The sequence below is a fragment of the Hyperolius riggenbachi genome, chromosome 7, assembly GCF_040937935.1.
Source record: "Hyperolius riggenbachi isolate aHypRig1 chromosome 7, aHypRig1.pri, whole genome shotgun sequence".
Taxonomy (NCBI): Eukaryota; Metazoa; Chordata; class Amphibia; order Anura; family Hyperoliidae; genus Hyperolius; species Hyperolius riggenbachi.
This window is the reverse complement of record NC_090652.1, coordinates 23,044,105-23,188,283: the sequence shown is the minus strand read 5'-3', so window position 1 is coordinate 23,188,283 and position 144,179 is coordinate 23,044,105. Positions and strand designations below refer to the sequence as shown.

The 144,179-nt window shown below is 47.9% G+C and overlaps 4 protein-coding genes across 8 annotated transcripts in view; all 4 read right to left on the bottom strand.

The window, feature by feature from the left end:
• Positions 1-6,886, bottom strand: part of LOC137524134 (zinc finger protein 585A-like) — a 122,888-nt gene extending 116,002 nt beyond the window's left edge. For 2 of the 4 annotated variants that reach the window (XM_068243688.1, XM_068243685.1), the window contains exons 1-2: positions 6,676-6,886; positions 2,772-2,872 (exon numbers count right to left, since the gene is read on the bottom strand). In XM_068243688.1, coding sequence (XP_068099789.1) covers positions 2,772-2,867 — 96 coding nt within the window. In that variant the 5' untranslated portion in view covers positions 2,868-2,872; positions 6,676-6,886. The remainder of the gene's footprint in view (positions 1-2,771; positions 2,873-6,675) is intronic. The other 2 variants (XM_068243686.1, XM_068243687.1) reach the window with 1 other exon arrangement.
• A 24,882-nt stretch (positions 6,887-31,768) lies between these two features.
• On the bottom strand, positions 31,769-53,168 carry LOC137524142 (zinc finger protein 436-like). Its single transcript, XM_068243702.1, has 6 exons — positions 52,912-53,168; positions 50,984-51,173; positions 49,576-49,673; positions 49,075-49,483; positions 41,977-42,165; positions 31,769-36,503 (listed from the first exon to the last, which is right to left on the bottom strand). The coding sequence occupies exons 2-6, from the start codon at positions 51,015-51,017 to the stop codon at positions 35,416-35,418; spliced, it is 1,818 nt and encodes a 605-aa protein (XP_068099803.1). The 5' UTR covers positions 51,018-51,173; positions 52,912-53,168; the 3' UTR covers positions 31,769-35,415.
• An 8,003-nt stretch (positions 53,169-61,171) lies between these two features.
• Positions 61,172-93,341, bottom strand: LOC137524150 (zinc finger protein 547-like). Its single transcript, XM_068243720.1, has 7 exons — positions 93,148-93,341; positions 88,257-88,357; positions 86,390-86,554; positions 86,183-86,306; positions 66,696-66,793; positions 66,460-66,586; positions 61,172-62,108 (listed from the first exon to the last, which is right to left on the bottom strand). The coding sequence occupies exons 2-7, from the start codon at positions 88,350-88,352 to the stop codon at positions 61,282-61,284; spliced, it is 1,437 nt and encodes a 478-aa protein (XP_068099821.1). The 5' UTR covers positions 88,353-88,357; positions 93,148-93,341; the 3' UTR covers positions 61,172-61,281.
• Positions 93,342-115,786: 22,445 nt separating this feature from the next.
• Positions 115,787-144,179, bottom strand: part of LOC137524138 (zinc finger protein 436-like) — a 33,807-nt gene continuing 5,414 nt past the window's right edge. Inside the window, exons 5-8 of one of the 2 annotated variants that reach the window (XM_068243695.1) lie at positions 132,197-132,297; positions 130,661-130,825; positions 130,454-130,577; positions 115,787-118,871 (exon numbers count right to left, since the gene is read on the bottom strand). In XM_068243695.1, coding sequence (XP_068099796.1) covers positions 117,601-118,871; positions 130,454-130,577; positions 130,661-130,825; positions 132,197-132,297 — 1,661 coding nt within the window. In that variant the 3' untranslated portion in view covers positions 115,787-117,600. Of the gene's footprint in view, positions 118,872-130,453; positions 130,578-130,660; positions 130,826-132,196; positions 132,298-140,741; positions 143,095-144,179 lie in introns of those variants that run through there. The other variant, XM_068243696.1, reaches the window with a different exon arrangement.

The following is a 144,179-nucleotide window of genomic DNA, read 5'->3' as shown; positions in this document are numbered from 1 at the left end:
AACAATCACCATGTACATTCCCAGAATCCTCAACTAGCACAGGCCTGACATGTTGTGGTGATGATGGAATATTCCCAGAATCCTCCTCACCTCTCCAGTCAGCCCTCCCAGAATCCTCCTCACCTCTCCAGCCAGCCCTCCCCAAATCCTCCTCGCCTCTCCAGCCAGCCGTCCCCGAATCCTCCTCACCTCTCCAGTCAGCCCTCCCAGAATGCTCCTCACCTCTCCAGCCAGCCCTCCCAGAATGCTCCTCACCTCTCCAGCCAGCCGTCCCCAAATCCTCCTCACCTCTCCAGTCAACCCTCCCAGAAACCTCCTCACCTTTCCAGTCAGCCCTCCCAGAATCCTCCTCACCTCTCCAGTCAGCCCTCCCAGAACCCTCCTCACCTCTCCAGTCAGCCCTCCCAGAATCCTCCTCACCTCTCCAGCCAGCCCTCCACAAATCCTCCTCACCTATCCAGCCAGCCCTCCCAGAATCCTCCTCACCTTTCCAATCAGCCCTCCCAGAATCCTCCTCACCTTTCCAACCAGCCCTCCCAGAAGCCTCCTCGCCTCACCAGTCAGCCCTCCCAGAATCCTCCTCACCTTTCCAATCAGCCCTCCCAGAATCACCCTCACCTCTCCAGTCAGCCCTCCCAGAACCCTCCTCACCTCTCCAGTCATCCCTCACAGAATCCTCCTCACCTCTCCAGCCAGCCCTCCACAAATCCTCCTCACCTCTCCAGCCAGCCCTCCACAAATCCTCCTCACCTTTCCAATCAGCCCTCCCAGAAGCCTACTCGCCTCTCCAGTCAGCCCTTCCAGAATCCTCCTCACCTCTCCAGTCAGCCCTCCCAGAATCTTCCTCACCTTTCCAATCAGCCCTCCCAGAATCCTCCTCACCTCTCCAGCCTGCCCTCCCAGAATCCTCCTCACCTCTCCAGCCTGCCCTCCCAGAATCCTCCTCACCTCTCCAGTCAGCCTTCCCCAGAACCCTCCTCACCTCTCCAGTCAGCCCTCCCCAGAACCCTCCTCACCTCTCCAGTCAGCCCTCCCCAGAACCCTCCTCACCTCTCCAGCCAGCCCTACCAGAATCCTCCTCACCTCTCCAGCCAGCCCTTCCCAAATCCTCCTCACCTCTCCAGCCAGCCCTCCCAGAATCCTCCTCACCTCTCCAGCCAGCCCTCCCAGAATCCTCCTCACCTTTCCAGTCAGCCCTCCCAGAACCCTCCTCACCTCTCCAGTCAGCCCTCCCAGAACCCTCCTCACCTCTCCAGTCAGCCCTCCCAGAATCCTCCTCACCTCTCCAGCCAGCCCTCCCAGAATCCTCCTCACCTCTCCAGCCAGCCCTCCCAGAATCCTCCTCACCTTTCCAGTCAGCCCTCCCAGAACCCTCCTCACCTCTCCAGTCAGCCCTCCCAGAACCCTCCTCACCTCTCCAGTCAGCCCTCCCAGAATCCTCCTCACCTCTCCAGCCAGCCCTCCCAGAATCCTCCTCACCTTTCCAGTCAGCCCTCCCAGAACCCTCCTCACCTCTCCAGTCAGCCCTCCCAGAACCCTCCTCACCTCTCCAGTCAGCCCTCCCAGAATCCTCCTCACCTCTCCAGCCTGCCCTCCCAGAATCCTCCTCACCTTTCCAAATCAGCCCTCCCCGAATCCTCCTCACCTCTCCAGTCAGCCCTCCCAGAATCCTCCTCACCTTTCCAATCAGCCCTCCCAGAATCCTCCTCACCTTTCCAATCAGCCCTCCCAGAATCCTCCTCACCTCTCCAGTCAGCCCTCCCCAGAACCCTCCTCACTTCTCCGGCCAGCCATCCCAGAATCCTCCCCACCTCTCCAGCCAGCCCTTCCCAAATCCTCCTCACCTCTCCAGCCAGCCCTTCCCAAATCCTCCTCACCTCTCCAGCCTGCCCTCCCAGAATCCTCCTCAACTTTCCAATCAGCCCTCCCAGAAGCCTCCTCGCCTCTTCAGTCAGCCCTTCCAGAATCCTCCTCACCTCTCCAGTCAGCCCTCCCAGAATTCTCATCACCTTTCCAATCAGCCCTCCCAGAATCTTCCTCACCTCTCCAGCCAGCCCTCCCAGAATCCTCCTCACCTCTCCAGTCAGCCCTCCCAGAATCCTCCTCACCTCTCCAGTCAGCCCTCCCCAGAACCCTCCTCACCTCTCCAGCCAGCCCTCCCCAGAACCCTCCTCACCTCTCCAGCCAGCCCTCCCAGAATCCTCCTCACCTCTCCAGCCAGCCCTTCCCAAATCCTCCTCACCTCTCCAGCCAGCCCTCCCAGAATCCTCCTCACCTCTCCAGCCAGCCCTCCCAGAACCCTCCTCACCTCTCCAGTCAGCCCTCCCAGAATCCTCCTCACCTCTCCAGCCAGCCCTCCACAAATCCTCCTCACCTATCCAGCCAGCCCTCCCAGAATCCTCCTCACCTTTCCAATCAGCCCTCCCAGAATCCTCCTCACCTTTCCAACCAGCCCTCCCAGAAGCCTCCTCGCCTCTCCAGTCAGCCCTCCCAGAATCCTCCTCACCTTTCCAATCAGCCCTCCCAGAATCACCCTCACCTCTCCAGTCAGCCCTCCCAGAACCCTCCTCACCTCTCCAGCCAGCCCTCCACGAATCCTCCTCACCTCTCCAGCAAGCCCTCCACAAATCCTCCTCACCTTTCCAATCAGCCCTCCCAGAAGCCTACTCGCCTCTCCAGTCAGCCCTTCCAGAATCCTCCTCACCTCTCCAGTCAGCCCTCCCAGAATCCTCCCCCCCCTCTCCAGTCGGCCCTCCCAGAATCCTCCTCACCTCTCCAGTCAGCAGGAAGATGATCTCCAGGCTGAGCATTACTATCCTCTCAGTCATGTGACTCTGGTCCTCATCCATCGTCATTGATATGGTCATGTGACCTACACGGGGGGGAAAATAGACCGAGGATTATCTGGCCTGTAGGACTATATAAGGATGGAGATGTATGACATGCGCTGCACACCCAGCAGGTCACAGACGGCTCATTGTACTGGATGATAATATTAAAGAGTAACTGTTAGCCAAAAAAATCAAATTTAAATCTCTATTGTAATGTGTTAAATTGTTTGCAAGGGAGCCAAAAAGGCAATGCTGAAGTTAAAAAGCAATCTAATTTTTTTGTTGTCTGAATATCATTCAGCCTTTTTCCCAAGCTCCTAAGGAGGCCGCAAGGCCGCATAACAGATACTGCAGAGCATGCCCATGTCTGCCCGACCCCCTCTCCCCCCCAGGACTAGGTGCCGATGTCTGTCTACACACTTCCAGCGCCTACGTATAAGTGTCTTATACCGCCTACAACTGATACAGAATACTGCTGCCAGACTTCTAACCAACCAATTACCGTCACTGCCACTTAATGCCAGTCCTGCACTCCCTTCATTGGCTACCTATAGAATGGAGGGGAGGGTCCTATTCAAGTTCGGCCTACTGACATTTAAATCACTAAATAATCTGGGCCCTGGTTACATGAAAGAAATGTTACAGCTGCGTAGCAATCCCTGCAATCTCAGATCCGCAGGTTCTAATAATCTAGTCATACCCAGAGTCCACTTGGAAACTTTTGGTCCCAGAGCCTTCTGTCATGCTGCCCCTACGTTTTAGACGAAATGGGAGGTTGGAGGTGCCCTGGTGGGTACTTGTGAATTGGTTTAAGGTAATGACATATACATGTATATCACTATATGATTATATATGTGTAAAGGTAAGGCGAGATCCTACCTTAGTGAGTAGTCATTCACGAATTCAGAAGGTAAATACTTTATTGGGGCACTTAAAATGACAATGTGTTTCGCAGTGAAAACCACTGCCTGCCTCCATGGCTGATCAGCGCGGCAACATTTCATATTTAAACTGGTGCAGGGCAGCGGCGGCGTTACAGGCGCTCGAGTTTGGAGAACATTCTGATTTCGGTAGATGGATCTTCCGACTGTATTTATCTTTTATTACTAGTGTCGCACACTGAAGGATCCCTCCATGCTCTAACAGGCTCGGCAACTGTTCGTTTCCCGCATTTCCCCTACAGCTCTCCTCTCCCCTTCCTAGTTCTCCGCCCTCCCCCCGCCCCGTCCTTACAGCATAGCGAGTAGCTCAATTAACAAGCCAGATCCCTCCACCTAGATCCCAAGGGTGGGTGGTTTGGCTTTGCCACCTCACCAGTGGACACCCAGGTCTAACGCTTTTAGTTTTGTTTTTTGGGACTATTTTTTTTTTTTTTTTATTATTATTGTCAGGTCCACTTCTCTCCGGTAGTTTTTCACCTCCTATACATGTACCCTCATTATATATATATATATATATATATATATATATATATATATATATATATATATATATATATATATATATATATATATATATATATATATATATATATATATATTTTAATGTTTCTGATTGAGGCCACTGTACCCAGGCTCCTAAAGGACTTACATGTTTGATATATATATGTATATGCTTTTTATTGTATTAATACATCCTTTGTCATTTTTAATTGTACATAGCGTGATCTATACACCATTGATGTTATTTAATCAGAAATGTTGCCATGTTCTTAGTGCCATGTCAGTTCTTCTCTCTCAAGGCACATTACTCGACCTGCGAACGCATTATCATTTTAAGTGCCCCAATAAAGTATTTACCTTCTGAATTCGTGAATGACTACTCACTAAGGTAGGATCTCTCCTTACCTTTATACATATATAATCATATAGAGATATACATGTATATGTCAATACCAATTCACAAGTACCCACCCACCAGGGCGCCTCCAACCTCCCATTTCGTGTTGATCTTCCCCAAGGATTAGGGGACACCACCTTGGCAGGTGGCTTTTTCCTAAGGAGCTGCGACCACCCAAGCTACATCACAAAGCCAAGTGGGACGGTACTTTCCCACATGCTACATGAAGTGGTTGCCTGACGTGCAACCCGGCTTTGTGAGTATATCTGATTACTCTGTTCTTCAATCCATCACGCGTGAGATAACACACCATTTCGGGCTCCCTGTGTCTTCCCGTTCCCCCTTTTTTCTACCTGTCCAGCATACTTCGTTTTGTAACTCCTTACCTCAGCAGATCAGGACAGCTCCATCCCTGGACATGTTTAAATCCAGACTGAAAACTCACCTGTTCAGTTTGGCATTTGCAGAAATATAACTTTTGTTGTGTGTATACTTCATCCTACTACCAATTACTGAATCTGAGAGAGCCTAAGCGCTTTGAGTCCTATAGGAGAAAAGCGCTAGAGAAATGTTAATGTATTGTATTACTGTATTTACATCTCGATTCAAAGTAGCTATGATTACGTAGCTACTCCGTAAAATCAACACTCATAATATGGATTTATTTAAAGGACCGCTGTCACGAATGCTTTAGTGCTGTTGCATTACATGCAGAAGTTACCAGCAAAGTGTTTTGTTTTTTTCACTGTTCCACCTAAAACCTACTTTCTACTCTGAGGCAGGGGTCACACTTGTCGGCTTTTGTGCGCGTTTTCTGCACAGAAAAACTGTTTTCAACTGAGAACTCATGTTAATCAATGAGCTAGGTCACACTTGAATGCAGATTTCGCTCGCAGAAAAAAAACTGACATCTTGCGCAATTTGTCAGTTTTCTCTATAAATTACATTAGCTGCTGTAAGGCAGGGGACACACTTGTCTTTCAGTTTTCTGAAAAGTGTAGAAACTGAAAGACAAGTGTGACCCCTGCCTCAATCTGTCCCTGCGTTCGCGTCTGGGACATGGGACGCACTGACGCAGTGGAGGGGTGCATAATCTGTATTACTTCAGAGGTACAGTGCCTCTCTTCCCCCTGCCTGCATTGACCGTTGCTAACGAACAGTGTGACAGCCGCTCAGGGACATAGCGGGAGCGCCTGTCAGGGTGACGTCACTGCTGTTGTACAGGAAGCCTGTGGAGAGGTTTTGTCCAGGCACTGCCGGGGGCACCTATTGAGTCTCTGTGACTCATGCATGTGCTGTGTGTGCTGCTCTGTTTGCAGACAGCTAGAGTATTGTAACATAACAATATGTTATGCATGCAGGGAAACGTTACGTATTCCCTTGTAGTAGAAACAGGCCCTTAGGGAAGCCATACATTACTCAATTTTGTAAGACGATCGACTTTCAGAGGATTGGCCACAACATGGCCACCCAATCAATCTTTTAATCAATATTCAGCTGAAGATCTATCAAAAATTCTGGAAAATTTGTCACGAGTACAGGTGCTCGCTGTGATGCCGGACACCGTAGGAAGCCAGGAGTTGCGCCAGCGGACTGGTGAGCTTTCAACACTGTGCAGGCAGGGAACAGATCCTCCTCTGATCAGATTTTATCAGAGAGGAATCTGCCTAATGGTCAATCTGGTGGCAGCTGCATCTCCTCCCCATACTATAGGCAGTAGTAACGCTGCTGAGCCCTGTATGTACATCTGAGCTGAGGATAGCTGCCCACTAGCCGTTACATGCAGCAGTTTCCTACAGTAACTGCACTGCCAAACACTAACTGACACCGGTGTGGTTACCAATACTGCTATTCAACTGCATTACCAATAGCTAAAGGGGGCTGTGCCACATCATACAAAAGTTCTGTTTATTGTTGGGTTCTGATGTAATAACACACACTAGTAAACTGTATACAATGTGCACATAAGAACACACACAAAGAGTAATATAAATGTGACACTTACTGGGGTGATAATGGCAGCTTGCAGCAGACACAGGCAGCCCCTCCAACAGAGAGGGGACACAGGCAGAGCTGCTGCAAAGTCTGGAGGAACAGCTGATTCACAAAGTGGGTCTCTACACCATGTGAGGGTCCCCCAAACACACAGCTCATTCCTCTTCCCACTCAGCATTCACACACCTGGCTGCAGGGGGGCTTCTCACATGGCTGGGGGGATACACATTAGTGTTGTCCGGATCATGAACGATTCGGATCTTTGATCCGAATCTTTTTTATGAGTCGATCATCCGAATCATCAAAATGAACGATTCGGATCGCAAAAGGGGCGGGGCCAGGAGCGACACGCCCCCTCTCAGCGGGCAGCGGGGTCCTGGAAGCAGGGATCGCTCTGTTGGATGGGAGCCAGCCTTGCAGGGAGACAGGTAGATGAGAGAGAGGGGACATGGGTGCCACTGCCAGATATGTGTAGAGCCCACATACTGGCTGAAATGTGCTGCCCATTATAGGCTGTCTGTTCCGTAGTGGTGCACAGTGAACACATTGGAAGCTTTTGGCTCAGCACAGCTCAGTAACTTGCAGACAGTGTGATTGAAAGGCAATATAATCCTCCTGCACTGGGCACTAAACAGCTGCACTTATCTTCTGGGAATGCTTTCTTTCACTGTGCGACCTTTTCTTTCAAAGTGTACAGATGAGCATATAGGTGAAATATATGTAAAGCATATGACTTCAGCATGTGGGGATTGTGTTCAAACATTTCTGCTCTCTGCTCGTCCCTCCTCCCTTCTCTGTCCACTCCCTGCCCTCTGTCCATCTTCTCCCCTTCTCTGTGTGTCCACCCCCCTCCCCTTCTCCTGTCCACAGACCTGTCCTGCTGTTCATTTCACCCCCGAATGCTTCCGGTAGTAAAATGATCCGAGATTCGGATCAAAGATCCGGATCTCTTCAATGATCCGATTCGAATCATCCGGATCATTGAAAAGATCCGAACTTCCCATCTCTAATACACATTGTCCAGAGCAAGAGCAAGCTGGGGGTGTGGCCTCCTCTCTATGGCTGGGAATGCTGGGCTTCATCAAAATGGCCGCCACTGCTGAATTGTTCAGCTCGTGCTCTAGTGCTGGATCTTGCCTGTAGCAGCATTATGGGTATTTCTCTAGCGATCCTAGAGACGTTGTAATGTCTGATTGCGCTGCCCGGAAGCTCCCTTGTACAATGAGTAGCACGCATGCTCAGTGTGAAGTTAATTATGCTGTTGGTGGCAAAATACTAAATATCTCCGCTTTCTTACATCCTACACTCCTCAAATTTTCGGGGTAGGGAGGAGACCCCTCGAACGACCTCTATGCCGAATTGCAGCCCCTGAGCCCCGCTGGTTAAGGAGATAGATTACAGAAACCTATATCGGTAACCAGCGGGGCTAGGGGGATGGAATTTGGCATAGGGGTAGATCGGGGGGTCTCCTGCCTACCCTGAAAATGTAAAGAGTGTAGGATGTAAGGAAGCTGAGATATTTAGTATTTTACCATCAGCAGCATAATTAAAGGGGAACTGAAGAGAGGTATATGGAGGCTGCCATGTTTATTTCCTTTTAAGCAATACCAGTTGCCTGGCAGCCCTGCTGATCCTCTGCCTCTAATACTATTAGCCATAGCCCCTGCACAAGCATGCAGCAGATCAGGTGTTTCAGACTTTAAAGTCAGGTATGACAAGACTAGCTGCATGCTTGTTTCTGGTGTTTTTCAGATACTACTGCAGAGAAATAGACCAGCAGGGCTGCCAGGCAACTGGTATCGATTAAAAGGAAATCAATATGGCAGCCTCCGTATACCTCTTACTACAGTTCCCCTTTAAATAGGAACTGTGGCCGCACAGTCTCCTACTGCGCATGCGGGGCAGCGCAAATGAACAGGCAGCGTAATCAGACACAACAACGTCACTTAACCACGTGACCACCGTCCGTTCGCTACAGCGCCCACAGTCTCTCTGAGCATGCGCAGTATTTCTGTCCCTTAGTTTTGCTTCAACTGAATCCTGGCTCCGCCCATGTCACTGTTTCATCCGCCCATTTAAAGCAATTTCGCATTATCTCTCAAGACAAGCAAGCTTTATCTCCCTGTTCGAGTTTATTAAAATACATAGACAATATCTGTATTTGAGTGAAATTATTTGCACATTTCCCTGTCTGCAGCAATTTAGTTTTAGAGAGCGCTCTGAGCACCTCAAATTATTATTTTGTTTAAAGCAGAACTGAAATAATAATAATAAAAAAAAGTGTTTCACTTACCTGGGGCTTCTGCCTTCCAGCCTTCCTGTCCCGCCTGGTCCTGCACAATCTTTTGATATTTCTCTACTAAAAATGTGTTTGATTAACTCTAAACTTTATTCCCAACCTTTAAATTGATATATTACTAATTGTAAAATGTTACTATGAAGGAAAATGAACCAGGATAGAAAGGACCAGTGTGGTTTGAATTATAAAACATTTGTTTCTTATGAAATCTTTATGGTATGCGTGACTAGAGGCGTGGTGAGGGCATGGCCAGGGGTGTGGCAGGGGCATGGCTTAAGTGTCCCTTTTTCTCATCTCAAAAATTTGGGAGGTATGCTTTTGGTACTGACATACTGGTAACTGCTCCGGTGCGCCTCCAAGCCACGCATATCTTTCAAGTGTCCTGCGCTAATAGTGCAGGATGCTACTGCGGAGAAAGATTCGCCTGGCTCTGGGCGCTCAGGCTCAGTTGCCGAGTCCACCGAACCAAAAGTAGCTGGCAGCAGGAGAACAGAGGATCGCAGAGGACCGGCACGGGACAGGAAGATTGCAAGGGGCTGGCAGAAGCCCCAGCGAAGTGAAACACTTAGTTTTTTTTATTATTATTATTTCCGTTCCACTTTAAGGGAGGTTTGTAATACAGCGGGTGGGGAGAGAGGCGATACTTACCTACAGGGGCTGCTCCAACAGCCTCTCGTCAGTATAGTAGTCACCATCTGCTCCGCACAGTGCCGCATTTTTCCCTGAGTCGTGGTTTTGCGTTCGGCCGCTGCATTGCTTGCTGAGATCTTTGTACTCGTATCCACAGACTACATCTCCCAGCATGCATTGCAGAAGGCATGCACACACTTCTATCAATCCTAGGAAAATGAAAATGTGGCACTGTGTGGAGGAGATAGCAAACACTGTATGGACGAGAAGCCACAGCCCCCATAGGCAGAGCCAGTTCTAGCTACAGTGGGGCTCTGGGGCAAAAGTAACTTTGGGGGTCCCCCTGACGCCCTCCTTCAAACCAAATCGGCCCCAAGGCCACTGAGCCTGCTGCTAGGTCCTATCCAATCCCTCCCCGTCACACAATATTATTAGGTGTCCATCATGTATCCCCTATAAAAGCATCTTTGGGGTTTCCATTATTCACCTCCTTCTTTTCCTATACAAAGTAAACACACAGCATTCCCACTGGCATTGTTCACCATAGCTGGAGGGGAGGAGGGGCACCTTTGGGGGCCTTACAGGCTCTGGGGCAATTGTCCCCTGCGCCTCTATGGAAGTGTCGGCCGTGCCTGTAGGTAAGTAATGCTACTCCCCCCAACAGCACACTATTACAAACATCCATTGCTCCATATATAAAATAATAATTTAAGTTGGGTCAGTTATAGATTGCTGATGAGCTATTTACATGGAAGGAGCCAGAGGTGAAGGCTATGAGGGCAGTGGTGGCGGGCGGTACAAAAAGTGAGGGTGGCATTAAAAGAAACACAGACTGAGGCATGCACAGTTCAGACTGTTAATCGGGGTGAGGAATAAATACACTGTACTTGAGCGTTTCGGCACAGGGAAGAGTGCACATGCACAGCAGCAAAAAGTTATGTGCAGCAGAGAATTACACTGCACTGGAAGGAGACACCGGATCTCTGCTGGCCAGAGGAGGAGAGGTTTTTCTCCAGTGCAGGCAGCAGACGCTGGGGATCGCTGCTGGTATGACGTGCTGGCACAAGGGCAGGGTGCAGCTTGTGGTGGAGGCTTAAGATACCAGGATCCCTAGGCTGTACTAGGAGCGTAACAATAAACCCTGCAAGGGATGCAGCCGCAGTGGGGCCCAGAAGCTGCAAGGAGCCTGTCCTGGGAGACTGACAACTAAGGGCATGGAGAGAAAAAGCTTTCTGCTCTCTGCACAATTGTTCTAATGACTGCATCTGCTCAGCTACTGATAATGAATCATGCAAAGTTTTTGCAGACAAAGATTTGTAGACAGTCTCTATTCAGTGTGCAGCAGGCTCTTCTGTACAGCACCCTGCCCCCAGCCTCTCCACTCCCCTCCCAAAGTGTTCTGTACTGTAGTGATGCTGGAGAAATCTGCAGAGCCAGTACTGCTCCATCAGAGGTGGACAGAGTGAGTGTAATAAGCCGACTAACCAGCTGAATAAAATTGTTTCTCAGTTCACCTGTGCAGAAAGCGGGGATGAGGGGGGACATTCAAAGTTTCACAGGGGGGCCCAGTGATTTCTAGTTATGCCCCTACTAGGCAGGTTAATTACCCAGAAATCTGCTGCTGATCTCTGTATGAGGAAGAGGGAGACCCACTAGACCCCCAGGGAGAGCAATGGAAGGGGGACGCCCCAGGAAGCACAATGGAAGGCGAAAGGGAACCACCAGAGAGAGCAAAAGGAATGGCATGGGGTACTCCCACGGTGGTGTAATGGATAGCACTCTTGCCTTGCAGCGCTGGGTCCCACCTTCGAATCCCAGCCAAGGCACTGTTTGTAATAAATATTTGTTAGTTGCTATGGGCAACAACACTACACCTTTGTCCGGCACCAATCACAGAAAGTGTGATAACTTGACACTCATCACAGCAACAGCACAGGAGATAGAACTGCTTAGTCGTCTTCTTCAAATGTTAAGGTGTTTATTCAGAAAACAGATATACAGAGGTGATCAGCAATCTTCGTTACAGGTTACCTCAGCAAAGCAATCGGCCTGTAGAATCTTATGCATTCCATGCAGACTTTGTCTATCCCTAGAAGACTAGACCAGGCGTGATCTTATATAACCTATGATAAGTTGCACTTAGCATATATAAAGCATATAGATAATGTAAGTTACAAGAAGGAAAGTAGAAAGGGGGAAGTCAGCAGTAAAGTCATAAGTGGCCCTCTAGAGCCCATGTCGGCTATTCTTATACTAGCCTCGAAACGTTAAATGTGACATCATCCAGCAGGGATGGTCCATAACCCATCGCACGCAATTGGCTGATAATAGCATGTGATGGATGACCCTATCTGCGCCTGCTCAGATGGGGAAAGCCAAATATGGCGCTTCCTCTCTTATTACCCAGAAATTAGGCAATGTGTACCTAAACTATTGTTTAATGTACTTGTGAGCATGTTTTCATAACATTGGCTGATGTTTATGTTATTGGCAGCCAGCTGGTCTGGCTTTTGCACTGGCTATCTCTGATATAGCCTTGGGAATCCCAATACAATGTTCTACTGAAACTCAGAACTGTCTTTATTTTGCTGTCAGAGAAATTCTCCTTAAAGATACCCTCTGCCGAGCAAGGCCTTTTACTAAACCTAGTTAGGTAAAGTAACTGAGGCCTACGAATTCAAGCATGACATACTTAAATTCTAACACTGGCCCTAGACTACAATGGACATATTATATAACAAACCACTCAGGGATCAATTATGATCATAGTTCAATGATTACAATGGACATATGACTATGATAGGGTTTAGCTTGTGAGCGGTGGGGTCACTTAGAGCGCTGCAGAAGATGTTGGGGCGCTAGTCTACTATAGGGAACCCGGCAGGAAACCTCATAGGGAAATTCCAGTAATGTGATTGGGTGGACGGCACTCTCTTGAACTGCCAGGTTTCCAATAGGTTGTGGTAAACTACGCTGACACTATTTGGCCAAGGGTACTGTGATTGGAGAACTGTTCCCAATGAGGTTTCCTACAGGGTCACTTAAAGTAGACTGCCGCCGATGTCAGTGATATATAAATAATAATAACATCCAGGCAGATCAATAAAAGGGTAAAGGATGGGGGACTACAAGACCACCAGGGAAAGCTATCCTCCCCCTACACCATACTATGCCTGCTACCCTCCCCTGCACTGCACTGTGCCACCTGCCCTCCACCTGATGTGCCTGCTACCCTCCCCTACACTGTACTGTGCCACCTGCCCTCCACCTGATGTGCCTGCTACCCACTGTGCCTGCTACCCTACCCTTCCTACACTGTACTGTGCCACCTGCTCTCCACCTGATGTGCCTGCTACCCTCCCCTGCACTGTACTGTGCCACCTGCCCTCCACCTGATGTGCCTGCTACCCTCCCCTGCACTGTACTGTGCCACCTGCCCTCCACCTGATGTGCCTGCTACCCTCTCCTACACTGTACTGTGCAACCTGCCCTCAACCTGATGTGCCTGCTACCCTCCCCTGCACTGTACTGTGCCACCTGCCCTCCACCTGATGTGCCTGCTACCCTCCCCTGCACTGTACTGTGCCACCTGCCCTCCACCTGATGTGCCTGCTACCCTCCCTACACGGTACTGTGCCACCTGCCCTCCACCTGATGTGCCTGCTACCCTCCCCTGCACTGCGCCACCTGCCCTCCACCTGATGTGCCTGCTACCCTCCCCTGCACTGTGCCACCTGCCCACTACCTGATGTGCCTGCTACCCTCCCCTACACTGTACTGTGCCACCTGCCCTCCACCTGATGTGCCTGCTACCCTCCCCTACACTGCGCCACCTGCCCTCCACCTGATGTGCCTGCTACCCTCCCCTGCACTGTACTGTGCCACCTGCCCTCCACCTGATGTGCCTGCTAACCTCCCCTGCACTGTACTGTGCCACCTGCCCTCCACCTGATGTGCCTGCTACCCTCCCTACACTGTACTGTGCCACCTGCCCTCCATCTGATGTGCCTGCTACCCTCCCCTGCACTGCGCCACCTGCCCTCCACCTGATGTGCCTGCTACCCTCCCCTACACTGTACTGTGCCACCTGCCCTCCACCTGATGTGCCTGCTACCCTCCCCTACACTGTACTGTGCCACCTGACCTCCACCTGATGGGCCTGCTAACCTCCCTACACTGTACTGTGGCACCTGCCCTCCACCTAATGTGCCTGCTAACCTCCCTACACTGTACTGTGCCACCTGACCTCCACCTAATGTGCCTGCTAACCTCCCTACACTGTACTGTGCCACCTACCCTCCACCTGATGTGCCTGCTACCCTTCCCTATACTGTACTGTGCCACCTGCCCTCCACCTGATGTGCCTGCTACCCTCCCCTACACTGTACTGTGCCACCTGACCTCCACCTGATGGGCCTGCTAACCTCCCTACACTGTACTGTGGCACCTGCCCTCCACCTGATGTGCCTGCTACCCTCCCCTGCACTGCGCCACCTGCCCTCCACCTGATGTGCCTGCTACCCTTCCCTATACTGTACTGTGCCACCTGACCTCCACCTGATGGGCCTGCTACCCTCCCCTACACTGTACTGTGCCACCTGACCTCCACCTGATGGGCCTGCTACCCTCCCCTACACTGTACTGTGCCACCTGCCCTCCACCTGATGTGCCTGCTACCCACTGTGCCTGCTACCCTACCCTTCCTACACTGTACTGTGCCACCTGCTCTCCACCTGATGTGCCTGCTACCCTCCCCTGCACTGTACTGTGCCACCTGCCCTCCACCTGATGTGCCTGCTACCCTCCCCTGCACTGTACTGTGCCACCTGCCCTCCACCTGATGTGCCTGCTACCCTCTCCTACACTGTACTGTGCAACCTGCCCTCAACCTGATGTGCCTGCTACCCTCCCCTGCACTGTACTGTGCCACCTGCCCTCCACCTGATGTGCCTGCTACCCTCCCCTGCACTGTACTGTGCCACCTGCCCTCCACCTGATGTGCCTGCTACCCTCCCTACACGGTACTGTGCCACCTGCCCTCCACCTGATGTGCCTGCTACCCTCCCCTGCACTGCGCCACCTGCCCTCCACCTGATGTGCCTGCTACCCTCCCCTGCACTGTGCCACCTGCCCACTACCTGATGTGCCTGCTACCCTCCCCTACACTGTACTGTGCCACCTGCCCTCCACCTGATGTGCCTGCTACCCTCCCCTACACTGCGCCACCTGCCCTCCACCTGATGTGCCTGCTACCCTCCCCTGCACTGTACTGTGCCACCTGCCCTCCACCTGATGTGCCTGCTAACCTCCCCTGCACTGTACTGTGCCACCTGCCCTCCACCTGATGTGCCTGCTACCCTCCCTACACTGTACTGTGCCACCTGCCCTCCATCTGATGTGCCTGCTACCCTCCCCTGCACTGCGCCACCTGCCCTCCACCTGATGTGCCTGCTACCCTCCCCTACACTGTACTGTGCCACCTGCCCTCCACCTGATGTGCCTGCTACCCTCCCCTACACTGTACTGTGCCACCTGACCTCCACCTGATGGGCCTGCTAACCTCCCTACACTGTACTGTGGCACCTGCCCTCCACCTAATGTGCCTGCTAACCTCCCTACACTGTACTGTGCCACCTGACCTCCACCTAATGTGCCTGCTAACCTCCCTACACTGTACTGTGCCACCTACCCTCCACCTGATGTGCCTGCTACCCTTCCCTATACTGTACTGTGCCACCTGCCCTCCACCTGATGTGCCTGCTACCCTCCCCTACACTGTACTGTGCCACCTGACCTCCACCTGATGGGCCTGCTAACCTCCCTACACTGTACTGTGGCACCTGCCCTCCACCTGATGTGCCTGCTACCCTCCCCTGCACTGCGCCACCTGCCCTCCACCTGATGTGCCTGCTACCCTTCCCTATACTGTACTGTGCCACCTGACCTCCACCTGATGGGCCTGCTACCCTCCCCTACACTGTACTGTGCCACCTGACCTCCACCTGATGGGCCTGCTAACCTCCCTACACTGTACTGTGGCACCTGCCCTCCACCTAATGTGCCTGCTAACCTCCCTACACTGTACTGTGCCACCTACCCTCCACCTGATGTGCCTGCTACCCTTCCCTATACTGTACTGTGCCACCTGCCCTCCACCTGATGGGCCTGCTAACCTCCCTACACTGTACTGTGCCACCTGCCCTCCACCTGATGTGCCTGCTACCCTCCCCTACACTGTACTGTGCCACCTGCCCCACCTAATGTGCCTGCTACCCTCCCCTACACTGTACTGTGCCACCTGACCTCCACCTGATGGGCCTGCTAACCTCCCCTACACTCTACTGTGCCACCTGCCCTCCACCTGATGTGCCTGCTACCCTCCCTACACTGTACTGTGCCACCTGCCCTCCACCTGATGTGCCTGCTGCTCTCCCCTGCACTGCGCCACCTGCCCTCCACCTGATGTGCCTGCTACCCTCCCCTGCACTGCGCCACCTGCCCACTACCTGATGTGCCTGCTACCCTCCCCTACACTGTACTGTGCCACCTGCCCCACCTGATGTGCCTGCTACCCTCCCCTACACTGTACTGTGCTACCTGACCTCCACCTGATGGGCCTGCTAACCTCCCTACACTGTACTGTGCCACCTGCCCTCCACCTGATGTGCCTGCTACCCTTCCCTATACTGTACTGTGCCACCTGCCCTCCACCTGATGTGCCTGCTACCCTCCCCTGCAGTGTACTGTGCCACCCGCCCTCCACCTGATGTGCTTGCTACCCTCCCCTGCACTGTGCCACCTGCCCTCCACCTGATGTGCCTGCTACCCTCCCCTGCACTGCGCCACCTGCCCACTACCTGATGTGCCTGCTACCCTCCCCTACACTGTACTGTGCCACCTGCCCTCCACCTGATGGGCCTGCTAACCTCTCTACACTGTACTGTGCCACCTGCCCTCCTCCTGATGTGCCTGCTACCCTCCCTTCACTGTACTGCGCCACCTGCCCTCCACCTGATGGGCCTGCTAACCTCTCTACACTGTACTGTGCCACCTGCCCTCCACCTGATGTGCCTGCTACCCTCCCCTACACTGTACTGTGCCACCTGCCCTCCACCTGATGTGCCTGCTACCCTCCCCTACACTGTACTGTGCCACCTGCCCTCCACCTGATGTGCCTGCTACTCTCCCCTGCACTGTACTGTGCCACCTACCCTCCACCTGATGTGCCTGCTACCCTCCCCTACACTGTACTGTGCCACCTGACCTCCACCTGATGGGCCTGCTACCCTCCCTACACTGTACTGTGCCACCTGCCCTCCACCTGATGTGCCTGCTACCCTCCCTACACTGTACTGTGCCACCTGCCCTCCACCTGATGGGCCTGCTACCCTCCCTACACTGTACTGTGCCACCTGCCCTCCACCTGATGTGCCTGCTACTCTCCCCTGCACTGTACTGTGCCACCTACCCTCCACCTGATGTGCCTGCTACCCTCCCCTGCACTGCGCCACCTGCCCTTCACCTGATGTTCCTGCTACCCTCCCCTACACTGTACTGTGCCACCTGACCTCCACCTGATGGGCCTGCTAACCTCCCTACACTGTACTGTGCCACCTGCCCTCCACCTGATGTGCCTGCTACCCTCCCCTACACTGTACTGTGCCACCTGCCCTCCACCTGATGTGCCTGCTACCCTCCCCTACACTCTACTGTGCCACCTGCCCTCCACCTGATGTGCCTGCTACCCTCCCTACACGGTACTGTGCCACCTGCCCTCCACCTGATGTGCCTGCTACCCTCCCCTGCACTGCGCCACCTGCCCTCCACCTGATGTGCCTGCTACCCTCCCCTGCACTGTGCCACCTGCCCACTACCTGATGTGCCTGCTACCCTCCCCTACACTGTACTGTGCCACCTGCCCTCCACCTGATGTGCCTGCTACCCTCCCCTACACTGCGCCACCTGCCCTCCACCTGATGTGCCTGCTACCCTCCCCTGCACTGTACTGTGCCACCTGCCCTCCACCTGATGTGCCTGCTAACCTCCCCTGCACTGTACTGTGCCACCTGCCCTCCACCTGATGTGCCTGCTACCCTCCCTACACTGTACTGTGCCACCTGCCCTCCATCTGATGTGCCTGCTACCCTCCCCTGCACTGCGCCACCTGCCCTCCACCTGATGTGCCTGCTACCCTCCCCTACACTGTACTGTGCCACCTGCCCTCCACCTGATGTGCCTGCTACCCTCCCCTACACTGTACTGTGCCACCTGACCTCCACCTGATGGGCCTGCTAACCTCCCTACACTGTACTGTGGCACCTGCCCTCCACCTAATGTGCCTGCTAACCTCCCTACACTGTACTGTGCCACCTGACCTCCACCTAATGTGCCTGCTAACCTCCCTACACTGTACTGTGCCACCTACCCTCCACCTGATGTGCCTGCTACCCTTCCCTATACTGTACTGTGCCACCTGCCCTCCACCTGATGTGCCTGCTACCCTCCCCTACACTGTACTGTGCCACCTGACCTCCACCTGATGGGCCTGCTAACCTCCCTACACTGTACTGTGGCACCTGCCCTCCACCTGATGTGCCTGCTACCCTCCCCTGCACTGCGCCACCTGCCCTCCACCTGATGTGCCTGCTACCCTTCCCTATACTGTACTGTGCCACCTGACCTCCACCTGATGGGCCTGCTACCCTCCCCTACACTGTACTGTGCCACCTGACCTCCACCTGATGGGCCTGCTAACCTCCCTACACTGTACTGTGGCACCTGCCCTCCACCTAATGTGCCTGCTAACCTCCCTACACTGTACTGTGCCACCTACCCTCCACCTGATGTGCCTGCTACCCTTCCCTATACTGTACTGTGCCACCTGCCCTCCACCTGATGGGCCTGCTAACCTCCCTACACTGTACTGTGCCACCTGCCCTCCACCTGATGTGCCTGCTACCCTCCCCTACACTGTACTGTGCCACCTGCCCCACCTGATGTGCCTGCTACCCTCCCCTACACTGTACTGTGCCACCTGACCTCCACCTGATGGGCCTGCTAACCTCCCCTACACTCTACTGTGCCACCTGCCCTCCACCTGATGTGCCTGCTACCCTCCCTACACTGTACTGTGCCACCTGCCCTCCACCTGATGTGCCTGCTGCTCTCCCCTGCACTGCGCCACCTGCCCTCCACCTGATGTGCCTGCTACCCTCCCCTGCACTGCGCCACCTGCCCACTACCTGATGTGCCTGCTACCCTCCCCTACACTGTACTGTGCCACCTGCCCCACCTGATGTGCCTGCTACCCTCCCCTACACTGTACTGTGCTACCTGACCTCCACCTGATGGGCCTGCTAACCTCCCTACACTGTACTGTGCCACCTGCCCTCCACCTGATGTGCCTGCTACCCTTCCCTATACTGTACTGTGCCACCTGCCCTCCACCTGATGTGCCTGCTACCCTCCCCTGCAGTGTACTGTGCCACCCGCCCTCCACCTGATGTGCTTGCTACCCTCCCCTGCACTGTGCCACCTGCCCTCCACCTGATGTGCCTGCTACCCTCCCCTGCACTGCGCCACCTGCCCACTACCTGATGTGCCTGCTACCCTCCCCTACACTGTACTGTGCCACCTGCCCTCCACCTGATGGGCCTGCTAACCTCTCTACACTGTACTGTGCCACCTGCCCTCCTCCTGATGTGCCTGCTACCCTCCCTTCACTGTACTGCGCCACCTGCCCTCCACCTGATGGGCCTGCTAACCTCTCTACACTGTACTGTGCCACCTGCCCTCCACCTGATGTGCCTGCTACCCTCCCCTACACTGTACTGTGCCACCTGCCCTCCACCTGATGTGCCTGCTACCCTCCCCTACACTGTACTGTGCCACCTGCCCTCCACCTGATGTGCCTGCTACTCTCCCCTGCACTGTACTGTGCCACCTACCCTCCACCTGATGTGCCTGCTACCCTCCCCTACACTGTACTGTGCCACCTGACCTCCACCTGATGGGCCTGCTACCCTCCCTACACTGTACTGTGCCACCTGCCCTCCACCTGATGTGCCTGCTACCCTCCCTACACTGTACTGTGCCACCTGCCCTCCACCTGATGGGCCTGCTACCCTCCCTACACTGTACTGTGCCACCTGCCCTCCACCTGATGTGCCTGCTACTCTCCCCTGCACTGTACTGTGCCACCTACCCTCCACCTGATGTGCCTGCTACCCTCCCCTGCACTGCGCCACCTGCCCTTCACCTGATGTTCCTGCTACCCTCCCCTACACTGTACTGTGCCACCTGACCTCCACCTGATGGGCCTGCTAACCTCCCTACACTGTACTGTGCCACCTGCCCTCCACCTGATGTGCCTGCTACCCTCCCCTACACTGTACTGTGCCACCTGCCCTCCACCTGATGTGCCTGCTACCCTCCCCTACACTCTACTGTGCCACCTGCCCTCCACCTGATGTGCCTGCTACCCTCCCTACACTGTACTGTGCCACCTGCCCTCCACCTGATGTGCCTGCTAACCTCCCTACACTGTACTGTGCCACCTGCCCTCCACCTGATGTTCCTGCTACCCTCCCTACACTGTACTGTGCCACCTGCCCTCCACCTGATGTGCCTGCTACTCTCCCCTGCACTGCGCCACCTGCCCTCCACCTGATGTGCCTGCTACCCTCCCCTGCACTGCGCCACCTGCCCACTACCTGATGTGCCTGCTACCCTCCCCTACACTGTACTGTGCCACCTGCCCCACCTGATGTGCCTGCTACCCTCCCCTACACTGTACTGTGCCACCTGACCTCCACCTGATGGGCCTGCTAACCTCCCTACACTGTACTGTGCCACCTGCCCTCCACCTGATGTGCCTGCTACCCTTCCCTATACTGTACTGTGCCACCTGCCCTCCACCTGATGTGCCTGCTACCCTCCCCTGCAGTGTACTGTGCCACCCGCCCTCCACCTGATGTGCTTGCTACCCTCCCCTGCACTGTGCCACCTGCCCTCCACCTGATGTGCCTGCTACCCTCCCCTGCACTGCGCCACCTGCCCACTACCTGATGTGCCTGCTACCCTCCCCTACACTGTACTGTGCCACCTGCCCTCCACCTGATGGGCCTGCTAACCTCTCTACACTGTACTGTGCCACCTGCCCTCCTCCTGATGTGCCTGCTACCCTCCCTTCACTGTACTGCGCCACCTGCCCTCCACCTGATGGGCCTGCTAACCTCTCTACACTGTACTGTGCCACCTGCCCTCCACCTGATGTGCCTGCTACCCTCCCCTACACTGTACTGTGCCACCTGCCCTCCACCTGATGTGCCTGCTACCCTCCCCTACACTGTACTGTGCCACCTGCCCTCCACCTGATGTGCCTGCTACTCTCCCCTGCACTGTACTGTGCCACCTACCCTCCACCTGATGTGCCTGCTACCCTCCCCTACACTGTACTGTGCCACCTGACCTCCACCTGATGGGCCTGCTACCCTCCCTACACTGTACTGTGCCACCTGCCCTCCACCTGATGTGCCTGCTACCCTCCCTACACTGTACTGTACCACCTGCCCTCCACCTGATGGGCCTGCTACCCTCCCTACACTGTACTGTGCCACCTGCCCTCCACCTGATGTGCCTGCTACTCTCCCCTGCACTGTACTGTGCCACCTACCCTCCACCTGATGTGCCTGCTACCCTCCCCTGCACTGCGCCACCTACCCTCCACCTGATGTGCCTGCTACCCTCCCCTGCACTGCGCCACCTGCCCTTCACCTGATGTTCCTGCTACCCTCCCCTACACTGTACTGTGCCACCTGACCTCCACCTGATGGGCCTGCTAACCTCCCTACACTGTACTGTGCCACCTGCCCTCCACCTGATGTGCCTGCTACCCTCCCCTACACTGTACTGTGCCACCTGCCCTCCACCTGATGTGCCTGCTACCCTCCCTACACTGTACTGTGCCACCTGCCCTCCACCTGATGTGCCTGCTAACCTCCCTACACTGTACTGTGCCACCTGCCCTCCACCTGATGTGCCTGCTACCCTCCCCTGCACTGCGCCACCTGCCCTCCACCTGATGTGCCTGCTACCCTCCCCTGCACTGTACTGTGCCACCTGCCCTCCACCTGATGGGCCTGCTACCCTCCCCTACACTGTACTGTGCCACCTGCCCTCCACCTGATGTGCCTGCTACCCTCCCCTGCACTGTACTGTGCCACCTGCCCTCCACCTGATGGGCCTGCTACCCTCCCCTACACTGTACTGTGCCACCTGCCCTCCACCTGATGTGCCTGCTACTCTAACTCTTTTTTTAAGTTTGCTCCAGGTTTACTTTACCAAGTACGGTGCCAAGGGCCCTGATGCACAAAACAGCAAATTTACCGGTACTAACGGCAAGGGGGACAGTGTGCATTACCGGGGTTACATGTGTGTCACCCCAGAAACATGCGCTGCTCCTCTGTCGTTAGTAATGGTAAAATTGCCGTGCCCATGCAATGTTGCTGCTAACTTATTCATAACAAGCAACCTAAGTCCTGAGCCCTGGTGGGTCCAGGTTCCCTAGCCCACTAGGATCTAGCTTATCAAAGCCAATGTCCGGTGCTATGGAGGCAGTGGGTCCCCTGACCAACAAGGGTCTTGCCTATTCATACCAAGCAAGCTAAGTCCTGTGACAGGACAATATAGTCGGCCCCTATAGGCCTGCTACGTGTCTGTACAGCACTCAGCACCAAACTGTCACCTGTGTGTGTGTACGTGTGTGCCCCTTAAAGGACAATTGCTGCAAGAGGGATATGGAGGCTGCCATATTTATTTCCTTTTAAGCAATACCAGTTGCCCGGCTATCCTGTTGATCCTCTGCCTCTAATAGATTTAGCCATAGCCCCTGAACAAGCATGCGGCAGATCAGGTGTTTTTAACATTATTGTCAAATCTGGCAAGATTAGCTGCATGCTTGTTCCTGGTGCGATTCAGACTCTACAGCAGCTAAATAGATTAGCAGGACTGCCAGGTAACTGGTTTTGTTTAACCTCTTGAGGACCACAGTGCTAAACCCCCCTAAAGACCAGGCCATTTTTCTTGAAATGGGCCACTGCAGCTTTAAGGCCAAGCTGCCTGGCCGCACTCAGCACACTAGTGATTCCCCCCCCCCCCCCCCCGCTTTCTCCCCACCAACAGACCTTTCTATTAGTGGGGTCTGAAATAGGCATACAGACTTGCTGAGATGGCTACATTCGCCTATAGAAACAAAACAAAAACAAAAAACAAAACAACACATACATAAAAAAACAAAAACAGAACGAAAATAATAATAATAAAACACTTAGGCCTTTTCTGGCAAATCAACTAACGGTAAACGTTTTGGCTAAGTCAACAATCATATCTTTACATTGCCAGAGACCTAAACATTGCAATGTGCTTTTCAACATGCGTGTTACTCATCATAGACCTCCGACACTCGCCATCAATGTAAGGAGAGTGCAGGCGCACGATCATGCCCATTACTTCGTGTTCGTGCGCACATGCTCCCAATGACGCCTAAGGTAGCACTGATTGGTGCAAGGGAACATGTACTCCCTGAACCAATATGTGCCTGTGTTTTTGTGGTTGATTGCTGTTACAGCCAGTAAGATAAGTGAGATTTTATGTATGGGGACTCGCGGTGCAAAAATTCACAATCAACTTGTGTATTACCATTGAAAATCATTACATGTGATGCCAACCTTTATGCAAGCCTGTGGGGGGAAAAAAATAATAACAGCTAAAAACTTACTTCAGTAGATGGAAGTCTATCGATGATCCAGAGACTCTCCCCCTCCAACCCACCACTGCTTGCTGGAACCCTCTTCTTCGCAGCCGCCCTCCTGTCTGTGTACGAGTGCGGACTTACTATGCAGGCCCAAATATGTCCTGTGCCAGTGCAAAGCACAAATCCGTGCACAAGCTACAATGCTATGTATATGGATGGGAACATGGCCACTGGAGCATACTGAACAAGCTCTTATTGAATATGGTCAGAGGGTCCCTGCACTGGAACGGCTATGCAAAGAATGGTGTAATAGTAAGTGCAAATAAATGTACTTCAAAAAGCCATAGGTGCACTAATAGATTGCTGTGAATCCAGTTTGTTATCAAATGAGGTAGATGTGGCCTCATTTTAATTGAAATAAGTTGTAGAATACATTTTGATGTGTCTTTCAACTTGGACCCATGTCACATAAAAATTAGGTAGGGTCAAAAAAACAAAAGAAAAACACACCAAAGGGCTTAATTCACTAACATAAATAGCAAAGTAACCTGGCTGCTGTAAAGGCTCATACACACATCAGACTATAGTCTTTGGAAAATGAAAGAATACAGACCAATCTTACCACCCTTCATGTAGTATGAGAGCCATACCTTCACAGTCTTTTCTATGGAGCTGAACTCCCCATCAGACAGAAATCTTTGCAAGATGCTGCACACAAAGATGCTGTAGACATTAAAAAGATCAGTAGCTGCAAAAGATCTGTTCCTGCCAAAGATCCGTTCCTGCAAATTGCATTCATAGTCTGAGATCTGCAGATCATCATACACACCTTGTTTAACTGACATTCCTCTGCAGATCGGACAATCATCTGCAGATCTGAAAATCCATCCTGGTGGATCTGATCTGCAGATGAATGTCTGTTAAACAAGGTGTGTATGATGATCTGCAGATATCATAGACTATGAATGCATTTTGCAGGAACGAATCTTTGGCAGGAACAGATCTTTTGCAGATACTGATCTTTTGAATGTCTACAGCATCTTTGTGTGCAGCATCTTGCAAAGATTTCTGTCTGATGGGGAGTTCAGCTCAATAGACTAGACTGTGTAGGTATGGCTCTAATACTACATGGAAGGGGGTAAAATTGGTCTGTGATCTTTCATTTTCCCAAGACTATGGTCTGATGTGTGTATGAGCCTTAACTCTTGCTATTTAACACTGCGCACCTTAATGCACGGTAAGCGCGCTATTGGCAACATAGCATGCATTATTCCCTCTTATCAGAATAACGCTCACTATACCCAGCATAGAGAGCGCTTGTAGCTAAGGCTGTGTATTACCTGCAATGGGCGCTCTGATCATCCCGCCGAGGACCCCTTCGGGTCCAGTAACTTTAAAGTAAGTGATCCTGGCACTCTGATTGGCCCAACAGACTGCCTGTCAAGTGATGTCACAGCCTTAGCTACAAGTGCTCTCTATGCTGGGCATAGGAAGCGTTATTCTGACAAGAGGGAATAATAAACGCTATGCTGCCAATATCATGCTTAGCATGCATTAAGGTGTGCAGAGTTAAATAGCGAGTGTAACAGCAGGTTACTCCCACTATTTATGTTAGTGAATCAAGCCCAAAGTCATTTACAAACTAATGATCAGACTTGGGAAAATGTTAGGAAACCGTCACAAGCCGGAAGTATCCATATTTGAACAGCCCTGGATGTTATCTTTACATAATTCTGTTTTCTGACGTCCATAAATTGTTGTTACCTTGGGGACTCAGCTCTTTAATTACGTATGCCATAAGGGTGTATTACAGTCATTTTTGCAAATAGGGGTTTGTAATTATTGATAGGGTACAATGAGAAAACAAAAATACAAAACTCAGAAAAAAAATGCACCTTTATTTCTAAATAAAATATTGTTGCCATACATTGTCTAGTAACATAATTTAAATGTTGTGATAATCAGGGCAAATAACATGTGTGGGTTTCATCTATAATAGCACTGTTTAATTGAGAAAGTGTGTATTTTTTTTCATTTTTTCTTGTTGCTCCCCTTTAAAATGTATACAAAATAAAGTTTTAAAAAAAAACACCCACAAAAAGCCTAATTTAAAAAAAAAAAAGACAGATCATTTATGTGTGATAAGAAGCAATAATGTCATTGGTGAATTAACAGAAGCAGTGCTGAAAAGTGAAAATTAAATATGTAATGTTTACAAAGGAGATTATTTACAGGAACATGCCCCAGCGCTGTGCCAACACATAGGCTGGGGAGGCTCCAGCCTCTGAGCGCAGTCAGGATTGGCGCTGTTCGCCTCAGCACTGTACATTTTGTGGCAGTCCAGGAGAAAAAAAGTGTATTCTCCCTGTCCTGTGAGACTGACAACTAAGGGTGCGGAGAGAAAAAGCATTCTCCTTTCTGCACAATTGTTACACACTTTAATCTGAATTATTGCAAATACCTTCTGTTTTGAAGGGAACCTCAACTGAGAAGGATATGGATTTTTCCTTTTAAAATAATACCAGTTGCCTGACTTTCCTGCTGATCCTGTGTCTCTAATACTTTAGGCCACAGCCCCTCAACAAGCATGCAGATCAGGTGCTCTGACTGAAGTCAGACTGGATTAGCTGCAAGCTTGTTTCAGGTGTGTGAGTCAGCCACTACTGCAGCCAAAGAGAGCAGCAGGATGCCAAACAACTGGTATTGTTTAAAGGGAAACATCCATATCCCTCTCAGTTAAGGTTCCCTTTAAAGAGACACTGACGCGAAAAAAATTTTATGATATTATGATTTGTATGTGTAGTACAGCTAAGAAATAAAACATTAAGTTCAGATACATCAGTCTAATTGTTTCCAGTACAGGAAGAGTTAAGAAACTCCAGTTGTTATCTCTATGCAGAAAAGCCATTAAGCTCTACGACTTTCAAAGTCGTGGAGAGGGCTGTTATCTGACTTTTATTATCTCAACTGTTTACTTTTTCTCTGCCAGAGGAGAGATCATTAGTTCACAGACTGCTCTGAAAGAATCATTTTAAATGCTGAGTGTTGTGTAATCTGCACATATTATAGAATGATGCAATGTTAGAAAAAACACTATATACCTGAAAATAAAACTATGAGAATATTTTCTTTGCTGCTAATCTTCTAGTAATTATTCATAGTACACAACCAATTCATTATATCATATATATTTTTTCGCTTCAGTGTCTCTTTAAGAATGTAAAAAACACTATACACATTTGTTCTAATGACTGCCTCTGCTCAGCCACTGACAAGGAATCATACAAAGATTTGTAGACAGTCCCTATTCAGTTTGCAGCAGCAGGGTCGTGTGTACAGTGTCCTGCCCCCAGCGTCTGCACCCCCTCCCAGTAGCCAATTGATTAACATTGGTTCTCAGTTTTCCTGTGCAGAAAACACAGGCCAGCATAGTGTGATCAGGAGCCAGGAGTAGCAGCTGGGACAGGCAGCACATGTGCCCCAGTGAGTCTCTGTTGTCTGCATAGTGACTTGCTGTGAGAGTAGCAGCAGGTCTAACTTCTTATGAGGGCCTCTATCACTTGTGGAAGTCATCTTCTAAAGCTCTTTAAGTAAAATTTGAGAATTATGTATATTCTTTATATTATCAAATATTTTGGGGCCCCTTCTTGTCTCTGGCCTTCCAGCCCTGTTGCCACTGTAGCACCCATTCTTTCCACTGCACATGCCCTTTTTCTGCACACTCCCGCTTGGCTGTGTGTAGAAACAACCACCACCAGGAGCATATTGGGCATACGTGGTTATGACTGTTACCCAACTGCACATGACTAGTCCGCTCTCAGCCATGTCTAAAGTGTGACAGTGCATACATCCTGCTCTGTGGTGGGGGGAGGGGGGGGGGGGGTTTGGGGGAGGAGTTAATGACAAGTCATCAACTATCTGATGATGCAAAGAAGAAACATTTATCCAAAGATTGTTTTTGTTCCCCTATGGTATATTTTAGTAGGCAGTGCATGTATATAATCATGTAAGTCCATCTCTATGTAGGATTCGGAACTGCCCGAGTGAGCAGGAGATAGCGTTATGGTAGTTCCTTCCACCCTAGCTGCATCATGTACTGGGGAGGTTTCCTGGGGTGAGTCTCCCTCTTTGCGCTTCAGTGTCTGGGTAGTTATCAGATGTAGATTTTAGCCTCTATTAGATGCAGGATCAAGGATTATAGCAGTCTAGGTAGCGGGAGCTCTCACCACACATGTCTTGTCCACGCCATACGTCCTTATGGTATATTTTAAGCAGAATTTGTGGCCATCTCTGCCCAGAATCTAGCATAGCTGATGACAATCTCCGCCCCCTTCTCCTGAATCTCCCTCTCAACCTCTCCTGCTCTACCAGAGGGAGTCAAGACTTGACTGGCACCTACGGCCATACTTTAAAACAGTGAGTAGGCACTGCTGTTAACCTCCTTGCCGGTCCAATTCCCGCCGGCAAGGAGGCAGCGCAGCACTGTTTTTTAATTTTTATTTTTTTCAAATCATGTAGCGAGCCCAGGGCTCGCTACATGATAGCCGCTGAGCAGCGGCATCCCCCCCCCCCCCCACTCCGATCGCCTCCGGCGATCAGGGTAAGCAGGAAAACCCGTTCAGAACGGGATTTCCTGCAGGTCTTCCCCGGTCGCCATGGCGACGGGTCGGGATGACGTCACCGACGTCGGGACGTCAGAGGGAATCCCGATTCACCCCTCAGCGCTGCCTGGCACTGATTGGCCATGCTGGGCAGGGGTCTGGGGGGGGGCGGCTTGGCGCGGCGGGTAGCGGCGAATCGGTGGGTAGCGGCGGCGATCGCGTACCACACGCAGCTAGCAAAGTGCTAGCTGCGTGTAGGGGAAAAAAACTGTCTACAGCATCTTTGTGTGCAGCATCTTGCAAAGATTTCTGTCTGATGGGGAGTTCAGCTCAATAGACTAGACTGTGTAGGTATGGCTCTAATACTACATGGAAGGGGGTAAAATTGGTCTGTGATCTTTCATTTTCCCAAGACTATGGTCTGATGTGTGTATGAGCCTTAACTCTTGCTATTTAACACTGCGCACCTTAATGCACGGTAAGCGCGCTATTGGCAACATAGCATGCATTATTCCCTCTTATCAGAATAACGCTCACTATACCCAGCATAGAGAGCGCTTGTAGCTAAGGCTGTGTATTACCTGCAATGGGCGCTCTGATCATCCCGCCGAGGACCCCTTCGGGTCCAGTAACTTTAAAGTAAGTGATCCTGGCACTCTGATTGGCCCAACAGACTGCCTGTCAAGTGATGTCACAGCCTTAGCTACAAGTGCTCTCTATGCTGGGCATAGGAAGCGTTATTCTGACAAGAGGGAATAATAAACGCTATGCTACGCTATGCGTCAGAGGGAATCCCGATTCACCCCTCAGCGCTGCCTGGCACTGATTGGCCATGCTGGGCAGGGGTCTGGGGGGGGGCGGCTTGGCGCGGCGGGTAGCGGCGAATCGGTGGGTAGCGGCGGCGATCGCGTACCACACGCAGCTAGCAAAGTGCTAGCTGCGTGTAGGGGAAAAAAATTATGCAAATCGGCCCAGCGGGGCCTAAGAAATCCTCCTGCGCAGGTTACCCCGAGCTGAGCTCGGGATAACCAGCAAGGAGGTTAAGGAGTCATGCATGTTCATGCTGCTGCTCAATCATATAGACATTGTCTGGCTGTGGCTCAGGAAAGGAAGGTGGAGGTCGCAATTGGGCAGCTTAGTCTCTGTACATAATTTCTGTTTGGATGAGACACCCCCCCCCCCCCCCCCCCACCTCGTGTTTAGCTACACTGCCCTTCTGGAGGAATTTATAAGTGCCCCGGCTTTAGCTGCTGATCTCACTGACTCTGTGGCAGAATCAGCTAGAAAGGCTACAGATTTGGAAATGACCAGAAGAGCTTCTAGGCTCTTTTCATGTGGGGTACCTGCTGCTAAGTGCCTCTGCCGGCCTTTCATCCATTTGACCAAGTTCCTTGCAAGACAGTCCACAACAATTACAGGTTTAAATGAAAATGCCACAGCATCCCATGCTTGCGTTAGGAGGATCTCTGCCTTTTTATCCATGAGATCTTTGAGCGAGGCCATGTCCTCGAAGGACAAATCGGAGTCCTTTGAATACTGGAATAAATGGGCGTAACGTTTAAGACATTTTGACCGGATCTCCTGATTAATGCAGATCTGCACTCAGAACGTCGTTAGATACAGATACACAACAACATAATAACCTTCAAACAAAAAACATTTCTATATTACAGCCGACACAAATCCTAAAATAAATCTGCACTGTTTCTACTTCCTAATTCTTGGAAGCAGACATATTGTTGACATCCTGTGGCTTCAAATGAGCTTATCTGCCATCTCTACCATGGCAGTCATGTCACACAGGATGAGATCAAATTACAAATTTGTGATTAGACACAAATGAGGGGGAATTAGACAGGCTAAACTCTCTAAATACATACAGGGTGCATTTATCTCTGTTTTCCTTCTGTCCTGTGCAAGAGTTCAGGTCCACTTTAAATGGGAATCTTCATTTGAAAGACCTAGGTATGAATAATTCTCGCTATGGATCTTTCCACTGATTTGAGATTATATTCTTGATTGATCTGTAAACTGAAAAGACTCTGGAGCTCTGCCCTGGCAACCCTCTGTAAATATCACCCTGAGCTGAGGCCATCACCTGGGTTTCCTGGATCTGCTCAGAATCATATACGGCTTTCAGCTGCTCTGAAGTATCCTCAGCACTAAAAAGATAGTGAGGAGTTTTAATCCATGACGGGGGTAGGGAGGAATCTGAGTCTAAAGCTTCCCCTTCTTCCCAGGAACCCTCAGAAACCTCCTCTACCGATAATAGAGGACTATTAACTGGATCTATAGTCAGTGCTTCTGTACTAACTCTCCCTGAGGGTGGTAACAGAGGGAGTGAGACTCCTTTAGGAGAATCCTGAATCCCCTCCACCTGAGTCTGATCAGTCTGGCCCATCTGACCAATGATGTTAGTGGATGTATGGGCAACTGGCTGGTGATAGACTTGTGGCTGTAAAGCAAATTGCTGCTGTTGCAATAACCCAGTCTGAAGAGATACTGGAGGTAAAACAGCCCGGAAAGCTGAAAAAGTAGTAGTAAGCTCTTCCTTCATAGACGTCATTAAGTTCAACAAAGCCCGTAGTCTATAGATGTAATAAAGGGCCTGTTTCCACTTCACGCAGATTCAGGATGCAGAAAAACTGACTCCAATGAATGCCTGTGGGCCTGTTTCCACTAAACATGATTTTTCTGATGCAGATTTCCCATAGGCATTCATTGGAGACAGTTTTCTGCATCCAGAATCTGCATGTAGTGGAAACAGGCTCTAATGGTTGCCCCCCTTCATGCAGCAACTCACAGGCCAACACAGCCCATCAGCGCCTCTGAGGTATATGGCCACCCCACTGCCTCCTCTGGCAACCTGTTTGTATTTCAGCATTCTGGCGTGGACACACAGGGCCAGATTTATCGACGCATTACCGAAAGTTTTTTTTTCTTAAATTGTTCTAACCAGCAGGAGGAACAGTTCTGCACAATAATAAAAACATTCCCTAATTTTTTCTTAATAGCGGAAGTTTAGTGTGAATTTCTAGAACTGCACTACAGTTAAGAAAAGTGCAAATCCATTCCTAAACTGCTGCAGATTACAGGGAACCAGAGATGAAGCACCCTCATGTATTATACCATATATATCAGTGGAAACATTAGAGAAAACACCTACCCTGCCCTCTGTTTCATTCTTCACTGTTCAGCTTGCTTCTCATCAGCCCTGATAAAATCCCGACTGAGCATTCAGTCTGGCTTTGCTCAGGAATCATTATAGCTGAGTCATTATAGCAGAGCCAGAAGGGGGCAGGCTTGGGCTTGAAAATACATCAGAGAAGACAGACTCAGCTATAAAGATTCCTGAGCAAAGCCAGACTGAATGCTCAGTTGGGGATTTTATCAGGGCTGATGAGAAGCAAGCTGAACAGTGAAGAATGAAACAGAGCAGGGTAGGTGTTTTCTCTAATGTTCCCACTGCTATATATGGTAAAATACATGAGGGTGCTTCATCTCTGGTTCACATTAAGAAGTGCTTATTGGCACTTCTACACAGCTTGTGCAGTGCAGGCTAGATGTGATTTGTGCTGTTTAAAATTAATCCACTGCGCGCTTATGATCTGAAAAGAAAAACCTCTAATAGTATAATACTGTTTCAGATATACAACAAGTTTTCACTCATCAATCGTGTTCATGCCAAAAAGAGTGTCCCCTCGTGACCCCACCACCTCTAGTATCAGAGCAGCTCACCAAATTGAAGCCACCTATGCACAGGTGGGAGCCTCGCTTAATATGTGGTGCACTGGGAACATCAGTATTCCACATCCATTAGTCAGGTAAAAAAGGCCTCTCTTTTATTCTTCAATAAAACACAAATAAAACTCATTGCGCAGCATTCAGGTTTCAATTAAAACAATCCTGCGCTTCTCGCGCCCGTATCAAACTTACAAGATCCAAATGTTGAGTTCAGCTTATCACAGCGGCAAGGCTAAGGTTTCCGTGCGTTTCCTTCCACCGGACCATTCGCGGCGTCCCGCTCTGTCCCTCTCCCAAAACTCCTACAGCACTTCCGCGTTGTGCGTCAGGCGTACTGGCTCCACCCTACGCGTTTCGTCACAATGACTCATCAGGGGCTAGCGTTGCCAGTACGCCGGCCACACTTGTAGTCCTTCCTATTGACGTCACCCACCCTCTCCGCTTTAGCCCATCCCCTCCCAGTCTCGCCGCTGTCACAAGCCGTTACAATACACAATATTACCCATTCTGACTAACCTAATACAGGACCCACTCCTAATCTATCTAACATCCCTTCCCACATCAGTTGGTATGTGAATAAATCCCCCTTGTATTCCGCCCATCAATACAGTAGCTCCTAACATAAACACAGTTGTCTGCCATCTAGTGGTGTAGGTCTATACAGCTCTATTCCATTTACCATCAAATAGTACAAACCCATACACTTCAATTCGGTTTTCCTTCTTTCCATAACAAATAACCATCTATTTTTCCACATCCCCGTACTACCCTTAATCATTGCTAATAAAACAGTTCAGATCGAACTCTATGTTTAACCCTGTAGGGGCAAATGAATTAAGGTGGTATATCCACCTCCCCTCTGCCCTGGATATGTCCCTCTGCTTACTTGATCCCCTCCATTTTGGGACCCACTTTTCAATTCCCATGAACTTCAATTTAGTCGCATCTTTTCCATGGCTCTCTTTGAAATGTCTAGAAACACTATGTGTGTCAAGCCCCTTTTGAATATTATAGATGTGCTCCCCTATTCGTTTATGTAGTGCTCTGGTGGTGCGGCCCACATACTCTAGGCCACATGGGCACCAGAGAATGTAGACAACCCCCACCGACGTGCAGGTGATGCATTGCCTTAACTTGTGTTCATACCCCGTATTTCTTGCTGTAAAGTGATCACCCTTCACTGGACCTGCCTCCCGACACCCCCTGCACTTCCGGCAGGGAAAAAATCCACTTTGCCCCAATAAATTGGTTCCCTGATGCATTGGTGGATCTATACAGCTCGCCACCAGTCTATATTTGAGATTGGGTGCCCTTCTGTAAACAAAGGATGGTCTTTCCGGGACATACTTACCCAGGACCTCATCAATCCTTATGATGTTCCAATGTTTGCTAACCACCCTTTCAAGCTGCCTATGCTGATCATTGTATGCCAGCTGTAATGCAAATTCCTGATTACATGGTGGGGGTTTGGTGGCATTACCAACAAGGGGCGCTCTCTCCATTTCCCCTACCTCTCTAGCCATCTGCTCCACTGCCTTTTTCTCATACCCCTTCTCCACAAAACGATTAATCAGAAGTTGGCTTTGTGTCACATAATCCTCAAGGTTCGTGCAGTTTCTTCTAATTCTTATCAACTGGCCCTTTGGGATGTTACTTAACCACCTATCATGGTGGCAACTGGATCTAGGAATGTAGCCATTCCTGTCGGTTGGTTTGAAATATGTTTTCGAGACCAATCTCCCCCCCTCCTTCCATATCTCCAGATCCAGAAATTGTACTCTTTTCTGGCTCACCGTGAATGTGAGCTCTATTTCCCCCCACAATTGATTTATTTCTGCACAGAAATGCTCTAATTCCTCCCTAGACCCCCTCCAAATGAACATAAGGTCATCAATAAACCTAGTCCACATGACAACCTTTGAACTGGATGTTCCCTTACTTATCAATTTTTCCCATTTCCCCATATACGGATTTGCTACACTGGGGGCATATTTTGCCCCCATAGCGCAGCCTTGGGTCTGGAGGAAGTAGTCCCCATCGTACCAGAAGTAGTTGTGCTCCATAGAGAACTTCAACAACTCCAGTACGAAGTCGACCTGTCTTCTATCCAGATCTGATCCATTTAAAAGAGCTTCAGGAGAAAAATGAGGCAAACTGGCTCTCGTACCGCTGACTGTGTACTGGTCTGCTCCGTGAGAGCCTGTGCATGGACCCTGCAGGCAAGCCTCTGCTCTGCATCATGCTTCTTTACCAGCTTGCCCGCCCTCTAATTGCTCTGTAATTGAGCATTTATTTCCCTCAGCCAGCTAGCCTAGTGGTTCACATTGCTTTATACTAAAACCTGAATGCACCAGGCACTGTACCAGCCCTAAATCATTAAATGAGAGGCAGCCTGAGGGGGAATCTCCCCCCTTCCCCCCTGGCCAGTCCTCCCCTGCCGCTGGCTTTGCATTGGTCTGCTCTGTGGCAGCCTCTGTGGGTGTCTCCTGCGGTGGTGTGGTGGACTCTGCTGACTGCTCTATAGTCCCCTTATAGAATGCCGAGCATTGCAGCAAGTGCACACCTTAACCTCCCTGGCGTTCTGGCAGTGCTACGGCCGCGGGAAGGTATTTTTTTTTTTATCATGTAGCTAGCCAAGCACTAGCTACATGATGCCCCCCTCCCTGCAGTGTCCCCCCCACCCCATTGATCGCCGCCGGCGCCTATGCCCGTCAGAAAATCCCGTTCTGAACGGGATTTCCTTCAGGGCTTCCCCTGTCGCCATGGCGACAAACGGAGTGACATCGACGTCGTGACGTAACAGGCAGTCCCGATCCGCCCCTCAGCGCTGCCTGGCACTGATCGGCCAGGCTGCGCAGGGGTCCCGGAGGGCGCCGTGTTACGCGTCGGGTAGCGCCAGATCGGCAGCGATCGAAAATAACACGCAGCTAGCAAAGTGCTTGCTGCGTGTTTACAAAAAAAAAATAATTCTAATCGGCCCACCAGGGCCTGAGCGGTGACCTCCGGCGTCTCTGGACAAGCTCAGCTCGTCCAGAACGCTAGGGAGGTTAAAAGGTGCGCTTCCTGCTTCCAGCCCTCCCTCCCCTCGACAGTCAGACAGGCCACCAGCCAATCATGCGCCAATAGGTGTGATCAAACCACCGCTCCGTCCCGCCCACTCCACAACGGAGGTACGCACGGCAAGAACTCATCCTCTACACGAGGAAATACAGCCATGGTGGTGCTCTATCAGACTCCATGAGGCCAGTAACAGCGCAGTACACAGCTGAAGGTAACCTGTTACCTCCACGCACCAGGCCGCCCAGCACAGCTGACCTCACCGCCATCACTTTACACAAATACTACCTAACGCAGGGTAGGTGCCCTCAGGCTTCCCTACTAATAATAATAATAAGCAGGTGCTTCCCTGGGTGATGCAGAAACAGAAAAAGAACTAATGGGGGGGGGGGATTATTTTATGCTGATTGGTTTGTATTTTAATTACTTCTGGCAAGTGTTTCCGGCTTGGGGGCGGACACAGTGTGAGGGGGGGGGGCCGTCCTGGAGGACGTAGGGAAGAAGTCCTGAATGTACAGCAGGCGACATCCGTAGTGTAGTTCCAGCACTGTGAGGCCGCGTCATTGCTGCTGCTCTAATAATATGTGCTTCCAGGAGACTTGTGCTTGTATCCCCGTAGCTTCATAAGCTGCCTGACTGTAACTTTCCCCCACATTCCTGACGTGACTAAGGATGCTTTCCTGTGTGACTTCTCTGATGTTTATTAAGACCAGATTTCTGACGGAAACATCTCCCACACTCTGGACATGAATAAGGACGCTCTCCTGTGTGACTTCTCTGATGTGCTAGGAGAGGAGCTTTCATACTGAAACGTTTCCCACACTCTGAACATGAATAAGGACACTCTCCTGTGTGATTTCTCTGATGTCTTAGAAGATCAGATTTCTGAAAAAAACGTTTCCCACACTCAGGACACAAATAAGGACGCTCTCCTGTGTGACTTCTCTGATGTCTAAGAAGATGAGCTTTCTGAATGAAACTTTTCCCACACTCTGGACATGAATAAGGATGGTCTCCTGTGTGACCTCTCTGATGTCTAAGAAGATGAATTTTCAGACTGAAACTTTTCCCACACTCTGGACATGAATAAGGATGCTCTCCTGTGTGACTTCTCTGATGTCTAAGAAGAGGAGCTTTCAGACTGAAACTTTTCCCACACTCTGGACATGAATAAGGACGCTCTCCTGTGTGATTTCTCTGATGTCCTATAAGATCAGATTTCTGAAAAAAACGTTTCCCACACTCAGGACACAAATAAGGACGCACTCCTGTGTGACTTCTCTGATGTCTAAGAAGATTAGATTTCTGAATGAAACTTTTCCCACACTCTGAACATGAATAAGGACGCTCTCCTGTGTGACTTCTCTGATGTGTAAGAAGATTAGTCTTAAGACTGAAACATTTCCCACATTCAGGACATGAATAAGGACGCTCTCCTGTGTGACTTTTCTGATCTCTAACAAGATCAGCTTTCCGATTGTAATATTTCCCACACTCTGGGCATGAGTAGGAACGCTCTCCTGTGTGAATTCTGTGATGTGTAAGAAGACCAGATTTCAAACGAAAACATTTCCCATAATCAGAACATAAAGGATGGGTATCTGAGGTAACAAGATGGGATCTATCAGAGGGTTCCTCAGGATTGGATAGATCTGGTGATTTGTCCTCATGGTGACATCTGCTGGGTATATTATCAGCAATGGAGTTTCCTGCTGGTAAATGTAGTGCGGCACCATTATCTTCTGCACCATAATCTGTTGGAGAAATAATAACAGTCAGAGAACAGTCATTGTCTGGTCAGCAGTCATGTGTGTTGCCGTAGCAGTGACAGATAATGACAAGAGAATATACAGGGTGGTGCAGGAAAGACGCCCGTGCTGCTCTTACTCTATCCCCGCTGTGTGGGGTCTCCGGCATTATGAAGCCTGTGTCGCCTCCATTTGCTGCGGTATGAGAGCGTTACCTATACGGCAGCAAATGCAGGTGACACAGGCTTCAGGTAAGTCAGAGAACACACAGCAGTGATAGAGTAAGAGGCACATGGGGACCGGCTGGCTGGGGGCTGCCTGTATACTCACCCTCCTGCCAGGCAGCCAGGCCGGTCTCTCATACACCCCCTGTATATACTCACACTCCTGCCAGGCAGCCAGGCCGGTCTCTCATGCACCCCCTGTATATACTCACACTCCTGCCAGGCAGCCGGGCCGGTCTCTCATGTGTCCCCTGTACATACTCACACTCCTGCCAGGCAGCCAGGCCGAACTCTCATGCACCCCCTGTATATAATCACACTCCTACCAGGCAGCCGGGCCGGTCACTCGTGTCCCCTCTATATACTCACACTCCTGCCAGGCAGCTGGGCCGAACTCTCATGCATCCCCCTGTATATACTCACACTCCTGCCAGGCAGCCGGGCCAGTCTCTCATGCACCCCCTGTATATACTCACACTCCTGCCAGGCAGCCGGGCCAAACTCTCATGCACCCCCTGTATATACTCACACTCCTGCCAGGCAGCCAGGCCGGTCTCTCATGCACCCCCCGTATATACTCACGCTCTTGCCAGGCAGTCAGGTTAGTCTCTCATGTGCCCCCCTGTATATACTCACACTCCTGCCAGGCAGCCGGGTCGGTTTCTCATGCACCCCCCGTATATACTCACGCTCTTGCCAGGCAGTCAGGTTAGTCTCTCATGTGCCCCCCCCCCCCCCCTGTATATACTCACACTCCTTTCAGGCAGCCAGGCTGGTCTCTGATGCGCCCCCTTGTATATACTCATGCTCCTGCCAGGCCCCTGGGCCAGTCTCTAATGCACCCCCCATATATACACACCACTACAGCTAATGTGCAGTCATTCAGTCATTCAGTATTATCCACATTTATCAAAATAGAGCAAGAAAGAATTCAATAGCACCCATAGCTCAGATAAATGCAATATTTATTTGGCCTTAATAAAGACCAGGTCAAAATCAAACATAATAGATACAATTATAAAATCAAAACTACAGTGACCCACCCATAAGATTGAATGTCATAGAAACAATTACATGCCAATCAATCTAGTCCAACAATAGAGCAGAGGCCTCCTCCCTTACAGCACATGTAATGTACATATATAGATGGCCAGAATGATAGGATGCATTGCAGGTGCATATGTATAATTTTCATAATGTACGGGAACGTATACATAATGTCATATAAGGTTAACTAATATGGGTTCAGCTATGGATTATTACAATGTAGTAGGAATGGTATCATGTGTATTTATGAGGGTATAATAATAAGTGGGGAGGGTACTATCTATGAGGTGAAGGTTGTTGGGTAATGTAGTTTTCATTGGGGTGAGTAGGGCATGTCTTTGTTTGATATGTGGTGGGAGGGGAGGGATATGGTTAAGCATACGATTTGGAGATTTCTGGGTAATGTAGTCTGTGGATTCAGTAGTGAACACGTGTATGTATAGGAAGGGATGCTCATGAGGTGGAGCATTCTGGGTAGTGTAGTTTCCGCACACACCATTTATGTGGAAAGTGAGGCAATCTGGGTAATGTAGTTCCTAGGTGTTCGTGAATATATATGGTAATAGTCTGCAGCGAGGAAGATTTATAGACACTAGAGGGATTGGAGAGGTTCAGTTTGAGGCATATTGTGGATTTTATGTGTTTTTTATTTTTAGGTTAAGTATGTAAACGGCGCCGACCCGACCTCCCATGATGTCCCGCCAAGCTCTCTGACACCCTAGAGGCTTGCCGGGGAGGGAGGGGAGGAGGCGGGGTTAAGCATACATAGTGCTACAGGGAACGTGCGTACTCCAGCCCCTGATGAGTCCCAACTTACCACGTGACGAAACGCATAGGGCGGAGCTTGGAGGACGCACGCTGTACTACCACTGACCAGAGGAGACGCGGCCTGGGCATGTGAGAGGTGACCGGAGCTGGCGGCGATGTGGTATTGTGATATGCTATGATGCAAGAAATTTTTATGTACGCAGTTTTAACTTGGGGGCCATTGGGAGCCTATTAAAGCGGTTTTATGCTATGAGAGATCTCTTGATGTTTTTAAGTTTTAACAGCACGGATGTTTTATGATATGCAATACTGCCAAGAATTCCTCTGGCGAGCAGGGAAAGAAAGGGGGCATGTGATCCCCATTTAACCCTGGTGATAGTACTTTATTTCCTCACGCAGTGTGTGTTTATGCACAACGGTGTTACTGATGAGGCAATACTCACTATGAGAAGGACCGGTCTGCTGTGTTCTTATTTTTAAGGGCCTTTGGATTGCAAGTGCTGTTACGGATAGCTGGCGTGACTATTGTGTACATTCCATGTAATGTACAGACTGGCTGCCCCAATACACAGCAAGGTGCCACATAGCACCACAAATATACCGCCCAGCACATCATATCAGTATAGATACATAAATGTAAGTGCTCAAGGGTTACAGCACCGTGTGCCAAAATCTATCTAACGGTTGCCACACACCATCAGATGTTCCCTTCAGATTTTTTAACCACCCGAGGATGCAGTCTACTGCTAAATCCCGGAGAAGGGGGGCACTTGTCCTGGAAGATTACTGGAAACAATGTTGTCAGGTAACTAATAACTCGCGCGAACATCTTCTATAGCCTGGTGCATAGTACAAAACGTATACTGTATGTACATGAGAAGTTCAGGTCACAGTACAATCATAACATCCAGCAATACAAGTACAAATGCATTCATAGGTAATGTGTAGTTTAACTGCTTTTGGATAGTGGTGATTGAAATCTACGCTGTTTGGAGGCTGATATTCCTGCTAAGGCGTAGATTTCATTACACTGCCACCGCACGCTCTCATTGCTCCTGACGGTCGCGTCGTTCTCTGCCCGCCGCTGCTCACTCACACTGCTGTCGGTATGACAGCAGAGCTCCGTGAGCCGGTAAGGAGCCGTTTCATTGGCACGTGACCCCGTCATCAAATCTCATTGGCTCACATTAATCACAGGGTCAGGAGCCAATGAAATCGGTTCTTGACTGGCTCACGGGGCTCTGTGGGATTGTCACCATAAAAATAAAATTTCAACAGCAACTGGTCTGAGTGTATTAAGTGATAAAGATGCTTATCCTGCATTCAAAACTTTGAAAAATGTGTCTGCTGTTATGGTTTGGAGTTATCACATACCTTAGGAGCACTGGCCCTTTAATTGCCATTGCCAAACAGTTGCATGCTGGGGGTTCTTTTTATTTATAATATATCCCTCCTCTTCCCTTTATTTCCCCTCCTTCTAATGACATAAGACAGTGCACTTCCTAGTATAGACCTCAGTGGGAGTGTCTCAAGACTCTGGGAGGAGGGCGGGTACACGAATACACAATTAGCAAGAGGAGAAATAAAAAGTGAGGGAGAAAATGTCAGGATTAGCTTCCTTCAAAGGTAACCAAGATGGAAACTGTGTAGAATAGGATTCTCTGCTTTTCCTTTATAAAATTCACAATAATCATAACGTGTACAGTGCAATACATCTGTTATGTAAATAGAACTAGTTTATTTATCTACTTATATATGTGTTTTTTATTTCTATGTTAGCATGGGTGTCACTTGTTCTTCGAGGGGCCAGAGACCGCTTGTACTGATGGGGTTAAGACACCACTAAAATCAGTACATGTTTACATGATAAATTACAAAATAAGAAACAATAGGAGTAGGTCTGTGCCCTTGCGAGCTTACAATCTAGAGGAGGGTAGTGGGATAGTGAAAACAATAGAGAACAAGGAACCTCCATTGCGACCTACAACAAATTGTAGGCTTGACTGAAAAGGTGTATTTTGAGAGCAGGTTTGTACAGTTATCTTCCAGCATATGTCCTCTGAGATGATCAGCAAGAAATGAGAGGTTAGGATGAGTCCCCAGCTTGGAGAAAGTCCTGAATGTAGAGCAGGTGACATCTGTAGTGTAGTTCCAGCACTGTGAGGCCACGTCATTGCTGCTGCTCTAATAATATGCGCTTCCAGGAGACTTGTGCTTGTATCCCCATAGCTTCATAAGCTGCCTGACTGTAACTTTCCTCCACATTCCTGACCTTACTAAGGACGCTTTCTGTTGTGAATTTTCTTATGTTCAGTAAGAATGGAATTCTGATTGAAAGATTTCTGAACACACATAAGGGGATGCTCTCCTGCGTGACATCTCAGATGTGTACGAAGATGACATTTCCGACTGAAACCTTTCCCCCACTCTGGACATGAATGTTTGCATGTCTGCACTATGCATGTTACAGGGCCAGAGTTAGGACACCTATGTTTACCTGGGTACTTCTGCGCAGTATAGGTGACTAAGCATAAGAATGCATTCTTCTGTGAACTAAAGCCCTGGCTTTTAACTTAGCTGTAGGGATAACAGTTGTGCCTGGATGAGTGAATCTGTGAATGCATTTGTTTGAACATTTGCATGTGAGAGTGCGAAGGGTTAATAGATTTTTGCTGTTTTCTAGCCACACCCCCTTCAGCACCTCCCTTTCCTTAATAACTTATATAATGTCCTAACTAGAGGCGATGTGCCTGGATATATGTATTTTTTACTGGACATGAATGAGTACGCTCTCCTGTGTGAGCTCTCTGATGTCTAAGAAGATAAGGTTTCTGACTGAAATATTTCCCACACTCTGGACATGAATAGGGGCACTCACCTGTGTTACTTTTCTGATGTGCAATAAGATTACTGTTCCGACTGAAACATTTTCCACACTCTGGACATGAATGAGGATGCTCTCCTGTGTGACTTTTCTGACGTTTAAGAACATAAGCTTTCTGGCGGGAAAAATTTCCCACATTCAGGACATGGGTAAAGGTTCTCACCAGTGTGAGTTCTCTGATGTGAAAGCAGATCAGCTTTCTGAATGAAACCTTTCCCACACTCGGCACACAAATAAGGACGCTCTCCTGTGTGAGTTCTCTGATGTCTAAGAAGAACAGTTTTGTGACTAAAACACTTCCAACACTCAGGACATGAATATGGACGCTCTCCTGTGTGAGTTCTCTGGTGTCCACGACAATAACTTTTCTTACAAAAACATTTCCCACACTCAGAACATGGACATTGCTTTTCCCTGGTATGTACTCTCATGCATGCAGCAAGATTTGATTTGTTTCTACAAGATTTCCCACATTCTGAGCACTGATAATTCTTCCCACTTCCCTCTCTATAAGTAAAAAAGTTAATGGAATATTCACCAGAATGAGATCAATCACCTGATAAATCGGCACTGTGACACTTTGGATGGGTATTTGAGGTAACAGGATGGGATCTATCAGAAGGTTCCTCAGGACTGGAGAGATCTGGTGATTTGTCCTCATGGTGATGTCTGCTGGGTATATTATCAGCAATGAAGTTTCCTGCTGGTAAATGTAGTGCGGCACCATTATCTTCTGCACCATAATCTGTGGGAGAAATAATAACAGTCAGAGAACAGTCATTGTCCTGTCAGCAGTCATGTGTGTTGCCATAGCAGTGACTGATCGAGGCAGTTTGTACAGTCCTGCCTAAAATTTTTGAGAATGACACAAATAATGGTTTTAAAGAGACACTAAAGTCTTTTTTTTTACCTGATTTTATGCTTAGAGAGCAACTGTCGCGAAAATCTTAAAATTTTAAACACATACAAACAAAGTTCAGTTCCTTCTGAGTAAAATGAGCCATAAATGATTTTTCTCCTATGTTGCTGTCACTTACAGTAAGTAGTAGAAATCTGACATTACCGACAGGTTTTGGGCTAGTCCATCTCTCCATAGGGGATTCTCAGTATGACCTTTATTCTTTATAAAGACGCTCCATGAAAAAGATTTATACAAAGATGCTGGCCGGCTTCCCTGCTCGCCATGCACTTTTTGAGCAGACGGACGGAGCAACTGTCATTCACTAAGTGCTTTTAAAAATACAGAAAACCCTAAGAACCCCCCATGAGAAGATGGGCTAGGCCAAAATCTGTCTGTAATGTCAGATTTCTACTACTTACTGTTAGTGACAGCAACATAGGAGAAAAGTAATTTATGGCTCATTTTACTCTGGAAGAAACTTACTTCTTATCTGTATATGTTTACATGTATTTTAAATGTTAGGATTTTTGTGACAGAGGTCCTTTAAGTCCGCTTTAGCAATTAATTCTAAGTGGATTTGCCGCATTCCCGCAGCAGAACAAGTGAGCGAGCGAGTTAAAGCAGAGAAATAGCCCAGCAAAGTTCCTGGGCTCGCAGAGTGCTTTCTTCCTGGAAGAGGCAGAGCAGCACACAGTAGCTCTGCCTCCTCTCAAGTCAATCTCAGCCAATCTCCGCCCCTCCTCACCACCCCTCTCAGTCTTCTTTCACTGAGAGGGGCAGGGAGTGGCAGAGGTTGACTGGCTAGGAGGCAGAGCTACAGCGCAAACTCTGCAACCTGCAAAGCTGCAACCTGCAAAGTCGTGGAAATGTGCAGGTCTATTTCTCTGCTCTAAATCACTCATTCTGTCATGGGAGTGCGGCAAATCCTCGTCAGCATTACATTCTAAGTGGGCTTAAAGGGAATGTCCAAGCAAAATAAAAAAATGAGTTTCACTTACCTGGGGTTTCTACCAGCCCCATGCAGCCATCCTGTGCCCTCGCAGTCACTCACTGCTGCTCCAGTCCCCCGCTGCCAGCTAGCCCTGCTTCTACCAGCCCCATGCAGCCATCCTGTGCCCTCGTAGTCACTCACTGCTGCTCCAGTCCCCCGCTGGCAGCTAGTTCTGCTTCTACCAGCCCCATGCAGCCATCCTGTGCCCTCGTAGTCACTCACTGCTGCTCCAGTCCCCCGCTGGCAGCTAGTTCTGCTTCTACCAGCCCCATGCAGCCATCCTGTGCCCTCGTAGTCACTCATTGCTGCTCCAGTCCCCCGCTGGCAGCTTGCCGACCTCGGAGGTTGGCAGGACGCATTGCGTACATTTTTACGCATTCCCGCTAGTGCAGGAACATTAACACATACGTTTTTACGCATTATTGGTTCAATGCGTAAAAATGTACGTATTGAACCAGTAACGCGTAAAAAATGTATGTGTTAATGTTCCTGCTGGACCTTTGCTTGGACCGTCCCTTTAAGCATATAAGTAGGTAAAAAAAAAAAAAAAAAAAAAAAAAAGGGACTTCAGTTTCTCTTTAACGTTTGCTGTTGATTTTATACCGGTTTCAGTTGTTTCTGTAATGCATTGGAGTACAGTATATACCCGTGTATAAGCCGATGCACGTATAAGCCGAGGTACCCACTTTTTCCCTCCAACAAAACAGAAAAAGTGATTGGCTCATGTATAATCTCCCTCCCCAGTATAAATAAATAGTCAGATGTGCCCCCAGTATGAGGCATCCTCCTATAAAGTATAAACAGCAAGATTTGGCCCCAGTTCTAGTCAGCCCCCATAGCCATATGTGGCCCCAGTTCCTGGCAGCCCACCCCCCGATAGCCATATGTGCTTCCAGTTCTAGACAGAACCCCTCCCCATAGCCAGATGTGCCCCCAGTTCTAGTCCGCCCCCCTCCACATAAGCAGAGGTGCCCCAAGGTGTTAAAAAAGCCCCCCCTCCTCATAGCCAGATGTGCTCCAAGTGTGTTTAGTAATGACTTGTAGTCACTACTGGTTCAGTAAACTGGTGTGCAGGTTGCAGCAATTGGGCTGACCTGTCCCCTGGTCAGCTATGGTGAAGAAGAGCTGTGATTTCTTGCATTCCTGCACTGTGACCACTGATGTGTCCGGTCCCCACTATGTCCATCCTCTGACCCTCCCAGCAACATGGTGTGCAGCAATAGTGTTCCCCAGCAATGATCGCTACGGAGGAGTAGAGAGAACAGCAGCATCATGAGCAGTGCCAGGGATACCTCCTTAGCTCCCGTCTCTGCCGCTATGCCTCAAGACGCCACTAGATAACGTCATCATTATGAGACACAGCCAGTGCAAGGGGATCCCGGACAGTGCACGTGACCTCCTGCTCGCTCCACTCCACCATTGCGATAATTGTCGTGGGACACTATTGCAGCACACCATGTTGTCTGGAGGGTCAGAGGCTGGAGACAGCAGGGACCGGACACATCGGGGGTCACAGCACAGGACTGCACAATGCAGGATCACTGCTCTGCACAGCATAGCCAGGCAGGGGTCATGGGTCAGACCTATTGATGCACATTAAGGGAGGGGGGGGGCGCGGACGCTGCACATCACTCGCGTATAAGCCGAGGGGGTAACTTTTCAGCACATTTTTTGTGCTGAAAAATTTGGCTTATGTGCGAGTATATACGGTAAAATTACAAGCATTTTAGAAATCTGAAAGGCTTTTACTGACAAATTTAAGCAAAGAGTCAATATTTTCAGTGCTGTCCCTTCTTATTCAGGACCTCTGCAATTCACCCTGGCGTGTTGTCAATCAGCATCTTTGACATCAACATGTCATCATAACGACAGACGGCGATCTCACCAGAAGGATCGAGGGGGACATTTATCAATAGTGATGCTCATCTGGATTCCGGGTACCCGAACTACCCGGATTATCCGAACTTTTTCAGCTATCCGACCTCTAATCCAGATTCCGGATAGCGGGCCAAATCCGGAATTCGGATCCGAATACGCATGCGATATCCGGAAAGGAATATATATATATATATATATATATATATATATATATATATATATATATATATATATATATATATATATATATATATATATATATATATATATATATATATATATCTGGTTCGGATATTCAAATCCGGGTAGCATTACACAGATGACGTTATTGAACCAATCAGAGGGCTCCATGACCTCATTGAGCCAATCAGAGGGCTCCCAGCCGAAGCCCTAGCAACCAATCACAGAGGGGAACCCTGGCCAGCCCCTCCTGTATATAAGGCAGGAGCCATGATGAGAAAATCGTCCTTGCTGTGACTGCTGCTCACTGAGAGACATCTCCAGTGGTGTTGGCTCAGCAAGTGCTGTATACTGTAGCGTTTTTGCACATAAACACATGTACTATACCTCTATTTTATTGGTTTTTAGTTAGCTAGCTTGTATTTTGATTTTAGTTAGTGTGACAGTCAGACTCTGTGCTGCAGCAGCTGCTAGTTAGGTCCTGTGTGTGTGCAGGCCACTGAGGCCAGACCTGCTGCTGCTGGCCTGCTATTAGCCTTAGCTAGTACTGCAGTGCTAGTTAGTTGTTAGAGTAGTACTGTGTTAGCTTACTACAGATTTCTGCAGTGCTGCTGTGGTGAGCAGCAGTGTCAGCGTGACAGATAGACAGTTAGTGTGCTCTGTCTTCTACTCTGCTGTCTGTCACTCTGTGCTGATTTTCTTGAAAGTCCAACCCCGATTTTAATAAGGTACAAGTACCCCACATCATCTGGTGAAATCATCATCTGACCACGCTTCTGCCTAATATGCTGCTACCTACCTCTGCTCCGTCTGACCACGCTTCTGCCTGATACCTGCTGCTGACCTCTGCTCCGTCTGACCATGCTTCTGCCTGATACCTGCTGCTGACCTCTGCTCCGTCTGACCATGCTTCTGCCTGATACCTGCTGCTGACCTCTGCTCCGTCTGACCATGCTTCTGACTGATACCTGCTGCTGACCTCTGCTCCGTCTGATTACCCGGAGTTGACCCTCGGCTTGAACTGGACTTCGCAAGAACGCCGCCTGCCCTGACCTGGCTTGAACGACCATGCTTATACTCTCAAACATCTGAGCCCATCCTGTCACAGTCATCTGGACTATCTTGCTATTAGGCCTCAGGTGACTACAAGTTATTTCCTATCTGTGCCCATTAAAATGACCTGTCTGTTATATTTGTGAGTGGCTGTTTGTCAGTTGTATGTCACATCTGCCTGCAGGATGGTTAGTGTGTATGCTAGGTAGGAGATTTCTAGCAGGTGTTAGGGCTGGGTTATAGGTCAGTCATATGGGAATACGGTCTGACCTATAGCCATTGACGAGACAAGCCTGACACATCTGATCTTATCAGATCTGACAATAATGTCAGAAACACCTGATCTGCTGCATGCTTGTTCAGGGACTATGGCTAAAAGTATTAGAGACAGAGGATTAGCAGGATAGCCAGGCAACTGGTATTGCTTAAAAGGAAATAAGTATGGCAGCCTCCATATCTCTCTCGCTTCAGTTGCCCTTTAAAGGGCATCTGAAGTGAGAGGGATATGGAGGCTGCCATATTTCCATTTAAACAATACCAGTTGCCCGGCTGTCCTGCTGATTTTAAAGGCATCAGTAGTGTCTGAATCACACACCTTAGACAAGCATGCAGCTAATCCAGCCACACTTCAGTCAGTAACATTTGATCCACATGCTTGTTCAGAGTCTATGGCTAAAAGCATTGGAGGCAGAGGATCAGCAGGACAGCCAGGCTACCTGCATTGCTAAGCCACTTGTTGCCACAGTTCGCATGCATATCAGAATGGAGGTTTATTAAACTTCCTGTTTGCATTAAGTGGTTAAAAGGAAATAAACATATCCCTCTAGCTTCAGGTGTGCTGTAACTATCAGTCACTATACAGGGTAGAAATCCTTTAAATGAAATACAGCAGATGAGTCTGCTGTACAGTCCTGGCCAGAAGTTTTGAGAATGGCACAAATACAGGATTTCACAAAGTTTGCTGCCTCAGTTTTTATGATGGCAATTTGCATATACTCTGGAATGTTATAAAGAGTGATCAGATGAATTGCAAAGTCCTTCTTTGCCATTAAAATGAACTTAATCCCTCTTTAAATGAAAACCAAAAGTTTGAAGGGACTGAGAGGGGACAGGGAAGGTTCTATAGGATTCAGGGCCATTCCTTTCCACAGGTGAGTATCTGCCTTTATAAACACTTATCTTTCCTGAGATGTCATATCTATGTCCTACAGGACATCAGTTCCTGCCCAAGGAAGCAGATATTCTTCTATTGCGGTGAAAAATTACATAAATTATTACTTTAGGGAGTGAACTTTTTTCTTTTAATATGTACTGTATGTCGTGGGGGTATTTTACTGTTATTTTTGCAATTATGGGCTTGTAATTAGTAATGGATGCAAAACAGAAAAAAATACACTTTTATTTCCTAATAAAATATTATCACCATACTTTGGACTCAGGAAATATTTTAATATTTCCAATAACTGCGACAAATAAAATGTGTGGGTTTTATCCACAGTAGAATGTTTTATTTTTAAACTATAATGGCAGCAAATGGAGAAATACTGATTTTTTCCCCCATTTTTCTCTTAAAGGGGAACTAAAGAGAGAGGTATATGGAGGCTGTCATGTTTATTTCCTTTTAATCAATACCAGTTACCTGGCGGCCCTGCTGGTCTATTTCTCTGCAGTAGTATCTGATTAAAACCAGAAACAAGCATGCAGCTAGTCTTGTCAGATCAGACTTATAAGTCTGAACCACTGAAACACCTGATCTGCTGCATGCTTGTTCAGGGGCTATGGCTAATAGTATTAGAGGCAGAGGATCAGCAGGGCTGCCAGGCAACTGGTATTGTCTAAAAGGAAATAAACATGACAGCCTCCATACACCTCTCTCTTCAGTTCCCCTTTAATATTGCCGTTAAAATGCATTTAGAATAAAATAATTCTAAGCAAAATTTACAACCCCAACAAAGTCTAATTGGTGGCAAAATAAACTATAGATCATTTCTTTGCGATAAGTAGCTATAAAGTTATTGGTGAATGAATGGGAGGAGTGCCAACAGGTGAAAATTGAGGGGAAAACCCCCTCAGTTGGGAAGTGGTAAAAAAAAAAAAAAAAACTAACAACAGGTTTGCTTTGAAACAAAAAGTAAAAGCGATATTGGCAGAGGGATCCTCCAGAGGCTTCGTACATCCTCATCTCTACCATCCATCCAGCGCTGGACCCTCTGGAAATTTGTGACCGCACTTCCATCCTTGCTGGAGCACAGCCGCACTGCGCAGGTGTAGGACGCCTCGCATTTGTGCAGCAGCATGGAGCCCGGTCAGGCTCGGGGAAAGCTGAGCCCGATCTGAGCTGCACAGGTGGGAGGAGTCTCTTGCATCTGCTCTCAGCTGCTGCACAGGTGGGAGGAGTCCTGCAGCTGCACTCACTCACAGACAAGAGCACCATGCGCACTGTTCCTCCAGAGCTGGTAGAGGAGGTTTCGGGGGTCCCAGCGCTGAACGAGTGGAGGAGAGGGGGATGGGGAAGCCCCTGCATTATCCAGAGGCCTCCCTCTACTGAGGTCACCACCCATATGGGGCACTTTATTCCACTACAGGGTCACTTTACACTCCTACATGAAACACAAATCTCCACAATTTCTGCTTGTGTGATCATTACTTACCTGGGCTGATATGCAGGAAACACGCCTCCTGTTCTACTGTCATTCCTCCCTCCTCCGCAGGCGTCTGATCACTCCTCACATACGTCTCTTCCTCTGTTGTCTTCATCATTCCACCCTCCTCCATAGACTGCTGATCACTCTTCACATATTTCTCTTCTTCTTTCATTGTCCCCATCATGTCACCCCCCTCTGTATATTGCTGATCACTCCTCACATATGTATCTTCTTCTTTAAATGTCTCTATCATGTCACCCTCCTTCATAGAGAGCTGATCACTTCTCAAATGGGTCTCTCCTTCCTCTTTAATTGTCCCTATTATGTCACCCTCCACCGTAGACCTCTGATCACTCCTTACATACGTCTCTTCTTCCTCTTTAACTGCAGTTTTCACATCAATTTGCTCTTTACCCTAAATATATATATAACGTAAACAAAAAAAAATATGTATTTAGCGCACTGGTAATAATAACCTCAGTATGACCTTATTTGAGTTCCACCTACCTGATAATGGTGAGGGATAGGGCGACCATCCTGTGTACAATCCTTGGAATAAAGAGGACCTGTATATCTCTTTGGTGGGTTTCTGTTTCCAGGCCCATCTGTAGGAAACATACAGACTGAGAGATTACATTATACACGTTTTACAGACCGGGTGCGGGGGGGGGGGGTCTGTAGGTGGTCCTTCCATATGACTCTTTCCATTACAGAAAGTCTTCCCTTACCTGGTGATATGGGGGGGGGGGGGGGTGTAAGTGGTCCCTCCGTGTGACTCCTCCCTTACCTGGTGATATGGGGGGGGGGGGATGTAAGCGGACCCTCCATGTGACTCTTCCCTTACCTGGTGATATGGGGGGAGGGGATGTAAGCGGACCCTCCGTGTGACTCTTCCCTTACCTGGTGATATGGGGGAGGGGATGTAGGCAGTCCCTCTGTGCGACTCCTCCCTTACCTGGTGATATGAGGGGGGAGGGCATGTAGGCGGACCCTCCGTGTGACTCTTCCCTTACCTGGTGATATGAGGGAGGGTATTTAGGCGGTTCCTCAGTGTGACTCTTCCCTTACCTGGTGATATGGGGGAGGGTATTTAGGCCGTTCCTCAGTGTGACTCTTCCCTTACCTGGTGATATGAGGGGGGGGGGGGGAAGTAGGCGGACCCTCAGTGTGACTCTTCCCTTACCTGGTGATATGAGGGAGGGGGAAGTCGGCGGTCCCTCCATGTCACTCCTCCCTTACCTGGTGATATGGGGGAGGGGATGTAGGCGGTCCCTTCGTATGACTCTTCCCTTACCTGGTGATATGGGGGAGGGGAAGTAGGCAGACCCTCCATGTGACTCCTCCCTTACCTGGTGATATGGGGGGGAGGGGATTTAGGCCAATCCTCAGTGCGACTCCTCCCTTACCTGGTGATATGGGGGGGAGGGGATGTAGGCGGTCCCTCCATATGACTCTTCCCTTACCTGGTAATATGGGGGGAGGGGATGTAGGCGGTCCCTCCATATGACTCTTCCCTTACCTGGTGATATGGGGGGAGGGGATGTAGGCGGTCCCTCCATATGACTCTTCCCTTACCTGGTGATATGGGGAAGGGGATGTAGGTGGTTCCTCCGTGTGACTCTTCCCTTACCTGGTGATATGGGGGGGAGGGGATGTAGGCGGACCCTCCGTGTGACTCTTTCCTTACCTGGTGATATGGGGGGGAGGGGATTTAGGCCAATCCTCCGTGCGACTCCTCCCTTACCTGGTGATATGAGGGGGGGGGAGGGATGTAGGTGGTCCCTCCGTGTGACTCCTCCCTTACCTGGTGATATGGGGAGGGGATGTAGGTGGTTCCTCCGCATGACTCTCCCCTTACCTGGTGATATGAGGGGGAGGGGATGTAGGCAGTTCCTCCATGCGACTCCTCCCTTACCTGGTGATATGAGGGGCAGCTGATTCTCCATCATTATGTCCTCCCAGAGTCTTGTGTCCTTCAGGATAAACTCGCTCCTCTATGGAGAAACAGACGGGGACATCCTGACACCTTATAGGAACCGGAGTCACACACAACCAGGAGAGGACTGGGAAAGCTCTGCAGCTCATTACATGACGTCTTCACAAGCCTGCATACAAACATACAACTCCAATTAATGGATGGGACTGAATCAGGAGAGGTGTGGCTCATCAAGCAGAGCCCAGTTCTCTGTCCATCCTGAACACTGGCATGGATCTGTCCCTCCAGGACTGGAGTTCAACTTCCCAGCCCTGGCGTGAACCTGAGCCAAAGCTAGGGACAAAAAGGAAATACTTATCTAAGGCAGGGGACACACTTGTCTTTCAGTTTTCTGCATGCATTTTCTGCAGGCCATGTGTGTTTGTATACAGAAAAACGTGCATTTTTTTCATATCAGCTAATGCAATTGATAGAGAAAACTGACAAAATGTGCAGAATTATCCTGCAGGCTGTCAGGTTTTTTCTGCACACCAAAAATGTATTAAAAGGGCACTACAGTGAAATTTAGGGTACTGGGATAACTCTAGTAGCATGTTTCTAATAGTAAGAAAAACACAACTTAGGTAGTGTATCTGGTTACAAATGCCGGCTGGATAGGATAATTTATAGCACCTCTTACAGATCCTGGCTGTCATTTAGAGAGAAGCAACGTCCTATGTTCAGTTGCCTGTTAGGGCCCATGAACAATAGGGCGTAAAGCGGGTGATTCCAGATAATCGCCAAAGCGCTAGTACTTTTTAAAGTGCTATTCTAACCTATGGCAGCGTTCTCACTGCTGCAATTGGCACCGATCGCAGGTGTTTTGCGATTAGCGCCAATCAAAAACGCATTAGGCCCTGTTCACATCTAAAAGTGCAAAACACTAGCACTTAGCGCTAGCGTTTTGTACGGGTGATTTTACCGCAATTAGCGCTTTTAAAAAAATCACTGGACACTTCCGCGATTCAGAGCAATCACTATCAGTACTTTACTAATCGCGGTAAAATCACTCGTGCAAAATACTTTTAGATGTAAACGGGGCCTAAAGCCCCCTTAACACCATGCAATTCCACATGCGATCGATCAAATTCGATTGGATCAATTTAATCAGACATGTCCGATCCGGATTCGACCGATCGTGTGATCAATTATGGTTAGTTTTCAATGCAAAATCGATCACACAATTGATTTAATCCCGAACAGACATTTAATCGATCCAATCGAATTCGATCAATCGCACGTGGAATTGCATGGTGTAGAGGGGGCTTAACAGCTGATTTCTTTCCTCTCCATGTGTGTAAAAGCCTGTTCTGGGTAGCAGAGCCAGCCTTACAGATATTTTAGGTAAGTAAACAAGCAGCTTCCTGTTTATTTACCTAAGATATTTACACTAATTGCTGCTGAGGAGGCAGCCTTCAGTCCAGGCTCACACACGCAGAGGATAGAAACAGCTTACAGCTGAACACAGGAGGAGGTCGCATTCTAGTGACGCTAGGATCTGTAAGCCCATGTTCACATTACAAATCGCAAGCGATGTAGATTTGGTGATCGCTTTTGTAAGCGATTTTACTCAGCGATTAAGTTTCTCACTAGCTGCTAGCTGGATGTAGCATGGAAACAGGCCAATAAGGTGCAGGAATCCACTTCCAGCTGACTTTGATTGCAAAATCTGGAGGCAAGCCAGTATTATTAGCCTCTAACTGACATATATCATATATTTACACTGAGCACACACTGTACACACACACACACACATATTATTTATATATATATATATATATATATATATATATATATATATATATATATATATATATATATATATATATATATATATATATATACACTAGTATAAATGTGACACTTACTGGGGTGATAATGGCAGCTTGCAGCAGACACGGGCAGCACCTCCAGCAGAGAGGGGGCACAGGCAGAGCTGCTGCAAAGTCTGGAGGAACAGCTGATTCACAAAGGGGGTCTCTACACCATGTGAGGGTCCCCCAAACACACAGCTCATTCCTCTCCTCCTCTTCCCACTCAGCATTCACACACCTGGCTGCAGGGGGGCTTCTCACATCCAGAGCAAGAGCAAGCTCGGGGTGTGGCCTCCTCTCTATGGCTGGAATGCTGGGCTTCAGCAAAATGGCCGCCACTGCTGAGGAGTGCAGCTCGTGCTCTAGTGCTGGAGATTGCCAGCAGCAGCATTGTGGGTAAATCTGTAATGACGTCACGTATCCACATTTTTCCGCAAGTTCTCTGCTGCCCCAGGTCATAGCCTCTCTGAGCATGCGCATTATTTCTGTCACTCTGCTTCATGCAAAGACAGCCCTATGAATCCTGGCTCCGCCCATGTCATTGTTTCATCCGCCCACTTAAAGCAATAGCACATAATATGATGAAAGCTACTTGTGCACTGTATCTCCCTGTTTTAAGTTTATTAAATATGGAAGCAGGAAATTTGGGCGCAAGAGGCAAGTGGACAAAGAGCGCTGCCATTCACTCCCATAACAAATATCGTTTGACGGGCCCAAACAGGAAAAAAGCACGCCCGGAGATTATAAACCAGGGGTCTCAAAGTCAATTTACCTGGGGGCCGCAGGAGGCAAAGTTAGGATTTCACAATCGGCAGCTAAAGGCCCCCCCCCCCCCCCCACCACCACCGGGACGGTTGATTTTTATTTCAAAATCAAATTCACACTGAAGCGAACTATTTTAACAATAACAATAACAATAATATTTATATAGCGCTTTTCTCCCTGGGGACTCAAAGCGCTGTGACCCTGCATTATGCAGTCTCAAAGGCTAGGGAAAAGAGGTGAGTTTTTAGCCTTTTTTTAAAGCTGTCCAGAGAAGGAGCCTCTCGTACTGATTGTGGAAGTGAGTTCCATAGAGTAGGGGCTGCATAGGAAAAGGCCCGAGCACCAAATGTTAAGTGTATCCTGGGAATAACCAGCTTCATCTTGTTGGCAGAGCGGAGGGTGCGTGGAGGGGCATAAAGTTCCAATAGATCCGCTATGTATTTGGGTCCCATGTGGTGTAGAGCCTTGAATGTCAGCAGGCAGATCTTAAAATTGATTCTCCATTTTACTGGCAACCAGTGAAGAGTTTGCAGTACTGGGGTGATGTGTGAGCTGCGGGGGGCATTGGCTAGGAGTCTGGCTGCAGCATTCTGTACTAGCTGTAAGGGGCGCAGAACCTTATCTGTAGATCCGATTAACAGGGCGTTGCAGTAGTCTAGGTGGGAGGATACAAATGCGTGAACCAGGGCAGGTAGGTCTTCAGCTGGGATAAGGTGTTTTATTTTCGCTATATTTCTTAGATGGAAGAAGGAAGACTTGACGACAGCTGATACCTGCTGTCTGAGTTTTAATTTCCATCCAGGATCACCCCAAGGTTTCGCACAGAGTCTTTATACTGTACAGTATCTCCCCCAATTGCTAGTTTGAGGTGGTGAGCGTTTTGAACTTTATCCATCATGTGTGGACCACCTACCACCAACACCTCTGTTTTGTCAGAGTTCAGCCTCAGCCAGCTGGTGTTCATCCAATTTTGTAAATCCACTAGACACGCATTTATGGATGCTGATGCCTATATTACCTTATAGTTTGCTTCAGTGCTCCCATTACAAGTAATCCGTCGTGTCCCCGCCGCAAAACGAGGGCTGCAGAGCCCCCAAATCGCCCAAGGGGCAATCCGCCGGCATTTCCTTTTTCAGCTTTAGCTCTGCCCCTCCTGACGTCAATCGTGGCGCATGGCCCCCTTTGCCCGCCCCTCTCACTCTTCCTTCACAGAGAGCGGCGGGGAGAGGCGGCGATCCGTGCGGCGGCTGACGTCAGGAGGGGCAGAGCTGAAGCTGAAAGCTCTGCCCCTTCCAGGAAATGCCTGCGGATTGCCCCCCGGGCGATTTGGGAGCTCTGCAGCCCTCGTTTAGCGGCGGGGATGCGGCTGATTACTTGGAAGCACTGAAGGTTTGGTTGTAATCAAATGTTAGTAATAATTATTAACCTCTCTCGAACCGCCTCACGCCAATGGGCGTGGCCATGGCAGCAACCCCAGGACCGCCTAACGCCAATTGGCGTATAGTCCTTGGGCTGCAGCTTGCAGTAGATCGCGCGCATCTCCTGCTCGGGGGGCGGAGCTCCGCCCCGTCTTCAGTCTCCAAGCGGCGATCGCCGCTCAGGAGACTGTTAAACGGCAAAACCGCCTTGTTTACAGTAAGTACATCGCTGCGGGACAGCCGATCGCATGATTGGCTGGCTGGGGGGCGAGAGAGAGGGACGGGAATTGTAGAAATAAAAAAAAAAAAAATAAATTTAATTAAAAATAAATAACAAATATTTATTAAAAAAAATAAACAATGTGGAGGCGATCAGACCCCACCAACAGAGAGCTCTGTTGGTGGGGGGAGGGGTCACTTGTGTGCCGTGTTGTGCAGCCCTGCAGCTTTGCCTTAAAGCTGCAGTGGCCATTTTAGAAAAAATGTGCCTGGTCTTTAGGGGGGTTTACTACTGTGGTCCTCAAGTGGTTAACGTTTTACTACAGTTATTACAAAGACAAAAAGACAAACACTTATATAGCGCTTTTCTCCTGGCGGACTCAAAGCACAAGAGCTGCAGCCACTAGGACGCGCTCTATAGGCAGTAGCAGTGTTAGGGAGACTTGCCTAAGGTCTCCTGCTGAATAGGTGCTGGCTTACTAAACAGGCAGAGTCGAGATTCAAACCCAGGTCTCCTGTGTCAGAGGCAGAGCCCTTAACCATTACACCATCCAGCCACACATTACGAATGTACTTATATATTTTTTCATTGTTCTAAACAATATTTTCAGATTTTATTATATGAAGAAACGATAAATAAAGGTTATACACAATATTATACAATTATAACGATTATACATATATTAGCGTTTTTTAACAAATGTTATTATAAGTTTTACTTTCAAAACAGGGAAGATTATTGTTTTCACAATTTGCTATTTCATAGACATTATTAAATGTTTTTTTAATTTTTAAAATATTGTAAACGAAATACAACACAATATTGTTATAAACGCTATTACCGGTTATCGTTTACACCACGCACCCTTTTTTCCTGACTCCCTTTTTGCATGGACGCTTAAATATATTCAGTATCGAGAGGCGCATGCGTGACGCCGGTGTGACTGACCGGGAATATAACGGCAAACTACTGCACTTTTAGCCGTGCTAAGCTAACCCCTGGTAGTCTAGAGCCTCTGGGATATGTCAGAGCCAAAGAACAAGAAAAAGAACTAAATTACGCATTCAGAGGGCCCTCTTCCAAAGCTCCTCGCACGCCAGCAGAAGGACAAGGTCCCAAAGATGGCCGCCGCCTCTTCCTCACAAGCAAGTAACGCTCCTCTGGAGGAACCACCCTCCCAGCCCAGCACCTCACAAGGTGGGCAAAAGACTGATAAGTTGATAACTCAGCCCTGCTCAATTCAATCCAAAAGCTGCTTAAAAAGGAGCTGAATGCGTCTGTCTTCGCCATCAACGCACATATCCAGGAGCTCGGTGACAGAGTCCATGAGGTGGAGCAGAGGCTGGATTCCTACGCTGATGCCCTGAAGGAAGACAAAAGCAGGCTGGATGCTCATGACACTCGTCTCGATCAACTCGAATCCAGGCAAGAGGACCAAGAAAATCGGGCACGCCGCTCTAACATTCGTATCAGAGGGCTGCCCGAAACCTTCACAGATCTGCATGCCGTAGCTCTCAATTTATTCAGAGCCATGCTCCCGCAAGTGGACCAGACTTTTTTTCGGCTGGACAGGATACCCCGCGCCCTCGGCAAACCGCGCAACCCAACCTACCCAGAGATGTGGTGCTCCGGTTCCACTATCACGAAACGAAGGAACAGGTCATGGCAGTCACTCGAAACCTAGCTCCACTCCCCGGGGTTCCGGACACAGTTCAGCTGTACGCAGACCTCTCCCCGCTGGCATTGCAAAAAAGAAGGTCCCTACGCCCGATATCGCAAGCTCTGATCTCTGAAGGTATCCGCTATTCTTGGGGCTTCCCTTGTGCCCTGCTCTTTACCCTGCAAGGAACGAGCCATCGAGTAACCAACCTAGAAGATGGAAAACATATCCTACAAGCTGCCAATATCAGGGTGCATAGCGAGACCCCCGCGGAGGCACCTCGAGTCCAGTGCCCGGAGAGAGTTTGGCAAACCACCGGCAGCGGGCGGGGATCGGCTCCCAGCACCCTGTCAGCTTCCTCGAGATAAGTACTCAGAGAGCCCCTCTCTTCATAACACTTTATTGATTACTATGCTGATCTGCCTGTACTGATCTGTAACTGAGTCTCATCATTTATCCTCATCACTAGCAAAAATCAGGCCCCGGGGATTAACTTGTAACCGAATCTGTAGTTAATAGGTGTGTTCGACAAACAAATATTAGTTCAATATTAACTAGGTCTTATTTTTTTTTCTTTTATTTCTGAACGTGTAGCATTCTTCAGCAGGTGGCACCATTGACTTATCAATGATTTATATGGACATGTCAATTTTTCCAGCAGGTGGCGCTATCGTGTCATGTTCAAAATAAGAGGTGATCTTTGCCCTATGAGTTTGGTCTTGCACAAACTGTTGACACTTGCTTCAACGTAGACAATGGTGGCTACACTGACTATTCAACACATAATCCTTTAGTACAAGGGTCAGGAACCTTTATGCCTGAGAGAGCCATAAACGCCACATTTTAAATTGTAATTCCGTGAGAGCCATACAACAGGTTTCAAACTGGCACAGTGCACATGCGCAGCAGAGGGCTCACATTCCTGTTGCCATGGTGATGTGTATACAGTCGATCTGCCGGGCAGCGGAAGTGTCAGACACATCTTCAGCTTCTCTTGGGTTTCAGCAACATCAGCAATTTCCCCGAGACCCAGAGAGGAGAAATACCGACTAACAGCTTGTACAATTAGCTAGCTGACTTGGGGGTTAATTCACGTTGTAGGACGAGATCCCCTCGTGTGACAGGCAGCCTATTGGGCCAATCAAAGTGTGGGGATCTCAGTCTACAAAGTCACTGGACCTGACAGGGTCCAGAGTGGGACAATTGGAGCAGCTGTTCGTTTTGGGGAAGCACAAGTAAGTTAGTAGTGCATGTTACAGCAGTAGAATGCAGTACTTTGAAAATGTTACTTGCGCTGCCACACTGAGCTGTGCTGCTTGAGCAGTGTAGCTTAGTGAATCAACCCCTACTGATTCGTATGTTATCCAGATGTAGCCATCAAAAGAGCCACATCTGGCTCCCGAGCCATAGGTTCCCTACCCCTGTTTAAGTATATAAAACAAACAAAAAACTGGTTGAAACTAGCCACTTCTAGCCGATTCAGTTCTTATTGTTCTTGGGTCTAGTCAACACACAGCCATGTTAAACATTCAGTTAAAATAATGGCTAAAGGGTTTCCGTCAGCAGAGAAGACATAGAATCTCTTCTATGGCCTAGTGCACACCGGAGCGTTTCCGCTGCGGTTTGCGATCCACTTGCGGCTGTGGATACGCTTGGGTAATGTATTTCAATGGGCTGGTGCACACCAGAGCGGGAGGCGTTTTGCAGAAACGCATACTCCCGGGCTGCTGCAGATTTTGGATTGCGAATGCGTTTCTGCCTCAATGTTAAGTATAGGAAAAAACGCAAACCGCTCTGAAAAACGGCACTTAAGAGCGGTTTGCCAGGCGTTTTTTGTTACAGTAGCTGTTCAGTAACAGCTTTACTGTAACAATACATGAAATCTACTATACCAAAACCGCTACACAAAACCGCAAAACGCTAGCTGAAACGCTGCAGAAAAATAAGAAAAAGCGTTTCAAATTCTGCTAGCATTTTGCGGATCTGCTAGCGGTTTTTGGTGTGCACTAGGCCTATATGTGTTGTTGATGATACATTTCACATACGATCTATCGAACTATGAGAAGAAAATATATGAAAATGTTTATTCTTAATGCTACCTATATGAGACATTCTATGAATGGGGATATGTATATTCTTAATAATGAGATTCCTATCGGCCTCTCTCCATTCAATCTGCACATTCTTTAACTTCTAACTATCATTACTCATCAGCCTTCAAACTAAAACATTGCTTTAAAGGGGAACTATTGTGAAAATCTGAAAATTTAAAACACATACAAATAAGAAGTACATTTCTCCCAGAGTAAAATGAGCCATAAATTACTTTTCTCCTATGTTGTTGTCACTTACAGTAAGTAGTAGAAATCTGACATGACCGATTTTGGACTAGCCCATCTTCTCATAGGGTGGTTCTCAGAGTTTTCTTTATTTTTAAAAGCACTTAGTGAATGGCAGATGCACCGTCCAACCGCCAGAATAGTGAGCAGTGAGCAGGGAGGCTGGCCAGCATCTTTGCATTAATCATTTTCAGGGAATGTCTTTATAAAGAATAAAGGCCATGCTGAGAATCCCACTTGAAGAGATGGACTAATCCAAAACCTGTCGGTAATGTAAAAGTTCTACTACCTACTGTAAGTGACGGCAACATAGGAGAAAAGTCATTTACGGTTCATTTTAATCTGGGAGAAATGTACTTCTTATTTGTATGGGTTTTAAAATTTTAAGATTTTCGCCACACTTCCTCTTCAAAGAGAACCCAAGGTGGCATATTATAATCCTAACAGGATCCAGAGGCATGTCGTGTGCACAATGGCATGCCTCTGGGTCACTGTACCGCCGCTGCCAGCCCCTCTTGCATCGCTCTGTCTCCCCTTAAAAGATCAACAGCCTAGCAACAATCTGGGTCGCGGCTTGGCTTCCTATTGGAGGAATCTAGAAGAGGTGGAGAGCGGTAGGTGGAGGCACGTTATCAAGGAGGCAATGCTACGAGGTTGACTGACAGCCTCATATAAATAAAGCCAGGTAGAGACAATCAGATTGTCGCTAGGCTGGCGATCTTTTAAGGGGAGACAGAGCGGCGCAGGGGGGGGGGGGGGTGTCAGCGGCGGCACAGTGACCCAGAGGTATGTCATTGTGCACATGACATGCCTCTGGGTCCTGTTAGGATTATAATATGCCACCTCGGGTTCTCTTTAAGAGTATCCAAAGCTGTAAAAACATCTAAGATTTGTTTAAAGTTAAGACTATTGCTACACTCCAAACAAACGAAACTGTCTTTCTCTGTTTCACTGACTCAGCATTAGGTTTTATAATAGAATAAAATATCTATTATTCATAGCTATATGATAATCATGTTGCATAATATTTAAAACAGAACACACTTATTAATGACTATGATGAATCATACAATCCTAGAAGCTTCATGTTTTATATATAAGGGGAAGAAAGAAATATATATGGTATTTGTTTTATTCAATCTATAAATTAATTATTTAATCTGTAATATTGGAGAATCCAACAGACTCCATGAGGCCAGTAACAGCGCAGTACGCAACTCCAGGTAACCCATTACCTCCACGCACCAGGCCGCCCAGAGCAGAGCTGACCTCACCGCCATCACTTTACACAAATACTACCTAACGCAGGGGAGGTGCTCTCAGGCTTCCCTACTAATAATAATAAGCATGTGCTTCCCTGGGTGATACAGAAACAGAAGAACAACTGATAGGGGGGGGGGGGGGGGTTGTAATGCTTTTATGCTGATTGGTTTGTATTTTGATTACTTCTGGTAGGTGTTTCCGGTTTGGGGAGGGAGGAACAGTCTCAGGAGGGGCCGTCCTGGAGGACGTAGGGAGGAAGTCCTGAATGTAGAGCAGGTGACATCTGTAGTGTAGTTCCAGCACTGTGAGGCCACGTCATTGCTGCTGCTCTAATAATATGTGCTTCCAGGAGACTTGTGCTTGTATCCCCGTAGCTTCATAAGCTGCCTGACTGTAACTTTCCTCCACATTCCTGACGTGACTAGGGACTCTTTGTGTGACTTCTCTGATGTTTAATAAGATTTGATTTGTCACTAAAACATTTTGCACACTCTGTACATGAATAAGAATGCTCTCCTGTGTGACTTCTCTGATGTGCTAGGAGATGAACTTTCTGACTGAAACATTCCCACACTCTGAACATGAATAAGGACGCTCTCCTGTGTGATTTCTCTGATGTATAAGATCAGCTTTCTGAATGAAACATTTCCCCCACTCCAGACAAGACTGAAGCTCACCTGTGTGAGTTTTCTGATGTGTAAAAAGACTACCTTTCTGACTGAAACATTTCCCACACTCTGGACATAAATAAGGACGATCTCATGTGTGACTTCTCTGATGTGTAAGAAGTTCAGTTTTCTGAAGGAAACATTTCCCACTCTCTGGACATGAATAAGGACGCTCTCCTGTGTGACATCTCTGGTGTACAATAAGAGTAGATTTCCGACTGAAACATTTCCCACATTCTGCACATGAATAAGGTTGCTCTCCTCTGTGACTTCTCTGATGTCTAAGAAGATCACATTTCTGAATGTAACGTTTCCCACAATCAGGACACAAATAAGGACGCTCTCCAGTGTGACATCTCTGATGTGTAAGAAGATTAGCCTTGAGACTGAAATATTTCCCACACTCAGGACATGGATAAGGACGCTCTCCTGTGTGAAGTCTCTTGTGTCTAATGAAATTCGCTTTATGACTGAAACATTTCCCACACTCAGGACACAAATAAGGACGCTCTCCTGTGTGAATTCTCTGATGTGAAAGAAGATGACCTTTCTGACTAAAATATTTCCCACACTCTGAACATGAGTAGGGACTCTCTCCTGTGTGACTTTTCTGATGTCTAACAAGATAAGATTTCTGCCTGAAACATTTCCCACACTCTGGACATGGGTAGGGACACTCTGCTGTGTGACTTCTCTGATGTGTAAGAACACCAGAATTTAAACAAAAGCAATTCCCATAATGAGAACATAAAAAATGATGGGTATTTGAGGCAACAGGATGGAATCTATCAGAAAGTTCCTCAGGATTGGAGAGATCTGGTGATTTGTCCTCATGGTGACGTCTGCTGGGTATATTTTCAGCAATGGAGTTTCCTGCTGGTAAATGTAGTGCGGCACCATTATCTTCTGCACCATAATCTGTTGGAGAAATAATAACAGTCAGAGAACAGTCATTGTCCTGTCAGCAGTCATGTGTGTTGCCGTAGCAGTGACAGATAATGACAAGAGAATATACAGGGTGATGCAGGAAAGACCCCCGTGCTCCTCTTACTCTATCCCCCCGCTGTGTGGGGTCTCCGGCATTATGAAGCCTGTGTCACCTCCATTTGCTGCGGTATGAGAGCGTTACCTATACGGCAGCACATGCAGGTGACACAGGCTTCAAGTAAGCCGGAGAGGACACACAGCAGTGATAGAGTCAGAGGCACATGGGGACCGGCTGGCCGGAGGCTGCCTGTATACTCACGCTCCTGCCAGGCAGCCGGGCAGGTCTCTCATGCGCCCCCCTGTATATACTCACACTCCTGCCAGGCAGCCGGGCCGGTCTCTCATGTACCCCCCTGTATATACTCACGATCCTGCCAGGCAGTCGGGCCGGTCTCTCATGCACCCCCCTGTATATAGTCACACTCCTGCCAGGCAGCCGGGCCGGTCTCTCATGTACCCCCCTGTATATACTCACGATCCTGCCAGGCAGTCGGGCCGGTCTCTCATGCACCCCCCTGTATATAGTCACACTCCTGCCAGGCAGCCGGGCCGGTCTCTCATGTACCCCCCTGTATATACTCACGATCCTGCCAGGCAGCCGGGCCGGTCTATCATACGCCCGTTGTATATACTCACGCTCCTGCCAGGCAGCCGGGCCGGTCTATCATACGCCCCCTGTATATACTCACACTCCTGCCAGGCAGCCGGGCCAGTCTCTCATGCACCCCCCCTGTATATACTCACGCTCCTGCCAGGCAGCCGGGCCGGTCTATCATACGCCCCCTGTATATACTCACACTCCTGCCAGGCAGCCGGGCCAGTCTCTCATGCACCCCCCTGTATATACTCACACTCCTGCCAGGCAGCCGGGCCGGTCTCTCATGCACCCCCCTGTATATACTCACACTCCTGCCAGGCAGTCGGGCCGGTCTCTCATGCGTCCCCCTGTATATACTCATGCTCCTGCCAGGCAGCCGGGCTGGTCTCTCATGCACCCCCCCTGTATATACTCACGCTCCTGCCAGGCAGCCGGGCTGGTCTCTCATGCGCCCCCCTGTATATAGTCACACTCCTGCCAGGCAGTCGGGCCGGTCTCTCATGCACCCCCCTGTATATAGTCACACTCCTGCCAGGCAGCCGGGCCGGTCTCTCATGCACCATCCTGTATATACTCACGCTCCTGCCAGGCAGCCGGGCCAGTCTCTCATGCACCCCCCTGTATATACTCACACTCCTGCCAGGCAGCCGGGCCGGTCTCTCATGCACCCCCTGTATATACTTACACTCCTGCCAGGCAGCTGGGCCAGTCTCTCATGCGTCCCCCTGTATATACTCACGCTCCTGCCAGGCAGCCGGGCCGGTCTCTCATGCGTCCCCCTGTATATGCTCACGCTCCTGCCAGGCAGTCGGGCTGGTCTCTCATGCACCCCCCCTGTATATACTCACACTCCTGCCAGGCAGCCGGGCCGGTCTCTCATGTGCCCCCTGTATATACTCACACTCCTGCCAGGCAGCCGGGCCAGTCTCTCATGCACCCCCTGTATATACTCACACTCCTGCCAGGCAGCCAGTCTCTCATGCACCCCCCTGTATAGACTCACACTCCTGCCAGGCAGCCGGGCCGGTCTCTCAAGCATTCCCCTGTATATACTCACGCTCCTGCCAGGCAGCCGGGCCTGTCTCTCATGCACCCCCTGTATATACTCACGCTCCTGCCAGGCAGCCGTGCCGGTCTCTCATGCACCCCCTATATATACTCACACTCCTGCCAGGCAGCCGGGCCAGTCTCTCATGCACCCCCCTGTATATACTCACACTCCTGCCAGGCAGCCGGGCCGGTCTCTCATGCACCCCCCTGTATATACTCACGCTCCTGCCAGGCAGCCGGGCCGGTCTCTCATGCAGCCCCTGTATATAGTCACGCTCCTGCCAGGCAGCTGGGCCGGTCTCTCATGCGCCCCCCTGTATATACTCACGCTCCTGCCAGGCAGCCGGGCCGGTCTCTCATGCACCACCCCCTGTATATACTCACACTCCTACCTGGCAGCCGGGCCGGTCTCTCATGCACCCCCCTGTATATACTCACACTCCTGCCAGGCAGCCGGGCCAGTCTCTCATGCACCCCCTGTATATACTCACACTCCTGCCAGGCAGCCGGGCCAGTCTCTCATGCACCCCCTGTATATACTCACACTCCTGCCAGGCAGCCGGGCCGGTCTCTCATGCACCCCCTGTATATACTCACGCTCCTGCCAGGCAGCCAGGCTGGTCTCTAATGCACCCCCCCCGTATATACTCATGCTTCTGCCAGGCGTCTCCCTCTGTCCTCCTCCATGCCCCTTGTGTCCTCTAAAGTGCCCCACGTGTGCACTTAGTTGCCCCTTATGTCCTCTAGAGGATCGCAGTGTTAAACCCCCCTAAAGACCAGGCCATTTTTTGGTTAATTGGCCACTGCAGCATTAAGGGCTCGCTGCAAGGCCGCACAACTCAGCACACAAGTGATCCCCCCCCCCTTCTCCCCACCAACAGAGCTTCCTGTTTGGTGGGTTCTGATCCCCTCCCCGTGTTTATTTTTTTGTAAATATTAATTTTTTTTGATTATTTTTTTTTTTTTGTATTACATTTTCCTATTTATTTCCCAATTTTTTTTCCCTAACTCCCTCCCTCCCCCCAGCCAATCAATCATGGATTGGCTGTCATAGGCTTCAGCCTATGAGAGCCGAGCACTCTCCTGTGTTCCAGGGGGACAGCCATGTCACACGGCTGTCCCCAGTACAGCGCTGCTGTAGATCGCAGTGCTGTACTATGCTTATAGACGGCATTTTCACCATGTAACAGTCTCGGAGCGGTGATTGCCGCTGGGAGACTGAAAGCGGAGGGAGCGTCGCCTACCAAGCGCAGACGCATTCACAGTAGCGCGAGATCTCTTGCAAGAGCCAGCCCCAGGACTTTACGCCAATCAGCGTTCGGCGGTTAAGCTGTTAAAATGCCCTGTTTGCTCTTTAGTGCCCCCTGTACTTGTCTTAAATAGAAGGGGTAAGAAGACAAGTGTCACAGAGGGACAGTAGCGCGACAGCCCGCTGTTTCAGGTGTTAGCCCTTTCTCAAGCCGTTACAACCATGGTTGTAACGGCTTGAGAAAGTGCTAACACCTGAAACAGCGGGCTGTCGCCGCATAGCCATTTTTAATTGATGTCACAATAAAGAGCTTTATACTTTTGGAAGTGCCAGCCTCCATCGTGTTTGCTGCAACTGTGATCTGGAGGTGTGAGGATCCATTGAGGCTTGGGCACCCGCATTCCCTTCCTGGAGTGAGTGCCTTAGATGGACCTTAGATGGACGGGAGGTCAGGACAGCAGCGGGAACTCTGGATTTCACGGGGGTGGGGGGTTAACAACTAGCGCCAGGCAAAAATTGCAGCATTCGGACCATAAGATGCAACCCCCCCCCCCCCACCCAATGTTTGGGGGAGGAAAAAAAAAAGTGTGTCTTATTGTCCAAAAAATACGGTACATTTTTTTCCTTAGGCTAGTTAACATTTTTTTTTTCAAAAGTACCCTGTATGGCCACAATGCAATGTACCATCAGTCACCAGCCCACTCAATGCAGCCAATCCAGGCTGAATAGCGCACACTATCCCACAATGGCTGCAATTCAGCAAGCATTACCCCATTCAGCAATGCAGAAAACAGCTGATTTTACCCAACATTCAATCAAATGTCAATTCACTAAGTCTGTTGCCGCATGGGTAAGTAAAATTAACGACTATTAAGGCAAATTACCAAATATTGCTGTAAATACCTCAATAAGTGTCAATTCACTAAGATTAGAGCATTCAGTAAAACAAGAGAGATGTTCGGTATTTTAAGAGCAGCCTGGAGCGGTCGGTAACTAAAAAACAAACATTCAGTAAAACATACAGCCAATAAGAGGAGACACCCCATCCTGCTACTCACCCCATTGGTACTAATATACTGCGGGGCGGGACATCCGAAAGTAAACAATACATGAAATGCAGGAGCAGGACACATTCATAGAGCTTTCCCCTGTAACCCTTTAGACGTGGACAAAGAAAGACTGATACACAAATATACATGATATACCAAATGTAGTATTTTACCAAAATTATTATTTTTTACCAAACAGGTCTTAGTGAATTGAAGCCAATGTAAAAGCCGGATAGATGGTGCACATGGTCTTGTCTGGGGCAGCAAATAGGTGGGAAATGGCCCTGGGTGTAAGCACACTGTTATATGTGGCAATGGGCAAGGCTGCTTGTTCACCTGGAAGTGGCATCCCTAAGTCACTGGTCCCCATCATGTCACTCTCCTCTGCAGACTGCTGCTCCTCCTTCACATGTGTCTCTTCATCATCTCCATTCTCCAGCTTCACATCCGTCACTTCTTCACCCTAAACACAGAAAATAACAGGAAATAACACTGTTACAATGCAAGCACTGATGATGTGAGGTCATTCCATATGGAGTCAGTGTTGTGTTTACAGCCTCAGTTCCATCTACCTGATGAGGGTGGGGGATGGTGGGATCTTCCTGTGTATAATCCTGGGAATAAAGAGGACCTGTATATCTCTCCGGTGAGGTTCTGTTACTGTATCCACCTGTAGGGAACACACACAGGGGTGGAAAAGGCAGAAATATAGGCCCAGCACCATCTGTTGCTACTGAATCACCACTGGCACACAAGTATACGCAGCCTGCACTGCCAGCTCGCTCCAAGATTTAAATATATACTAGCTGATGACCCGGCGTTGCCCGGGTATGTATTTGGCTGGTGTTGGCTCTGCCCACTTTTTCTAACCCCAACACACAAACACTCAATGACTAAGTTTGTGAGCTTTGGGGTCCTTGGCATCAAAAATGTGTATTTTCCCATTGAAATGAAACAAATCTGATTGGCTGTTTTTGCCTCCACCCCCTTTTCTGAATTTGAACCCCAGTCACCCAATGACTAACTGTACCAGGTTTGAGACTTGTGCCATTAACAGCGCAAGAATGGCAGCAATTTAAAATATTCCACTTGAAAATCAAAAGTTGAATTCAGATGTCTGATTTTGTAGGCTCCACCCACTTTCATGAAGTCACCCAGTGACTAACTGTGCAAAGTTTGAGAACCCTGCCATTAACAGTAGAAGAATGGCTGCAGTTTACATTTTCCCCATGTAAACAATTTGTTGTTTTTGCTCCGCCCACTGATTCTAACAGGGTAACAGGGATACTCAAATAATGAATTCAGAATTCATCCAGGTAATTAAATCACCTGTGCGGGAAGGGATGGTTAATCATACCCATCAGGCGTCTTCTTAGATCCGTCCTTCGGCGGCTCCCACGATGCGTTCCAAGCGGCGGTCACGTGATTACAAACATTTCCTTGCCAAGGGACGGATCTAAGAAGACGCCTGATGGGTAGGATTAAACCACCCCCCTCGGGATTTAATTATGTTCCTGGATGAAATCCGACCACCACCTATTCGAATTTCATCAGATTTCGTTATGAGCATGCCTGGCTTCTAACCGTAACCCTCCTGGCGGTTTATAACAATCCGCCAGGGGGCAGCAAAGCCGTTTTTTTTTTATTTATTTATTTATTTTTTTCATGTAGCGAGACAAGGTCTCGCTACATGATAGCTGCTGCTCGGCGGCATCCCCCCAGCCCCTCCGATCAGGAGAACTCGTTCAAAGAACGGGATCTTCTGGAGGGCTTCCCCCGTCGCCATCAAAGGGGACTCCGATCCACCCCTCAGCGCTGCCTTGCACTGATTGGCCAGGCAGCGCACGGGGTCGGGGGGGGGGGGGGGGGGGGCTGCGGCTAGCGGCGGATCAGCGGGTAGCGGCGGCGATCGGATTGCACACGCAGCTAGCAAAGTGCTAGCTGCGTGTAGCAAAAACAAAATTATGCAAATCGGCCCAGCGGGGCCTGAGCGGTGCCTTCCGGCGGCATAGCCCGAGCTCAGCTCGGGCTTACCGCCAGGAAGGTTAATGTGGATCCGAGATAAACTTTTACTCATTGCATAATTGTATTCCTTTCATATAGTTTATAGGGCATTCCTTAAGCCAAATACTTTTTTTGTTTTGATTTAATACTCTAATTCCCTATTAACTAAACAAGCCTCGCCCACAGCTTTTTAGAGCGCCTTGGCACTGTAGCAAGGGCTTATGGGAACTCAGTCTGGGCAGGAGGAAGAGGAGGTTACTAGCCAGAGATTTCAGAGGCAGAGGGGAGGAGGGAGGAGGAGAGGGGACTGAATTTGTCACATTACACACAGGTAAGCTGATAGCATCTCCAGCCCTCAGCCTGTGACAAACAGAACATGGCTGTTCTCATTGTATCACAGGAACAAATAAACTATTGAAGCTGTTTGCAGCTAGATTTGCTGTGTAAACTATCTAAACTTTAGATAAAATATATAGACAAGTTACTTGTTATAATTAGTTTTTCATCTCAGATCCGATTTAAAGGACCACTATCGTGAAAAAGTGTAAAATTTAAAATAAATGTAAACACATACAAATAAGAAGTACATTTTTTTTTGAAGAGTAAAATGAGCCATAAATTACCTTTCTCCTATGTTGCTGCCACTTACAGCAAGTAGTAGAAATCTGACATTAGCGACAGATTTTGGGCTAGTCCATCTCTCCATAGGGGATTCTCAGTATAGCCTTTATTCTTTATAAAGACACTCCCTGAAAAAGATTTATACAAAGATGCTGGCCAGCCTCCCTGATCACTGTACACTTTTTGGTAGCTGGATGGAGCAACTGCCATTTACTAAGTACTTTTGAAGATAAAGAAAACCCTAAGAATCACCTATGAGGAGATGAGCTGGTCTTAAACCTGTCACTTTTGATTTTTATTACCTACTATAAGTGACTACTATAAGTGATGCGCATGCACGGGGCCCCGGTGGCGTGCGATAACATCTGCAATTGTGGCACCCTATAAAAGTTGCATGGGTGCCACACCTGTAGACCTCATGTGGGTCCCACCATATTTATAGATCTTTTAAATCAAACGTTACTTATATATAACTGTATTTACGTTGTATTTTTAAACAATATATTTTCTAGATATACGTTTATTGAAATATGATAGTATGTATTGTGTCCTGGTTTCTGAGTTCCTGTCAAAAAAATTGTTTTTAAAGGCACTTGAATTTGACCTGATGGAGCGGATTGCATCCGCGAAACACGTTGTCTGATGTGCATAATAAAATCTGTCATTTTAAAGAAAATATTTGCATCTTTGAAGCTAGACTTCATTAAGGTAAGATTTCTTACCTATTTATAGTTTGAATACTGATATCTTGGGCGCCTCCTACTCTCCCTATAGGGGTTTAAATATTCCCCTTGAAAATTAATAGATTCATTTTGATTGGCTGTTGTAGGCTCCACCCACCAAGTGACCAACTGTGCCAAGTGTGGGGACTGTGGCTTGATTACTGTGAGAATGGCAGCATTTTACATTTTTTCCATTGACTTGAATGAGTGAAATCTGATTTGCTGTTTGTAGCTCCGCCCAGGTGTGCAGGGGGGACGCGAGACCCCCAGAATCTATCATCTCAGGTAGTAAGGGATCTGTGTACAAAGTTTCGTTCAAATCGGTCAAGGCGTCTTCACGTGATCGCGACACATACACACATACATACACACACACACACACACACACACACACACACACACACACACACACACACACACACACACACACACACACACACACACACACACACACACACACACACACACACACACACACACACACACACACACACACACACACACACACACACACACACACACACACACACACACACACACACACACACACACACACACACACACACTTTTATATACTGTATATAGATATAGATTTTGCTGACAATCAGTTTTCGAAATACTGTGAATGCAGCTTGTGGAACTATGAAAGACTGCGAGTAAGCGGTGTCAGGTTTTTACCTATAGTGTGCCTGCCTGGTTTTTCCTCTTCATCATCTCCATCCTCCAGCTTCACATCCATCACTCCTTCACCCTAAACACAGAAAATAACAGGAAATAACACTGTTACAATGCAAGCACTGATGAAGGGAGGTCATTCCATATGGAGTCAGTGTTGTGTTTACAGCCTCAGTTCCATCTACCTGATGAGGGTGGGGGATGGTGGGATCTTCCTGTGTGCAATCCTGGGAATAAAGAGGACCTGTATATCTCTCCGGTGAGGTTCTGTTACTGGATCCACCTGTAGGGAACACACACAGGGTTGGAAAAGGCAGAAATATAAGATTCCTCTATTACAGCATAAAAGTGATCTCTGCCATGTAGTCCCAGTGACTGCTGTATAGAAGCAGCATTAAAGGGAACCTGAACTGAGAAAAATTATTTAAAATAAACACGTGAGGTAACTTCAAGTGAACATTACATAGTTACCTTGCCATCAGTTCCTCTCAGAAGCTCACCATTTTCTTTTGGCAATGATGCCTTCCAATTCTGACAACATTTTGTCAGAACTGAAATATATCAGTTGCTGTCAGTTACATATATCAGTTGCTGTCAGTTATAGCTGAAAGGACAACTGATGTGCCAGGTAATGTCCATGTTTCCCTATGGCTCAAGTGAGCAATGTTATAGTTTAATAGTGTGCTTACCAGAAAGCTGTTATGGGGTAATGTCAATTTTCAAAATGGAGGACGGAGAATTCACTTAACCTTCCTGGCGGTAAGCCCGAGCTGAGCTCGGGCTATGCCGCACAGGAGGATATCTCAGCCCCTGGTGGGGCGATTCGCCCCATTTAAAGTGCTGTATGCGCAGCTAGCACTTTGCTAGCCGCGCGCACAGCTTGATCACCGACGCTCTGCGGCGGAAGAGGGCTCCCCCCACCTGAGCCCTGCGATGCCCGGACCAATGAGTTCCAGGCAGCACTATGGGCTGGATCGTAGGCGTCTGACGTCAGGACGTCGGCTGACGTCCATGAAGTCATTCCGATCGTCGCCATGGCGAGAGGCGAAGCCAAACAGGGGAACGCGTTATATACGCGTTCACCTGTTTGCTATTGATGCCGGCGACGATCGTACTAGAGAGACACATGCACCCTCTAGTGGTGTTTCATGTAGCTACCACTCTGGTAGCTTTACATGAAACAAAAAAAAAAAATAACGGATTTCTGCCTATTTGGCAGAAAAAAAAATCAACCGCCAGGAGGGTTAATCACAGTGGACAAACAGGACGCAGGAGAGGAGAAAGAGATTGAGGAGTAGACTACATGGGAGGCAAGTATGACTTGTGTATGTTTATTTTGACTTCTAATTTTTTGTTCAGGTTTTCTTTAACCTCCTTGCCGGTCTAAAAAATCCGGCAAGGAGGCAGCGCCGCACATTTTTTTATTTTTTAAATCATGTAGCGAGCCCAGGGCTCGCTACATGATAGCCGCTAAGCGGCGGCATCCCCCCACCCACTCCGATCGTCTTCGGCGATCAGAGTATGCAGGGAATCCCGTTGAGAACGGGATTTCCTGCAGGGCTTCCCCGGTCGCCATGGCGATGGGGCATGATGACGTCATGGACGTCGGGACGTCATAGGGAATCCCGATCCGCCCCTCAACGCTGCCTAGCACTAATTGGCCAGGCAGCGCAGGGCTCTGGGGCGGGGGGGAGCGACTCGGCGCGGCGGATTGCGGCGGATCGGCGGCGATCGGAAGTTACAAGCAGCTAGCAAAGTGCTAGCTGCTTGTAACAAAAAAAAATTATGCAAATCGGCCCAGCGGGGCCTGAGATATCCTCCTGCGCAGGTTACCCCGAGCTGAGCTCGGGATAACCGGCAAGGAGGTTAAGTGTGGCTGGGGGAGTGTGACGCCTTCAATACACTGCATATGGAATGCATCCTAACCTCACACAGTCATATTTCAATAACAGGATCACAACAGAGCCACAGCAGCAAAAGAAAGACTTTTCCAGAACAAAATTAATTAGCTTAGCTTTTAGAGTAACATCAAAAAGGGGGCCTTTCCCAAGTGAAATTAACACTTGTCCCAGCCCCAGCTGATTAACAACGCATCCATCTTCCTTTAATGTTGACAAAAGTAATTTAGGCATACACATACCATAATAAACATAAGATATCCCTGACTGGGACTAAAATTTAACTTTTATTAATCCATTAAAACGTAAATGCTACAAGGATAAAACGATGTCTGAAGTAGGAAATGCTGGAGGGAACTGTTGTGAAGATAAATTATTACAGAGAAATCTGATTTGGAAATCTCAGGTCCTCCTAGCAAAACTGACAGTACATAAAACACTACCCCCACCAAAAACCCGACATGTTTCACTTCCCGAGGGAAGCTTTTTCAAGGGACATATACATAAGTGCTGAGTGCAAAACGTGCTAAGGTGCAAATATATACAATCATATCATATCATTTCAAGACATCAAAAATAGCAGCATGGCTATATGATAGCAGCCAAACGCCAGACTGCTCACACTGGTCCTTTTATACCATCACTAGGACCTAGGGGAGGAGTCAAGTTACCTATCAGGTATGCCCACCTTTTCGGATACACCCATTGGTCCACAGGACCATCAATCACCATTCCCTCCAATGGGGAAGAAGCGCTATACCTATCAGGCAAAATCATTCCTACACCTGAGAAACCTTTTTGTGCTTCAAAGAAGAGCTTACCGGGAAGCGTGTAACACCCTCAATTCTCCCATCTCCTCCGCGCTGAAATTACATCAGCGCTAAGGGTATTTTCAACAAAGATCGTATTTTGACCTCTCTGATTGGTCCAGAGAGGTCACATGGTCTCGCCTCAGACTACAGCCAATGGGGAGCAGGCGGAGTGACGTCAGATATAGTCGGCCTTCAGTGCGCTGGCCGAGAATACGTCAGTCCACAAGACTTCAACCCCATAGGTGCAGGCTGGCTCAGGGGGGCGTATACTATACTCCATACCTACGTGTATCAACAAACGATACACGGAAGTCACCACTGATGCGTGGAGGGGGCCGTTTGTTTACACGTTGCCAGGCAACCCTCTAAAAGGAAATCTTTTTACCCCTTCAATCCAGCGCCGGGGAGGCGCCGCAAATCAAAGCTAGAAGCCCCCCCAGAGTGAATAAACAGGGAAACCACCGAGCTTCATAGATAGATGTCAGCAAACAATAAAATAATAAAGTGGAAAAATGAGGATTAAGGAGTACATTATACATAAATGCATAAATGCAGAAGATGGTGAACCCAGCATAAAAGATATTAGATATTCAAACTCTCAGTGGTAGTAACCCCAGGTATATAGTAGGTAAATATCGAAAGCGTTACAGGACCCCAGTTCAGGGAACAGGCAATGAGCAGGTAAGTATCCGTTGGGCATTGCCTAAGAGGATCTCCGACCGAGATACCTATTATTAAAAACATAGAAAGCAGGTACCCTAAGGTAAGTATCACCCATAAAACAGGAGGCAGAAGCCTAATATACGATCATAGAGGACTTATCAATTTTAGGGGATAGGGTGAGGAATCAAGAACGCACGAGGAAAAATGGGGTAATGATCACATACACCCACCATGGGGATACATTTGCAGACAAAGGCGACACCATGTGACAAAACATAAAGGGGTAACAACAGGGGGCCCTCAGATATAGGGGGCATAAGTAAAACCCTCATTTAAACCATCTGGGTTTAGAGTGCCCAGTCTATAGATCCACTGGGCCTCCAATTGTCTCAATTTGAGGTCTAAGTTTCCGCCGCGTGGGCCCAACACCCACTGCTGGATAACCCAGAATCTTAAGGTAGAGGGGTCCCCATCATGTTTGTCTAAAAAATGTCTCGCTACTGACGTATTCCTCTTATGCTTTATATCACCTAGGTGTTCCATAATACGTGTTTTGACAGCACGAGTAGTCTCCCCGATATACAGTAGTGGGCATGAACACTTGATGGCATATATTACACCCTCCGTTTCACAATTAAAAAAATCAAAGAGGTCATAAATTCTCCCATTTTTAGGTGATTGAAAGTTCTTACATTTTTCAACATGTGCGCATGCCTTGCATCTGGCGCATCTGTGCATGCCTTTAAGTCTAGAATCTAACCAGGTCTTTTTAAAACCTCCTGTTACACCCTTCCTAACTGGAAGGTAGGAGTGCGTTAAAGTGTCCCCCAAATTTCTTCCTCTGCGATAAGTCACCCCTGGGTTCATAGGGAGATATTCTCTCAACTGTGGATCAAGCTGTAAAATCCCCCAATGTCGTTTAAGGATTTGTCTTATCCTATTTGACTGGTTTGTGAAGGTATTTATTACTCTGGTCTTAATCATAGTCTTATTTCTTTCCCTGTTTTTTGGTTTCAGAAGATCACCTCTAGGGGTAGCCTCAGCCTTATATTTGGCTTGATCAATGATTTTTTGAGGGTAGCCTCTTGCTTTAAATCTCTTTTCCAACGTGCCACATTCTTTTTCAAATTCTATAGTATTAGAGCAGTTTCTTCTTGCTCGCAAGAACTGTCCTTTTGGGATGCCTCTCTTTAGAGGTTCCGGATGATAGCTTTCCCAGCTTAACAGGGAGTTAGTAGCCGTTGGTTTTCTATATATTCTCGTATCAAGGCCACCCTCACTATTCTTCTTAATCTGGACATCAAGAAAATTCAAAGAGTCTTCACCAATCTCGTAGGTAAACAACATACCTATCTCATTGTGGTTCAGCTGATCCACAAAATCCTCAAAGAGCTCCCTGGGGCCGTCCCACAGTATGAAGACATCGTCTATGAAACGGCCCCAGAAGAGAATGTGGGAAGCGTAAACAGCCAATTCCTCTCCAAAGACTATTGTGTCCTCCCACCACCCCAAAAACAAATTTGCAAAAGAGGGCGCACAGGCTGTCCCCATCGCGCATCCCTTTAGCTGTAAATAGTATTGATTCTGGAATAAAAAATAATTCCTAGTCAAGATAAATTCCAATAGTTGTAAAAGGAACTCCGAGTGTCCTCTAACGTATGTACTACGAGTTTTCAAAAAGTAGTCAACTGCATTTAGGCCTAAATCATGACGTATGTTATTATACAGGGCCTCTACGTCCAAACTTGCCATCATGACATTCTTTGTGATCCTAATGTCCTGGATTTTATTAAGCAGGTCCATAGTATCTCGTAAGTATGATGGTAGACTCTCTACAAAAGGTCTTAGGAAGTAATCAATATATTTACTCGCGCCCTCAGATAAACAGTTATTGCCAGATACTATCGGGCGTCCAGGTGGTTGGATAATGTTTTTATGCACCTTAGGTAAAGCATAAAACGCAGGGGTGGTGGGAGACTTTTGGAGTATACAGTCATGATCTTTTTTATCCAGGATGTTCCTATCTAGTGCATTCTTAAACATGTTTAAATTCTTAAACAATGTTTAAATTCTTAAACATTCTCAGTTTGTATATTGTCAGGAGGTGGGTTTTTATTAGGTGGTTTCTTTCAGTCATAAACCTTTCCAGTCTTAAAGTCTCTACAGTCACGGGTGTATTTTTTGTGTTTCTTTGTCTTAATTGATTCTTTATGGTTATGAACCTTTTTCTGGAGTTTTTCTTCGAACTCCCCAAAAGCTGGATGTGTTTTAAAACGCATAACCTTTTTATGTTCATCTGAGAGTTTCTGATTAATCCCTTCTAGGATCTTCAATTCAAAATCTCTCAGATAAGCCATTAGCTCTAAAGACTGTTTAGTTTTTAAGTTATTCCATCCTGACATAAAATCAATGTTCTCAGTATGTTTGTGTGGGACCACTAGATTTCTCAGGCCCCGCACCGTTATTTTTTCTCTAAGATAAGTATTAAAACTGGAAATTTCCCACCAACTTTTATTATGTTCTTTGTATACATCAAAAATTTTTTTGAAAGCCTCATTGATTTCTGAGTGCTCAGGTATAACAGTAGGGGTGATCGAAGATACCTCCTCCTCACATGTGAAAACCTCCTTTGCCTCTGCTATTAGACTATTTACATCCGGTATAGAGTCCAAAAAACCTGCCATGGCTCAACAATAGGTAATAAGGAGGGAATAGTCCCACCAAAAAGGGATAGAGGCGTCAGGAAACGCCAAACAATATCAAATTAACAATCACAGAACCTGACTAGAGGAATAATAAACATAAGATATCCCTGACTGGGACTAAAATTTAACTTTTATTAATCCATTAAAACGTAAATGCTACAAGGATAAAACGATGTCTGAAGTAGGAAATGCTGGAGGGAACTGTTGTGAAGAAGGGAACTGTTGTGAAGATAAATTATTACAGAGAAATCTGATTTGGAAATCTCAGGTCCTCCTAGCAAAACTGACAGTACATAAAACACTACCCCCATTGTTTGCTGACATCTATCTATGCAGCTCGGTGGTTTCCCTGTTTATTCACTCTGGGGGGGGCTTCTAGCTTTGATTTGCGGCGCCTCCCCGGCGCTGGATTGAAGGGGTAAAAAGATTTCCTTTTAGAGGGTTGCCTGGCAACGTGTAAACAAACGGCCCCCTCCACGCATCAGTGGTGACTTCCGTGTATCGTTTGTTGATACACGTAGGTATGGAGTATAGTATACGCCCCCCTGAGCCAGCCTGCACCTATGGGGTTGAAGTCTTGTGGACTGACGTATTCTCGGCCAGCGCACTGAAGGCCGACTATATCTGACGTCACTCCGCCTGCTCCCCATTGGCTGTAGTCTGAGGCGAGACCATGTGACCTCTCTGGACCAATCAGAGAGGTCAAAATACGATCTTTGTTGAAAATACCCTTAGCGCTGATGTAATTTCAGCGCGGAGGAGATGGGAGAATTGAGGGTGTTACACGCTTCCCGGTAAGCTCTTCTTTGAAGCACAAAAAGGTTTCTCAGGTGTAGGAATGATTTTGCCTGATAGGTATAGCGCTTCTTCCCCACTGGAGGGAATGGTGATTGATGGTCCTGTGGACCAATGGGTGTATCCGAAAAGGTGGGCATACCTGATAGGTAACTTGACTCCTCCCCTAGGTCCTAGTGATGGTATAAAAGGACCAGTGTGAGCAGTCTGGCGTTTGGCTGCTATCATATAGCCATGCTGCTATTTTTGATGTCTTGAAATGATATGATATGATTGTATATATTTGCACCTTAGCACGTTTTGCACTCAGCACTTATGTATATGTCCCTTGAAAAAGCTTCCCTCGGGAAGTGAAACATGTCGGGTTTTTTGGTGGGGGTAGTGTTTTATGTACTGTCAGTTTTGCTAGGAGGACCTGAGATTTCCAAATCGGTTTTCTCTGTAATAATTTATCTTCACAGCAGTTCCCTCCAGCATTTCCTACTTCAGACATCGTTTTATCCTTGTAGCATTTACGTTTTAATGGATTAATAAAAGTTAAATTTTAGTCCCAGTCAGGGATATCTTATGTTTATTATTCCTCTAGTCAGGTTCTGTGATTGTTAATTTGATATTGTTTGGCGTTTCCTGACGCCTCTATCCCTTTTTGGTGGGACTATTCCCTCCTTATTACCTATTGTTGAGCCATGGCAGGTTTTTTGGACTCTATACCGGATGTAAATAGTCTAATAGCAGAGGCAAAGGAGGTTTTCACATGTGAGGAGGAGGTATCTTCGATCACCCCTACTGTTATACCTGAGCACTCAGAAATCAATGAGGCTTTCAAAAAATTTTTTGATGTATACAAAGAACATAATAAAAGTTGGTGGGAAATTTCCAGTTTTAATACTTATCTTAGAGAAAAAATAACGGTGCGGGGCCTGAGAAATCTAGTGGTCCCACACAAACATACTGAGAACATTGATTTTATGTCAGGATGGAATAACTTAAAAACTAAACAGTCTTTAGAGCTAATGGCTTATCTGAGAGATTTTGAATTGAAGATCCTAGAAGGGATTAATCAGAAACTCTCAGATGAACATAAAAAGGTTATGCGTTTTAAAACACATCCAGCTTTTGGGGAGTTCGAAGAAAAACTCCAGAAAAAGGTTCATAACCATAAAGAATCAATTAAGACAAAGAAACACAAAAAATACACCCGTGACTGTAGAGACTTTAAGACTGGAAAGGTTTATGACTGGAAGAAACCACCTAATAAAAACCCACCTCCTGACAATATACAAACTGAAACTGATACTGAAACTGGTACTGAATCAGAGGGTGATTCGAATACTCCATCTAAGTCAGGGGAGGATGGAAAACCAAAAAGACCAAAAGAAAGACCCAAAAAGCCCCCTCCCCAAGGCTCTGGAAACCCTCGCAAAATGAGGAACCGAGAAAAGTGGGGATACAAACCCTACCAAAAGAAACAGAGGGAGGAGGATTGGTAGAGATGGATGTCTCTATAGAAAATATGAAGGTTATTAACCTCACTGATTATATTCTGAATAAAGATGAGATTTCAGTACTATCGAAAGGTCTTTCTTTTGTTCCTACCCCTGATTTTGATTTATTCGAAACTATAAAAGATATAAACCTCTTTGCGAGGAAATTGGCAATCTACAAGTATATGAATACCCCCAGGGTTCAAGGCAGGAGGGAGGAAGAAAGGGATGTGGAGGCGTTAGCAATTCTAAATAATCTTTTGGAGGAAAACACTACAGGAATGATACAGACAGGTGCACCCTCTAGTAATCTTTGCACCAAGAGTAAGTTCTGTCCACCTATTAGTGGGTACCCATCCATACAATGTTTTGTGGATGTGGTAACAAGAGATTTGGAGGATTTGGCAAAGAATACAAGAAAGGAAACTTTGAGAATAGAATCAAATCTTACCAGAGAGGAACATTTTGCCCTGACTAACCTGATGAAAAACGACGAATTAGTCATTAAAAAATCGGATAAAGGGGGCAATATTGTCGTCATGACCAGGGAGGGTTACATTGTTATGTGTAAAAAACTCCTGGACGATAAATGTATATATAGAAAGTTACCTGGTAACCCCACTATGGTCTTCTATGGTGAATTAGAAAACCTCCTTAAGAATGCACTAGATAGGAACATCCTGGATAAAAAAGATCATGACTGTATACTCCAAAAGTCTCCCACCACCCCCGCGTTTTATGCTTTACCTAAGGTGCATAAAAACATTATCCAACCACCTGGACGCCCGATAGTATCTGGCAATAACTGTTTATCTGAGGGCGCGAGTACATATATTGATTACTTCCTAAGACCTTTTGTAGAGAGTCTACCATCATACTTACGAGATACTATGGACCTGCTTAATAAAATCCAGGACATTAGGATCACAAAGAATGTCATGATGGCAAGTTTGGACGTAGAGGCCCTGTATAATAACATACGTCATGATTTAGGCCTAAATGCAGTTGACTACTTTTTGAAAACTCGTAGTACATACGTTAGAGGACACTCGGAGTTCCTTTTACAACTATTGGAATTTATCTTGACTAGGAATTATTTTTTATTCCAGAATCAATACTATTTACAGCTAAAGGGATGCGCGATGGGGACAGCCTGTGCACCCTCTTTTGCAAATTTGTTTTTGGGGTGGTGGGAGGACACAATAGTCTTTGGAGAGGAATTGGCTGTTTACGCTTCCCACATTCTCTTCTGGGGCCGTTTCATAGACGATGTCTTCATACTGTGGGACGGCCCCAGGGAGCTCTTTGAGGATTTTGTGGATCAGCTGAACCACAATGAGATAGGTATGTTGTTTACCTACGAGATTGGTGAAGACTCTTTGAATTTTCTTGATGTCCAGATTAAGAAGAATAGTGAGGGTGGCCTTGATACGAGAATATATAGAAAACCAACGGCTACTAACTCCCTGTTAAGCTGGGAAAGCTATCATCCGGAACCTCTAAAGAGAGGCATCCCAAAAGGACAGTTCTTGCGAGCAAGAAGAAACTGCTCTAATACTATAGAATTTGAAAAAGAATGTGGCACGTTGGAAAAGAGATTTAAAGCAAGAGGCTACCCTCAAAAAATCATTGATCAAGCCAAATATAAGGCTGAGGCTACCCCTAGAGGTGATCTTCTGAAACCAAAAAACAGGGAAAGAAATAAGACTATGATTAAGACCAGAGTAATAAATACCTTCACAAACCAGTCAAATAGGATAAGACAAATCCTTAAACGACATTGGGGGATTTTACAGCTTGATCCACAGTTGAGAGAATATCTCCCTATGAACCCAGGGGTGACTTATCGCAGAGGAAGAAATTTGGGGGACACTTGAACGCACTCCTACCTTCCAGTTAGGAAGGGTGTAACAGGAGGTTTTAAAAAGACCTGGTTAGATTCTAGACTTAAAGGCATGCACAGATGCGCCAGATGCAAGGCATGCGCACATGTTGAAAAATGTAAGAACTTTCAATCACCTAAAAATGGGAGAATTTATGACCTCTGATTTTTTTAATTGTGAAACGGAGGGTGTAATATTTGCCATCAAGTGTTCATGCCCACTACTGTATATCGGGGAGACTACTCGTGCTGTCAAAACACGTATTATGGAACACCTAGGTGATATAAAGCATAAGAGGAATACGTCAGTAGCGAGACATTTTTTAGACAAACATGATGGGGACCCCTCTACCTTAAGATTCTGGGTTATCCAGCAGTGGGTGTTGGGCCCACGCGGCGGAAACTTAGACCTCAAATTGAGACAATTGGAGGCCCAGTGGATCTATAGACTGGGCACTCTAAACCCAGATGGTTTAAATGAGGGTTTTACTTATGCCCCCTATATCTGAGGGCCCCCTGTTGTTACCCCTTTATGTTTTGTCACATGGTGTCGCCTTTGTCTGCAAATGTATCCCCATGGTGGGTGTATGTGATCATTACCCCATTTTTCCTCGTGCGTTCTTGATTCCTCACCCTATCCCCTAAAATTGATAAGTCCTCTATGATCGTATATTAGGCTTCTGCCTCCTGTTTTATGGGTGATACTTACCTTAGGGTACCTGCTTTCTATGTTTTTAATAATAGGTATCTCGGTCGGAGATCCTCTTAGGCAATGCCCAACGGATACTTACCTGCTCATTGCCTGTTCCCTGAACTGGGGTCCTGTAACGCTTTCGATATTTACCTACTATATACCTGGGGTTACTACCACTGAGAGTTTGAATATCTAATATCTTTTATGCTGGGTTCACCATCTTCTGCATTTATGCATTTATGTATAATGTACTCCTTAATCCTCATTTTTCCACTTTATTATTTTATTGTTTGCTGACATCTATCTATGCAGCTCGGTGGTTTCCCTGTTTATTCACTCTGGGGGGGCTTCTAGCTTTGATTTGCGGCGCCTCCCCGGCGCTGGATTGAAGGGGTAAAAAGATTTCCTTTTAGAGGGTTGCCTGGCAACGTGTAAACAAACGGCCCCCTCCACGCATCAGTGGTGACTTCCGTGTATCGTTTGTTGATACACGTAGGTATGGAGTATAGTATACGCCCCCCTGAGCCAGCCTGCACCTATGGGGTTGAAGTCTTGTGGACTGACGTATTCTCGGCCAGCGCACTGAAGGCCGACTATATCTGACGTCACTCCGCCTGCTTCCCATTGGCTGTAGTCTGAGGCGAGACCATGTGACCTCTCTGGACCAATCAGAGAGGTCAAAATACGATCTTTGTTGAAAATACCCTTAGCGCTGATGTAATTTCAGCGCGGAGGAGATGGGAGAATTGAGGGTGTTACACGCTTCCCGGTAAGCTCTTCTTTGAAGCACAAAAAGGTTTCTCAGGTGTAGGAATGATTTTGCCTGATAGGTATAGCGCTTCTTCCCCATTGGAGGGAATGGTGATTGATGGTCCTGTGGACCAATGGGTGTATCCGAAAAGGTGGGCATACCTGATAGGTAACTTGACTCCTCCCCTAGGTCCTAGTGATGGTATAAAAGGACCAGTGTGAGCAGTCTGGCGTTTGGCTGCTATCATATAGCCATGCTGCTATTTTTGATGTCTTGAAATGATATGATATGATTGTATATATTTGCACCTTAGCACGTTTTGCACTCAGCACTTATGTATATGTCCCTTGAAAAAGCTTCCCTCGGGAAGTGAAACATGTCGGGTTTTTGGTGGGGGTAGTGTTTTATGTACTGTCAGTTTTGCTAGGAGGACCTGAGATTTCCAAATCAGATTTCTCTGTAATAATTTATCTTCACAACAGTTCCCTCCAGCATTTCCTACTTCAGACATCGTTTTATCCTTGTAGCATTTACGTTTTAATGGATTAATAAAAGTTAAATTTTAGTCTCAGTCAGGGATATCTTATGTTTATTATTCCTCTAGTCAGGTTCTGTGATTGTGCATACACATACCAGCCTGACAGGCTCCAAAACACAAGGGGTGCCAACACCTCTAGAAGCTCTACCAGCTTCAAAAATATTCCTAACTACTGCCACACACAGATGTTCACTAGCATGTCAGGTAACCTGCAAGTAATAACCTCAAATTAATATTTTCTCCATATTTTATGGGTTTTATAGCCTTCAGGAAAATGCTAGCAGAATGATTTTTACAGAAGTTAGGAAGGTCAGCTTGATGCACACCCTGACCGATTTCAACACAAATCGCACACACAGCGGCTGAACAATACAAGCGGTCATCCGTATTTTCCAGTTTGATACTCATGTTTCATATATATGAATTTGTGTCGCCTTACTGATTGCAAATATGCAATTAGTTTTTTTATATGACTGATATTGGGCATGAAGAGATCAGCTTACCAGGAATTCCGCCAAGATCTCTCTCCCTGAAGGGATGACTGCCCCAAGCTCCAGTTGCTGCAGGAATGTACTACGCTTCTCATAGCTCCTCACAGGTACAGAGTGGGTTAATGCGGGTTTGTTAGCCACAAAATCAAATTCCATTTAAACACTGCACTGTGTATATAGTGCTGCCAAGAATCTCACCATGCATTGGGCAGCACGGTGGTGTAGTGATTAGCGCTCTCGACTTGCAACGCTGGGTCCCCGGTCCGAATCCCAGCCAGGTCAGCATCTGCAAGTAGCTTGTATGTTCTCCCCGTGTCTGTGTGGGTTTCCTCTGGGCACTCGGGTTTCCTCCCACATCCCAAAAATATACAGATAAGTTAATTTGCTTCTCCCTAAATTGGTCCTAAAATATAATACATGCACTACACGATACATATATAGACATACTAGCTGATGGTCCGGCGTTACCCGGGAATGTATTTGGCTGGTAAAGTCTCTGCCCACTTTCTCTAACCCTAAAGGTGGCCATACACTTACAGATATGCAGCAGATTCGACCATCAGATAGGTTTTCTGTCAGATGCCTGTCAAGTAGAATCTGATAGGAATCTATCTGATGTGTGCCACACACTAGGAACAGATTTCTGATAGATTTTAGAATGAAATCTATTGGAAATCGATCTAAATGCATTATTCGACCATTAGAGCCAATGCAACTCTATGGGCCATGGATCTGCTGCCAGCAACAGATTGACCTAGATTTTCCATCCTGTCAGATAGATCAAATCCATCGAAATTGGCTACAAATCGATCAAATGGGGAATTTGATAGAATAGATTTCTGATCAATCGATTCTATAGAATCGATCGATGGCTAAAATCGACCAGTGTATGTGCCCTTTAACACACAATTACTCAATGACCTAGTTTGTGAGCTTTGCGGTCTCTTGTTTCATTTCAATGCAAATTATTGATGCCAATCTGATTGGCTGTGGCTCCACCCCCTTTTCTGAATCTGAACCCCAGTCACCCTGTGACCAAATGTGCCAGGTTTGAGGCTTGTGCCATTAACGGTGCAATAACGGCAACAATTACATTTTCCTCTTGAAAATCAATAGGTGAATTTTGATTGGCTTTTGTAGGCTCCACCCACTTTCCTGAATATTAATCCCAGTCACCAACTGTGCAAAGTTTGAGAACCGTACCATTAGCAGTGTAAGAATGGCTGCAGTTTACATTTTCCCAGTGAAATTTGTATTTGTCTCCACCCACTTTTTGGTTAAGGGGATAAAAAGTATCCTATATGTTATTCCAAGTAATGTACTATGTGTGTGCCAAATGTCATTCAAATCCGTTCAGCCGTTGTTGCGTGATTAAGTAACAAACTTCCAACGTTCGTATTTATAATATTAGTGAGAGGACAATGGTAGGGACTAGATTGTGAGCCCCTCTGAGGGACAGTTATACTCTGCACAGCGCTGCACAATATGTGGGCACTATGTGAATAAGTAAAAATTGCAAGCATTTTAATCTATTCAGAAATGTCTCTGCTGTAAATATCTTATCTCAGTCAGCCAGGCTCTATTCTCTCACCATCGCCAACGACAGTGAGAAAGGGAGGCTTGTCATCACCCCTCCCATGTCCCTGCTCCTCAGTGATTGGTTGAGAGCAGTTCAGTGTGACAGGCAGAGCTGAAACCTGATGCAGTGCTCACACATGTGTAATATCACAAACATTGGTTCGCATGACAGCCGGGGGCCCCAGTCTCTCTCACTGGCTGGAGCCTTCAAACCACCATGCGATACCCAGAGGAAAGTGCGGGCGAGCCCTGGACCTCTCACCCCCAGGGAATTCACCCCCACTGCCTCTGCACTGAATGCTATCTGCAACACACACAATTTGCTCACTCCCAGCTAAAGCAGTATCCTACCTTTATTTGGTCAGCAGGCGCCAGTCAGTTGTACTGTCATACACCCTTTGCCTGCCGTACCAAATCTAGCAGGAATTGCATAAATTAGGTAGCATTCAGGAGGGAGGCTTCGGTTGGACGTAATTGTGTGTGTTGCAGTTAGCATTCAGTTCAGAGGCAGTGGGGGTGAATTCCCTGGGGGTGAGAGGTCCAGGGCCCGCCCGCCCCAGCCAGTGAGAGAGACTGGGGCCCCCGGCTGTCATGTGAACCAAAGTTTGTGATTTTAAATTTCTTTTTTGCAGCTTCCAGGATGCGGTTGACAGGTGAGTAGTTAGGGAGGGGACCGTGTGGGAGAGGTGCCTACACGGGGCGTCCCTGAAAAAGATGTAATCCACGATTATGTCCAACCGAAGCCTCCCACCTGAATGCTACCTAATTTATGCAATTCGTGATAGATTTGGTATGGCAGGCAAAGGGTGTATGACAGTACACTTGATTGGCTGACTAGAGCCTGCGGATCAGATAAAGGTAGGAAATTGCTTTAGCTGGGGGTGAGCAAATTGTGTGTGTTGCAGCTCACACAGGTTTAGAAAGCAAGCTAGAGATGACAGTGCAGATTGGAGGAGAAAAGAAAGGGAGGAAATGACATCAGGATTTGGCTTCAGTATGCAGGAAAAAGAGATGGAGACTGCCAGGAACAGAATTCTCTTCATTTACTATATAAGATTCACTGAAATCAAAACATGGACAGTACAATACATGTGTTATGTAAGTAGATCAAGTATTTATCTACTTCTGTTTTTTTTCTTCCTGGCATAGTATGGCTGATCCTGCTGCTTTAAAGGATTTCTGATGTGAGAGGGATATGGAGGCTGCCGTATTTATTTCCTTTTAAGCAATACCAGTTGCCTGGCTGTCCTGCTGATCCTCTGCCTTTAATACTTTTAGCCATAGTCCCTGAACAAACATGCAGCAGATCAGGTGTTCCTGACATTATTGTCAGATCTGATAAGATTAGCTGCATGCTTGTTGTGGTGTTATTCAGACACTACTGCAGCCAAATAGACCAGCAGGGCTGCCAGGCAACTGGTATTGTTTAAAAGGAAATAAAGATGGCAGCCTCCATATCCCTCTCACTTCAGTTGTCCTTTATAATGGGATAATATTCCATTTTAACTGGAAATAAAATAACCCAAAAAGAAATTACTTACTTAGCTTACCTATCTCTTTGTTTTTAGTGGTCACTGTCAGATTTAGGAGAAATGCGATAAGAAAAAGTAAAGAACATTCTGCTGGTTTCCATCTTCACTGTTTTCATGATCAGTTTCTGAACACTTTCTGTCTAGCAGAAGCACAAGGCTTATGTGCTTATGAGATAATTGGGGAAACTAAAGGGATCCTCTAAACTGCTCTTACCTGGTGATGTGAGGGGCGGCTGATTCTCCATCATGAAGTCCTTGTAGAGGTCCTTGTGTCCTTCTAGATACTGCCACTCCTCCATGGAGAAACAGACTGTGCCATCCTGACACCTCATAGGGACCTGGCACACACAACAATAGTCACTATCCACACACATCCTTTGCTGATGCTGCATAATGTCCCATAATCCTCAGCACTGCTCACCTGTCCCGTCAGCAGCTCAATCATCTTGGTTATGACTTCTAGAATCTTCTTCACATTGTTTCTCTCAGGTGTCAGGGAGTGAAGTGGAGGCATTGAGATGGTGGATGGGCCATGAAGACGGCTCCTGGGTGACTTACCAGATGTCTTCTTCACTACTTCATACTCCTGTGTAACAACACACAGTAACAACAATCACCATGTACATTCCCAGAATCCTCCTCACCTAGCACAGGCCTGACATGTTGTGGTCATGATGGTATAGGAAAGCAATGAATCCTCCACACCTCTCCAGTCGGCCCTCCCAGAATCCTCCTCCCTCTCCAGTCGGCCCTCCCAGAATCCTCTACACCTCTCCAGTCGGCCCTCCCAGAATCCTCCTCACCTCTCCAGTCGGCCCTCCCAGAATCCGCCTCACCTCTCCAGTTAGCCCTCCCAGAATCCTCCTCACCTCTCCAGTTAGCCCTCCCAGAATCCTCCTCACCTCTCCAGTTAGCCCTCCCAGAATCCTCCTCACCTCTCCAGTTAGCCCTCCCAGAATCCTCCTCACCTCTCCAGTTAGCCCTCCCAGAATCCTCCTCACCTCTCCAGCCAACCCTCCCAGAACCCTCCTCACTTTTCCAGTCAGCCCTCCCAGAGTCCTCCTCCCCTCTCCAGTCAGTCCTCCCAGAACCCTCCTCACCTCTCCAGTCAGCCCTCCCAGAACCTTCCTCACCTTTCCAGTCAACCCTCCCAGAATCCTCCTCCCCTCTCCAGTCAGCCCTCCCGGAATCCTCCTCACCTCTCCAGTCTTCCCTCCCAGAATCCTCCTCACCTCTGCAGTCAGCCCTCCCAGAATCCGCCTCAGCTCTCCAGTCATCCCTCCCAGAATCCTCCTCACCTCTGCAGCTAGCCCTCCTAGAATCCTCCTCACCTCTCCAATCAGACCTCCCAGAATTCTCCTCACCTCTCCATTCAGCCCTCCCAGAATCCTCCTCACCTCTCCAGTCAGCCCTCCCAGAATCCTCCTCACCTCTCCAGTCAGCCCTCCCAGAACCCTCCTCACCTTTCCAGTCAGCCCTCCCGGAATCCTCCTCACCTCTCCAGCCAGCCCTCCCAGAATCCTCCTCACCTCTCCAGTCATCCCTCCCAGAATCCTCCTCACCTCTGCACCTAACCCTCCTAGAATCCTCCTCACCTCTCCAATCAGACCTCCCAGAATTCTCCTCACCTCTCCATTCAGCCCTCCCAGAATCCTCCTCCCCTTTCCAGTCAGCCCTTCCAGAACCTTCCTCACCTCTCCAGTCAGCCCTCCCAGAACCTTCCTCACCTTTCCAGTCAACCCTCCCAGAATCCTCCTCCCCTCTCCAGTCAGCCCTCCCAGAACCCTCCTCACCTTTCCAGTCAGCCCTCCCAGAATCCTCCTCCCCTTTCCAGTCAGCCCTTCCAGAACCTTCCTCACCTCTCCAGTCAGCCCTCCCAGAACCTTCCTCACCTTTCCAGTCAACCCTCCCAGAATCCTCCTCCCCTCTCCAGTCAGCCCTCCCAGAACCCTCCTCACCTTTCCAGTCAGCCCTCCCGGAATCCTCCTCACCTCTCCAGTCAGCCCTCCCAGAATCCTCCTCACTTCTGCAGTCAGCCCTCCCAGAATCCTCCTCACCTCTCCATTCAGCCCTCCCAGAATCCTCCTCACCTCTGCAGTCAGCCCTCCCAGAATCCTCCTCACCTCTCCAGTCAGCCCTCCTAGAATCCTCCTCACCTCTCCAGTCAGCCCTCCCAGAATCCTCCTCACCTCTCCATTCAGCCCTCCCAGAATCCTCCTCACCTCTCCAGTCAGCCCTCCCAGAATCCTCCTCACCTCTCCAGTCAGCCCTCCCAGAATCCTCCTCACCTCTCCAGTCAGCAGGCAGATGATCTCCAGGCTGAGCATTACTATCCTCTCACTCATGTGACTCTGGTCCTCATCCATCCTCATTGATATGGTCATGTGACCTACACAGGGGGAGAATAGACTGAGGATTATCTGGCCTGTAGGACTATATAAGGACGGAGAGTAGATTCACTCCTTACAATGCACATCAAGCTCTGACTTTGGGGCTCTGGGTGTTTGAGGGTATCCTTTGTTGTTATTCTGTCTTTCCAGCTACAATAAACACCCCATTACAATTATAGACTGGTCATTTCATAGTCAGAGGGTAACAGAGCAAAATCAGCAGGGGATCAAATACTTCTTCCCCGCACTGTATGTACATCTGAGCTGAGGACAGCTGCCCACTAGCCGTTACATGCAGCAGTATCCTACACTACAAAAAAAAGAGGAACGGAGAGCCCAATATGGTGTAGTATGTATTGGAATGAGGTGAGAAATAGGTGTAAGTAATAAATATACTCACAAACCAAGGATACTACCACTCAGGCAACCACTGTAGATGCAGGTGGGGAGATTAAGGCCTGTCCCCACTCAGGGCTAAGATGTCGCTCTCTGTAGATCAGGATGAAAAAGGGGGTCTATCGCCCTTCCACCACGGGTGGACACTGATATTCTCAAAAGAGAACAAAGGCGCCAAAAGGATAAGATTCGCTAAAATTGTTAAACCCCCCCCCAGCAGATATACAGCTGTCAATTTTTCAGCACAATAAGTTTAATCACATACTCCAAAACAGTACAGCAACGCGTTTCGCAGTTGTATTCCTGCTTCCTCAGGCAATGACAAGTAGGAGTATCACACAGCACGGAGTCCAGTATACACCTGACACCTCTGTTAATTTTGGGATTTTAACAATTTTAGCGAATTTTATCCTTTTGGCGCCTTTGTTCTCCTATAGTAACTGCACTGCCTAACACTAACTGACACCTGTGTGGTTACCAACACTGCTATTCAGCTGCATTAACAAATAGATAAGGGGGCGGGGCCACAATGTCATGATGAAGTTATTTTTATTGTTGGGTCATAACCACTTACTTACTCACACACAGTATATTTACGTCGTTGCTGACTTCTTCTAAAGCACAATGACATGAATATGAGTTTTGATGAGCACATTGTGCGTTCTAGCATGCATCTGTGATCATCACTTGTTAAGAATGTGTGTCAGGCACCAGGGTCTAACACCCTGGTAACCGATTTCCTGTCTGACCTTTCCTCCCCACTGCATAATATCCCCCACCAGCACGGTAGCTGGATGCAGTGCCTGCATAACTTACCCTCCTGGCTCAGCACGAACCGTCTCGCTCTCCTCAAACCACTCTTGTATCTGCCTTTACCAGGTAACAGCTTGATGACATCATCACCCGAGGATCGGTATCTGCACACATTAGAGAGCGGCAGTGGAGTGAAGAGGAAGCGAGAGCCAACCACTGCAGAAGTCAGGAGACCGTAACATTAAAAGAAGCAGGAGGAATACCACTAGACCACCAGGAAATCCTTAAAGTGGATCCGAGATGAACTTTTACTCATTGCATACTTGTGTTCCTTTCCTATTGTTTATAGGGCATTCCTCAAACCAAATACTTTTTGGTTTTGGTTTTAATACTCTAATTCCCTATAAACTAAACAAGCCACGCCCACAGGTTTTCAGAGAGCCAAGGCATTTTCAAACAGTAGCAAGGGCTCATGGGAGCTCAGTCTGGGCAGAAGGAGGGGGAGGTATTACTAGCCAGAGATTTCAGAGGCAGAGGGGAGGAGGGAGCAGGAGGGGGATTAGGTTTTTTTCACAAGCTGAGTGCTCAAGATGCAGATAAGCCTTCCTGTGTGTAATGTTTTCAAACAACATGGCTGCTGTCGTATCACAGGAATAATCATATTCTATTAAAGCCGTTTGCAGCTAGATTTGCTGTGTAAACTATCTAAACTTGCATTATCATCCCCCAATTTTATGGCTATTTGTAAATATTCATAAAAATGTTTTTGTTGTTGTTTTATTAACAAATGGATGTCCTTGTGGAGAGTTCCTTGTTCTCTACTGGCTTCAGAAAAATGATGCCTGGTACACACCATGCAATTTCCCATCAGACTGATGGGCTAAATCGATAAATTCCGACAGGTCCGATCTGAGTTTTTCTGATCAATTTTGTACAGAAGTTAATGGAAAAAATCGATCAGAAAAAAACAATCAGAAATCAGAACGGACCTGTCGGAAAATTATCGTTTGGACCCATTAATCTGACGGGAAATTGCTTGGTGTGTACCAGGCATTAAAGTCATCAAGCAATATGCCCTACCCCCCAATCTACTTACCTGGGGCTTCCTTCAGCCCCTTGTAGCTGACACGTCCCATGCCACAGCTCCGCTCCCGACCACTGGCCCGGGGCCCCACACAGTGTCTCGTCAGGCTGTCCTCTACTGCCTAGGTTCTCAACGTGTGGTACGCGTACCCCAGGGGGTACTTCTGATGGTTCCAGGGGGTACTCGGACTTGATATACTTAACCAAGATGAACAAATTTAGAGTTTTAGAAAATGATAAATCTTATTTAAACAACACCAAATTAGTATTTTAGCTAATTAAAAGCAATAGTAAATGCTTGCACATTGTTTAGTACCAATTATCATGTACTATGATTAAATATCTATTTGTCAAGGGGTACTTGTGATAATGTTTACTATGCTAGGGGGTACTTGGTGAGTACAGGGTTTTAAAAGGGGTACATACCAATAAAATGTTGAGAAACACTGCTCTACTGTGCCTGCGCAGTATGCTGCGGACAACGAGGACTTGACTGACAGCGACGCTCACGCAGTCGCAGTAGAGGACGACCTCGAGTTTGCCCTCTGCACCGTGCGGGGACCTGAGGCCGGCGGCTGTGAGCAGAATTGCAGCGTGGGACATGTCGGCTGCAAGGGGTTGGAGGAAGCGCCAGATAAGTAGATCGGAGGTAGGGCATATTGTCTGATGACTCCTTTTAGTAATATTACAAAATGGAGAAATGAGGTTGGATTTCAAGCCTTGCTCTTCTATAGAACACTGCTTTGAGAGCAGACCTCTGGATCAGCCCCTGTGCTAGAGGCTGGGCATCCCCTGATTTTCAAAGGGAGTCTGAAATGTATGATGAGTCCATATTCCAGGCATCACTCATTGTCCGCATACAATAATACCATATTCATGCTCCATGAAAAATCTGCAGTATTGCATATTTAAGGGTATTCCCTTAGAGAGGTAGATTAATTCAGGGGTTTCTGCTTATATCAGGCCCGTAAGGGCTCGTTTCCACTATTGCGGTGCGGAATCGCCTGGATTCCACCGCTGATGAAATTGCATGCGGATGCGATTCCCCATGCGCTTTTTTGCCGCGAATTCGCATACGTGAGGGTATATGCGATTTTAACCATGTCACTGCCTGTGTGAATTTACATTGGTATGCATGCGAATTCGTGGCAAAAAAGGGATGGGGAAATCGCATGCGATTTCCCTATTAAATACATTGCATGCGATTTGCATGCATTCCACTCGCAGGCGAATTCTGCGGCTCTTTTGTGCGTTTTTTCAAACGCACCTCAACAACGCTACAGTGGAAACAGGCATGCGGAATCGCGATAGTAGAAACGAGCCCTAAAAGTCAATATTTGGCTGGACATCAGCAGTTAAATTATATATTTTCCATAGCGGTCTGCAGTACACCATCTACACTATACTATTTTTTGTCCGACTCGATTCAATTCGATTGATTCGATTCAATCTGACATGTCCGATCGGGATTCGTTTCAATTCAATTTGCCATTGTTTTGCAATGGCAAATTGAATCAAATCGAACAAGTCGGATTGAATCGAATTGAAATCTGACAAAAAAAAATTGTATGGTGTAGATGGGACTTTAAAAATGTACACACATCTTTAATACGGTGGTTTGGCCTCTGTACAGCACTGGGCGCTAGTCTAAGTTTAGGATACCCAGCAGGAAACAGTTCTCCAATCCAAGCACCTGCTACAGCAGAAAGCGTTGTGATTGGCTGAATATTGTGGGGGTAATTTATTACAAACTATCTAAAACCTTAAAGTTTGAGAGGGTGCCGTCCACACAATCATGTTAGCGCTAGTCTACTTTAGGGTACCCAGTAGGAAACTTCATAGGGAAATTCGGATAACGTGATTGGGTGGACAGCACCTGCTCAAAGTGCTAGATTTCCTATAGGTTGTAATAAACTACACCCACACTATTTGGCCAATCACAATGCTTTGTGCTGTAAGCAGATGCTGTGATTGGACAACTGTTCCCTGTGAGGTTTCCTGCTAGGTCCCCTAAACTAGACTAGCAGCTAACGCTGCGCCCCGATTTGTTGTCTAAGAGATTGTTTTCCTAAACTACAATGGGGGACAGTTATTGCATGTCTCACAACTTTTGGAGATAAAGAGGGATACTTGAGCCACGCCCTGTCACACCCCTAACCACACCCCTAGGCCTGCACACCATAAAGATTTCATAGGAAAAAATAAGTTGTTTTTTAATTCGAACTACACTGGTCCTTTCAACCCTCATTTTACTTCATATTAATTAACACATGGAAATAAGAAATATATGAATTTAAAAGATAGGAATACATTTTGGAGTCAATTAAACACATTTCTCAGTAGAAAAATATATATATTTACACAGATCCATACATCAGTCCTGAAAGAGGGACAGTTGGGAGCTTTGCATGTGTGAACATAGCCTTACAGGGAGACAGACATACTGTATACACACATATAACACACAGACACATGATAAAATAGAGAGAGAGACACACACACACACACACACACACACACACACACACACACACACTAATATAAATGTGACACTTACTCGGGTGACAATGGCAGCTTGCAGCAGACACAGGCAGCACCTCCAGCAGAGAGGGGACACAGGCAGAGCTGCTGCAAAGTCTGGAGGAACAGCTGATTCACAAAGGGGGTCTCTACACCATGTGAGGGTCCCCCAAACACACAGCTCATTCCTCTCCTCCTCTTCCCACTCAGCATTCACACACCTGGCTGCAGGGGGGGGGCTTCTCACATGGCTGGGGGGATACACATTGTCCAGAGTAAGCTGGGGGTGTGGCCTCCTCTCTATGGCTGGGAATGCTGGGCTTCAGCAAAATGGCCGCCACTGCTGAGGTGTGCAGCTCGTGCTCTAGTGGCAGAGATTGCTAGCAGCAGCATTATGGGAGATCTTAAGAGACCCTGCCGTGAACAAAAAACGGACAGATAATTGTATCAACTGTACTAAGTCTAAGCTTTTCCTGGAGTCTCATATTCTTACTTTCATTTTATTTGTTAAAAATCTAGGTGTCAATTTATCAGTAGTAAAGGGATATACGGAGGCAGCCATATTCATTTTCTTGCTAGGTACACACGATGAGATTTTTTGGCAGATTTGCTGCAAGATCGATTATATTCAGCACGTCCGATCTTATTTCCAATCGATTTTCCATAGCAGAGAACAGAAAATCGATCGGAAATCAGATCGGACCTGTTGGAACTAATCGATCTGGCCATAAATCTGACAGAAAATCTCAAGGCATTAATTAGGGGCCATTCAAACTCATTAGAATTTGTGCCTTGTTGAGAATTTGCATTAGGGTATTTACACACTAGGCAGAATTGCATGTGCGTTTTCCATAGCATATATTGGAAAACGCATGCGATTTTCGTTCACATTTCGTTCACAGGCCTCGTTCACATCAGGGCCGTTTCTGTGCGCTTTCCACAGCGCACTGCCCTGTGCGATCAGCAAGGTATTGATTTTTCCATGTTACTAAATGTAGCTGGTTCACATCTATGCGCTGCGCTGAGCAGCGTTACAGAAACGTAGGGTTGCAGGCATTTCTGTGCGTTGAGCTGGAAAGCGCACATCAATGCAAGTGAATGGGTGCGCTTTTTTAGCGCATAGAAGCGCGTACAAGCGCATTGAAGCGCATGCGTTTTTTACCCCTAATTGGAGAAAATAATACATTTACATACAAAAACAAAGTTTTATTGACAACTGCTGCTGGTACAACAAGCAAATCGTGCTTTAAAGAAGCGCAGCGCAACGCACAGAAACGCACGCTAAAGCGCGCACATGCGCATACGCTTTTTACCACTCGCTTTCACACGTTTTTCAGCGCAGCAGATGTGAACGAGGCCTAAGTGTGTACCTTGCCTCAATCGCAAATTCGCAAAAACGTTATGTTTTTTCTTTTTTTTTTTTCCCCAACAATATTATGTATTGAATTTTTCGAGATAAGCCCTGAAATGCATCCAAGGGAAATATATTTATCATGACAGTCTATATACTGACATGTCAGACCTACGTACACAGATTTTTTTGTACAATATCATATAGACCTTGACGATATATAACTTGCAGAATTTTGTCTTTACCTTAAAGGGAACCTGAAGCGAGTAAAATTATTTAAAATAAACACATGCAGTAGCTGCAAATGAATATTATATACTTACCTCACCGTCAGTTCCTCTCAGAGGCTCGCCATTTTCTTCTTACAGTGATCCCTTCCACTTCAAGTTCTGACAATATTTTGTCAGAACTGAAATATGCCTGTTGCTATCAGTTATATATCAGCAGCTGTCAGTTACAACTGAATGTGCAAGGTAATGTCCATGTTTCCCTATGGCTCAAGTGGGCAATATTACAGTTGACAGTGTGCTGACCAGGAAGCTGTTAGGGGGTAATGGCCATTTTCAAAATGGAGGATGGAGAATTCCATCGATCACAGTGGACAAATGGGACGCAGGAGAGGAGAAAGAGATTGAGGAGTAGACAACACAGGAGGTAAGTATGACCTGTGTATGGTTATTTTGACTTTTTATTTTCAGTTCAGGTTCAGCTTTAAAGTGGACCTGAACTCAGAACTCCTCTCTGCTCTAAAAGATACACAACAGCATAATTATCTTTAGGGTTCGTTCACACTTGATTCTCATCACCGCAAACCACTAGCGGTTGTTAAAAACAGCTAGCCCATGTTAGCCTATGGAAGTGTTCTCACTGCCGCGATCACGGGCATTTTGCGATTAGCATTAAGCGCAAATGCGTTACATGCAGCGTTTTGGCTGCGATTTCTGAGCGATCGCGATTAGCATATATAGAACTGCTAATCGCGATCGCTCCCAAAACGCTACAGTGTCCAGTGATTTTTCCATGTTAATCGTGGAAAAATCACTTCCGCAATACGCAAGCGGTAATTGCTAGCGTTTTTAGATGTGAACGGGGCCTTAAACAAAAATCATGTATTTGTTACACCTGATACAAATCCTAACATAAATTAGCACATTTTCTACTTCCCGATTCATGGAAGCAGACATATTGTTAACAGCCCGTGCTTTCAAATGGGCTTATCTGCCATCTCTGCCATAGGCAGTCATGTGACATGGGGAGGGATCAAATTACAACTTGTGATTAGAGAGTTTAGCCAGTGTAATTCCCCCTCATTTGTGTCTAAATACATTCAGGGTGCATTTCTCTACGTTTTCCTTCTGTCCTGAGCAAGAGTTCAGATCCAGTTTAACCTCCTTGCCGGTTATCCCGAGCTGAGCTCGGGGTAACTCGCGCAGGAGGCTTGCTCTGGCCCTGCTGATCCGATTTTCATAATTTTTTTCCTACACGCAGCTAGCACTTTGCTAGCTGCGTGTGGTACGCGATCGCCACCGCTACCCGCCGCGCCCCCCCAGACCCCTGCGCAGCCTGGCCAATCAGTGCCAGGTAGCACTGAGGGGTGGATTGGGATTCCCTCTCAAGTCCCGACGTCCGTTCTCAACGGGATATCCTGCTTGCGCAGATCGCCGGCGGCGATCTAAGAAGATAGGGGGATGCCTCTTGTCAGCGGCTATCATGTAGCTAGCGCTAGGCTAGCTATATGATTTTAAAAAAAATAAATAAAAAGTGCTGCGCTGCCCCCTTGCCGCAACAATTGGAACGGCAAGGGGGTATAAGGAAACCTGAGATAGGGGGATAGAGAAAAAAGGGAGGGTCGGTGAAGACTGTGCAGGCGCTGCCCGGCAACATGAGTCCGTGATCACACGCTTGCAGCCAGGAGCGATCTGCGCATGCGCACTACATAGTTGTGATGGGGGAGCGGAGGGGATGAGGAGAGCCTCTTACACATGCCTGCTTCCCCAGTTTTTACATTTTCAGGTGCACTAAGGTATTCTCTAAGGAAATGCATCAATAAAACACCTTATATATCAATGTCCGCTCATAGAATGTTGGAATCTTGTTTACGTTTTCATAACGAGAACAGTAACAGAGGAAAAGAGAAGAAAACATAATTGGTTCAAAAGAGCTGACACTATGTATAAGGGAGGACGCATGGTTGGTGTTAATTATTGAATCTGTGCTATGTAATGTATTTTTAGTGGCATCACACTTTTCAGTGCTTTATGATTTTTGGCTGCCTCTTACCCCCTTTGTCCGGTAGCTGTGCCCTCCGACATCCCCCCCCCCCCCCCTTCCCACTTAATCAGTCTGCACAATTACCAGAGGAGGGGACAGACACTGGCTTCAGGAAGGTATTGCACAGGCAGAAGCTGGGAACACAAGCTATGCAGCTAAGCACTCCACTCACAGAAGCATTTAAACATCCACATCCCACACACCATAAACACAGACAACAACGAAAGTAGTGATGTAATAGCTATACTTTTCTATGTACATTTTAAAAGGACACCAGAAGCAAAAATAAACTAATGAAATAAACAATTGTATCTATCTTCCTTCTCCTAAAAATGACTTTTTAAGATATTCCACAGTTTTATAGTTAAATCTACTTTTTACATTTTAACTGTTTTATTGTTTTTGCTCAATGACACATTCATTGAAGTATGCCAGAACTAAAATCTTTAAACTAATGACCCTTTTTATCTCTTTCCTGCCCTCAGAAGCCATTTTCTGCTAGTAAAGTGTTTTATAGTTGGAATTTCTTATCAGTGAGGGTCACACTGTAGTCACTTCCTGTCTGAGGCCGGACTAAGTCAGCCACTAACATACCTGATATTTAACTCTTTCAGGCAGAGAAAGAAAAAAAGGAACACAGCATAGTTATTTGTGTGCTAGGCACTGTACATACACATCTCATCATGTCACATGTCACCTCGGGTAGCCTTTAAACCCTATTCCAGCAAACAGAATGCACCAAACCCATAGCGCTCAACTGTCCCTCTTTCGGAGGGACAGTCCCACTTTGGGAACCCAGTCCCTCTGTCCTCCTCATTTGTTCCTCTTTCAGGACTGATGTACTGTTTTAATATATTTATTTTTCTACTAAAAAATGTGTTTAGCTGATTTTATTCCCATCATTTAAATTTATATATTTCTTATTTTCAAATGTTAAAATGAAGGAGAACCACTGATGATGGAGAGGACAAGAGTGGTCTGATTGATAAAACAACATCTTATGATTCTGATTTCTTTGTGATAGGCATGGCGAGGGGTGTGGTGGGGGCGTGGTTAGAAGTGTGGCATGGGCATGTCTTGAAGTGAATGGGAACCCATTTTTTTTTTTAAACAATGTTTTATTTAATTAAAAGTGTAAGGTTTCCTCATAGGGTATACAGCATTTGTCACAATACAAGAGATATACATGCATTTATTTTGGAGACAAGTTATGCATCCTACCCATTTCCGATGGTTATAGTAAGGAACAGTCTGCCGCAGTCCTCTGAGGAGACCCCCCCCCTCCCCCCTTGAAACAGAACCCCAGAAAAATCCCCTTCCCCCCCAACCGGTGAAAACTGGCCCTCCCTGCCTCCCCCCTCCCTTTGTCACTGTTTCTCCATGTAATACCATTGTAAAATATCTAGCACATCATTACTGGTCTCTTGTTTTAGCCTTTTCATGCTTGCCTAAATATTATGAGTCTATGGTCTTGTATTTACTTTTGGTCATATTTTTAGTTTCCCCAAGCTTCCCTGTAAATCTCTCACCGCGTACCATGCAGTATATTTATAGGGTTCCATAATGTCTCTGATTTCTCGTTGTGTGAAAGTGGCAGAGATGAATTTTCCCCAAATTGCAAAGTGCTTCTTGGTGGATCTCTCCTTATGCTGCTTTGTTTCTAAATTGTCCAGGTTGAAAAGGTGCAACAATTCTTCTTTTAGGTCCCAGATCGATGGTACACTGGGGTATATCCATTTGTTGTATATTACTCTCTTGGCAGTGATTAGTATGAGATGTGCCAGCTTTGAAGTTTGTGCAGGTATTGTTCCGCATGAAGTTGGTTGTGTATTGGGTACATAATGGAACAAGCATAGCTGTGGGGAAAGCTCAATATCAACATTACAGATCTGTTTGACATAAATTTTGACCTTGTTCCAGTACCTTTGGATCTTGTCACATGCCCACATACAATGAAACAAGTTAGCATCTTGAGCTGAACATTTAGGACATTCGGGTTTGTAGTGTGGGGGTGGGGACTTGTACCTAATATTAAAAGCATACTTTGCTTGGTGTATTAGTTTATAGTGGGATTCCCTCCAGTTTTCGCTCAAGATTAGTGATCTGACAAGCCTGTTCCCTTCTATGATGGCCTCCCCCAAATTTTCAGATGCTATGTCTTTGAGCCAGGCTTTGAAATTATTTTTTGCTATTGAGGTAAGATTGAGAGATTGCAAGCTACGATGGATGTCTGCTAGCGACCTGGACCCTCCCTGCGGTTGTAGAAACCTATCAAAAGAGTCTGCATGCATAATGGATGAGATATCAGAGGTTTGGGAATGAACAAAAGATTTTAGCTGTGCATAGAAGAGGAAATGATGTTTGGGGACCCCATATATTGCTCTTAGCTCTTGGAACGAGTACCACCGATTGTTCTTGAAGGACCACAGATTCCCCAATTTAGTTATCCCCCTCTCTTCCCAGTCCAAAAAACCTCTATGTGCTATGCTAGCTGGAAAAGCTGGGTGACCCCATAAGGGCATGTATTTGGACAAGTGGTATGGTTTGTTGAAGAGCTTTCTGACTGCCTTCCATGTTGCCCAGGTGTCAATTATTGTCCTGCATTGTTTTAGTCTGGTCGGGAGACATCTAAAGGGCGTGTGTAGGATTGCCATTGTGGTCCAGGGCTCCATTAAGGCCTCTTCAAGTTGTGTGTTCGAGTATATATTGGTGTTTCTTACCCAGTCCCTTACATGTCGGAAGAGGCACGCTAAATTATATAGTCGTATGTCTGGGAGCCCGACTCCTGCCCATTCCTTAGGTAATTTCAGCTTAGTTATAGCTATTCTGGGTTTGCGCCCCGCCCATAAGAATTTGGAAACCATGCTATCTATTTCTTGGATATCCTTATGTTTTAATAGGAGAGGGATAGTTTGTAGTGGGTAAAGGAGCCTTCCAAATATTACATTTTTGATTACAGCCGCTCTCCCCATCAGGTTAAGTGGCAGAGACATCCACCTTTGTAGTTGCTGTCTTATGCTGTTAAAGAGAGGGATATAATTGAGATTATACAGGGAGCTTGGGTCTCTAGTTAATTTTATACCCAAATATTTGACCTGGGACCTAATTGCTATGCCCTGTTCCTGAGCAACCGAGATGGAATCACTCCCGGTGGCTAGGAATAGTAGTTCACTCTTGCTTTTATTCACCTTGAACCCACTCTGTGGGCCTATGTGATGTAATATTTGGAAGACCTTGGGAAGATCTTCTTTCGGGTTGGCCATGAACACCAATATATCATCAGCGAAGGCTGCTTGGCGAACTGTCATGCTACCTATTGGTATGCCTCCAATGTGCTTGTTTAGTGCTCTTAGTATCGGCTCTAAAGCTAGGTCGAAAAGCAGGGGGGAAAGGGGGCACCCTTGACGTGTGCCTTTAGTTAGAGAAAAACCTGCTGAGATGAAACCTGGGGTATAGATATGGGCCTTGGGGTTAGAGTGCATGGCCGTAATCAGGTTAACAAAGGGCCCTGAGAAGTTCATTTTTTCCAGGACCTTCCGCAGCCACCCCCAGCGCACATTATCAAAAGCCTTTTCGGCGTCTAATAATAAAATGGCATGGTTACGACATGTGGCCGGGTATGACCGCGCAAAGTCCAGGACTGTAAGCACCTTCCTAACATTCATGGTTGCCGACCTCTGCCTGATGAAGCCAGACTGTGAATGGCTGACCAATTTGTGCATGAGTTCTGCTAAACGCTTGGCTACTATCTTGTTTAGGATCTTAATGTCCTGGTTCATCAGGGAGATGGGCCTGTATGCCTTAGGGAGCAAAAGGTCTGTGCCCTGTTTTGGGAGAAGTTTAATATAGGCCGTCTGTGACGTTGGGGGCAGTATTCCTTCGTGCATTATTGTGTTAAACATGGATTTCAAGGGTTGGAGCAGTTCCGTACACAGTAATTTAAAGAACTCTGCCGAAAGACCGTCTGGGCCTGGGGACTTGTGATTTGCCAAGTGTTTAATAGTGTCTTTAATTTCCTCTAATGTGATGTCAGCATTTAGGTATTCTAGATCTGTTGCAGATAAATTTGGTAAAGGGGTGTCTTTTAGAATATTATCTATTTTGTTGGCATCGTCAGCATCGGGTGCGTCCGCATATAAATCTGCGTAGAATTGCTGTAGACATGTGTTTATGCTCCGTGGGTCTGTTAAAATTTTCCCCTTCGTGTCTTTTATAGCCGATATGTGGGTTTGCGAGCGTTCCCCTTTAATGATATTGCTGAGAAGCCTGCCTATTTTGTTACCATATCTGCGAAATTTTATGTCTGTAAATGTTCCCGCTATATCTTCCTTGGCCCTCAGCCACCTATCTGTTTCTGCTTTTGCTTTGAGCCACTCTTGGCGGTTGCCCGGGGATGGATCATTTTGGTAAGTCTTGAGTGCCCCTCTGACCTTTTCTACTGCTTCTGTGTATTGCCTCTGCACTTGCTTCTTCTTGCCCCCTACATATCCCATGATTCTTCCCCTCAAAACTGGTTTAGCTGCTTCCCAGAACAGGATGGGGTCAACCATGTGTGCTTTGTTGTCTTCGCTATATTCAGACCACCACTGACTTAATAAGGCCGCAAAATTTTCGTCACCGTACAGATGTGTAGGAAAACGCCACAATATGTCTGACCCCCTTTGTATTGTTTCTCCCATCTCCAGCTGAACCGGGGAGTGATCTGAGATTACCATATCTAGCACCTCTACTGAAATTATTTTATTTATGATTGGTGCTGAAATTAGCATGAAGTCCAAACGTGCCCACATATCATGGGGGCTAGAGTAAAATGAGTATTGTCTTTCATATGGATGCAGTAGCCTCCATATGTCTATAAGCTGCGTCTCTTTTGCAAAGGTGTTTATATTGTCTATTTTCTTTTTGTATAGCGCTGTCAATGTGCTGTTTGAAGTTCTGTCTTCATTAGCGTCCATTATTGTATTGAAATCCCCTCCCACTATCCAGCCGGAGACGGGAGACCCCATTAGTAGACCCTGCACTTCCCACAAGCATTTTCTATTATCTTCGTTTGGCCCATATACATTTACAATCTGAACTTTGTCCCCATTTATGGTACCCCTTATAGATACCCATCGTCCTTCATCATCATGCTTCAGCTCGTCGAGACTAAATCTCAAATTTTTGTGTATTAAGATAATAACCCCTGCTTTCCTCCCAATTGCTGGGGAACCAAACACTTGTCCCACCCAGTATTTTTTAAGAAAGTTGTAGTGTTCTTGGGTTAGGTGCGTCTCTTGTAAGAGAGCGACTTCCGTTCGTAGCTTCTTAAGATGGCGAAGTACCATAGAACGTTTACGTGGTGTTCTCAGCCCCTTTACATTCCAACTACAAATTTTAATCACCATGATGATTCAGGAGGACGGGCAATGTTCAAGGTATGCATCTTGATATAATGTGTTTTCTTCGTATTAGAGAAACAGTGACAACTCCCCCCCCCCCCCCCCCCAAAACTTAGTCCCTTCCCCAACCCAATACATATAATATGACATTTTATACTTTACATGGTCAGGCCAGATCGGGCCTGGTTTCTGGACTTCATCCAGTGTCCCTTGTGTGAACCTGCAACGTGACTCCACTTCTTCCCTAAAGGAGAAGGGCCAGGAACGGAACCATAGCTCCTAGACCTATTTAACTGCTAGGTATTTAACTTGTAAACAGCCGAGCTGAGGCTGGTAATCATCCATGCAGCAGAGTGGCACGGGAAGTTCATGACACTTTACCGCTGAGTCGTTTCCAGAGGTTGCCTGCTGCATAGGATAGATGGATGGTATGGGTGATCAGTGCCCGCCATCTGGTTGATATGAATCATCCTGTGCCGTTTGCTCGCGGGGATGATCTATTAGCGGCTATGACTGCCGTGTCTTTGCCCAGGAACAGCGACTCTGCTTCCTGGGGAGTTTTCAAGGTGTGTGTGACTCCCCCTTCGTCAGTGACTTTTAGGATGGCGGGATACAGCAGGGTAAATCTCCATTTTCTCTGCACACATTCGCTGCATACTGCGTTGAATTTCTGTCTCAGCTTTGAGACCTCCAAGGAAAAGTCATTGAACAGCCTAAGCGCTGTGCCCTGATACTCCAGTCGCTGTTCACTCTGCCTGTATGCGCGCAGTATGGCGGTTTTGTCCGCATAGTCCAAGTACTTAATCATAATTACTCTCGGTTTCACATTGCGACTCATCTCCTTGGGGGGGCCCACTCTATGAGCTCTTTCCACTTTACAAGGCGTGGGGAGGCCCAGGATCTGTGGTAGCTCCTCCGAGCATAGCTTGTGAAGTGTGTCTGCGGCGTATGATTCTGGAAGTCCTACCAGCCTAAGGTTGCTTCGCCTGGAGCGATTTTCTAGGTCCTGTATTTTGTCATGCATCTCTTTGTTTTCCGCCAGGACTCTTTCTAACTTTATTGCCTGACCCGCATTTTCATCCTCTATATCAGAAATGCGCCGCTCTGCCTGCGTTATGCGCTGGTTGTGAGCTTGCAATTCCTTGTGTACTTTCTTCAGGGTCTGCTGCACAGCCCCTTTTATCATGGATTCTAGGTCAGGCCTTAGTTGTTTAACTACAGCTGCCGCTATTTTGTCATATTCGGTCAAAGTGGACTCACCCCCGTTTGCTCCTTCTTCATTATCTGAGTCCCAGTCCTGCTGAATCTGGCTCTCTGCCTCCTCCGGGGCCTGGGATGATGATGGGAACTTCTCTCCCGCGCCTGTCTTGGCCTTGTGCTTAGGCGCCATCTTGTCTTGTCTTCCAGCGCACTGTCTCCCCGGCTGTCGTCTCTGCGGGTGAGGTATTTGTCCATGTCTCTTCCGGTCGTTTTGCGGAGGTCTGCTTATGTGTCTCCCTGCTTTTGCCTGTGCGAAGCGGGCACTTTCGCTGTTTATGGGCTCGGCTGGAGTCTGGTCACGGAGCGGAGCTCAGCTGCTAGCCTCCTCTCATCGCGGCGCCGGAACCGGAAGTCAACCCATTTTTTTTAAAGTCAGATACTCACCTAAAGAGAAGGAGGCTCTGGGTCCCATAGAGCTTTCCCTCTCCTCTCCCGGTCCCCGCTGTTGCGCTGGCTCCCCCGTAGCGGTGTTCGACCATTTCGGTCAAATACCGCTGTCTCCCGGCCGAAGGGAGGCTTCGGAAATGCTTCGGGAGCCCGAGTGCTCCCGAAGACGGGCCGCTCTACACTGCGCACTCGCGTGTGCGCCACCTGCCTTCGGGAGGACTAGGCTTCCGAAGACTTCTGAAGTTCCCTCGGCAGGGGATATGAACGGAGGAGCCAGCACAGCACCAAGGACACCAGGGGAGGAGAGGGGAGGCTCATTAGGACGGAGCCTTCCCTCTCCTTAGGTGAGTATCTGACTTTTTTTTAACTTACATCGGGATTCCCATTAGCTTTAAAGTGTCCCTATTTCATATTTCAAAAAGTTGGGAGGAATGCCAAACCCACAGAGAGATCCTCCTAGTCAGCCAGCATCCATCTAAAGCCTGCCATACATGGGCAGACTTTCTTGCAACGTGCCCAAAAAATAAATCTTTCTCTGACCGACATCTGATCAGAAAGGGATCTATTTCTGCCGCACACTGCACATCAGTTTTTAAAGGATTTCAGCATGGAATCTATTAAACATCAATAGTACTGCTGCTCCCCCAAGCGTCTGACCCAGAGGTGTTAAAGTGAGATTGTCAGCAATAAATTCCATTTACCCACTGCTCTGTGTTTATTATGCAATCTACAACCTGACCCTGTAATGCAAGCATTCCTATATAATCAGAAATGTTTCTGCTGTAAGGAATCTTATCTCGGTCTGGCTCTCTATTCTGGTACATTGCCTGGGAGAGGGAAGCTTGTTATCTCCTCTTCCACATTCCCGCACCTCACTGTTTGGCTAAGGGCCAGTGGCATAGCTAAGGAGCTGTGGGCCCCGATGCAAGTTTTACATTGGGGCCCCCCAAGCACTCTATACATAACAATTGATACGGCGCACCAAAACCTGTCAATGAAAACTACAGTGTCAGAGGTGCAAGAAGGGAATGGGGAACAGTGTGTTCATGATTACCACTATTCAAAGTATGTATAGAAGTGATTATTATGAGCACAGGACCAACAGAGAGCTAATACTGTAGTTGAGGGAGGGCCCTTTGGGGCCCCTCTATCCCAAGAGCCCCGATGCGGTCGCAACCTCTGCAACCCCTATTGCTACACCCCTGCTGAGGGCAGTTCAGTGTGACAGGGAAAGGTGGTTGGCATAAACAACTTATGTGCCAAATTTCACACCCCCAGCCCTGCCTTAGAAGTTTATATGTCATATCTCAGGAACCAGCAGGGCTGGGGGTCACATGGTTACAGAGATCTTCTGATTCAAATCTGAGTGAGGAGCAGCACAAGCTGCAGCTGCCCCTACTGCACATGTCAGTGACCACAGAGCTCACAGGAGCAGCCAGATAATGGAGGGGAGATGAGCGGACAAGCTGAGCGGCAGTACTAAGAGGCTAAATAAAGAACCTAACATGACAGGCTTTGTCTTTAATGCTGGAGGTACTCTTTAAACAGTCCTCTGTCCACATACACACATGTTCCCCCAGTCCCTGTATCCTCAGCTTCTGCACCAGGCTATTGTGGGGAACAGTGTCACAGCTCTCTATCCACATACACACGTTCCCCCAGTCCCTGTATCCTCAGCTTCTGCACCAGGCTATTGTGGGGAACAGTGTCACAGCTCTCTATCCACATACACACGTTCCCCCAGTCCCTGTATCCTCAGCTTCTGCTCCAGGCTATTGTGGGGAACAGTGTCACAGCTCTCTATCCACATACACACGTTCCCCCAGTCCCTGTATCCGCAGCTTCTGCACCAGGCTATTGTGGGGAACACGGTCACAGCTCTCTATCCACATACACACGTTCCCCCAGTCCCTGTATCCGCAGCTTCTGCACCAGGCTATTGTGGGGAACACTGTCACAGCTCTCTATCCACATACACACATTCCCCCAGTCCCTGCATCCTCAGCTTCTGCAGCAGGCTATTGTGGGGAACAGTGTCACAGCTCTCTATCCACATACACACATTCCCCCAGTCCCTGTATCCTCAGCTTCTGCACCAGGCTATTGTGGGGAACACTGTCACAGCTCTCTATCCACATACACATTCCCCCAGTCCCTGTATCCTCAGCTTCTGTGCCAGGCTATTGTGGGGAACACTGTCACAGCTCTCTATCCACATACACATATTCCCCCAGTCCCTGTATCCTCAGCTTCTGCACCAGGCTATTGTGGGGAACAGTGTCACAGCTCTCTATCCACATACACACGTTCCCCCAGTCCCTGTATCCTCAGCTTCTGCACCAGGCTATTGTGGGGAACACTGTCACAGCTCTCTATCCACATACACATTCCCCCAGTCCCTGTATCCTCAGCTTCTGTGCCAGGCTATTGTGGGGAACACTGTCACAGCTCTCTATCCACATACACACATTCCCCCAGTCCCTGTATCCTCAGCTTCTGCAGCAGGCTATTGTGGGGAACACTGTCACAGCTCTCTATCCACATACACACGTTCCCCCAGTCCCTGTATCCTCAGCTTCTGCAGCAGGCTATTGTGGGGAACAGTGTCACAGCTCTCTATCCACATACACACGTTCCCCCAGTCCCTGTATCCTCAGCTTCTGCACCAGGCTATTGTGGGGAACACGGTCACAGCTCTCTATCCACATACACACGTTCCCCCAGTCCCTGTATCCTCAGCTTCTGCACCAGGCTATTGTGGGGAACAGTGTCACAGCTCTCTATCCACATACACACGTTCCCCCAGTCCCTGTATCCTCAGCTTCTGCACCAGGCTATTGTGGGGAACACTGTCACAGCTCTCTATCCACATACACACGTTCCCCCAGTCCCTGTATCCTCAGCTTCTGCACCAGGCTATTGTGGGGAACACTGTCACAGCTCTCTATCCACATACACACGTTCCCCCAGTCCCTGTATCCTCAGCTTCTGCACCAGGCTATTGTGGGGAACACGGTCACAGCTCTCTATCCACATACACACGTTCCCCCAGTCCCTGTATCCTCAGCTTCTGCACCAGGCTATTGTGGGGAACACTGTCACAGCTCTCTATCCACATACACACGTTCCCCAAGTCCCTGTATCCTCAGCTTCTGCACCAGGCTATTGTGGGGAACACTGTCACAGCTCTCTATCCACATACACACATTCCCCCAGTCCCTGTATCCTCAGCTTCTGCAGCAGGCTATTGTGGGGAACAGTGTCACAGCTCTCTATCCACATACACACGTTCCCCCAGTCCTTGTATCCTCAGCTTCTGCACCACGCTATTGTGGGGAACACTGTCACAGCTCTCTATCCACATACACACGTTCCCCCAGTCCCTGTATCCTCAGCTTCTGCACCAGGCTATTGTGGGGAACACTGTCACAGCTCTCTATCCACATACACACGTTCCCCCAGTCCCTGTATCCTCAGCTTCAGCACCAGGCTATTGTGGGGAACACTGTCACAGCTCTCTATCCACATACACACGTTCTCCCAGTTCCTGTATCCTCAGCTTCTGCACCAGGCTATTGTGGGGAACACAGTCACAGCTCTCTATCCACATACACACCTTACCCCAGTCCCTGTATCCTCAGCTTCTGCACCAGGTTATTGTGGGGAACAGTGTCACAGCTCTCTATCCACATACACACGTTCCCCCAGTCCCTGTATCCTCAGCTTCTGCACAACACTATTGTGGGGAACAGTGTCACAGCTCTCTATCCACATACACACGTTCCCCCAGTCCCTGTATCCTCAGCTTCTGCACCAGGCTATTGTGGGGAACACTGTCACAGCTCTCTATCCACATACACACATTCCCCCAGTCCCTGTATCCTCAGCTTCTGCAGCAGGCTATTGTGGGGAACAGTGTCACAGCTCTCTATCCACATACACACGTTCCCCCAGTCCTTGTATCCTCAGCTTCTGCACCACGCTATTGTGGGGAACACTGTCACAGCTCTCTATCCACATACACACGTTCCCCCAGTCCCTGTATCCTCAGCTTCTGCACCAGGCTATTGTGGGGAACACTGTCACAGCTCTCTATCCACATACACACGTTCCCCCAGTCCCTGTATCCTCAGCTTCAGCACCAGGCTATTGTGGGGAACACTGTCACAGCTCTCTATCCACATACACACGTTCTCCCAGTTCCTGTATCCTCAGCTTCTGCACCAGGCTATTGTGGGGAACACAGTCACAGCTCTCTATCCACATACACACCTTACCCCAGTCCCTGTATCCTCAGCTTCTGCACCAGGTTATTGTGGGGAACAGTGTCACAGCTCTCTATCCACATACACACGTTCCCCCAGTCCCTGTATCCTCAGCTTCTGCACCACACTATTGTGGGGAACAGTGTCACAGCTCTCTATCCACATACACACGTTCCCCCAGTCCCTGTATCCTCAGCTTCTGCACCAGGCTATTGTGGGGAACACTGTCACAGCTCTCTATCCACATACACACGTTCCCCAAGTCCCTGTATCCTCAGCTTCTGCACCAGGCTATTGTGGGGAACACTGTCACAGCTCTCTATCCACACACACACGTTCCCCCAGTCCCTGTATCCTCAGCTTCTGCACCAGGCTATTGTGGGGAACACTGTCACAGCTCTCTATCCACATACACACGTTCCCCCAGTCCCTGTATCCTCAGCTTCTGCACCAGGCTATTGTGGGGAACACTGTCACAGCTCTCTATCCACATACACACGTTCCCCAAGTCCCTGTATCCTCAGCTTCTGCACCAGGCTATTGTGGGGAACACTGTCACAGCTCTCTATCCACACACACACGTTCCCCCAGTCCCTGTATCCTCAGCTTCTGCACCAGGCTATTGTGGGGAACACTGTCACAGCTCTCTATCCACATACACACGTTCCCCCAGTCCCTGTATCCTCAGCTTCTGCACCAGGCTATTGTGGGGAACACTGTCACAGCTCTCTATCCACATACACACGTTCTCCCAGTCCCTGTATCCTCAGCTTCTGCACCAGGCTATTGTGGGGAACACTGTCACAGCTCTCCTATCCGCATACACACATTCCCCCAGTCCCTGTATCCTCAGCTTCTGCACCAGGCTATTGTGGGGAACAGTGTCACAGCTCTCTATCCACATACACACGTTCCCCCAGTCCTTGTATCCTCAGCTTCTGCACCACGCTATTGTGGGGAACACTGTCACAGCTCTCTATCCACATACACACGTTCCCCCAGTCCCTGTATCCTCAGCTTCTGCACCAGGCTATTGTGGGGAACACTGTCACAGCTCTCTATCCACATACACACGTTCCCCCAGTCCCTGTATCCTCAGCTTCAGCACCAGGCTATTGTGGGGAACACTGTCACAGCTCTCTATCCACATACACACGTTCTCCCAGTTCCTGTATCCTCAGCTTCTGCACCAGGCTATTGTGGGGAACACAGTCACAGCTCTCTATCCACATACACACCTTACCCCAGTCCCTGTATCCTCAGCTTCTGCACCAGGTTATTGTGGGGAACAGTGTCACAGCTCTCTATCCACATACACACGTTCCCCCAGTCCCTGTATCCTCAGCTTCTGCACCACGCTATTGTGGGGAACAGTGTCACAGCTCTCTATCCACATACACACGTTCCCCCAGTCCCTGTATCCTCAGCTTCTGCACCAGGCTATTGTGGGGAACACTGTCACAGCTCTCTATCCACATACACACGTTCCCCAAGTCCCTGTATCCTCAGCTTCTGCACCAGGCTATTGTGGGGAACACTGTCACAGCTCTCTATCCACACACACACGTTCCCCCAGTCCCTGTATCCTCAGCTTCTGCACCAGGCTATTGTGGGGAACACTGTCACAGCTCTCTATCCACATACACACGTTCCCCCAGTCCCTGTATCCTCAGCTTCTGCACCAGGCTATTGTGGGGAACACTGTCACAGCTCTCTATCCACATACACACGTTCCCCCAGTCCCTGTATCCTCAGCTTCTGCACCAGGCTATTGTGGGGAACACTGTCACAGCTCTCTATCCACACACACACGTTCCCCCAGTCCCTGTATCCTCAGCTTCTGCACCAGGCTATTGTGGGGAACACTGTCACAGCTCTCTATCCACATACACACGTTCCCCCAGTCCCTGTATCCTCAGCTTCTGCACCAGGCTATTGTGGGGAACACTGTCACAGCTCTCTATCCACATACACACGTTCTCCCAGTCCCTGTATCCTCAGCTTCTGCACCAGGCTATTGTGGGGAACACTGTCACAGCTCTCTATCCACATACACACGTTCTCCCAGTCCCTGTATCCTCAGCTTCTGCACCAGGCTATTGTGGGGAACACTGTCACAGCTCTCTATCCACATACACACGTTCTCCCAGTCCCTGTATCCTCAGCTTCTGCACCAGGCTATTGTGGGGAACACTGTCACAGCTCTCCTATCCGCATACACACATTCCCCCAGTCCCTGTATCCCAGCTTCTGCACCAGGCTATTGTGGGGAACACTGTCACAGCTCTCTATCCGCATACACACATTCCCCCCAGTCCCTGTATCCTCAGCTTCTGCACCACGCTATTGTGGGGAACAGTGTCACAGCTCTCTATCCACATACACACGTTCCCCCAGGCCCTGTATCCTCAGCTTCTGCACCAGGCTATTGTGGGGAACACTGTCACAGCTCTCTATCCACATACACACGTTCCCCCAGTCCCTGTATCCTCAGCTTCTGCACCAGGCTATTGTGGGGAACACTGTCACAGCTCTCTATCCACACACACACGTTCCCCCAGTCCCTGTATCCGCAGCTTCTGCACCAGTCTATTGTGGGGAACACTGTCACAGCTCTCTATCCACATACACACATTCCCCCAGTCCCTGTATCCTCAGCTTCTGCACCAGGCTATTGTGGGGAACACGGTCACAGCTCTCTATCCACATACACACGTTCCCCCAGTCCCTGTATCCTCAGCTTCCCACATACACACGTTCCCCCAGGCCCTGCATCCTCAGCTTCTGCACTAGGCTAGTGTAGGGAACAGTGTCACAGCTCTCTATCCACATACACACATTCCCCAGTCCCTGTATCCTCAGCTTCTGCACAAGGCTATTGTGGGGAACACTGTCACAGCTCTCTATCCACATACACACATTCCCCCAGTCCCTGTATCCTCAGCGTCTGCACCAGGCTATTGTGGGGAACACTGTCACAGCTCTCTATCCACATACACACATTCCCCCAGTCCCTGTATCCTCAGCTTCTGCAGCAGGCTATTGTGGGGAACACTGTCACAGCTCTCTATCCACATACACACGTTCCCCCAGTCCCTGTATCCTCAGCTTCTGCACCAGGCTATTGTGGGGAACACGGTCACAGCTCTCTATCCACATACACACGTTCCCCCAGTCCCTGTATCCTCAGCTTCTGCACTAGGCTAGTGTAGGGAACAGTGTCAAAAGACCTTACAAAGTGCATGAATACTACATATATAGCTTTCCCATGATCCAAACTCACATTTACCACTTCACAAAAGCGGAGTATCATGGTCAGACAATCTCTGACTTTATTAATCCCTCGCTGATGAACTGAGATGAGATTTGGCTCTGTTTATACCAGAATGCAAAACGGACCTTTTTTTGTTATTTTCATCCTATCAGAACCAAGCGGAAAATGCAGAGGTTGTAAACTTATTATATTTATTTTTATTTAAGTATTTATATAGCACCGACATATTACGCAGTGCTGTACAGAGTATTTATTGTCAAGTCACTAACTGTGCCTCAGAAGGGCTCACAATCTAGTCAGAATCAGAATCACGTTTATTTTGCCAAGTACAACAGGGGTTGTACCCGGAATTATTTTTGGCTCAGACAGGGTCGGAGATGGTACAAACACATGCATGCAATCCAACATGTACAGTCAGGTACAGTAGTACAAGTAGCATATACTTATAAATACAGCAGACTAGCTATAATGACGGATGCGTGGGGGAGTCTGGAGAGCTGTGTGAGGGGAGCAGCCGGTGGCCCTCTGCCGGTGGCGCTCGCTCAGCTCTGCAGCAGCTGCAGACGCCCCGCCGTGTGTCCTGGAGAGAGTGGACAGCGAAAGAGAGAGAGAAACAGCAGGAATAGCTAAGAGACTTAGGAAGGAAAGAGAAAAGACAGAGAAAGAACCAGGGCAAGAGGAGACAGACAGAGGCAGAGTCCCCCCCAGGACTGCAGGATAAGAAAAAAAAAAAAAAGCACCCCAGGGTCCGACAAAACAGTCCAGAGTCTATCCCCGTGGAGAAGTCGCCAGGTGTAGATCGCTAGTCCTCCAGACTGAGTGGTGGGTGGTGGAGCAGGCTGGCCGCTGGTCCACCCGGCTGAGTGGTGGATGACCCGAGCCTCGGCAGTGGCAGATGACCCTGGTAAGGCTGGGCGCCGCGTCTGGTAAAGACCCACTACCACGTGGGAGGCCCGGCAGGAAGCGGCGGTGGTCAGGCCTCCTGCCCGCATGGAGTGGCGGTGGCTGAGGGGCTGGCTCGGGGCAGCAGCCGGGCAGCACCGAAAGTGCTAGTGCCCGAGAAAAGAAAAAGCCCGAACAGCTGATCAGCTGTCGGCCCACAGGCGGTTTGTGCAGCCGGGCGCACCGACCCTACCATAGTCATATGTCTATGTATGTATCAGGTAGTGCCTGTATCGTAGTCTAGGGCCAATGTTAGGGGAAGCCAATTAACTTATCGGTATGTTTTGGGGATGTGGGAGGAAACCGGAGGTCCCGGAGAAAACCCACGCAGACACGGGAAAACCATGTTGACCTGGCTGGAATTCAAACCGGGGACCCAGCACTGCAAGGCGAGAGCGCTAACCACTTCACCACCGTGCTGTATGTTATTAATTGGATCTGTTCACACATGTCAGTGGCCGGTATAGTTTGATTGAGCACCACAGGAATTTGTAGAAATGATCCAGAATATAGTTTTACGTTAGTTCAATACACAATAATAGACTATCAGGTCATGAGAAAATATATTTATTTAAAATTCAGATGATCATTAAGGGCGACAAACATTGAGTATGTGTGTGAGCCAATACTACATTACCCAGTGCGCACTAGTCAGGTCATACGCACTAGGACTATTGCCCATGCCAAGGAGCAGATCCCACTATAACATGAGTAGCTGTATAATGCCCGATACACACCATGCAAATTTCTAGTCAGATAGACGGGTCAAATCGATCATTTCTATCAAGTCCATCTGGTTTTCAATCACTTTTCTGATCAATTTTGTACAGCAGTAATTGGAAATTTGTTTGGAAAAATGATCAGAAACCTTATTGGACCGGTTATAAATTATCAATTCAACCCATCTATCTGAAGGGAAATTATCTGGTGTGTATCGGGGGTAACAGAAGTGGTGTTCTCTTTATGAAGCCCATTCAAACACTAAGGCCTGGAACCCACTGCAAACCGCAAACGCTAAACGCAACCGCTAGCAATTTGTAACAGCGGTTTGCAAGCGGATTCATGCGCGTTTGCGGTCGCGTTTTGCAACATTGTATTTTTTTGCCCAGCGGGTGCGTAGCATTTTGCGGTTTGCGGTTTTATCCTGATTGGTCGTGTGAATAATTTTTCATTTTGTTACATTGCGCTGCACCGCAAAACGCTAGCAGAACCGCTCAGTTTAGGTTTTGCTGAGCGTTTCCGCTAGCGTTCAATACTTTACATTGAAGCGCTAACGCTCCCAAAATGCTGCAGGTCCTGCGTTTGCGTTTCTGAGAAACGCAAACGCTCCTGTGGAAGTTGCCCCATCCATTAACATTAGCACAGCGTTTTGGCAAACTGCTAGCGTATCGCAGTGCTGCCAAAACGCTGCTAAAAGCGCTCCTGTGGGTTCCAGCCCTAAAGGCTGATTCACACTGCAAGAGCTTTTTAAGCACCAGAGATTTTAAAAGCTCTTGCTAATGTAATGCTATGAGTGTGTTCTCACCTGAGCAATGTGATTTAATAAAAATCGCAAATAGCATTGCATTAGCAAGAACTTTCCAAATAACTAGTGCTTAAAGTGACAACCATGCTGACCTAGAAATAAAAAAACAAATATATAAGTAGATAGATACTAGTTCTACTTACATAACAGATGTATTGCACTGTCCTTGTTATGATTCCTGTGAGTTTTATAAACAAAAAGCAGGGAATCCTATTCTAGACAGTTTCCATATTAGTTACCTTTGACCTCTTGACATCATTTCCTCCCTCACTTTTTTTTTCTCCTCTTGCTAATTGTGTATTTGTTACCCACCCTCCTCCCAGCGTCTTCAGACACTCCCACTGAGATCTATACTAGGAAGTGCACTGTCTTATGTCATTAGAAGGAGGGGAAAATAAAGGGAAGAGGAGGAATATACTACAGATAACCCCCCCCCCCCCCCCCCAGCATCCAACTGTTTGGCAATGGCAATTAAAGGGCCAGTGGACCTTAGATATGTGATAACTCTAAACCATAACAGCAGAAAAAAAGTTTTGAATGCAGGATTACCATCTTTATCAGGCCCAGTGCACACCAAAAACCTCTAGCAGATCTGAAAAACGCTAGAGGTTTTTGAAGCAGATTTTCAGAACGATTCTAGTCATGTTTAGAGGTTTTCTAAACATGCCTAGCGTTTATTGGAGCGTTTTTGTGTAGCAGATTTCATATATTGTTACAGTAAAGCGGTTACTGAACAGCTATTGTAACAAAAACGCCTGGAAAACCGCTCTGATCTAACGTTTTTCGGAGCTGTTTGAGCTTTTCCCACACTTTACATTGAGGCAGAAACGCATCTGCAAACTGCAAAAATGCTGCAGGACCCACGTTTGCGGTTTGCTACAAACCTCAAACCGCTGGTGTGCACCATCCCATTGAGATACATTAGCCAAGCGTTTTCACAGGCGGCAGCGGTTTTGAAAAAGCTACCAAAAACGCTTGGTGTGCACCAGGCCTCACTTAATACACTCAGACCAGTTGCTGTTGAAATGTGATTTTTATGGTGACAATCCCGCTTTAAAAAGCTTACTGCAGTGTGAACCAGGCCTTAGTCCAGGGGCACACTAAAAATCGCAAAGCAACATCGCCATCAACAGTAACAGAATCAGAAACGATGGCTGGAGGATCTCACTATTGGATGCCCCAAGACATGTGACTAGCATGTGACTACACCCACCGGATTCAGAGTGGGCGGATCTTCTCCCAACTAATCATACCTACAATTCGATTTTCTATACGTGGGATGATTAAATGTTTTTTTTTTTATAAATACTTATACTGGTTTTTTTTTTTTTTAAATGAATAGAGCCATTTTCTAATTATTTTTATAACCCTCCCTTCCGCTGCCAGCCTATGAGAGCCGATCGCTCCTGTCACACGGCTGTCCCCAGTACAGCGCTGCCTTAGATCGCAGCACTTTACAGTGTTATTAGATGCGTGCGCATTGCAAAACCCCGCCCCAGTACTTGCCACCAATTGGCGTTAGGCAGTCCTGGGGCTGCCGTTGCATCCATGCCCATTGGTGTTACGTGGTTTTTAGGTAGGTAAACCCCCAGAAAGCAAGAAAACACTACAAATAATTTTAACAGTACTTCTTCAACTACTTTTTAGTACTATTTCAATTGCAGAGTGCTGAAAAGTTATTTAAAATAGAAGTAGCTAAACCTTCATTAGAACCATAAATTAATGTGAAGCATTGATTTTAACCACTTAAGGACCAGAGGCTTACACCCCCTAGTGACCAGGCGATTTTTTTTACAATTCAGGGCTCTGGAGCTTTAAAAGCTCACTGCAGGGCCATCCAACTTAGCACACTAATGGACCTCACCCCCTTTTGTTGCCACCAACAGAGATTTCTGTTGGTGGCATCTGATTGCTGCTGCGATGTATTCTATGAATTTTTTATTTTATTTTTTTTATTACATTTCATTATTTTTCTTCTATTTACATCCTTCCCCCCCCCCCCCCCCCCCCCGAGAGCTAATCAGTGATCACCTCTTATCAGCCTATGAGAGGGGATCGCATTGTGGGCCACTTGAGGGGACAGCTTTGTCACTAACATGTCCCCTTACATCGCTGCACATGAATTGCAGCGCTATATAAAAGGGAAAAAAATGTTTTTTATTTCCTTCTACAGCCTGCTAGCCATAATCGCGGGCTAGCAGGCTGTTAGCAGGGATGCACACACATCGGCGCACACGATCCCCGCTAATATCCGCCCACCGCTCTTGACGCCGATCGGTGTTAGGCGGTCCTGGGGCTGCCACCTTCCCAACGCCTATCAGCGTGAGGTGGTCGGGAAGGTGTTAAGCACAATAGCACCTTCCCTTTCAAGCAACAAAGCCACCAATCATACACTCAGCACATAAGCCCACCGCCACTGCTGCGAGTTTGGGCAAATTAGGCAAAAAGCGGTAATAGGTAAAAACAAGCAAAAAAACACAGACATTACACCTATAAAATGCTGAGAGGTAAGAAAAACAAAATGGCAAAAATATTGTCCTAAAAAGATTGGGAAGACTCTTACTATAGAAATCCAACTTTTACTTGTAAATCGCAACAGTAAACACTTGAAATAGAAAGAGTACTTTGATTGTTCCCAGATACACACTGTTCAATCTAGACTGTAGATTTAAATCAGTGTTTAACATTATTCTATGGTGCTAATAAAGGTTTAGCTATTTTGATACTAGAGCTGTGGATATTGGTTTTGATTTTATGATTGCACTTTAAGTATTGGGGTTCCACATTTATCCATTCAGCAGCTGATGGTCAGCCCTACTGGTGCAGGTGCCATTTTTCATGTTATTTTAAATAGAAGAGAATTTCTCATCTCCTAGGACAGTGATCTGCAAACTTGTCTCTCCAGCTGTTAAGGAACTACAAGTCCCACAATGCATTTGCCTTTATGAATCTTGACTGTGGCTGTCAGACTCCTGCAATGCATTGTGGGACTTGTAGTTCCTTAACAGCTGGAGAGCCAAGTTTGCAGATCACTGTGCTAGGAGAAAACTCAGGAGAGAAAGTTAATTGCATATGGACCAGGAAGTTACTTACCTGGTGATGCTGTTTCCTGTAATTTTCCAGGACACCAAGTCTGAATTGGCTCCTCCCCAAACACGAGAACAATATAATACTCGCCTAATGGCAATTTACCTTTCCTGGACATCAAACATAATTCGGGAATGACCAGCTGGGGACGGGGATATAAGAGAGAATAGTTTATTAGGGAGGGGCTTTTCTTATATTGATAGAGGGATGTCCTACTGGGAGTAAGGAGGCGGAGCTAAGGCCATTAGCATGCAGCTGCCATGGAGACACCAGGGAACACATCAGTACCTCCCCTATAATATCACCATACCATTAGTCCTGAGATCAGTGCTATAGAAAGAAGCAGACTAGGCAGACATAATCTACTATGGCATTAGCAGCTCCTATTATACTAGAGAAAGATTCTACTTCACATTACAAGTCTGCTCCTAAATCCCTGGGGGGCACTCATCCTGGAAGATCACTGGAAGCAATGTTACCAGGTAACTAATAACTCTAGTCTTCCCCAGTAATCTTCCAGCATATGCACTCTGAGATGATCAGCAAGAAATGAGAGGTTAGGATGAGTCCCCAGCTTGGAGAAAGTCCTGAATGTAGAGCAGGTGACATCTGTAGTGTAGTTCCAGCACTGTGAGGCCACGTCATTGCTGCTGCTCTAATAATATGTGCTTCCAGGAGACTTGTGCTTGTTTCCCCGTAGCTTCATAAGCTGTCTGACTGTAACTTTCCTCCACATTCCTGAGGTGACTAATGGTGCGCTCCTGTATGACTTCTCTGATGTCTAAGAAGATTAGATTTCTGACTGAAACATTTCCCACACTCTGGACATGAATAAGGGCGCTCCCCTGTGTGACTTATCTGATGTGCCTTAACATTAGCTTTGCAACCAAAACATTTCCCACACTCTGAACATGAATAAGGACGCTCTCCTTTGTGAATTCTCTGATGTCTACCAAGATGAGATTTCTGACTGAAACATTTCCCACACTCAGGACATGTATAAGGACGATCTCCTGTGTGAATTCTCTGATGTTTAATAAGATCAGGTTTCCGATTGAAACATTTCCCACACTCCAGACATGAATGAAGGTCACCTGTGTGAATTCTTAGATGTAAATTAAAATCAACTTTCTGACTGAAACATTTCCCACACTCTGGACATGAATAAGGACGCTCACCTGTGTGAGTTCGCTGATGTCTGAGAAGATGAGCTTTCTGACTGAAACATCTTCCACAATCGGAACATGAATAAGGACGCTCTCCTGTGTGAGTTCTCTGATGTGAAAGAAGATTATTTTTCTGCCTGAAGCATTTCCCACACTCCGGACACAAATAAGGACACTCTCCTGTGTGAGTTCTCTGGTGTGAAAGAAGAACACTTTTGTGACTGAAACATTTCCCACACTCAGGACACAAATAAGGACGCTCTCCTGTGTGACTTCTCTGATGTTCAAGCATATAAGATTTGTACATGAAACATTTCCCACACTCTGGACATGAAAAAGGAAGCACACCTGTGTGACTTCTCTGATGTCTATGATAATCACTTTTCCGAATAAAACATTTCCCACACTCAGAACATGGAAATTGCTGCTTCCTGGTATGTACTCTCACATGTGCAGCAAGATGCGATGTGTTTCTACAAGATTTCCCACATTCTGAGCACTGATAACTCTTCCCACCTCCCTCTCTATCAGTAAAAGAGTTACTGGAACATTCCCCAGAATAAGGTGGATCTCCTGATCTATCGGCACTGTGACACTTTGGATGGGTATTTGAGGTAAAAGGATGGGATTTATCAGGAGGTTCCTCAGGACTAGACGGATCTCCTGATCTATCGGAACTGTGACATTTTGGATGGGTATTTGAGGTAACAGGATGGGATCTATCAGAAGGTTCCTCAGGATTGGAGAGATCTGGTGATTTGTCCTCATGGTGACGTCTGCTGTGTATATTTTCAGCAATGGAGTTTCCTGCTGGTAAATGTAGTGCGGCACCATTATCTTCTGCACCATAATCTGTTGGAGAAATAACAGTCAGAAATACAAAAGAGGACACCGAGAGCCCAATATAGTATAACATGTACCGGTAATCAATTGAGATGATGAAAGATCAAATATAGTTATACTCACAAGACAGGGTTACCATTAGGCAACAACTGTAAATGCAGGTGGGGAGACACCTGACACCACTCAGGATTAAGGGCCCGTTTCCACTATAGCGTTGCGGAATTGCTGGCGAATCACCGCAGGCAAATCGCATGTGGGTGAGATTCCGCATGCGTTTTTTTGCCGCGATTTCGCATGCGATTTCGCATAGGTTAGGGTGATGCGATTTTAACCATGTCACTGCCTGTGTGAATTAACATGGGTACCTATGCGAAATCGCATGCAAATTCGCGGGAAAAAACGCATGGGGAAAACGCATGCGATTTCCCTATTAAATACATTGCATGCGATTCGCCTGCATTCCACACGCAGGCGAATTCTGAGGACCCTACCATGCAGATTTTTTCTGCACAGAAAAACGTTCAGGAAACCGCACAAGTGGAAACAGTCCCATCCACTTGTACTGGCTGTGCGAATCCGCATGCGGGCAACGCATGCGAATTCGTGATAGTGGAAACGGGCCCTAAGAAGTCGCTCTCCGTAGATCAGAAAAAAAGGGGGGGGGGCATTACTTCTCCACCGAGGGTGGACTTGTACAATGTATCATATATACAGAGGCACCAAAAGGATAAAAGTAGCCAAAAACTCCAAAAGTAGAGGAGGTAGTGGTGGACTTACCTCCTCCAAGCAGATACAAGATAATGTTAATTCAACAAAGCAATTTTATTTACGTACTCCAGGGATCTGTACAATGCGTTTCGCAGGATTGGCCCTGCTTCATCAGGCAATAGGACGGAGCATGCACAATGCAGGGCCAAGCAGCTCTGCTAACTTCTTGTTAGACCCCCTCCAGTCTGGCTCCAGCTTTCAACATTCCACAGTAACAGTCCTCAATAAACTTGTGAATGGCCATCCAAAGGCCAATTTACTGTACTTAAACTCCTTGACCTTTGCCCTGCCTCTGACACTGTCGATGCTTCTCCAGACTCTCCTCACTTGGTGTCAAGAGCCTAGCCAGGGCTGGATTCACACTGATAGGCACAGAGGTTCTCTGCCATCCCTTCTCCCCCACACAGGAACAGAATATGGTGCTGGCACTGCAATAAGCATGCATGTGTGCGGGCTATGCACAGCCCATGCTGCCACCTTCCAGGGACAGCACTATAGTTAAGGCAAAGGGGGCATTTGCCCCAGAGCCCCTGAGTGGAGCTGAGCCCCCAAGCACCCCCCCCCCCCCCCCCGACTGCCCTCTGGGGCCCTGGCACCGTTTGTGGCTGGATTACAACTCACCTGTCTTGTGCTCACTGCCTTCAACCCCAGGCAAGCAGCAGGATGACAGGATGAAGATTGGGAGCGTGAAAGGAGAAGAGTGTGAGGATGGGGGGCTATGGTAGCCAGATTGGAGGCCCTGGGCACTGAATTTGCTGGCGGGGGTTAGGGGGCATCAGGTTACTATTGAGGGGATATGGCAGCCAGATTGGAGGCCTTGGGTGCTGAATTTGCTTGCGGGGGGGGGGGGGGGGGGAGGGGTTAAGGGGCACCAGGTTACCTTTGGGGTGGAATGAGGTAGCTGGCTTAGGGGCCAGGGTGCTGATCTTGCTGGAGGGGAGGGTTAGGGGGTATCGAGATAACTTTGGGGATGAGGTAGCTAGCCCGGGGGCCTGGGTGCTAAATTTGCTGGGGGGTGGGGGTAGGGGGCCCCAGGTTACATTTGAGGGGCTGTGGTAGCCTGCTCAGGGGCCCTGGGTGCTGAATTTACTGAGGGGGGTAGGGGTCCCAGCTTACCCTTAGGGGGCTGTGAAAGCTGGCTCAGGGGCTCTGGGTGCTGAATTTGCTGGGGGAGTAGGGAGACTCAGGTTAACTTTGAGGGGCTGAGGTAGCAATCTAGGGGGCCCCAGGTGCTGAATTTGCTGGGGAACCAGCTCAGGGGCCCTGGGAGCTGGTGACTAGGCTTGGGGGGGGGGGGGGGGGGTAGGGAGACCCAAGTTAGCTTTTGGGTTTCCAGGTGATCAATGGTCAAAGCCTCCCTGTATCTGACCCAAGAAGCCTCAGGGCTGGGCTAGCTCTTAAAGGGATCCAAGCATCTTTTTTTTCCTGCAGTTTGTTCTGGTTGCTAATAGCGGTAGGAGCTGCCACCTCCCCCTTATTTATCCAGGGGAAGGTGTGAATGTAATCCAGTTTGTCTAAACAGACTGAAGTACAGTGTCCCCACCCCACTGCTGATGAAAGCCTTTTGTTTGCTTATTGCTACTGCTAATTACAGCAGTCCTTATCTGCCTGCTCTTTCTGCCGACTGCAAGACACAGAAGAAGGGCAATAAAAGCTTCTAACTAACATTTAAAGCAGGCCTGAACTCAGAACATCCTCTCTGTTCTAAAAGATAAGCAACGACATAACCTTTACAGAAAAACATTTTGTTGTTAGAGCGGATACAAATCCTGCAATAGATCTGCAGTGTGTCTACTTCCTGCTTTCGTGGAAGCAGACATAGGATTAACATCCTGTGTTTGTAAATTATCTGCTCTGCTGAGGCTGCTGAGATTCTTGATCTGACACAGCCGAGAGATCAAATTACCCTTGTGATTAGTCACATATGAGGGGAATTAGACATGCTAAACTCTCTAAATACATACAGGATGTATTTCTCTAGGTTTTCCTTCTGTCCTGGTTCAGATCCACTTTAAATGTAAAAAAAAAAAAAAGGTAGAATCAATTTTTTTTAGTAATAAGCCACATTGTCAGCATGCATTTTTAATGCGGAAGTTATTGAGATGCCCTGGGGGCTAAAAATGCTGAACTGGAATTGAATTCCCATCCAGAGAGATAACCCCGGGGTCTAACGTCAAAGCTTTGCTACCATACCTGCTAAACTGGCATGTTAAAGCGGATCCGAGATGAAAAACGAACTATAACAAGTAGCTTGTCTATATATCTTATCTAAAGTTTAGACAGTTTACACAGCAAATCTACCTGTAAACAGCTTTAACAGAATATGATTGATTATTCCTGTGATACAATGAGGGTAGCCATGTTGTTTGTTAACATTACACAGAGGCAGGCTTATCTGCATCTTGAGCAAAAAACCTAATCCCCCCTCCTCCTCTCTCCTCCCCTCTGCCTCTGAAATCTCCGGCTAGTAATACCTCCCCCTCCTCCTGCCCAGACTGAGCTCCCATGAGCCCGTGCCTTGGCTCTCTGAAAACCTGTGGCTCGTGTAGTTTATAGGGAATGAGGGCTGGTGCACACCGAGCGGCTTTTTCAGCGTTTCTGCAGCCGCTTGCGGCTGCGGATACGCTTGGTCAATGTATCTCAATGGGGTGGTGCACACCAGAGCGGGAGGCGTTTTGCAGAAACGAAAAATGCCGGGGTGAGGCATTTTTTGGATTTCGGATGCGTTTCTGCCTCAATGTTAAGTATAGGAAAAACGCAAACCGCTCTGAAAAACGCCTGTTCAGAGCGGTTTTGCCAGCGTTTTTGTTACAGAAGCTGTTCAGTAACAGCTTTACTGTAACAATATATGAAATGTACTATACTGAAATCCGCTGCAGCAATCCGCAAAACGCTAGCAAAACGCCGTAGAAAAATAAGAAAAAGAGTTTCAAAATCTGCTAGCATTTTGCGGATCTGCTAGCGGTTTTTGGTGTGCACCAGGCCTTAGAGTATTAAAACAAAAACAAAAAAAGTATTTGGCTTAAGGAATGCCCTATAAACAATAGGAAAGGAACACAATTATGCAATGAGTAAAAGTTCAGCTCGGATCCACTTTAACAATGGCTGTCCTGGCTAAACAGGTAGACTCTTGCAATCTGCCATGGAGGCAGGATCTGACCTGATTATATATCAAATGGAACTCAACATTGGAGGAGACTAGTAAAGGTGGTCATAAATCCAGCCACTTGGCGGCTGGTCAATGATTCGACTCGATTATTATACAGCAGAATCTCGTTTTAGTAAACTCTGATTATAGTAAACCTCTGGGTATAGTGACTCAGTTCTCAAGTCCCAGCAAATGCATTTGTATAAATATACAATGTATGTTCAATTCTGATATAGTAAACTTCTGATATAGCAAACTACTTTTCCTGGTCCCTTGGAGTTCACTATAAAGGGATCCAAGCAATTTCGGGATGAGCGACGAATGTGAAGAAACTCCCGATGCTGCCCCCCCTAATGTGCAATGTACAACCCCCCTTCCCTGGGTGCCCAGTGCACTATACATTACCCTTGTCCTCCACTGCCTTCATCCACTGTCCTTCATCCATACATACGCTCCATGGGGTTTCCGGAGTTGCATCGGCCTGCGAGACAGATGCAGCATAGCAAAAACCCCGGCCGCACGTTCTGACAGCCAGGAAACCTAACCAGTGCGTACTGACCACCAGGAAACCCCGGCAGTGCGTACTGACCACTAGGAAACCCCAGCAGTGCGTACTGACCACCAGGAAACCCCAACCAGTGCGTATTGACCACCAGGAAAACGCAACCAGTGCGTACTGACCACTACGAAACCCCAACCAGTGCGTACTGACCACCAGGAAACCCCAACCAGTGCGTACTGACCACCAGGAAACCCCAATCAGAGCGTACTGACCACCAGGAAACCCAAACCAGTGCGTACTGACCACCAGGAAACCGCAACCAGTGCGTACTGACCACCAGGAAACCCCAACCAGTGCGTACTGACCACCAGGAAACCCCAACCAGTGCGTACTGACCACCAGGAAACCCCAACCAGTGCGTACTGACCACCAAGAAAGCCCGGCAGTGCGTACTGACCACCAGGAAAGCCCGGCAGTGCGTACTGACCACCAGGAAAGCCCGGCAGTGCGTACTGACCACCAGGAAAGCCCGGCAGTGCGTACTGACCACCAGGAAAGCCCGGCAGTGCGTACTGACCACCAGGAAAGCCCGGCAGTGCGTACTGACCACCAGGAAAGCCCGGCAGTGCGTACTGACCACCAGGAAAGCCCGGCAGTGCGTACTGACCACCAGGAAAGCCCGGCAGTGCGTACTGACCACCAGGAAAGCCCGGCAGTGCGTACTGACCACCAAGAAACCCCGGCAGTGCGTACTGACCACCAGGAAACCCCGGCAGTGCGTACTGACCACCAGGAAACCCCGGCAGTGCGTACTGACCACCAGGAAACCCCGGCAGTGCGTACTGACCACCAGGAAACCCCGGCAGTGCGTACTGATCACCAGGAAACCCCGGCAGTGCGTACTGACCACCAGGAAAGCCCGGCAGTGCGTACTGACCACCAGGAAAGCCCGGCAGTGCGTACTGACCACCAGGAAAGCCCGGCAGTGCGTACTGACCACCAAGAAACCCCGGCAGTGCGTACTGACCACCAGGAAACCCCGGCAGTGCGTACTGACCACCAGGAAACCCCGGCAGTGCGTACTGACCACCAGGAAACCCCGGCAGTGCGTACTGACCACCAGGAAACCCCGGCAGTGCGTACTGATCACCAGGAAACCCCGGCAGTGCATACTGACCACCAGGAAACCCCGGCAGTGCATACTGACCACCAGGAAACCCCGACAGTGCGTACTGACCACCAGGAAACCCCGGCAGTACGTACTGACCACCAGGAAACTCCAACCAGTGCGTACTGACCACCAGGAAACCCCAACCAGTGCGTACTGACCACCAGGAAACCCCGGCAGTGCATACTGATCACCAGGAAGCCCCGGCAGTACGTACTGACCACCAGGAAACCCCGGCAGTACGTACTCCAGGCCTCCAGGCACTGTCCTTCATCCATACACACGACCCATGGGGTTTCCGGAGTTGCATCGGCCTGCGTACTGACCACCAGTAAACCCAACCAGTGCGTATTGACCACCAGGAAACCCCGGCAGTACGTACTGACCACCAGGAAACCCCGGCAGTACGTACTGACCACCAGGAAACCCTGGCAGTGCATACTGACCACCAGGAAACCCCGGCAGTGCATACTGACCACCAGGAAACCCCGGCAGTGCATACTGACCACCAGGAAACCCCGGCAGTGCATACTGACTACCAGGAAACCCTGGCAGTGCATACTGACCACCAGGAAAACCCAGCAGTGCATACTGACCACCAGGAAACCCCGGCAGTGCATACTGACCACCAGGAAACCCCGGCAGTGCATACTGACCACCAGGAAACCCCGGCAGTGCATACTGACCACCAGGAAACCCCGGCAGTGCATACTGACCACCAGGAAACCCCAATCAGTGCGTACTGAACACAAGGAAACCCCGGCAGTGCGTACTGACCACCAGGACACCCCAACCAGTGTGTACTGACCACCTGGAAAGCCTGACAGTGCGTACTGACCACCAGGAAACCCCAGCAGTGCGTACTGACCACCAGGAAACCCCGGCAGTGAGTACTGACCACCAGGGAAGCCCGGCAGAGCGTACTGACCACCAGTAAACCCCGGCAGTGCGTACTGGCCACCAGGAAACCCAAGCAGTGCGTACTGACCACCAGGAAACCCCAACCAGTGTGTACTGACCACCAGGAAAACCCAGTAGTGTGTAATGACCACCAGGAAAACCCAGTAGTTTGTAATGACCACCAGGAAAACCCAGCAGTGCGTACTTACCACCAGGAAACCCCGGAAGTGAGTACTGACCACCAGGAAACCCCGGCAGTGACTACTGACCACCAGGGAAGCCCGGCAGTGCGTACTGACCACCAGGAAACGCCGGCAGTACGTACTGACCACCAGGAAACGCCGGCAGTGTGTACTGACCACCAGGAAACCTTGGCAGTGCATACTGGCCACCAGGAAACCCCGGCAGTGCGTACTGACCACCAGGAAACCCAAGCAGTGCGTACTGACCACCAGGAAACCCAAGCAGTGCGTACTGACCACCAGGAAACCCCAGCAGTGCGTACTGATCACCAGGGAACCGGGCAGTGCGTACTGGCAACCAGGGAACCGGGCAGTGCGTACTGGCAACCGGGAAACCACGGCAGTGCGTACTGGCAACCAGGAAACCCCGGCACTGTGTACTGGCAACCAGGAAACCCCAATCAGAGCGTACTGACCACCAGGAAACCCAAACCAGTGCGTACTGACCACCAGGAAACCGCAACCAGTGCGTACTGACCACCAGGAAACCCCAACCAGTGCGTACTGACCACCAGGAAAGCCCGGCAGTGCGTACTGGCAACCAGGAAACCCCGGCACTGCGTACTGGCAACCAGGAAACCCCGGCAGTGTGTACTGACCACCAGGAAACCCCGGCAGTGTGTACTGACCACAAGGAAACCCCGGCAGTGTGTACTGACCACAAGGAAACCCCGGCAGTGTGTACTGACCACCAGGAAACCCCGGCAGTGCGTACTGACCACCAGGAAACCCTGGCAGTGCGTACTGACCACCAGGAAAACCAACCAGTGCGTACTGACCACCAGGAAAGCCCGACAGTGCATACTGACCACCAGGAAACCCCGGCAGTGCATACTGACCACCAGGAAACCCCAGCAGTGCATACTGACCACTAGGAAACCCCGGCAGTGCATACTGACCACTAGGAAACCCCGGCAGTGCATACTGACCACCAGGAAACCCCGTCAGTGTGTACTTACCACCAGGAAACCCCGGCAGTGCATACTGACCACCAGGAAACCCCGGCAGTGTGTACTGACCACCAGGAAACCCCAACCAGTGCGTACTGACCACAAGGAAACCCCGGCAGTGCGTACTGACCACCAGGAAACCCCAGCAGTGCATAATGACCACCAGGAAACCCAAGCAGTGCGTAATGACCACCAGGAAACCCCGGCAGTGAGTACTGACCACCAGGGAAGTCGGGCAGTGCGTACTGATCACCAGGAAAGCCCAACAGTGCATACTGACCACCAGGAAACCCCGGCAGTACGTACTGACCACCAGGAAACCCTGGCAGTGCATACTGACCACCAGGAAACCCCGGCAGTGCATACTGACCACCAGGAAACCCCGGCAGTGCATACTGACCACCAGGAAACCCTGGCAGTGCATACTGACCACCAGGAAAACCCAGCAGTGCATACTGACCACCAGGAAACCCCGGCAGTGCATACTGACCACCAGGAAACCCCGGCAGTGCATACTGACCACCAGGAAACCCCGGCAGTGCATACTGACCACCAGGAAACCCCGGCAGTGCATACTGACCACCAGGAAACCCCAATCAGTGCGTACTGAACACAAGGAAACCCCGGCAGTGCGTACTGACCACCAGGACACCCCAACCAGTGTGTACTGACCACCTGGAAAGCCTGACAGTGCGTACTGACCACCAGGAAACCCCAGCAGTGCGTACTGACCACCAGGAAACCCCGGCAGTGAGTACTGACCACCAGGGAAGCCCGGCAGAGCGTACTGACCACCAGTAAACCCCGGCAGTGCGTACTGGCCACCAGGAAACCCAAGCAGTGCGTACTGACCACCAGGAAACCCCAACCAGTGTGTACTGACCACCAGGAAAACCCAGTAGTGTGTAATGACCACCAGGAAAACCCAGTAGTTTGTAATGACCACCAGGAAAACCCAGCAGTGCGTACTTACCACCAGGAAACCCCGGAAGTGAGTACTGACCACCAGGAAACCCCGGCAGTGACTACTGACCACCAGGGAAGCCCGGCAGTGCGTACTGACCACCAGGAAACGCCGGCAGTACGTACTGACCACCAGGAAACGCCGGCAGTGTGTACTGACCACCAGGAAACCTTGGCAGTGCATACTGGCCACCAGGAAACCCCGGCAGTGCGTACTGACCACCAGGAAACCCAAGCAGTGCGTACTGACCACCAGGAAACCCAAGCAGTGCGTACTGACCACCAGGAAACCCCAGCAGTGCGTACTGATCACCAGGGAACCGGGCAGTGCGTACTGGCAACCGGGAAACCACGGCAGTGCGTACTGGCAACCGGGAAACCACGGCAGTGCGTACTGGCAACCAGGAAACCCCGGCACTGTGTACTGGCAACCAGGAAACCCCAATCAGAGCGTACTGACCACCAGGAAACCCAAACCAGTGCGTACTGACCACCAGGAAACCGCAACCAGTGCGTACTGACCACCAGGAAACCCCAACCAGTGCGTACTGACCACCAGGAAAGCCCGGCAGTGCGTACTGGCAACCAGGAAACCCCGGCACTGCGTACTGGCAACCAGGAAACCCCGGCAGTGTGTACTGACCACCAGGAAACCCCGGCAGTGTGTACTGACCACAAGGAAACCCCGGCAGTGTGTACTGACCACCAGGAAACCCCGGCAGTGCGTACTGACCACCAGGAAACCCTGGCAGTGCGTACTGACCACCAGGAAAACCAACCAGTGCGTACTGACCACCAGGAAAGCCCGACAGTGCATACTGACCACCAGGAAACCCCGGCAGTGCATACTGACCACCAGGAAACCCCAGCAGTGCATACTGACCACTAGGAAACCCCGGCAGTGCATACTGACCACTAGGAAACCCCGGCAGTGCATACTGACCACCAGGAAACCCCGTCAGTGTGTACTTACCACCAGGAAACCCCGGCAGTGCATACTGACCACCAGGAAACCCCGGCAGTGTGTACTGACCACCAGGAAACCCCAACCAGTGCGTACTGACCACAAGGAAACCCCGGCAGTGCGTACTGACCACCAGGAAACCCCAGCAGTGCATAATGACCACCAGGAAACCCAAGCAGTGCGTAATGACCACCAGGAAACCCCGGCAGTGAGTACTGACCACCAGGGAAGTCGGGCAGTGCGTACTGATCACCAGGAAAGCCCAACAGTGCATACTGACCACCAGGAAACCCCGGCAGTGCATACTGACCACTAGGAAACCCCGGCAGTGCATACTGACCACCAGGAAACCCCGGCAGTGCATACTGACCACCAGGAAACCCCGGCAGTGTGTACTTACCACCAGGAAACCCCGGCAGTGCATACTGACCACCAGGAAACCCCGGCAGTGCATACTGACCACCAGGAAACCCCGGCAGTGCATACTGACCACCAGGAAACCCCGGCAGTGCATACTGACCACCAGGAAACCCCGGCAGTGCATACTGACCACCAGGAAACCCCGGCAGTGCATACTGACCACCAGGAAACCCCGGCAGTGCATACTGACCACCAGGAAACCCCGGCAGTGCATACTGACCACCAGGAAACCCCGGCAGTGTGTACTGACCACCAGGAAACCCCAACCAGTGCGTACTGACCACAAGGAAACCCCGGCAGTGCGTACTGACCACCAGGAAACCCCAGCAGTGCGTACTGATCACCAGGAAACCCCGGCAGTGAGTACTGACCACCAGGAAAGCCCGGCAGTGCGTACTGACCACCAGGAAACCCCGGCAGTGTGTACTGACCACCAGGAAACCCCAACCAGTGCGTACTGACAACCAGGAAACCCCGGCAGTGCATACTGGCCACCAGGAAACCCCGGCAGTGCGTACTGATCACCAGGAAACCCCGGCAGTGCGTACTGGCAACCAGGAAACCCCGGCACTGCAAACTGGCAACTAGGAAACCCCGGCACTGCAAACTGGCAACCAAGAAAGCCCGGCAGTGTGTACTGACCACCAGGAAACCCCAGCAGTGCGTACTGACCACCAAGAAACCCCGGCAGTGTGTACTGACCACCAAGAAACCCCGGCAGTGCGTACTGATCGACAGGGTAGCCCGGCAGTGTGTACTGACCACCAGGAAACTCCGCCAGTGCGTACTGACCACCAGAAAACCCCAGCAGTGCGTACTGATCACCAGGAAACCCCGGCAGTGAGTACTGACCACCAGGAAAGCCCGGCAGTGCGTACTGACCACCAGGAAACCCCGGCAGTGTGTACTGACCACCAGGAAACCCCAACCAGTGCGTACTGACAACCAGGAAACCCCGGCAGTGCATACTGGCCACCAGGAAACCCCGGCAGTGCGTACTGATCACCAGGAAACCCCGGCAGTGCGTACTGGCAACCAGGAAACCCCGGCACTGCAAACTGGCAACTAGGAAACCCCGGCACTGCAAACTGGCAACCAAGAAAGCCCGGCAGTGTGTACTGACCACCAGGAAACCCCAGCAGTGCGTACTGACCACCAAGAAACCCCGGCAGTGTGTACTGACCACCAAGAAACCCCGGCAGTGCGTACTGATCGACAGGGTAGCCCGGCAGTGTGTACTGACCACCAGGAAACTCCGCCAGTGCGTACTGACCACCAGAAAACCCCGTCAGTACGCACTGATCACCAGGAAACCCCGGCAGTGTGTACTGACCACCAGGAAACCCCGGCAGTGCGAACTGACCACCAGGAAACCCCAACAGTGCGTACTGACCACCAGGAAACCCCGGCAGTGCGTACTGACCACCAGGAAACCCTGGCAGTGCGTACTGACCACCAGGAAAACCACGGCAGTGCATTGCCTGATGGCAGGTGAGTGTTTGTTTCCAACAGCTTCTGTCTAGCAGATAATGGGGGATCTAAATGGATCCTCTGAACCGCTCTTACCTGGTGATGTGAGGGGAGGCTGATTCTCCATCATGAAGTCCTTGTAGAGGTCCTTGTGTCCTTCTAAATACTGCCACTCCTCCATGGAGAAATAGACTGTGACATCCTGACACCTCATAGGGACCTGGCACACACAACAATAGTCACTATCCACACACATCACTTGCTGATGCTGCATAATGTCCCATAATCCTCAGCACTGCTCACCTGTCCTGTCAGCAGCTCAATCATCTTGTTTATGACTTTTAGAATCTTCTTCACATTGTTTCTCTGAGGTGTCAGGGAGTGAGGTGGAGGCACTGAGATGGTGGATGGGCCATGAAGACGGCTACCGGGAGTCACACCAGATGTCTTCTTCACTACTTCATACTCCTGTGTAACAACACACAGTAACAACAATCACTATGTACATTCCCAGAATCCTCCTCACCTAGCACAGACCTGACATGTTGTGATGATGGTACATTCCCAGAATCCTCCTCCCCTAGCACAGGCCTGACATGTTGTGGTGATGGTACATTCCCAGAATCCTCCTCCCCTAGCACAGGCCTGACATGTTGTGGTGATGATGATATATTTCCAGAATCCTCCTCACCTAGCACAGGCCTGACATGTTGTGGTGATGATGGTATAGGAAGGCAGTGAGGGACACAGGTGTATATATAGAATGGCTGTGCAGGGGAGAATCCTGTAAGAAGTAGTTATGGGCAGACAAGATGAGCCTGTATGAGAGTGATGGCGAGAGGAAAGTATGGAGAGGAAAAGGAACTACCCAGGATGCAAAGCATAGCCACTCATCAGTTATACATGGTGGTGGAGGTGTTACAGCATGTATGGCTGCCACAGGTACTGCACACGTATCTGCACTGATCATGTCACTGCTGGTGGCAGCTGCACAATGACTTCTACAGGGTATAGAAACATCTTATCTGCACAAGTGCCAGGAAATATCAGCAGACAAGCAGGTGATGATGGCAGCTGCAGTAGAGTTTGGCAGAGCGTCATCAGAGCAGATCCTAAGCATCTGCTAATGTCTATAAATCACAGACTTCAAGCAGTCACTGCATGCAAATCCCTTGCAACAAAGTACTAAACATGGCTGCTTTATACACCTACCAGTGCTTTGTCCCAAACATTACAGAGGTCAGTGAATGTGCCCCTCCCACAACCCTCCTCACTTCCCCAGGCAGCCCTCCCAGAATCCTCCTCACCTCTCCAGTTAGCCCTCCCAGAATCCTCCTCGCCTCTCCAGCCGGCCCTCCCAGAATCCTCCTCGCCTCTCCAGCCGGCCGTCCCAGAATCCTCCTCGCCTCTCCAGTCGGCCGGTGTTCCGACGTGATAACCTACACGTCGAATTTACATCCACTATCAAACATATACCAGGAGGGTTAGGGTTGGGGGAGGGGAAGGGATAGTAAAAGTCTATGGGATGTAGGTTAGTTCGACGTGTAGGATAAAGTGTTGGAGCACCCTCCCAGAATCCTCCTCGCCTCTCCAGTCCGCCCTCCCAGAATCCTTCTCGCCTCTCCAGTCAGCCCTCCCAGAATCCCCCTCGCCTCTCCAGTCAGCCCTCCCAGAACCCTCCTCACCTTTTCCCAGAATCCTCCTCACCTCTCCAGTTAGCCCTCCCAGAATCCTCCTCACCTCTCCAGTTAGCCCTCCCAGAATCCTCCTCACCTCTCCAGTCAGCCCTCCCAGAATCCTCCTTACCTCTCCAGTCAGCCCTCCCAGAATCCTCCTCACCTCTCCAGTCAGCAGGCAGATGATCTCCAGGCTGAGCATTACTATCCTCTCAGTCATGTGACTCTGGTCCTCATCCATCCACATTGATATGGTCATGTGACCTACACAGGGGGGAGAATAGACTGAGGATTATCTGGCCTGTAGGACTATATAAGGACGGATACTAGATTCACTCATTACAATGCACATCAAGCTCTGACTTTGGGGTGCTGGGTGTTTGAGGGTTTTATTTTTATTGTTTTTCTGTCTGTCCCAGTTGTACACGCAGATTGCCTTGTCATTCAGCGCTGCTCCCCGACTCCTGTATAGCGCGGCTCCTCGCCTGTGTCCCTTCCTTCCGTGGTCCCGCCAATTGGAGGAAGCTTACAGAGGCCGGGAGGGGAGGGACCCGGGCGGGGAGCCGCGCTGAATGACAGTGCAGAGGTAAATAACAGGCTAGCGGCAATCTGCGTGTCGCTAGCCTGGCGGGTTTTTTTTATGGGGGAGGTTTTTTTATGCAGAGCACGGGGGGAGGGAGCTGGGGGCACACTATAAGGACACAGAGGCTGGTCATTGTATAAAGAATGTGCCTCTGTGTCCTAATAGCATTTATCAAACCAACCTAGGGTTCTACTTAAGGTCCCTGACATTTTTGACACTTCAGCTGTGTCGCATTGATACAGCAGTAACTTTTTAATTACTTATACCATCATTTTTTCAGTACAATCAGTCATTTTATGGGGAAAAAAATTGGCATAAATGCACAAAATACCCATTTTTTCATTTTTCACATGACACATCCGTTATAAAATACAAAAAAAATAATAATAATTCTTTGGCCTTTCCCGGTTAAAACAATACCCCATATTTTATTACTGGACCATTATCCCCATCCTGCGTGTTGGTGGCGATCGGATGCTAGGGCGACAGTTTGGGGACCATTGTGCTGTAAAGATGCATCGCTAGGCAATGGCAGAGTGATAAATCTGTAGAGCATTGGGGCCCCAAACTTTTGCCCTAGCGATCGCATCCGATCGCTAGGGCATCCGACAAAATGAATAATAAATATATACATACATACAATATATATATATATATATATATATATATATATATATATATATATATATATATATATATATATATATATATATATATATATATATATATATATATATATATATATATATATGTGTGTATGTATGTATATATTTATTATTCATTTTGTTTTTGTATTGGGACTATGTCACTTTTTTGTCCGATTCGTTCATTGATTCGATTTTGGACATGTCGGATTGAATCGATGAATCGAATCGGATAAAAAGATTGTATGGCGTAGATGGGGCTTAAAACATACAGGAGCACTAATTAGGACATATAATCTTTGTCCTGGACCAACAAGCAGTTAAACAATACCAGTTGCCTGGCAGCACTGTTGATCTATTTGGCTGCAGTAGTGCCTGAATAACCAAAGAAACAAGCATGCAGCTAATCTTGTCAGATCTGACAATAATGCCAGAAACACCTGATCTGCTGCATGCGTGTTCAGGGTATAAAACTATGAGAACACACATTGTACATACAGTGGGTTGCAAAAGTATTCGGCTCCCCTTGAAGTTTTCCACATTTTGTCACATTACTGCCACAAACATGAATCAATTTTATTGGACTTCCACATGAAAGGCCAAAACAAAATGGTGTATATGTGAGAAGTGGAGGGAAAATCATACATCATTCCAAACATTTTTTACAAATAAATAACTGCAAATTGGGGTGTGCGTAATTATTCAGCCCCCTGAGTCAATACTTTGTAGAACCACCTTTTGCTGCAATTACAGCTGCCAGTCTTTTAGGGTATGTCTCTACCAGCTTTGCACATCTAGAGACTGAAATCCTTGCCCATTCTTCTTTGCAAAACAGCTTCAGCTCAGTCAGATTAGATGGACAGCATTTGTGAACAGCAGTTTTCAGATTTTGCCACAGATTCTCGATTGTATTTAGATCTGGACTTTGACTGGGCCATTCTAACACATATATATGTTTTGTTTTAAACCATTCCATTGTTGCCCTGGCTTTATGTTTAGGGTCATTGTCCGGCTGGAAGGTGAACCTCCGCCCCAGCCTCAAGTCTTTTGCAGACTCCAAGAGGTTTTCTTCCAAGTTTGCCCTGTATTTGGCTCCTTCCATCTCCCCATCAACTCTGACCAGCTTCCCTGACCCTGCTGAAGAGATGCACCACCCCTAGCATGATGCTGCCACCACCATATTTGACAGTGGGGATGGTGTGTTCAGAGTGATGTGCAGTGTTAGTTTTCCGCCACACATAGCGTTTTGCATTTTGGCCAAAAAGTTCCATTTTGGTCTCATCTGACCAGAGCACCTGCTTCCACATGGTTGCTGTGTTCCCCACATGGCTTGTGGCAGACTGCAAACGGGACTTCTTATGCTTTCTGTAAACAATGCCTTTCTTCTTGCCACTCTTCCATGAAGGACAACTTTGTACAGTGCATGACTAATAGTTGTCCTATGGACAGAGTCTTCCACCTGAGCTGTAGATCTCTGCAGCTCGTCCAGAGTCACCATGGGCCTCTTGACTGCATTTCTGATCAGCGCTCTCCTTGTTCGGCCTGTGAGTTTAGGTGGATGGCCTTGTCTTGGTAGGTTTACAGTTGTGCCATACTCCTTCCATTTCTGAATGATCACTTGAACAGTGCTCCGTGGGATGTTAAAGGCTTTGGAGATCTTTTTGTAGCCTAAGCCTGCTTTAAATTTCTCAATAACTTTATCCCTGACCTGTCTTGTGTGTTCTTTGGACTTCATGGAGTTGTTGCTCCCAATGTTCTCTTAGACAGCCTCTGAGACCCTCACAGAGCAGCTGTATTTGTACTGACATTAGATTACACACAGGTGCACTCTATTTAGTCATTAGCACTCATCAGGCAATGTCTATATGCAACTGACTGCACTCAGATCAAAAGGGGGCCGAATAATTACGCACACACCACTTTGCAGTTATTTATTTGTAAAAAATGTTTGGAATCATGTATGATTTTCGTTCCACTTCTCATGTGTACACCACTTTGTATTGGTCTTTCATGTGGAATTCCAATAAAATTGATTCATGTTTGTGGCAGTAATATGACAAAATGTGGAAAAATTCAAGGGGGCCTAATACTTTTGCAACCCACTGTACATACACACACGCACACAAACATACACACATATGTGTGTACATATAAATGTGACACTTACTGGAGTGGTGATGATGGCAGTTTGCAGCAGACACAGGCAGCACCTCCAGCAGAGAGGGTACACAGGCAGAGCTGCTGCAAAGTCTGGAGGAACAGCTGATTCACAAATGTGAGGGTCCCCTAAACACACAGCTCATTCCTCTCCTCCTCTTCCCACTCAGCATTCACACACCTGGGTGCAGGGGGGGCTTCTCACATGGCTGGGGGGATACACATTGTCCAGAGCAAGAACCCTCCTACCATGTCCTCAGTGCAAGCTGGGGGTGTGGCCTCCTCTCTATGGCTGGGAATGCTGGGCTTCAGCAAAATGGCCGCCACTGCTGAGAAGTGCAGCTCGTGCTCTAGTGCTGGAGATTGCCAGCAGCAGCACAGTGGGCTATATTCTGTTTGTTACGATTAGATTAGTGTGTATTTATTGTATTATAGGGCACAATAAACACTAACCTGCCTGAAAATTGTGAATAAAGGAAATCAATACAGACAGACTGGAAGTAGCTCAGCATTTATACAGCAGCAATATTATTTCACTGCACATTACACAGTGCAAGTCAGCAGGACAAACAAGGCAGGTGCCTGAAGTGGCACCAAGAGGGGCAACACAGAGCTATTGTTAGCATTCTTTGCTTTATGAGATTCTTATACACAACTGCTAGTTCCATGAATAAAGGATGGTATATTTAGCACCTAGTGTGCCCTACGTCAGATTGTATGCCTTGATGCAATACGCCGTCAGACTGTCAAATTGATTATTTTCGACAGGCCCGATCTGATTTCCAATTGTTTTTCGGCTCACACTTATACATTTTTTTTTGGTTTTCCGATTCCTTCTATACAAAATCAAAAGAATCAGAAATCAGACCAGACCTGACGGAAATAATCATTTTGACCGTCAATCTGATGGAAAATTGCATCGTGTGTACTAGGCATTAGAGCTCAAAAGATGGTAGACATTTAAAAAAAAGTGCATATATAAGGGCAGAAAATGTCTACATTGAGGTAGTGGGCAAAACAGTGTAGTTTTGAATTATTTAAGACCAATTTTTTAAGAACATTACAAAACTACAACCAGCAGTGAAATTAAGGTAGCCATTAAACTAGCGATGATGGGCAGATATGACCAAGAGACAAATCTCTGATCGAATCTGATCAGAGAGAGATCTGTTGGCTGCCCGTACACCGCAGGATGATTTCCGATCAATTAAATGCTGAAGTGATCTGGAATGGGCCTTGTGATGCCGCATCCGACTGCCTCGCCGGCGGACGCTGTCCTCCCTAATGTGCAATGTGCTCACCCCCTCCCCGGTGCCCAGTGCGTCTTGCGTCTGCCGCTGGCTCCAGGCTCCATCCGTACACGCGCCCAATGTGGTTGCTGGAGTAACATGTGTGACATCACATGTGCCCACGTGTACGCTGGCAATATTCATCTGGTTTGATAATTATTATCAAATTGTATGGTCAATTGGCTGCCTAGTCACCTGACGTATAGGCATCTTAACGACGGAAAAATCCTTTGCTAATGTGAGCAATACTGACTAGGGGTGTGATGGGGACGTAATCAGGGGCGTGGCTTAAGTCTCCCACTTTTTCATCTCAAAAAGTTGGGAGGTATGGACCTCTTTCAAGCCGCTCAGGATAACATCACATCATGTTGTGATACTGAGCAACTTGAAAAAGGTCTGTTGGACCGAAACAGCGGGGCTGTCGCTGTCATGGATTTTTTGACAAAAAGAGCTTTAAATACAAGGATGGAGCTGACTCAGCTGCGGATGGGTTAACAATATGGCCGCTTCCATGAATCGGGAAGTAGAAACTGTGCAGATTTATTTTAGGATTTGTATCAGATGTAAAACAGAATTTTTTTTCCGTTTAAAGGTTATTATGCTGTTGTGTATCTTTTAGAGCAGAGAGGAGTTCTGAGTTCAGGTCCACTTTAAAAGCAAATAGCAGTGCAGTAAATGTGCAGGAGTGGCCGCTATGCACTCCTTACTAAGCAGCGCTCGTTGCCATGTAAGGGACATGCCTTTCCGTAGTTACACGAGCTGCATCCATAGCAACACACGTAACTCTAAGTGTGGGCGGTCCTGTGAAGTATTGAGGTAAGTATCGCTACCGCGATACTTCACTAGCGGCTGCTAATTTGTCAATTAACATGTTAATTGTCATAGTAGCAGTTGCAAGTGAAGTAGAGCTTCACCCCCCATTTCCCATTTACATTTGATTATTGTGGATGCTGAGAGCAGTAGAAGCTTGTATGGCTCTTGTATACGGCAATATAACCATTATCGGGCAGGAGAAGCTCTCTGCCCCGCCTCCTCCCAGTGCTCCCCCGCCTCCTCTGCTGAAGTGATGAGTCACCATGGCAACACCTGACTCATCACGGCTATCCTGACCTGAACTGTGTTACTTTTATTGGCCCAGTGGGCAAAAAGGGCATGTTCAGTGGAGGCAAAGATATGGGCAGCCTGACTGACAGGGTGTATGGATGCCTGGGAGGGACAGAGCATGCCCGGTATAGACTGACTGATTGAGCCCCACAGAAATTGTGGAAATGTAGGAGGGTCATCCAGAAAGTAACAGCCGTTTACTCTTATCTGCCATGCCAAGTATTCTTTCTGTGGGATGTAACTTGCATCTATCAGGGTAACCTCTTCTCTCCCTGTGCCGCTGGTCATATGACTGCAGAACGCCAGTGAGGTCGAGTTCACACTAGAATACACAATTGCTAAGCGCTTAGCGATTTTTAAAAGAATGTGCAAATTCCTTTAAGAAAAAAAATCTTTAAAAAATGGTGCCAGCAGCACAATTTTGAATTTCTAAAAATCAAAATCCTGCATTGAGAACACCCTCATAGTGTGACCCCGCTGTAGCCCTTGGCCATTCGCTGGCGATTAACGACCTGAAGGTAATCGCTCACAGTGTGAACCAGCCCTAACTGTTTGTTCAGCAGCGTTAACATGAAGCCCCACCCCCAATCCCTCCAACCCATAGGTGAGGAGTGTGATGCTACTACAACAAAAAGGACGGGAAACCCTGCTAATAGATATACTACAGTAAATGCTTAAAGAGGAGCTGTTAGGTATAAGGTCTCAGAGAAAATAAACACATATATCAGTAGCTAAAGATTGGCTGTACTTACATTACATATGCATTTCACTGTCCACGTTTGGATTTCACAGAATTTGTATATAGTATATGCAGAGATAGATGCTCCTGACAGCTCATGGCAGGTTCCATGTTTGTCTGTCTCCTATGAAGCCAAATGTGTCGTCATGTCCTGCCTGCTTCCTGATCACAGATAAGCTTGTACTAAATAACACAGTGTGCAGTGAATATTAATGAGCCATGTGGCTAGGAACAATAGCTGACTCCTGCAGTGTACTCTGCCCGAGATTTATCAGTGCTACGCGCTGGACTGATTACACAAGCTTCTGTAACGTCTCATTAGCAGCCGAGGGGAGAGCCCCAGAATGCTTTGCAGTTTAGTATGCGGCTTGCGTCTTTATGGGTCTATAACAGACTTGCTGATAAGCACACATCAAAGGTAACTGAGATTTTTATCTTCACTAATTGCTTTTTGGCTTCTGTCTAAACTGTTTAACACAGGAGAATAGATGTTTAAATTAGCTTCTGCAGCCTGACAGTTACTCTTTAAGGTGAAAATAAAGGTATGAGAAATAGTTGTATTTATGCTCCTACTCCTAAATTATCCGCATGGCTTTATTTTATCTTTAAACACTACAAACTAGATTGAATGTTTTGTTGCCTCTGCTCAGTGGCAGCCTGATAAGTGTCCCAGAGATAGAAAAGGGTCAATAGTTCATCTATTTTGTCACTCTTTGCTCTCAGAAGTTGTATTCTGCCAGGAAAACTTTATGGCTGTAATTGGCTTATCAGCGATGTTTACTATATTCCCGACAAGACAGAAGCTGTCAGCTTCCATGCCTAGAATGTTTCCTTAATTGATTAAATGAAATCGGCTGTTACTTTGCAGGCGACCCTTGTAGATTTACATTAGTGTATTACACAGTACAAATAGACATTTTATATCAGCTCATCAGAAACTATATTTATTTACAACTCAGAGCAGCGATGTATAAGAGCAACACACTGAACGTGTGTATGAGCGGAACACACAGCACAGACACACATTATACAGCTGATCATCAGAGACCACCATTTATTTACAATGCAGATAAAAGCCCCTGGCAGGTACACACACACACCCTACACACACACACACACCCTACACACACACACACACACACACACACACCCTACACACACACCCTACACACACACACACCCTACACACACACACACACACACACACCCTACACACACACACCCTACACACACACACACACACACACACACACACACACACACACACACACACCCTACACACACCCTACACACACACACACACACACACACCCTACACACACACACACACACACACACACACACACACACACACACACACACACACACACACACACACACACACACACTACACACACACTACACACACACTACACACACACTACACACACACACTACACACACACACACACACACACACACACACACACACTACACACACACACACACACACACACACACTACACACACACACACACACACACACACCCTACACACACACACACACACACACACACCCTACACACACACACACACACACACACACACACCCACACCCTACACACACACCCTACACACACACACCCTCCACACACACCCTACACACACACCCTACACACACACCCTACACACACACCCTACACACACACCCTACACACACACCCTACACACACACACACAGAACACCTCTGGCGGACTCAAAGCGCCAGAGGTACAGCCACTAAGACGCACTCTATAGGCAGTAGCAGTGTTAGAGTCTTGCCCAAGGTCTCCTACTGAATAGGTGCTGGCTTACCGAACAGGAGGAGACAAGATTCGAACCCATGTCTCCTGTGTCAGAGACCGAGCCCTTAACCATTACACCATGCAGCCCAGATAGGCGAAGCAAGCTGTGACTGTGGTCACTAGTTAGGGCTTATGCACTGTGACTATGCCCATGCCAAGGAGGAGATCCATGAATTGCTGGTTGATAACAGAAAAATCTAATTCGTGCAAGTTGACAAACATCAGCTAATTGCAATTACAGGCGAACAATAAATTGTTAACAGAACTAAATTTGCAAAAGGAACTTGATTGAGTAAATGCTAGCATTGTTAAACTGGGATAAAACTTTGACATAACATTCAATGAAAAATGTGTATTTATATTGTCTGTTTACAAATTACAAGTTCACAAAGTACAGTTTATCTGCTCTGAAAGCTGCCATTGCATTTTCTTGCATAGCTGCTGTATTTATATATTAAAATCTATCTGGGGATCACTTCTCAGCTTCTACAGCAGCAGAGAGATCTCATTATCATCACAGCTAGGAATGTATAATAATTGTAGTAGACAAAAGGTGTGCGGGCTTGTTCTACAGGCAGGGTCATTACATAAAGAAGTCCTGGGAACACCAGCCCTACCTAACCACTATCTTCATCGCCCTCAGCACTTTGGAAAAGTGCATTTGGTGTGTCAGGTGGTGTAAAGGGAGGTACTGCCTGGGCTTCCTTATCAACTGGCAGTCATTTCCTACCCTCACCTGCCTCCCCTCACAGCCCCTTTTCCCTCCTCCCCACACTCAATTCACCTATTCCTCCTCTCTACACCCACTTCACACTTCCCTCCTCACCACACTCGCTTTTAACCTTCCATTCTTTTTCCCACACTAGCTTCCAGCATCAGCTTCTCACCTCCGTGCAGACTGAACTCTGTGGCTGGCAAGAGACCAGAGTCTCCCAGTGATCCTCACTGCTGCGACCTGGTGACCGGACAGACAGAAAGCATGCTGCATTACAAATAACAGACACTAGGTGGCAGCAGTAACAATAACTGCAGACGGCTCTTCTCTATAGCTTCGGGCAAAGTTCAGTGACACTTGTCTCTGCAGTGTGACGGTCATGACAGACTGCACGGCCCAGCTCAGAGCAGCCTGCGGCCTGCTAGTGGGCCGCAGCCCGGGGGTTAGAGACCCCTGCTCTAAAATGATCAGCAAGAAATGAGAGGTTAGGATGAGTCCCCAGCTTGGAGGAAGTCCTGAATGTAGAGCAGGTGACATCTGTAGTGTAGTTCCAGTACTGTGAGGCCACGTTATTGCTGCTGCTCTAATAATATGTGCTTCCAGGAGACTTGTATCTCCGTAGCTTCATAAGCTGTCTGACTGCAACTTTTCACCACCTTCCTGATGTGAATAAAGACGCTTTCCTGTGTGTCTTTTCTGATGTTTACGGAGAACAGATTTATGACTAAAACATTTCCCACACTCTGAACATGAATAAGGACGCTCTCCTGTGTGACTTCTCTGATGTTCAACAAGATGAGCTTTCTGACTGAAACATTTCCCACACTGAGGACATGAATAAGGACGCTCTCCTCTATGGCTCCTCTGATGTCTAAGAAGATCAGATTTCTGAATGAAACATTTCCCACACTCTGAACACACATAAGGATGCTCTCCTGTGTGACTTCTCTGATGTCTAACAAGAACAGATTTCTGACTAAAACATTTCCCACATTCATCACATAAATATGGACGCTCTCCTGTGTGACTTATCTCATGTGTAAGAAGATGGCATTTGTTACTGAAACATTTCCCACATTCTGAACACAAATAAGAGCGCTCTCCTATGTGACTTCCCTGATGTGTATGAAGCTGAGCTTTCTGAACTGAAGATTTCCCACACTCTGGACGTGAAAGAGAGCGTTCGCCTGTGTGACTTCTAAAATGTCTAAGAAGACTAGATTTCTGATGGAAACGTTTCCAACATTCTGGACATGAATAAGGACGCTCTCCTGTGTGAGTTCTCTGATGTGCATTAAGATAATTTTTCTGGCTGAAACATTTTCCACACTCAAGACATGGATGAGGGCGCTCACCTGTGTGAGTTCTCTGATGTCTAAGAAGATCACTTTGCCATCTGAAACATTTCCCACACTCTGGACACAAATAAGGACGTTCACCTGTGTGACTTCTCTGACGTCTGCAAAGATTAACTCTCCTACTGAAACATATTCCACTCTCGGCACATGAATAAGGACGCTCTCCTGTGTGAGTTCTCTGATGTGCAAGGAGTTCAGCTTTCCACCTAAAACATTTCCCACACTCGGGACACAAATAAGGACGATCGGCCATGTTTTTCTTTCCTCCAGTATGTAAATGAACATGTGTAACCAGATGCAATTCTTTTGTAAAACATTTCCCACATTCTGAGCACTGATAACTCTTCCCACCTCCCTCTCTATCAGTATTAGAGTTACTGGAACATTCCCCAGAATAAGACGGATCTCCTGATCTATCGGCACTGTGACACTTTGGATGGGTATTTGAGGTAACAGGATGGGATCTATCAGAAGGTTCCTCAGGATTGGAGAGATCTGGTGATTTGTCCTCATGGTGACGTCTGCTGGGTATATTATCAGCAATGGAGTTTCCTGCTTGTAAATGTAGTGCGGCACCATTATGTTCTGCACCATAATCTGAAGAATATATGAGACATTTGCCTGAAGTGTCCCCTACTTCTTGTCTATCTGTTGGGGAAATAATAACAGTCAGGGTTCGTTCACACTAGAGGCGTTTTTCTCATTTTTTTTAAAGAGAACCAGAGATGAAGCACCCTCTTGTATTTTACCTTATAAATCAGTGGGAACATGACAGTAAACACCTAATCTTCTCTTTGTTTCATTGTTCTCTGTTTAATCTTACTGCTATCACCTCTGATAAGAATCCCCGGACTGAGCACTCAGTCTAGCTTTGGTATGGAAAGATTATAGCTGAGTCTGTCTTCTGTGCTGTCTTTTTAAGCCCAAGCCTGCCCCCTTGTGGCTTTGCTATAATGACTCAGCTATAATTATTCCCTGCAAAGCCAGACTGAATGCTCAGTCCGGGATTCTTATCACAGCTGATGACACTTTTAGCAGTGAGGATGAAACGGAGAGCAGGGTAGGTGTTTTCTCTAATGTCCCCATTGATAGATATATATATATATTAAAATACATGAGGGTGCTTCGTCTCTGGTTCCCTTTAAGCGCTGGCGCTTTTTCAAAATCACCTTGAAAGTGCTTACACCATAATTCTCTGAGACAGTTAACATTTGAGCAGTTTGTTTCTGATCCGCTGAGAAAAGCGGTTCCAGGGCCATAGGTGCTCCTATATTTTCCATTGAGGCAATTGTGCCTCAATGGAAGGTTTAGGAAAAATGCAAATGCTCGCAAAATCGCTCTGTGCAGCAATTGCGTTCATGTTTTTAAGAATACATTATATTTATTATTTTCCGGATCAAAGAGTTCACTTCCTGACTGACGTCAGGAAGTGAAAAAAAAACCAATCGCTCGGCAAAACCGCTTACAAAAGCGGTTAACAAAAAAAAAACCGTGCAGGTAATCGCCAGGAATCGGAAAGATAAATTGCATCGAAAAAAAAACACCAGATGCGGACGGACACGCGAACTGAACTCAATGTGAACAAGGCCGCAGAGAACTGTGTTGTTATAGCAGTGAATAATTGTGGCAGTTTCTAGATCCGAGATGAACATTTACTCATTGCATAATTGTGTTCTTTACATATAGTGTATAGGGCATTCCACAAGCTAAATACTTTTTTTGTTTTGTTTTAA

Excerpts from the sequence above, each read along its gene's own strand:
- LOC137524142 (XM_068243702.1), bottom strand. The coding sequence starts at position 51,017 with ATGATGGAGAATCAGCTGCCCCTCATATCACCAG. Across the intron at positions 42,166-49,074 it reads TTTCCTGCATATCAGCCCAG|ATTATGGTGCAGAAGATAAT; the intron begins GTAAGTAATGAT and ends TTTCTCCCACAG. Across the intron at positions 36,504-41,976 it reads TCACAGTGCCGATTTATCAG|ATTATGGTGCAGAAGATAAT; the intron begins GTGATTGATCTC and ends TTTCTCCAACAG.
- LOC137524150 (XM_068243720.1), bottom strand. The coding sequence starts at position 88,352 with ATGACCATATCAATGAGGATGGATGAGGACCAGAGTCACATGAGTGAG. Across the intron at positions 86,555-88,256 it reads TCTGCCTGCTGACTGGAGAG|GAGTATGAAGTAGTGAAGAA; the intron begins GTGAGGAGGATT and ends GTTGTTACACAG. Across the intron at positions 66,587-66,695 it reads CCATCCCCCACCCTCATCAG|GGTGAAGAAGTGACGGATGT; the intron begins GTAGATGGAACT and ends TTCTGTGTTTAG.